Here is a 144,179-nt window from a genome sequence, read left to right as displayed (position 1 = left end):
AATAGCAGACGCCAGGCATGCTCCTATTTTTGACAAAATTAGCCATATTTATTCCCCGGCTACTCTGCTGGATATCAGGAAAACTCTGGGCCCCTCCAATCACCCTTTAGGTCTCCTTCCAGAGGGTCCATTCTGATGTTCCAATTGTAGATTTAATTCCTGGGCATTGAATTCACACCCTCTCATATTTCACATTCAAATAACGACATTAAACTGTTCAGTCTTAATTGTCGTTCACTAGTCAAACACTACTCTGACATCTATGAGCTACTATTTAAGGACTCTCTGTTGCGTGCTTATCTAGGATCCTGATCGATACTGTGACCTTATGCCCCTATTCGGCTATAAATCCATTTATTCCCTATATTGGCATAACCGTTCAAGTACAATATTCAGAAAGTCATCTCTGGCCTCACACGAACAGAGCCACATTCCAGAATAGTTTTCTCTGCCACTTCCTTTGCAACCAATTAGTGCAATGACAGAGCAGAAGTCACTATCTGATATTCCTAGATTAACACTCCGAGTTCTTCAACAAGATAAAAATTCAGCAAACCTGGAAATCCCCGCTTGCTGTGTTTTGATTAGTAATGGAACTCTAATGAGCAACTGATAGCTATCACTTCCTAGTGACATCTTTAATTGACGTCTTATGTCCAGCAAACTTACGTCAAACCAGGCACCTGTCAGGTATAAATACTACCAACGTTGCCTTAAGCAATTGCTGGTGTCCCATTGCTGTTGTATGCTGTATGCAGTACGCTGATGCTGCTGCTGTCCCGTTGCTGTTGGTGAAGCTACTGATACCATTATCGCTGCTAAAGAGCGAACGATGGTGTGGTGAGCTTAGGAGCTGAACAGCCGTCCCTCTGCGAAGAGCCCAGCAGATGCCAGCTGCCCGCGGACGCTGTCCCCCCTCCTCGACGCGCCGAAGAGAGACGCTGCCTTTCTCCTGCCGAGAAATCCAGCTCCAGCGTTTCTGGTCTACCCTTGCGGGTGACTGGGATACCGAGACCCCCTGAAGGAGATACCAGACCTCCATCATTCTATTCAGAGGTATGGTGTTGACTAAACCCTTAGTGAGAATTCTTGAAGCAAACCTTGGCAAAACCAACTTAACTTAAAGCTACTTACTTACTCCCCTCCCACGTATTAGGCTTAGGTCAGGTACACTGGGGTAGGCGTAGTTAGAAGCACCAGTTGAGTATTTTAGCCTAATGTATATATGACTGTATATATGTTTTATTACTTTTGAACCATTGTATGGCTAAGAAACCATATCAATGCTTTTACAGTATTATCTTGCAATACTTATCTTACTGTACGTACTTTTTATAATAACAAGTCTTGCAATTGTGGCAATACATTTCTCTTGTACGAGAAGAAAGACTGTTCAATAAATGTTAACCCTTTATTGACAAACGCCCGTCTCTCTATTCTCTACATATTGTGAAAGTAAACTGCACCAACCTGACTGAGTAAAATAACTGTCTATTTTTTCACACGACCCTAGAGATTGACTCTTGATCTGAGGAGCAAAGTTGTCATGTTGCACGGTTGTTGGAAAACTGAATCCCTTCTTGTCTGTGCCAGGGAAGCTGATCACTTCCTATTCAGTCAAGAAAGTTTCCAGTGACCTCTGAGCTAGTTGGTAACAAACCCAATTAAGTTTAGCATAGTCAGTAGAGGCCTGGAAGATCCGCACTTCTACGTCGATACTACTGTTTATGTTATTCCAATGCGCAGGGCCTAGTGGGAAACTAGGAACTACACTACATCTCCTGACATCCTTTTCTTAACCGAAACCTGGCTATCCGCGGGCATGAAGTCAGTGTTAGGATTGGCAGGGCTTTAACATTGTGACCCTTAACAGAGAGTCTAGAGGTTGTGGCAATGCACTGATATTTAAATCCTGTTAAACCTGCTCTTTCGTTAAAGAGACTTTAGCAGGCTGTGAGTGCATACGTTTTGGGCTCTCTCTGAACGCCTGCTACACCATGTCAGGGCTATTTATTTATCGCCCGCCTGGACCATCGAAAGAGTTTAGGACGGCACTTGTGGAAACTGTTAATATCCTGGCTACGAGGGAGGCCAATTTTAGTAGAATTGGGGATTTGAACCTGCACTTAGATAACACTCAGGATATGGAGTTGTGCAGTTTCCTAGCTGATCTGGGTGCTTGTAAGCTGCTACAACTGGTCCAGGGTCCCACTCACTCTGCAGGCCACTTGCTGGAGAATGTATGATGTTACAATGCAAACCTTTACAACGCAGTTATTACATCGCAACATCCTTTACAACACACACATTTACATCGCATAACACTACAGCAAATTTTTTAAAATTACATTTACGGTGCATTTCCAAAACATCTCATTGTACCTTTACAACGCATACTATTACAACGCATACCATTACATTGAAATTAAGTGATGTATAGTTTAGGGGTAAAAATTACTATTCTAACTCCAGGGGGTGAAACAGTAGGGTAAGTGTTAGATAGCGTAGGGTTACTATGCGTTGTAATGGTATGCGTTGTAATGACATACGATGTAATGGATGCGTTGTAGTGACATGCATTGTAGTGTCATGGGTTGTAGTGGCATGCAATGTAATGGATTTGTTGTAGTGACATGCGTTGTAAAGGATGTTGCGATGTAATGACTGCGTTGAAAATGTAGTGCAATGTAATGACTGTGTTGTAAAGGTTGTTTCCCCTTGCTGGACCCTGTGTTTTCTAATCTTCCCCTTTTATCAGTTCACTCTCCGAGTCCAGTCTGTTGGTCTGATCACTATTTGGTATCCATGTCTCTTTCCGGAGTTATCCCCTCGTGGAAGCATCCTCAGAAGGCTGTCTCAAAACACCCCTGGCACAAACTCGATCTTGACCAATTTCATGACCTTCTCTCTTTAAATGCCTTCAGTATGCCAGATGATCCTGATATTGCTGATAAAGCACTCTCTGATTGGATTTGCAGTCCTCTTGATGCTCTTATTCCGGCAAAATGGTCAGCCAGTCGTAACTCTAAATCCAAACCATGGTATAATGATGAGCTCGCCACCTTGCGCCAAACCTGTAAAAGGCTGAAACGAGTATGGAGTATGGGGAACTCACCGGATATTCCTGCAGGTTGCCTGGAGGCGACTGCAGACGCACGGAGGCAGTTTGGGAGCTGACGGAGGGCGCAGTTGCAGCGGGACCTCGCCGCCGCCGCCGCCAAACACACCATCAGCGGCCGCGGAGCGGGAGGACCACAGCCCCCAGAATCCCTGGCGAGACTGACACGCCCACCGACACGAGAGCTTTGGCGCCCGGAGGCGCATTTAACAGCGGCGCTTCCCCGGCAGAGCGGGGAACTCACCGGATATTCCTGCAGGTTGCCTGGAGGCGACTGCAGACGCACGGAGGCAGTTTGGGAGCTGACGGAGGGCGCAGTTGCAGCGGGACCTCGCCGCCGCCGCCAAACACACCATCAGCGGCCGCGGAGCGGGAGGACCACAGCCCCCAGAATCCCTGGCGAGACTGACACGCCCACCGACACGAGAGCTTTGGCGCCCGGAGGCGCATTTAACAGCGGCACTTCCCCCGCGTCGCGGGACGCGCGCGGGCGGCGCCGGGCTAAGCCCGGGCAAAGGGCGGGCCCTCTGTGGCCCTCTGAGGCACGAGGAGGACGGGACGGGGCCACCCCTTTTTCACCCATTCGTTACAACTTGAAGGTACTGTTCATTGGTCCATTGGCCATTCCTCATTCGGGAACTGTGGGTACTGCAATCATTTCCGGGACTATCTGCCTTTTAACTATTATGTTTGCTAGGTGTCTTTGACATTTATGTCTGTAGCCCTGCGTAACAACCCAAACCGCAGAACAGGGGTTAGTACCTGCCAGCATGTCCCCAAGAGGCACCCGCAGCAGAACTGCTGCCGCTGTGACTGGCCCCATTGACCTTTTTATATCTAAGGCCAATGATGCCATCAATCAGGGCATTAACCTACTAGAACGCAGGGTATCACAAGACCTGGCGCATGCCAAACGTTCCTCGCTTGGCCTCATTGCTACCGCCACTACACCTGCACAAGCTATGCCTAACAACATCAGACCCCTACTTGATGTTTGTGCTGACATACACACCATTCCCAGCGAGGTTAACCTCTCAGCCTCCATTCCCCTGTTAGACACAGACACCGACACTAGCACAGACCTGGAAAAAACCCCTGACCTACTAATTAACCCCTCTCCCAAAGTAAAATCTGCTGATAACACCAGGCATGCTAGAGGTAGGCGAGAGGGGGCAGTTCAAAAACTGAAGTTACACGCACCCAAGCCCCGCGTCACTACGATCAGGAAATATGGCCGGGCACAAAGGAAACCTGGGAAAAATACCAACTTTGTCCCTAACAATAATCATAATACGACTAAGGTTACGGTAATATCCCAGAGGGATGATAGTGAAACTGTTCAGCAGGGCAGAACAACGAACACTAACGGAAATATAGACAAGGCATATGACCCCCTGTTGGAAAGACTGGGGGATCTATTAAGCATTTATCTATCCCCAATCGAAAATAGGCTTGCTCGATTAGAAAAACAGCTAGATGAATTGAGCAACCCTCTCAAGAATTTCCTAAAGGGAGGTCCTGCAACTAGTACAAAAAATAGCAACCCCACTAATATAGCAGGTCCCAAAACAACTATTTTACAAGTACCCCCAGCCGCCCCAAATAACGTAGATAAAGTCGTACCTGTTGCGCTGGCCAATGGCCTAATTACAAAACAAAAAGCAGCAACATCACACACTAATAGCAAATCCACAGATAAAAGGAAGGATCCTGGCACCAATACCCCCACGAATACTATACTCCCAAATGTGAGCACCACAGGTCACCCTTCAATTTCAACAAGCAATCCTATCTTGACCCAACCCATCCCAAAAACACCCAGACAAGTTCCTGCCCGCATTATCCTTCCTCCGGAATGCGGTGCATATGTATTAGTGTTAGTAAATGTTACCAAACTAAGAAAGGATCAGGATGAAAATCCCACATCACTCAAAAATAAAACCCTGCACTGGCTAATTACTAACTGCAATTACCCGATTGATGGTGCAAGGGAGATTATTAACACACAGCGGGTGGGTTGGATTGGACCACTTAGGAAAAAATTTGAGGGCGACTGTGTCATTATTAGTTTTAGAAAACCACATTGGGCAGAGAAAACATTAGCCAACGCCCCTCTACCATCGCCATGGGAATTTAACACCACGCTCCTTCCCTTAGGATATTTTTACCGACACCTGATACCCCCAGAACAAGCCACGGTTAACTTTCCCAACAATTTCTCCACTAATTCATATCAAGAGATGAATTTTGGTGCAAGGGTCAAATCACCCCTTTTTGTCCAAAACCAGAATCTAAATGCCGCCTTTTCCAACAACCACAATTGGCATCCACAACCCCCAATGCCATTCCCTACCCCCAACCATCCGCAGCACTTTCAAGCCCCAACTATGCACCAGAGCAATCACAGGGATAGGTCTTACCCAATCCCCAACCCATTCCAGTTTGCACAGATGACACAAGCTAGGCCATTGTATAATATCCCAACTTTCAATCGGTTCGACTATCTATCATCATTAGACGAACAGGATTGACTGAGCACACCCCTCAATAAAGAATTATGCAATAATGCAAAAGCCTGTAACCAAGAGGATGCCACAATTGTAATTTCACCTGCATCGCTCCATGTTAAAACAGCAGTTTCAGAAATTATATTGTCGGATAGTATTCCGGCCATTTCAAACGAACCAACTATCTATGATAATGGGAATACTAGGAGCACATTTATTAACCAGGGGTTCAAACACGGCCTATCAATTTTAAGCTGGAATGTCGCAGGTTTAGAATCTAAGCTCTCTGACCCTGCTTGGACCGAACTAATTAATGACATAGACATACTTATGTTCCAAGAAACTTGGGCTGTTGATAACCTGTATATTGAAGGCTACCACTGTTTCAGCCTGACATCACCAAAACCCAGTTTTGGCCGAGCGGTGGGTGGACTCTTCACGGGGATTAGAATTTTGGCAGGCGGTACAATTAATGTTTTGAAGCCAGATAACCTTGCCAATTCCAATATTCAAATTCTGGAATATAAATTGAAATCAAAGACCACAATTTATTTAATTAATTTTTACAATAATGATTTTTATGGTGTACCGAACAAAAATTTTGTTGCTTTAGCTAAGGTTTTAAACATGATTGATTGTTCCTTGTCAGTAGACACTAAGACTAGTATTCTGATCGGGGGAGATTTTAATGTGAAACTTATAGATAACTATGGATCCACTAATTTTGATCACTGTAATGACCGCAGGGGTTTGGAACTGATTAGCATACTCTCTGATTTTAATCTTGTTGATGTAATGAGTGTAGGGTATGATATGAATTTTCCCTATGCCCCTACGTTTAAGGGCAGGGATAACGGTTCAATTATCGATTACATTTTTACATCACCTGTGTTAACGGACTGTTTAATCAAATCTTCTGTGGTGCAAACGTCCTTCAGCGATCATAATCCATTGTTTGCTATTTTTAACCTCGCACCCAGTCCGATTTTTATGAATCTAAATGGAGCAAGGGATATCACACCCTCAATTGATGGCCTTCGCCTTAAATGGAGAGGAATTGATTGTGGGGCCATTATAGACACGATTCAGGAGGCACATCCGGATTTATTGAAATGCCTCTCCTCCCCAAGTACAAATAATGAAGAACTGATTACTGAATTTGAAGCTTTATGCTCCAATATAAAAAGTCTCCTGTCAGTCCCACTCCCTACTGACCATAAAGAGCCACGGTGGTTTGATACATCTTGCTCCGTGGCCAATAGAGAGTTAAGAATGGCCCTCTCTGCCAATCCCAGGTGTAAGGACGTAGTTCGAGCTGCCAGGAAAAACTATAAAGATAAAACATCGAAAAGGAAGGCAAATTTGCTCTCCGATCACTGGGATAAGCTGGTTATCAGCGCCAATCTGGGTGGCAGCGGCCCATTTTGGTCGGCAGTTAGGAGAACGAGGGAAATGGGCAAAGAGCTTACAAAAATTAGTTGCAACATAACCAGTACAGCCTGGGAGACCCATTTTTCTAATATTTATGCCGCCCCCTCTGATGAGCAACCTCTCCCTAACCTGAACCAAACAGAAGGCTTAGAGATCTCGGACTTAGAAGTCAGGAAAGCTATCAAAGAGAGCCTAGGTAACAAGGCGCCCGGGCCGGACGGCCTCCCTATTGATATCATCAAATTTAACGTTGATCTTTGGACACCAATACTTTTAAACATTTTTAACAGTCTCCCACATGTAGCCATGCCTGCCACCTGGGCTACTAGTATTATTGTCCCCATCTACAAAAAGGGAGACAGATCTGACCCAGTAAATTATCGTCCCATCTCCCTCCTGGATAATACTTTAAAAATACTAGGACGAATAATTTATAACAGGGTACTGGAATGGGCGTCTGATTCTGACTTTTTAGACCCCTGCCAGATGGGGTTTAGGAGTGGGGTAGGAACAGTCGAGCAATGCCTAAACTTAAAATTGATAATAGATAAATACTGCATTGCTCGCTCATCCCCCGTTTACCTAGCTTTTATGGATCTTTCATCCGCATTCGATCTTGTGAATAGATCCAAACTATGGTTAACTCTCCTGTCAAACGGTCTCGATGCCACTCTTGTTAGATTCTTAGCCTACCTCCATACGGACTTGAAAGCTCAGGTACGTATTGGGATGGGCGGAGAGGTATCGGGAGCCATTAAGATAGGGAGGGGGGTGAGACAGGGGTGCGTTTTAGCACCCCTGCTATTTATCATCTATATTAATGGCCTGTCCAACTGTTTAAAGAAAGCTACCCCTGATGTCCCAATTATTTTAGGAAATCCCTTACCCGTACTTTTATATGCAGACGACGCTGTCCTTATGGCACGTACACCTAACGCCTTACGTCTGCTTGTACATAGTTTTGTAAATTTTATGGAGGGACTGGATTTGAAAGTTAATTTTAAAAAGTCTTTTATTATGCCCTGTGGGCCGGGCAAAAGGAAACTCGGCACTATTCAAATTGGAACAGATAAACTCGAATCTGTCCATAAGTTCCCTTACCTGGGGTTGGTTTTCGCTGCGAACGGCTCTTGGAGTGGGCATGTGGCCCACGCCACGAGCAAGTTCTCGAAAGCCAACAATTCTGTCCTGAGTCTCCCCCGCCCTAAGAAAATCGGCGCCACTAAAGCTATTGTTAAAATTTTTAAACTACAGTGTTCCCCTGTTGCCACGTATGGAGCCGAAGTTTGGGGATCGGCCAGCAGCATTGGCATTCAAAGAGAGGAAAACCGTTTTTGCAGGAAATTGCTGGGAGCACCAATTTCCTCTTCCAATTTCATCTGTCATAACGAACTCAACCTCCCTTTCATAAACGACTTTATTAAAGTAAGACCAGCACTCTTCTGGATCAGAATCTGGAGGAATGAGGCTGCTGCCCTTACGCAAAACATCATTAGGGACTGCCTTAATAGTGAAAATGGCATGCAGATCCCCTGGTTTAAAGAAGTTTTTAAAATATTTAATGAAATTGGTAGAGGCATTTTGTTTACTGAGCCAACGGCTATTGAACTAAAGGACAAATATGAGGTCCAAAAGGCACTCTATGCACTTTACCGTAATGAACGGCTCGGAATTGAATTACAGAAATCAGGGGTCAAAAAATACATTGGTAATGGTCTCTGCATGCAAATCATGCCACCCTACCTATCACTGCCTATGTCAAATTGGGAACGATCTCTACTGTTTCGTCTAAGGGCAGGAACTGTGAAATTTTTGCTCTCTTTTCCTCTGGGGTATCAACACCATACTGACCTTACCCCCTGCCCCTGTGACGGTACAAGCACTCAAGACGATTTGCACTTTCTGTTTTTCTGTAAATTTTATGTGAGATATACCAAATGGCTTTTAACCCCATATTTTAGAAAACTTAGACCTCTTACACTTCAGGAATCCTATATGCTGCTGCTCACCCTGGACAATGATGAACTGACATTTCGCACTAGCACTTTTTTAAGACTAGCCAAACGCGCACGCAAGACTATGGAAAGTCCTTGAAATCAGATTCAGTCATAAAAATACTACTGTTAAAACCTTATAAGTTAATGAAATTTATTGCCTAACCTCTGTATGAATTGCTTTGTCACTATGGAATGTAATTATTTAACTGTTTTGTATTATGTGTATATATGTGCTTTGATGTGTTCGGTACTTTTATGAATTTTAACAAATTCGAATAAAGGTCTTTTGAAACTTGAAACTTGTATGGAGATGTGAGTATGACCCTATTCAGAAGCAGTGTTATCAAGCAGCATTCAAAAACTATCAGCGGGCCATCCACAAAGCGCTGGCAGTGTATTTTGCCGGTGAAATTAGGAACAGTGGTAACCCATCCAAAACCAGTGTGAGGTACTTGCCACCTTTTATGACGAAAAGGTGGAGAATATTTATAAGACCTTCACTCACACTCCTATGAGTCCGAACCTTGTGCCGGGACCACTCCCTACTCACACACTGACTGCTTTCCTGATGGTCTCACTGGAAGAGCTTCGGTCACTATGTAACACAATTAAATCTGGCTCCCCTTCTGACCCCCTTAAACCTGACCAGTTCATGAGATCGCTACCTGTGCTTTCGCCACCTCTGAGGCAGGTGATCAATTTATCCTTGTCTAGTGTGGTCGTTCCCAGCACTTGGGAGCAAGCTAGGGTGGTCCCTCTGCTCAACAAACCTTCCCTGGATGCTGCCAAACTGGAAAACTATTGCCCGATCTCTCTTCTCCCATGGATCGCTAAGATCACTGAGACCCATATTAACTCCATCCTTAACAAATTTCTGGAAGTGAACAACTGCTTGGACATTTCTCAGAATGGTTTTCGCTCAGGCCACAGCACTGAGTCTGCTCTCCTGGCTGTCATTGAGCATCTTAGGCTGGCCCTAGATGAGGGACATATGTCGGCTCTGATTCTTTTAGCCCTCAGTGCCGCATTTGATATAGTCTCTCATCAGATCCTGCTGCACAGGTTCTGGCCCTGGATTGTTTTGCTTCCTTTCCCTCCAACAGCACCTTCCAGGTCATGGTCCCACCGTTCGCCTCTACGCTCCATGCTAAGAAACAGAGGGTTCTTCAGGACTCTGTGTTAAGCCCCACGCTTTTTAACCTTTATGTTCCATCTCTGGAGGTCTTGGCGAGGAGCAGAAGGCTTACCATTTCCATTTCGACCGCTTTATTCGACAAATTATTCATAAAAGCATTACAAAATTACAGATGAAATTAATTGAATAAAACAGCTGCCATAATGAAATGTGTAAGCTGGATAAAAGGGCTAGCACGCATATGTTATAAACATCATTAAAATCACATGAGCATATAACTGGGTAAAAGGGCATGCAAAAATAGACTTTAAAATTTTTGATGTGTGCATTTATCATAATAGGTAATAAAATCATATTATAAAGAACATAATAAGAGCATTTAAAATATTTACAAATCACAACACAGTTTGTAGATAAATTTGGCACTTGATACGGTCCACCTTCTGGAGTAATAGCTCGATTAGATCTAGGTAATCAATTTCTCTCTGATGTCTAATGATCTACTCATCAAATGTCAACCTAAGATCTGCTACAAGGAGCAATTAGCTGGGTTTAATCACATTATCATTAATACTCACCTAAGCGTAGGGATTTGGACCTTAATACCCATGCCCACTCTAGAGATTTTGTCATGGCTAAAGCAAAGGCTGCTGAAGTGTCGGTCGGCAAGATTTTTTCAGCTTCACTAGCCCTTCTTGTGCCCAGGAGCAGAGGGCTTACCATCATATCATATGCTGATGATAGACAGCTGGTAGTCGTTCTCTCGGTCAACACCATGAGGGCAGCATCCAAGTTCCAGGAAGATGTTACGGCTGTCGCCGAGTGGATGACTGCCAACTGTCTCCAAATGAACTCCAGCAAGTCTTAGTTTCTGTTGGTAGGGAAAGACCATGAGCTGTGGTATAACAGTGGTGGCCAACCATACTGGGCAGTGAACCTACCCCTAAGCAGGTGGTGAAAGATCAGGGTGTCTGGGTTGATACAGCCCTCAGCTTTCAGGGTCAAACCAAGAAATTGCAGGGACTTGCTTTGCCATACTGCAGGGGCTTAACCTGTTGCTTGGGTTCTTTGACCCATCCATCAAGCAAATGATTATTCAGACCTCCATTTAATCCAGACTGGACTATGCAAATGCTCTGTATTTCGGGGTAAACAAGACCAAAACACTGAGGGCCCGATGTAGGTAAATCCCATTTACCGATTTTGAAATACCGAATCCTACCGATTCGGTATTTCAAAATCGGTAAATGGTATGTAGGTCCCAACATCTGGATTCGTTACCGAATCCTTAACAATTCTTTAATTACCGATTCGGTAAATACCGAATCGGTAATGCCCATTCATTCCTATGGGCTTTGAAGCCCATAGGAATGATTAGGCATTACCGATTCGGTATTTACCGAATCGGTAATTAAAGAATTCACAAGGGTGCAGGGGGTGTCACTTTGACACCCTCTGGCACCCCCAAAACAGGCACTGGTGCCATGTGGCAGGCATACCTGTCCTAAGGGCAGGTCGGCCTGTCACATGACATAGGTGTGCATGCACACATGTGCATGCACACCGGAATCGGTATTTTACCATGGATTTGTATTCCATGGTAAAATACCGATTCTGTAAGCCATGTGCAGAAGGTACATTGCCTACTTACATTGCATTTTCGGTAATTTTACCGAATCAGTAAATATTACCGAATCAGTAATTATTTTACCGATTCGGTACATATTACCGAATCGGTAACTTTACCGATTCGGTAATGATACCGATTCGGTAAAATTACCGAAAATGTGCCCTACATCTCGGTTGCCCTTTACCGATCGGAAACGGCCGAAAATCGGTATTTTCGGCCGATTCGGATCGGTAAAGGGCTACCTACATCGTGCCCTGAGACTACAGCAAGTTCAAAACGCAATGGCTAGAACACTTTTGGGTCTCTCTAGAACATGTCCCACTTCTAGGGCAATTTGTCTGCTACACTAGCTGCCTGTTGCCAGCCGAGTGGAATTTAAGGTCCTTTGCACTGCGTTTAAAATTCTGAAATCCTCCTCCCCCGGCATCCTGTCGAACCTGTTGTCACTTTATTCCGATCCATGGACAACTACATGACCTTTCGTAGGTCAATTAAAACTCATCTTTTACCTCCAGTACCTTTTCTGGTCTCCAGACTTCGTGTTCTGCTCAGCGCTGGGACGCCTCTTTGCTGAGGCAGCTGTGCGCTAAACAAAACATGCTAACATAACATAACATAACATGTCCACCGGAACCCCATCCAGGCCCAGTGCTTTCCCTCCAGCTGTAGTCAGGATAGCTTTTTGTATCTCTTCAGTATTAAAATTCAATGGGGCACTGTCTATACCAGAGTCCCACTGTAGGTTTGACCCCCTTATCATCTCCACTATACATCCATTCAAAGTGTAGAACCCATCTTTCGGCAGCTATAGTACAATCTCTTTCAGTGTTTGCTGTGTCTGAAAAGAAGGGACTATTAACCATTTCCCAGAACTTGTACTATCTGCGAGCACACTTGTTGCTTCAAGTGCCTCCCACGCCTGAGCCCTAATGATGTTCTAGAGCCCTAGAGCAGATGCCATCAAACCACCTTAACTCCTGACGGCCTTTAGGCCTGGTTTTAATCATAAGGCCATTGGATATACTCTTTGTTATTTTATTAAACACATCTACAACCCCTCTCTCCTGCAAGCTAGTGTCCATGCAAAGCCGATTCTCATCGGCACACTCTGCATATAGGCCATCTAAAAAAGTCTATGAAACCACATTTGACTACTTACCTGCTGGCTTGATCTTTTGAACTAAGGTCAGAGTTTGGAATGCTCCTTCTCTCACCTTCATGGGCTTCAATACAGTACTGTGAATAGCACACTAAGTTAGCTTTCCTTAGTGTCCCCATGTTGCACTCCTTTGGGTTGAAGTTACCCTTTACAAATTCAAATCAATTCCACAATTGTACATTGTCACTTTATCCAGAAAAAAATCAGTTTCTTTTCATTTTGATGTTGAAGGATCACTATGTTAAATCTCACATGTGAATGTACATCATATAATTCTGGTAAACGTGTTCATGGTATCACATTGGTTGTACATCACAATTCAATTGTCCCAATGCATTTCAATACAGTACACCAGTTTAAGCATTAGAGGGTTATGGTCTCTGTGAGTGTTCCATAAAACTGTCAGCTTGTGAACTGTGAGGGCTAGGGGAGGAGGGACCATTATAAAGTCAATAGTACTAGGGGAACCCCTCCCTGTGAAAGTGAAAACTGGTACATACGTGCCTAAACAGAACAAGCTATCTGAAGCCAGGAAATCCTCCATTAAAAGGCCCAATTCTGTATGTTTGAAGAGGGCCACCATAGGTAAAACGCCCATGTTGCCCCTCCCCAAAATACAGCACAAATGACAGAGATATGTGTTAAAATCACCTACAATGATTGCCTCATAATGTAAATCTTGCCTCTTTTCTTTAATTTTTTAACAGCACGAAAGTGCCATAGAGACTGGAAGACTAATGTAAAAACAGTAGCAACTTCCTCTTCCTGTCTTAAAATCTCTTATCTCTATGCACCACTATTGAAAACCACTGACTCCAGATGGGACTCAGAGTCCCAGGCTTCTATGTGCTTTGCACCAGCAGAGGAGGAGGTCAGGTCCCGGGTCATGCTTGATAGTGCACTGCAGGTTCCCACAGCGCACGGAGCACCACTACTGAGCACCACTGACTTAAGTCGGGAATCAGAGTCCCAGGCTTCTTTGCGCCAGGAGGCACCAGCAGAGGTTTTCCTTTCTATTTGGATTGTGGATAGAGACCCTCTTTGAACCACTGGTTGCATTATATTATACCTAAGGTGCCCATACAGAAAAAGAAACATTGGCAGCACTGGGGTAACTCCAGCACCAACAGGAAACTTAAAACTTGATGAAGTTATTTAAAATGAGTAAACAAGAAAGCTATTAACAAAAAGGTTCATACAGAGGATAATCTCACTATAATTACTTCATTTTATCAAGAGCAGTGAGTGTCTTCTCAAAGGAACTTGATGTAGCTGAGAGACGTCTGTCACTGGAGGTGTGGGAGTGAACTCCCTGTCTGATCATGGTACATAAGACAGGGAAGACAGAAGGAATGAACTACAAGAGAAGTATGGGCTAAGCTTTGAGACCCCAGTTCGGAAAAACCCACCAAGTTGTAATAGGTACTCCTAAGCCCAGTGAGAAGGTTAATTTCACCACCATTAAACCCATCAGTTACAAAGTGTAATCACAAATACAGGTGACTGAAAGGCTTGGCATCTCCTTCCTCCACCCCAAAGTCAGGCGTAGGTGTCACACTCTATACTGGAGATGTACAAGACTCTCTGTGGGATGCAATTTTGTGCAAATGTACCTACATTTTTAAAGATTGTTTCAGGCCTTTAAGGGAAAGACCAGATAATCTGGAGTCAGGAGTTGGGAAACTATTATCAGTGTGTCAGGAGCAACAAAAAGCCCCCCAAAAGAGGTATTTAGCTATGTTTAAGAATGATAACACAGTTGATATGCCAGCTCAGAGTTCTCTCTCCGATTTAGAGAGTGACCCAATTTGAGCACCAACAAAGGCTAATGTTTGTCAGTGCTCATTATTCCACTTGCTTTCTAATAAATCCTTAGGGATTTTAGCTCAAGTATCTAGTGCCCCAAGTTCTGCTTCCCCCATTCGAGTATTGGCTAATACCCCTGGGGTTCCATAATCAACATTAATGCATTCTCAGTTGCCAGTGATAAGTCTGCCACCTGCAGGCTAGCCGTTTGTTGCTGTTTTAGTAGGTGTACCCCAAGTGTCAAATCCTTTTCAAGAGTCCTCCACTGAGCTCCTTAATAAGGTGTGTCATTGGTTGGTTAAAAATTCAAATTCTTTTGAAAAGCACTACAAAAATATTTTAATGATACGCCAAGTTACTTGGGTTGGTCCTTCTGATAAGAGTATTCAAGGGGAGTGTGTCATTGTCATCTTTAGTACTCAATGATTACGGGTAGAATTCTGCCTTGGCATTTCAGCCCTTGGGTGTAAACAGTTACATTTGCATTCTCCCTCCTAGGTTTTTTTATAGTTGCCCCATTTTGTGTTACACTCAGATCTCTGTCAGAGCCCATTATCATACATAATTACATACAATTTTAATATTGGGTGCACTAATTGATTTTCAACATTAGTGAATTTGGATGACCAGGATTGATGTCTTATGGGCCCCCAGATTAGGACCCCTTCTGTTAATGCTAGTAAATTGTTTCTGGGTTTTAATGGAATAGTTTACTAGCTCTACGAAAGAGCAATTAAGAAATATTTCCTGTCCCAGATACTTCGGCCGATGTAACTAATACTCAGATAAGGACCCCTAGTGTCAACACCCGTAATTTGTCCATTGGATTGAATAGTATAGTTTCCCTGCAAAATAACATCAATGAAATCGTTCCTGTGCCAGATATCATGGCCAATATATCCAATACTCCTTTTAAGACCGCTTGTGTATTTACCTGTAAACTGTCTATTTGATTTACTGGAATGGCTGCTCTACAAAAGAGCAATGATGAAATTGCTTCTGTCGCAGATATTATGGCCAAGGTAATCAATATTAGCCCAACAAATAAGTCTTTGTTTGTAGTAGGGGAATTGTAGGGAGAAGAACTATGGGCCAGATGTAGGTAAATCATATTTACCGACTCTGAAATACCGAATTTTACCAATTCGGTATTTCAGAGTCGGTAAATATGAAGGGGGGAGATGTAGGTATTTCCAGATGTGGAAATACCGAATCGTTAGAATTCGGTATTTACCGATTCGGTAATTACCGAATCGGTATTCCATATTGATTCCAATGGGCTGTGAAGCCCATAGGAATAAATGGGAAATACCGATTCGGTAATTACCAAATCGGTAAATACCGACTTTTGAAAGGGTGCAGGGGGTGTCACTTTGACACCCTCTGGCACCCCAAAAATAGGCATGTGCGCCATGTAGCACACAGACATGCCCTTAGGGCATGTCTGTCTGTCACATGGCTAGGTGTGCATGCACACAAGTGCATGCACACCTGAATTCGGTATTTTAACACCCAATTGGATTGGGTGTTAAAATACCAAATTTGTAGGGCCTTTGGGACTCAGAAGAGTCCCACCTACATCTGAGATTTACCGAATCGGTAAAAATACTGATTCGGTATTTTACAGAATCGGTAAATTTACAGAATCGGTAAATTTACCGATTCTGTAAAATAATGCCCCTACATACCATTTCTGAAATACCGGTCGGTAACGGCCGAAAATACCGATTTTCGGCCGTTACCGACCGACCTACATCTGGCCCCAGGTGTGTCTAACTGTTTTGCTCTAAAAAGCTGGAATGTGGCTGGTCGTAAAAATAAGATTGTTAACCCCAATTGGCTTGCCTTTATAAATTGTTATGATTTTATCATTTTTCAGGAGACTTGGGCTTTAAAACCTATACAATGGAATGGTTTCTCATGTTGTTCTTGCCCAGCCATTGCCTAAGAGGTTATGGGAGAGCTAAATGAGGTCTCGCCATCTGGGTTAAGCTTGCTTGCTGATTTAAAGTGTATATAATGAACAGGGATAATCCTGCATTCCAGGTTTTGTTAATAAAAGATATCAGGAGTTTTTTAGTCTATTTGTTTAATTTTGATAATATCGACTTTGCAATGTCTTATTTTAGCCTATTTCATGAGCTATTTTATATTATTGTGGCTTTGAAATGTCAGAGAATCAAAAATGTTTCTCTGCCAAGGATTTTAATTTTTGGGGATTTTAACGCAAAAATAGGGAGTGAATCTGATGATATGGGCACACACAGAATGGGTACAGACACTGCAATGTGGGATTATATGGGTTTGAAATTTAGGGATTTATTTGCTTGTTCGGACCTTGAAGATGTGATTAGCGAATTTCAGGGGAGCAATCCAGTCAAACCGAAATCCAGAGGAAAGGGGCACGTGTTTACCATTGATTATGTATTCACATCAAAATACTTTTTGCGGTGGTGTCGGCGGAGCCCTATAATATAAACCCATTGGAGCTATCACAATGCCCTTTTGTTGAAGGGGTCCTACCATTAGCTAGGGATAATAACCCATTATGGTGTGATGGTATTAGCAAACATTCTAAAGATGGCTTCAGGTTAGTTTGGCGCCTGAAACTTCCCTGGGCTAGGGATAAGCTATCTTATTGTTATCAGTAACTAGGTATTATCATTAAGAATTCTTTGTTGAAATCGTCTATATCTGTGTATGAACACCCATGGTTGGTTGACAGGAATTGTTCTGCCACCAATTGCCATTTGTGAAAGATGTTAGCCTGATCTCCTAGAGATGCTATTGCGATCCAGGCTAGGCAGTTCTATAGATTGACTAATAAAGAAAGGAAACTTATACTGTTTCTCAAGGTTTGGGAGCTGTTAGAATTGGCTGTGGCACAAAAGTGCAGCAAGAATGTTTGGGAAACAGTAAACAGGCTCACTTTGCGGATGCCACCTTGAACCATCTTTTAATTTGTAATATTTCAAGACAAGACTGGCTTGAGCACTTTACTAGCACATATCACTCAGAGAGTGATAGCGAGTGTGAGTATGTATGGAAACTGTTTTCCATTTCTCCTATTCCATTGCTGTTTACTGCTTTGGAATTTGAAGATGTCTTATGAGCAAGTGCCGGTAGTAAGGCGCTGGGCCCCGATGGGATCCCTATGGATCTCTATAAATGAAAACTTGAACTCTCTATGTTGTAAGATACCTGAGACTTGGTCTCTGTCCGCAATTGTGCCTATTTTTTAAAAAGGCGCTAGGGGGGTCACCTACATGTTAGAGACTTATTTCCCTGGTGGATAGTTCTCTTAAGATAGTGCAGATGGTTATTTTTAATGGCCTACAGACATGGGTTTTAGATAATACAATTTGATCTGCATGTCAATATGGTTTTTGTCCTGGATTAGAGTGCTTGAATTTGCATCTGATAGTAAGTATACTGTCGCCTGGCGCTGTCTGCTGTGCCTAACCTTTATGGATCATTCCATCACATTTAATTGCGTAAATAGAACTAAATTATGACTGATGTTGGTGGGGTAGATATTGCGCCGGTGAACTTTTTAAATGGTATCCATGAATATTTGAGTGTGATGGTCCGGGAGGACCAGTCAGGCAAACTTTCTGATAACTTTCCCCGAGCCAGTGGTGTGCAACAGGGGTGCGTGTTGGCACGTTACTTTTAATTTCAAATATTAATGATTTGGATGACTCTTCATTAGATTCTACTAGGGATGTACCACTAATCGCTAACTCAGCTGTCCCAGCTTTATTATATGCCAACGAAGCTGTGTAGTTGGCTAGAACTACCCAAGCTCTTTGTAATCTGGTGCAATCTATTGTACTTCTAATTAGGACTCTAGATGTGAAAAACAACCTTGAGAAGTTACATATAATGGCATATGGCCCTGTTAGGAAAATTATGCCAGTGCAAAACCCGGGTGATAAGTAGATAAGTGCAGTTACTCATTTCTGTTGCTTAGGGCTGTCTTTTGATGTAAGCAACTACTGGCAGATGCAAGTAGACACTGCTTGACAGAAACTAGCCAAGACGGATGGTACATCTACTATATCTCCTTTCCTTCAGCTTTATCAACTGTAATGTATTCCTACAGTCACCTATGGAGCCCGGGTTTGGAGGTTCCACAATGCTGACCCCATTCAGGTGGAAGAGAATAGAATCTGTAGGAAACATCTGAATCGCCGGTCCTCAAGCACTCATTTTTAATCTGCTCTCTGAATTCAATCTAGAGTATATAATAGATCACATTAAATTGGCTCCCATTGTGTTATTGGTCAGAGTGTGGAGTAGTGAGGAGGCTAGTTTTAACAGGGCAGTTATTGAAGATTGGCTGAAAATGAAAAGGGGCCTGCTATACCTTGGTTGAGTTATGCCTACAAAACTTTGGTTGATATTGGCCTTTCTAAATTGTTTAGTGCCCTGATATGATTACTAAAGCAAAGTAAAAAATTGGTTAAGCACAACTCTATAGAGTATGCTACCACTTTGAGGATCCAGGAGGCTGCTAGAAAGCATTCTATCCGCCATTACTGTACTATGTTCACAACAAGTGATACTGTCTTATATTTAAAATCAGAGCTAACCCAATGGTAAAGGCCCCTTTAAATCAGATTTAAGTCAGGGATGGTTTGGCGCCTAGCATGTTTTTATGAAACAGGGTAAGGTACTCACCCCTTGTCCCTTTGTTGGCAAGTCGAAACACCCTTTGCTGCACTTTAATTTTTTTGTGGTTTTTATTGTAAGTATTTTCAATCATGTCTTAAAACTTTATTGATTAAGTTAGCTTTTCAGCAATGTAGCATGGCACTTATTTATCTTCAACAGTTAAACAGCCCTTATATCTGTTTTAAAGTATGCTGCTTTCTTAAGATGGCCATTCGATGTGGAAAATGATGATAAAAGGGCATGTCAGTTGTTTTTGTGGATTATGAAGTCCAGTGAAGTTATGCTCTATTTATTATAATATAATGAGATTGGAAGTCTGTGATAATAATGAATGCATGCATGTTCATTTTTCTGCATTGTTCATATCTTGTGCTTTTATGATTTTTTTTCCAAGAGTGAATAAAGAATAATTAAATTCACTCTTCCCTCTGATTTGTTCAACTCATAGTCATTGTGGGTTTGGATTTTAGAGGGAACGCATTACTGTTTTTGTCCACAATCTCCGCTGCATTCACACCATTGGAATGCTTACCTTTTTTTAAAAAAAACACATGTAACTTAAATTCATTACTTTGCGAAATTTTTGTTTTTGAGGGAGTGCAATGTCAATGTCACTATATTTGATCCTCTTTTATTTTTTTATAGTTTGTTTATTGTTGGATGGCCTGAAGTAGGAATAGTAGTGGCACTTGTCAAATTATGTTTTATTTTATTAAGGGATACTAGTCAACATTTAGGGATGGTGGATGTCTAGGTAAATAAATGTATTTTTTCCTTATGTTTTTGTTGTAAATTTTGTACAGATCTGGTAATCATTTGACTGTTTTGCTGTTTTACTATTTGGAGCTAATTTCCAAATAGGAAACCTTTGATTTATTTTTGATGCAATTTTCCCATTCTGACTGCTGCTGTGCTATGTTTTTTATGCATATTACGGGCTAGTAGATTACTTTAAAATGCAGGCTATTTTTTGTCTGCTTGTGTGTCAGGAGGCTCCTACAGTCCAGCCCTGAGAGTCACACATGTTTCTTTGTTCTCTGCTATCTTTTTTCCTATATTTCCCGATGAATTTACTTGTGCTTTTGTTTTTAAATCATTTTTTCAATATTTGCCTGCCTCCACCTCCCATAGCATTCCCATGGGACCTAGAGAGCCAATAGCAGTCATTTAACTCATGTAATCCCTTTTTGCCTGCCTCCCACCTACCAGAGTCCAAATGGCCTAGGGAGGTTCACCAGCACATATCTAATCAATGTATTTGAATTTGAACTGTCTCCTGTCCCGGATAGGGTTTCCATATGCCTTGGAGGAGCACCAGTAATTATTTAATTGATTAATTTGATAGTTGCCTGCCCCCACCTCACATAGGGCCCTTTTGGGCTATTAAGGGATAACACCAATTATGTAATTCATGTATTTGATTGTTGCCTGCATCCTCTACCTCTCATAGGACACCATGGGCCCTTAGAGGAGCACCTTGGAGAAGTGTGGCTCAATGGTTAGAGTGGCAGACCCTGATGCAGAGGTCTAGCCCGGGACCAGGGTTCAATTCCCCGCCTCGGCGGGTCTTGTGCTCAAAAATTCCATGGACCTGATAATTCTCGCCTCGGTGCCTATTCTAATCATAGAGTCCCACTCTGCAACTCTGGGGAATAGCTTGCTTAATCTCCCCAATGGCCCCCACAATGCTAAGGATGCCTGGCCTTCACTCTGGGGGTGCCCAGGAGTGGACGCCTCACAGGGAAAGCCAGGACGGGTTCCACAGCGGTATTCGTAAAAGCGCCTTGAGACCCTTGCGGGTGAGTAGTGCGCTATACAAGAACACGCTCCTCCCTTGTATCCGAAAGGAAGAAAATTATTTTAGGTTCAGAAAGCTTGTTAAGACCTGGCTGTTTGAACAATAAACACTAAACAGCCACCTCCCTCTTTCTGCCCTCAAACTAGCTGTGCCTAGGCGCCGGGAAACCCTTTTTGGGTAGCTGTTGCGCCCTATAAATTGATAAAATAAATAAATAAATAAGTATCAATTTACATTACATTTACATTTACATTACTTGCTAGTTTCCTGTATATTATTGAGCAAAATATAGTTTGTTTATCAATGGGTAAAACTACTGTTAAGTATTTGGTATGATGATGATGATGATGATGATGTGTGTTACACTGGCTAGATTGCCTAAGTCTCACTGACTTCCCACTTCATTTTTACTGCTGCAGGTGCATGAGACGGCAAATCACAAACAATACTAAGATGGAGAGAAGCCTTCAAAGTAGCTGACAGCGACACAGGAGACCTCTGCCAAGCACTTTTGCTGGTGCTTAGTGCTAACCCATGTAAAAAATAAAGAAAGGTCCCTAAAGCAGGAAGGCCCAGATTTACATACATTTTGCACTATGTTTGCATCATAAACGTGGGCCAGTGCATGTTGCCTTAAAGTAACACAAACCAGTGCAAACTCCTGCTTTACATTACTTAACATGAAGGGGGTGTTTCATGTGAGGTACATGGTGTTACCTTGAAACCATTCATGTTTTTTGATGCAAAGTCCTATCTAGTCTCAATAAGGAGATAGGATTTTGCACCAATAAAAAATGCAGCATTGAATTAGGTGTCAAATAGGAGAAATGTTTTTATTTCTCCTAACGCTTCCCACTTTGCATGTGTGCTGCACTATATAGCACCCAACCAACATGGGACACATTTTAAAATGAATCTATGAATTTCATTTTGTACTTGAAGGCTACCCTTCCAGTGCAAAACCTATGCTAGACTCACACACATTCACACCCTTGCATTATAGAGCAAAGCTGTGTGCCTGGTGCTCAACAGCTTGATTATACCCTGGCGCTAGGTAGAGGGGAGGAGAGTGTCATATCTCTGTAGATATGGCACTTTTTTACATCCTGCATTGCAGCACAGCATTTGTGGGTGCTGCACTGCATTGTAGATATGTGTGGTAAATCTGGGCTTTAGTTACAGGCCCTCATACACCCAATGATTCACCAATACACCTTGGTATATATTTAACACTCATAAATGTGTTAAAAACACTCACAGTCACTGGATGATGTCATCTGTGATGTCATTTGAGAATCAATCAGTTATGTTATGATTAATGTAATTGAACATGTCATGAGTGATGTACTATGTGAAGTCATAAGCAGTGCATTGCAGGGGCATGAGTTATAGTGACTCAGCTAACAATAACTGTTTTATTTAACTAGTTTTCTAAGAGTGAAAACTGAGCCTAACTATAACTGTGTAGCCTTTGTTTTTTTCAGTGAATTTCTAAGTTATTTTCAATTCCATTTCCTAACTAAACAACACTGTAACATTTATGTTTTTTCATTGAATTTTTATGTTTTTTTTAGTAGTAATGGTGTTTGCATAGTGGTGGAGAAAGGGGATGGGGCCTCTAACCAGCTCTCAGGAATCCTGCTGTGTAGGACTTACAGAAATTTCCAAAGTAGATTCCTGACCCTCAAGGTCCCTCAGCATCCAAGAGACTTAATCTCCCAACCAGTAGTGCACCAGAAGACAAGTTTGCAGAGTGGTGGGGAAAGGAGACGCAGTCTCTGAACACCTCCCAGCAATCACTCTTACTGGAGGTAACAGGAAGTTTTATTGGTCCCTAAGGACTCTCTGCAGCCAAGGGATCTGTGCTTGAGATAAGCAAGTATGGAAACACGCTAACCAAAGTTTACAGATAACTTTTTAAATTGGAAATGCAGAGAAAACACATTTGCTTTACTTAAGTTATTCTCACCAATTTAGGATGATTTGCAATTTACAGAAGTGGAGCTTCAACTCTGGCACCAGCCCTGTCTATATTTGTGAGTACTTCCCACTAAGGTTGTATAGCTGTGAAATGAGCATAATGCCAGAATGAATTCTCTCATAAGTATTTTTTTAACAATATGGGACCTTTCCAGCATGAGATGTACCCAACAGGAACATTTTCTACTGCCTAACTGCTAAGTGGTACCTTGTTGGGTCATGTGTAGTGCATCTGCTACACTCTAGCATCCATCATTAATCAGACTTTTTTCCCGTTTTTATGAAGCAGCGACGTCGCCAAGAAAGTGCTGCATCATCGTGAATTGTGGCAATTTGTCTATTTCATTTCCAGGGAAAATAGCAGAGTGTGTGTTTATCTAAAAAGGTAAAATACATAAAATGCATATTTTAAATAATGTTTGCCAATAGCTCTTTGTTATAGGACAATCTCAAGTTTAGCGTGTGTAGTTATTCTCAATAAAAAACATTTTCATGTTGTATTTCCTCTTTGAATGTCACCACAATTTGTTATCAAATCATAATCACGAATATTGCATGTTTTGAAAAGAAAGCAGTGTCATTGGTTGCTTATTCACACTTTTTGACTTTTTTGTTCACTGAACCAGTATTCTTAAGAAGTGCCTGTTACTTCTGTGAAGCAGTTTGTTCATATTTTGCAATTTGGTGTTGTTAAAGAGCAAAATGGCAACAGGAGGTACCAACAAACATGATCTACAACAGCTGCCAGAGTAGGAGAAGGAAGACTTAGAAGAGGATGACTCTAACAATACAGAACCTCCATCAAAGAATACAAGTGATGCATGGGACTTCTTCTCCATACCACTGAGAGAGTCCAGAGAGTTGCATAACTAGTCAAATGCTGCCTCTGCCTGAAAACCCTCTCTAGTGTATCAAATAAAAAATGCTCCTGTGGTACTATCTCCATGTTGTGCCTTGTGAAGACTTACCATTCAACGCAGTTGAAGCATGTGCAGAAGCAGGGACAAGGTACAGCATCGTCAGCATCTACATCTGAACCACCTGTTCCACGACAGAAAGTCCCTGTGGAAGAGGAGGTGCGTTGCATTGACATCGCGCCTGAGTTCAAATACATGGGCTTGTTCTGTTTGGAGTAAAATACCTCCCTTACACCAGGAGAGCAGTCCATTGATGCCATACTTCAAGCTGCAAAGCAACATAAATGCTCTTTGTTCTTACTTTTCCAAGTTTTTGCAGTGCTGTTACACTGCTTGTTATACAATCAAAATTCCTGATGTAGATGTAGATGCAAATGTGTTGAAATATCTGTTGCTATGCGTGAGCCTGAGTGGTGGAGGTCTTGATAAGGGCAAGGACATTGTGCGATGTGGGAGAAACAAAAGGGGTTGTTTTTTTAGTTTTAAAAACAGCTTTTGTTCCGATTTAGGACTGCTGTAATTGGAGTATATCCATTCAGTTTTTAACTGTAATTAGAGAATGTAGTGTTTATATGTTATACAAACTCCTTTGTTGAAGGTAAAGGAATCTTGATTTTGGAACGACCTTTTGAAGTCATTACCCCTATACCCTGAATATTGTCTAATAAACAGCTAAACCACACAATAAAAACACTGGGTATCACTTTTTTATCCAGAAAGTGTGCTCAGAACTTTGGTTAAAGAAAGAGGATATATGAGTTTGGTTATCTCCTTGGTAGTTTTGGTTTAGATTTTAGAATAATATCTTTGATTTCTTTCCATACAGATTGGGATCTAATTAGACAGTGTAGTCTCCAGAGCTTGTATTAACTCCTTCTTGAGTGATGATAGCCACCGTAGTAAAAGTCATTCCTGACACAGATAGTTGTCCAGATACAAAATGTATCATTTCAGTTGCCAATTTTGAACCATCTGCTCTACATCATTGTAGCATCACTTTAAGGCAGTGGTTCCCAAACTTGTTTGACCTGTGGCTCCCTTGACCTAATTGGCAGTTGGCCATGGCTCCTCACCATTTTCTTACCAGTAGGCGGGTGGGAGGGGATGTAAGCCCGACCTCGGGAGTACTTCCTGTTGTCTTCCATAAATTAATTGGAATGCAAAGAAGAATGAAGGTATTATAATCATATTTGTAACAAAACAAAAATATAACTTGTTTAATAAAAACGTGTTAAGTGAGAAACAAATCATATTCTGTTAATGTGTTGTGTAAGGCTTTGTATATGTCTGTAAAATGTTTGAATTGGCTGTGTTTGTAAATAGGGAGCAAGTGAATCTTCTTGAGGTGCAGTGTGATCTGTGTGCGGCATGGGAAATTGAGTTTGAGTCTTGCAGCAGTGTTCTGGATGGTCTGGAGTCTATGAAGGAGATGTTCAGAGATTCCGGCACAGAGAGTGCTGCAGTGGTCCAGCCTGCTGCTGATGAGTGTTTGCATGAAGGTCAGTCTGGTGTTTTGAGGATCTTTAGGTGCACGAGACAGATGACAGCATGTCCTCAGCGATGAGGCAGCAGGGCCACGTGGAAGCATGACATGCACCGAGTAGGCCTCAGTTGGCCTCAGACAGAGGTCAGTGGCTTCTCAGACCTGAGGTAGTAGTCAGAGGACAGTATGTACTCAAAATTAAGACTCAGGGCTTTGTGGGAGTATGACAAGTACGAAGGAGACCACAGACAGAGGTCAGTGGGATCTCAGAGCTGAGGCAGCAGGGCCTTGTGGAAGCAAGACATGTGGAGAGGAGGCCTCAGACTTGAGGCTGCAGTCAAACAGAGGACAGTGTGTCCTCAGGGCTGAAGCAACAGAGCCTCGTGGGAGTATAATGAATATGGAGGAGTCCTCAGGCAGAGGTCAGTGGGTTCTCAAACCCGAGGCTGCATTCAGATGACAGTGTGACTTCAGAGTAGAGAAGAGGGAGACAATAAATTAACAGGAAGGGTTAAGCTAGAAGGGAGTCAAGAGTGGGCTCTAACAGCCTGTGCACAAGCTGAGTCTGAAAAATATTTGGTATATAAGTCAAGCAACAAACATGTTAGAATAGGATTACAATACGTGCTGCTCAACCATAACATCCAAAACTTCTTCTACCAGGTCATTTCCAATAAATGCTAGGGGAGCCAAATGTGCATCTGTACACTGTGAGGATCTGGGGGGGGGGGGCATAATGCCCTCTTTCTGAGTCTTTAACGAGCTCCGTGGAGGCTGCCTTTTTACACTAAAACTAATGCAGGTGATAACAGGTGTAAAACGGAGGTCGGGCAGAAGATCGGCATGGCATTTGATTAATAATTAATGATAATCAAATGCCATGCCGATCTTCTGCCCAACCTCCGTTTTACACCTGTTATCACCTGCATTAGTTTTAGTGCATAACTGCCAAGGTTTCAGATTGCTATGTGTGACATTTCCACAATGTCAGTTAATTATGAGTGACATTTCAATGAATATGAGTGACTCTTTCACGCAAGTAAAATCAAGCATTGAAGACGAGGGAAACAAATTAATATCAGAAATTACACCCAGTTCAGCAACAAGAAAGTCTAGGATCTCAAAATTGCATCAAAGCACCAGAAACGGAAGGGCACCAACCAAAGACAAACTGCATGACGGCTCTTAATCACAGACATTCACTCCCCACCCTCCCCCCTCCCTGACTAAAACCAAGCTCTTAAGTCCATGGAAAAAGCTCAATATCAGGAAGTATGCCCTTAAAACAATAATACCTTGCTTTGAAAGACTTTCAAGCTGCTGCAAAACCCCTGAAATGTAAAGTCACAAACCTAGTGCCCCTTTCCAAAAAGACGGTTACAGGAAGGGGATCCAAGAGGAGCAATTTTATAATTCAGGCTAGCAACAGGCTTGTCTTTTAAAATTCCATATTGCACACAGATAATCGATCAATCATGGTAATTAAGAAATATGTGAACTGTAAGTAGTCAAAGTGTGATTTTTAAGGGGCCATTTCTCCCTTTTCCGTTTTCATGCTGCTTTACAAAAAAGGTATTTTTTGGCAGGCATTGACAACGTGATCTGTGTGAATTAACCTAGCTGTTGCTGAAAGTAATTGTAATGGACCGGCAGCACTGGTGGCCTGCTTGCACAATTAATAACATTTAGATCACATTTTCAAGAAAAGATAACTCACTGAGGCGCAACACTTACTTTCTAAGGCAACTCAATGACAGTAATTTTACCGATCACACATCGCCACTGCCGCAACAACTCTCACCACAGCAAACACCGTCCGGGCAGGATAGGGAGTATGGCTCAGCAGCAGCTGCACAAGAGGGGCTGGTCTGCTTCTGAGAAACAATTCCAGAGGCCGCGGAGGTCCGTGCGGGATTCAGTTGACCCAACCAGCTATGTGTCTGACAGACTGATTAAAATAATAAAATAACAATGGCACAACTCAGTCGGTGTGAGCACCGCGCCGCTGCAACTCCATTCACTCAGCGCCGGGTAAGGGCTTACATTAAATGGGAAGCAGATTTGCAGGTGCTAAAACTGCTATTTTACCAGCGGGGAACAGCCGATAACCTTTTGTTCTGTGGATTGCACGCTGTGGTTATGTCGCTAAACTGGAGGCAGAATCACACCAAGCGGCTCCCCGACTCTGGCAGCTTTAGTGTTTTACACTAAGCTTGATTTTCCTAACTTGAGCGCGGCGCCCCTGGATGCTCATGACGGCGCACCGGGGCGCCGCGGCGCACAGTTTGGGAACCACTGCTTTAAGGTATTTCTCACATGTCTCTAGAAATAACATAGACATGACATCTGATCTGCAGTTTGGGCAGATGGCATTTTAGTTGGCCTATTTCAACAGTCTATTAAAAGGTATGAATTTAGAATCTGAAAATGTCAAGTAGAGGAATCGTTCAGAATTCATTACAGTGCTGGAAGTGAACTCACAATCTTCGCACTCATGGTTCAATTTTTAACTCGATCCAAATAATTCATTAATATTATCTTCTTATTGCTCTAAAGCTCCTAGCATTACAGGGTACTGGCCTTACTGAGGAGCATATAGACCAATTATATTTCCTTACACAGCTTGCATCATTACTAACTGTCTCCTCATCAAAGTCAATCGGAAACAAATTCGACAATCTTCTTATTTGCTACAATGCTACATATGACATTTCTTCTTTGAATACTGTAGCTCCAATATTGACAAAAACTGCATCTATACTTAAATCTTGAGATTTATGGATGGTTACAGCATACGCTAGAGACAGTGTGAAATGCTTTTGCTAGACGTATACATCTTTCACTAGCAAAAAACATACAAGGCATTGACCAATCTGCTTGATACCATCAACCTCACCAAATGTTATGACCATGTATTGCACCTCACCTCTCTTCGGGCAATTAATGACATTTATAACTTTACCCATTGCACCATCTACTAGCCCTTCTTCAACATGTAAATTCCAACGCAAAATTATACAGCAGTTGTTGCTGACACATAACTGCTTCTCTAACCCTTCCGTTTTTCATACAGACTTCTCCAAAGAATCCACTGCAGCTTGCATTATGTCTGTGATTAGTATTGTTGTTACTCCCTGATGTTACATTTTATCATTTGCTGCAATTTCCAAAATATCTTCTTTCCCCAGTTGTAATATTTCTTCATTGAAACACGCTTGAAGGGCTGACATTAAACACACCATAGACTAGTCTTCATTAATGGAATTATACATTAGTTCCCCTGCTGTAATAATAAATGGACATAGTTTCTTGATGAGGTGAGTTTCCAAAGCACATTTCCTTTCTTTTTTGAGAATTCCTACTCTAATATCCTTCAGTATATCTCCATATTCCAAATCTGATGCTTGACGAATGTTTCACACTCATTCTTTGTATTCAAAGCTTTGCCAAATATTCACATTCTCAATACTTCCTAGACAATTTCTTATTTCATTTTGTAAAAGTGTTTTACAGGTGTTAGTTATAGAAGGTCACCAAATACAATTACATTTTTCCCACCAACAGTACATCATAGTTTGTTCACGAAATCTGTTGCATTCTTAAATGTATGAAAGCGAGCATTTTGTTTGAAGCCATACTGACTTCATCAAAAATTGGAAGCTTTAGTTTTCTTAATACTCCTGCAACTTCATGACAAGTGTCACCAGAAAATGTATGGTACTTTAGTTTGTTGTCATGTTCCAAACTTAGCATTCATGGTCCATGAAGATACATTCTTTTAATGTTATGTGCAGCTAATCCGGATGGTGCAGTAAGTATGGATGACAAACTTGAATCTGCAGTCCTATGCACATAACTGGTGAGTGTTTTAATTAAGAAGCTTTTTCCAGTGCTGGCTTGCCCACTCATGTGTAGTGGAACTGGTTTAAATAGAAATATTTAAAAAAAACATTCACACTGTCTGTGGGGAATCCATTCTCTATTTTATCTTTAACTTTGTTACAAAATACCTTTCTGTTCCTTGGTGAACTGTTCTACTAACTTTTCAAAATTTATAGTTTCCTGTCTTGCTTGCTGCATTGCATTCTCTACCTCATTCATAGCTACTGCTGCTTAATTTTGAGTTATTGGCTCTCCAAGAGGCTCTTCACTTTCTGGTGCTGAGTTTTGGCTGCTTTGAGAACTTTCCCTGGCTATCTCAGCAGCAATTGTTTCTTCCAGCTCAATCTTATCCCTCAACATTTGTAGATAATTTGAAAACAATGAGCATTCAATGGCGTCCTTCACAGCATTGAAAGAGTCTTCATAATAGTCACAGTGTCCATGTAATTGGGATTCTGCACACCATGACTTGAACAACTGCAAAAGTGCCAAGCAGAAAAACTTTTCTTTCTCTGGAATTTGGCTACTACGTTTTCAGTGGTTAATTAGATGTCCTTTGTTGTGTCTCACTAAGTAACCATCATATCAAAGGACTGTATGTCTTCCTTGTTCTTTATTGTTGGTTACTTTACCTACTTCTATATGTATAGTCATGGAGTACATATGTTTTAAAGATGGGGACTCCTTCTTCGGTAGTATGATCCAGCTTGTTAGTCATCAGAATGTCTCTACTCTAGGGTTTAAGTTATACAAGGTATTTTATTTCTGGAAAATATTTTAATACTAAAATGACGACTACTTGCATGGCCTAGGCTTACCCACATAATTCCTCTAGAGTTGGAAAAGAAACTATCAAAGCTTAAGCTGTCCGAGCATGCATACAAACCTATTGCTCTGTGGGAAAGCATTGTCAAGATAATACTGTACAATTTCTTGGTAAGACCCTTTTCTTCAGAAATCTCATTCCACATCTCTTCCTTCTCTGTCTTCTCTAACTTTGTTACATATGTAGGCACATAGAGAGCACCAGTGATGAAGTTGTCTGCAACAAATTTTAGATCCATTTTTATATTCCACACAGAATGATAGGATTGGAGACACTAATTTACATTCTAAAACCTCTATTCTTCACAGGTTATATGTATTTTTCTGTGGTTTTTGTGTTAGGGTGTGTCTGACTGAAGACAATAAACTTCTCACTCTTCCTTCTGAGATCACAGGTGATTGGAATCCAAAATGACATCTTGAGTAAAACTTTCCTTTGGATTTGTATTTTTGTCTCCCACACATACAATTTTGAAATTGTAAAATGTGTCTCAAACCCTTGTTAACAGTATCTTTTGGGATAGTACATTTACATACTGTTGTATGAAAGACAAGACAGACTTATCAGAGTCCAAACTTCGGGGCATCTTTTACCCATAACAGCATGTGAATATGAGGAGCACCTCTAGCTTGGTACTCTTTGCACCAAAAGAAATCAGTTAATTCACAGAGAAGAGGTTTAGTTTTGTTGCAGATTAAACCCACCAATGCGTGAAACCTGTGGTTAAAATATCTTCAAACGCTCTCCCGATGTCTTTAGATTGATGTCTTTTATGTTTGGGTTTGCTTCTCACAGGAATTCAAGCAAGTCATCCCATGCATACTCAGCACAACTGAGTGTAAGAAACTAAGTTGGTGATCCTAGGCTTCTCAACATGCAATTCAGCTCCCCTTGATGATGATATCAATATTCATTTGTGCCACACTGGCTTGCTATCCAACTAATTGTTGTATTCCAAGTTTTCATTATTTCCGTGAACCTTCTCCACAAATTATCATGCTGTCATATTTTGCAGATTCACTCCTGTCTTGAGAATGTGGTTTAATGCATATCATAGGTCTGAAAAGTCGCTCTCAAATATAAGATGAAATATATAGGAATATAGTGGAGAAATCTAGGATAGTCTGAATATAGTCTAGTTGATCTGTACTCGGCTGCTGGCCAGTCATCATATCTCAGACCTACTCTACTAGGAAACGGATGAGGAAAACATCAAGCTTCTGAAATTTTCTCCCACATGCTTAAGGGAGCTCCTTTTGCTTCTATCATCACCAATGATCATTTTTAACTGTAGAAGGTGAGTACTGTATTGTTCAAACATTTTTTGGGATCTGGATCGATCCACCTTTTCAATCTGACCTCTCAATAGTAATGCTGCTGATTCACAGAATTAACTTAAGACAAAATCTAAAACGTACTACTTTTGGCATTCACAGAATGCACTTACTACTTTTGGTATTCACAGAATTAACTTACGACTTTTGGTATTCAGAGAATGGATTTACGACTACTAACTTTACGTCCGCACTCTGGCTGGAAATTCTGCCACCGGAGCGGAATTTCTGCTTACGGGCTGGTATCTCCGCTTATGGCCCAAAATCTCCGATTTTGGGCTGGAATCTCCGATTTTGAGCCGTAATATACGCATTGTGGTAGTTGATCATTTTCCTCAAGGGTAAACACCTGTCCAAGTGACTACCAACCCCCACCATGCATTAGCTGACACACTGCAGCCAATCCCAGCCTCGCAGGATGTATAAATGCAGAGCAGACACATACAAACCCTTTCAACATGTCGCTGAATGTGTTTGTTGCTCTGCCTCTTGCCATGCGGCAAAACTACTTGAGGAGGAGGAGGAGACCAGAGAGGATCTTCAGACAAAGGATCAACCTATTTGGAATGTCGAGCCAAGATGTAAGGGTGAGGTACTGTTTCCCTCCAGAAGTCATCTTGGATATGGTATGTGAGTGAGAGTAAACAAACTTGACTCTGAGACCTGCTGCTCCCATGCAATACCAGCCTATCTCAAGATTCTTTCTGCTCTCCATTTCTTTGCCACTGGGTCTTTCCAGAGGGTCCCCAGTGACCATGTGGGAATTTCCCAGGCAAGCCAGTCGTTCTGCCTGCATCAGGTACTGAGATGAATCACTGCTAGGGCCCACAACCACATACAAATGCCCAATACACTGGCCAGGAGACAAAGGGCAGCACAAGATTTCTATCTCATTGCACACTTCCCACAAGGGCTGGGTGCAATTGATTGTACACATGTGGCCCTTCAGCCACCCCGTCACATTGCACACATCTTCTGCAACAGACACCAATGGTATTCCATCAATGTGCAAGCTTTCTGTGATGTCAGTGGGAGGTTCATTGATGTGCATGCAGTGTTCCCAGGCAGTACCCATGACAGCTTAGTATTCCGTATGTCACCCCTTGCCCGGTGATTGGCTGCAGGAGAATTTGGCAACATGTGGCTACTGGGTAAGTACAAAGCACTAAAAATTAGGGATACGTGTTATTGAACTGTCTGAATGCCACACAACATTAACAATTGTACAATAAGAATCATAAAGCTACATGCATGGCCTAACACACACTGCATGTACTAAAGTACAGATCATGTCCTGTGCAAATCAAACAGGGAAATGTAACCAACTGCCCTTTCTTCCCTCCTCAGGCGACACTGGGTATGCACTGTCCCCACATTGTCTTAGCCCTTACAGCGGTGCAAACACTGTACCTCAGCATAGGTACAATAGGACACACATACAGACTAGAGCCATCATAGAGCGCACTTTTGGTCTGTTGAAGTCGCAAATCAGATGTCTTGACCGTACAAGGGGTGTGCTGCTGTACTCCCCTGAAGTTGTGTGCAAGATCATATTAGCCTGTTGTGTTTTGCACAACATTGCTTTAACACAAGACTTACACATACCTCTGGAACCTCGGCTAGCTCTGAATCTGGGAAACCGGGCAATTGCACATAACCGAGGTCAGGGTATGCAAGTCCGTGATCATCTCGTTGCCACGTTTTTCACATGAACAACCTGTAGTGTCATGGACAAAATGTGGTTTGCTGTCTGTTGTCCATGATGAAACTTGGCTAGACACAACTGTGTCAATATATTCCATCCTGAGACTACTTCGCAAGCCACACTCACTGCATGTAAATTACGGCTTTTGAACAGTAGTCAAAAGGTTGAGCGTGCCTCAGGTCATGTGCCCATGTCAGCGATCAGTGTAGTGGATGTCCCTAAATAATCTATTCACGCAGATGTAAAACTATACATGTTCTGAAAGACCTACCTGGTCCTTATGAGGATGGGTCACTCAATCACAAAAGGCCATAACCATTGCAGTCTCAGGCCTGTGCACTCAACAGATTCGACTCCTCCACAAATGATGGGCCCACAACGTGAGTGATGATGTCATGGTTGTATCAGGCACCATATGCCTGTGATATACAACACTGCTCTATCCCATTGCTACATAACACATCACACAACTCTTGTAATGAGCACTCAAAATGGACTACATATACCATAATGCAAAGTAGGAGAAAACGAAACTGGGGTTTGATGTTGTGTCACCGCCTCGTCCGTGCAAATTTTTATTAAATGGCCTGTTCCCCCTTTTGTTACATGCTCTTGATTTTACCCTGCACTGTCATTTCAGGTATTTCCACAACAGAACTGCACGATGGCAGTAGATTTGATTAGTGATTGTGGATGAATCAGGATGAACACAAAATGGCTTCCAACAACTTCCTGTGATGTATTTCCTTTCTCCCCTTTCCTGTATAGCATTTCCTGTATGAAATAATGAGTTCCGGGCCAATTTCAGAAGTTGTGGCCCGAAAACATAATTTCCGGTTCCGCACCGTAATGTGCAGATGTGGACCCGCTGCTCCGGAACCGGAAACTATGTTTACGGGCCGTAAGCTCCGAAAATAACCCAGAACACATTATTTCATTCAGGAAATGTTATACAGGAAGTGGGGACAGGAAATACATCACAGGAAGTCATTGGAAGCCATTTTGTGTTCATTCTGAGTCATCCTCTATCACAGAGCAGATCCTCTGCCATTCTGCTGCTCTCGTTAAACTTATTTGCCACAAAATGGCTGAGGGTTATGAGGATAAAGCACCTCCTTTCACAGAAATGGAATTAGACATCTTGGTAGAGGGGGTGCTGGCCAAATATCCCTAGCTATATGGGGACCCAGGACATCAACTGAGCAATGCTGCCCGGGCCAGGCTATGGGCCAACATCAGGGAGAACTGCAATGAAGAGGGAGTCCACACCAGGTGTGCTAGGGCATGTCACAAGCACTGGGAGGACCTAAAACGCTGGTCCCGGCACAAAGCTGAGGAGCGGGTGGGCCGGTCTTCCCAGCACCATGTGCATCATACTCGCCTCTCCCCACTGTACAGGAGGGTCCTGCGAGCAGCTTAGCCAACCCTTCATGCTCAGCTGGAGGAGCATGAGCAGGAGAGATCTGGTAAGTGCATCCTATGCATAATGTGTCTGGGAGTATGATGTGAGTGAAGACAGTGCTGTACCATTATGTGTGCCATACCTCCATTTACCTATACCATGTCCATGCAGCAGTCATCAAGAATAAAAAGACACACTGTGGCATATGGACTGTACAGGGCCGAGTGCATTTTGGGAGTTGTACTTTTTTCCTGACAACTGGGTAAATGAGCCACACTTGTGCATTTGTGTCATAATTTGCTCTGCCAGCACCACTACCAGTGTACCAAGGGAATCATAACTGATGAGTACATTGGATGAGCAATGGCACAGACACTGTCCAGTGTGTGTATGGTAGGCCAAACAGTATTGGATGCTGTGACTTGCATTGCATTTGTTGAGTTTGGGTTCTATTTGAGACAGATCATCATGTGCCATGGAGTCAAGACATACTTTGAGATCCTTGCCTCACTCCTAAGTGTTTCTAAATTTGCAAAGTGTGTCCACTGACACACGTCTTACCCTCAGTGGCTTGTATGCCATTTCACATGAACAAGTAGATGTCACAATGACCCACCACTGGTCACTGTTGTGCTGCATTACCTTATCAGTCACCAAAGCCAATATGTGGCAATGGATTGTCAGATTTTGTGAAGGGACATCAAAAGGCTAGTCTCACAATGTAGTAAAACAAATAGCCCAGACCCATGTGGATGTGTGACCCTCATTCGATATTTGTCTTATCCCATTCAATGCTATACAGCAGATGACATTTGTCCAGATGTCAAAGAGCTACGACTGTATATCACTGGGAAATTTTGATTAAATCTGGATTCTCTCTGTTCCCATGTGGTGGACTGGTTTTGGAACCTGCACATATAGCAGTGACAGGACCCACCAATTACAAGTATGTCAAAGTTGAGGGTTCGCCAAAACTGTTGTGTAAGCCACAAATATTCATGTAAGACTCAATTCAGAAGATGACAGTGAACATACACATAATGTAAGCTCATAAACACTGACAACTGTATAGTGTGGTCAGAGGAAAACAAAGTCTGACCTTGTCTCATCTATGTATGTGTCCTGTCCTGAATAAAGCAACCACTACATCACGATTTTGCCAACACTTCAGCAGGCACAGCTGGTCAAATGGCCGAACAGCAGGACCAGGTCTGGAGCGGGAGGCCATCAGTGTGCAGGCGGCTACGTACTTTTTTGACCAGTGAGGAAGAAGATGATGAGGAGGGACTCTCAACATCTGGAGGCAAGGGGATTGCACCCACCTGGACTGACAAGGAACACAGATCTGGTGCTACAGCCCGGGTGGAGGCTGTGGACATTGAAGTGGCAGGAACCCAAAACCTCTGGTCATGGGGTGGTGTAATGCTACTCTTCTCCAGACAATTCACCTGTGGGTTCAGTCGAGGTGTCCTCGCGGCAGGCCAGTAAACAACCTGGGCCTGCCATCTGCCCCCTCCCTACCTCCAGAGGCCCCCATTCCATTGGGGACTCCAGCTGCATCCCCTGCTACCAGTCCCACAACGTCGGCTCCAGACCTGAGGAACCACATCCCTCCACTCCCACCCAGGCCCCTCCCTTGTGTTGTTCCTCCTGTGGCTGTCCCAGAGGACTTGAGGTGGATGTGTGAGGGTCAGCCAGACATGTCTGCTTGCATCACGCTGTAGGTGTGTCTGGATATACGCATGATGCGAGCAGTGCTTGTCAGAACTCTGGCCACCCTCATCACCGCAGTTCGGGCTGGACTGTTCCCATGAGGCACAGGGTCAGACTGATTTGCATATGGCCATGTCTAAACTGGGGTGGCAGAGTGGGCTAAAGAACGGTGATGGATTAAGCCCCCCCACCCGGCCCCCAGCCCAGCAGAAAAATTACCCCTGCAGCCAAGGGGTTAAGCCCAGATCTGTTGACTGGGTGTGAGTGTTTGATTGGTTCAGATGCTCCGTCCATCACCATGCCCTTTTGTACTGCTTTGTTCGCCATAAGTTGGTAGGGTATGCTCAGACGTGAATCCCTTGCTCACTATGCCACTGGATTCAAGACAGCCTGGCTGAAGACGGCTGTAATGCCAGAAACCAGTCCTAGGAAGCTTGAATTCAGTCCTGGGAAGGCATGGCTTGGCAGTTTGGGCTGGACTGTTCCCATGAGGCACAGGGTCAGACTGATTTGCATACGGCCATGTCTGAACTGGGGTGGCAAAGTGGGCTAAAGAACGGTGATGGATTAAACCCAGATCTGTTGACTGGGTGTGAGTGTTTGATTGGTTCAGATGCTCCGTCCATCACCACCCCCTTTTGTACCGCTTTGTTCGCCAAAAGTTGGCAGGGTATTCTCAGACGTGAATCCCTTGCTCACTATGCCACTGGATTCACGCAAGCCTGGCTGAAGATGGCTGTAATGCCAGAAACTGGTCCCAGGAAGCTTGAATCCGGTCCAGGGAAGGCATATCTCGGCAGTTCAGGCTGGACTGTTCCCATGAGGCACAGGGTCAGACTGATTTGCATATGGCCATGTCTGAACTGGGGTGGCAGAGTGGGCTAAAGAACAGTGATGGATTAAACCCAGATCTGTTGACTGGGTGTGAGTGTTTGATTGGTTCAGATGCTCTGTCCATCACCACCCCCTTTGTACCGCTTTGTTTGCCATAAGTTGGTAGGGTATGCTCAGACGTGAGTCCCTTGCTCACTTTGCCACCGGATTCAAGCATGCCTGGCTGAAGACAGCTCTGATGCCAGAAACCGGCCCTAGGAAGCTTGAATCTGGTCCAGGGAAGGCATGGCTCGGCAGTTCGGGCTAGACTGTTCCCATGAGGCACAGGGTCAGACTGATTTGCATATGGCCATGTCTAAACTGGGGTGGCAGAGTGTGCTAAAGAACGGTGATGGATTAACCCCTTGCATGCTCTTGACGAGCTCAGCTCGTCATGAGCTACAGTGCTCCGGTGCTCATTACGAGCTGAGCTCCTCATGGCCATTAGAACGCTCGCACGCTGGGATAATTCCCCTGCTGTGCTGAACGTTCTATTGAAATGGGTGTGGCTGTGACGAGCTGAGCTCGTCATGAGCACAGGAGCACTGTAGCTCATGACGAGCTGAGCTCGTCATGAGCACTGGGGCGCTGTGCGCCCCCCCACACGGCCCCCAACCCAGCAGAAAAATTACCCCAGCAGCCAAGGGGTTAAGCCCGGATCTGTTGACTGGGTGTGAGTGTTTGATTGGTTCAGATGCTCCGTCCATCACCACCCCCTTTTGTACTGCTTTGTTCGCCATAAGTTGGTAGGGTATGCTCAGACGTGAATCCCTTGCTCACTATGCCACTGGATTCAAGCAAGCCTGGCTGAAGATGGCTGTAATGCCAGAAACTGGTCCTAGGAAGCTTGAATCCGGTCCAGGGAAGGCATGGCTTGGCAGTTCGGGATGAACTGTTCCCATGAGGCACAGGGTCAGACTGATTTGCATATGGCCATGTCTGAACTGGGGTGGCAGAGTGGGCTAAAGTACGGTGAAGGATTAAACCCAGATCTGTTGACTGGGTGTGAGTGTTTGATTGGTTCAGATGCTTCCTCCATCACCACCCCCTTTTGCACCATCATCACCAGTGTTAATTTCCTGGCCACAGCCATGTTGTCTGTTGTTTCAAAACTCCCTTCCCATACTACTAATGTCTCCCCCTGTCCGTTGGCCCACACTGTTTCCCCTGTACCCCTCGTGTGTCACAAACCCATGTGGTACCTGTTACTGCACCGACCAGACAGACGGATCTGGACATTGTGATGTTAGAGGATGACCAGAACGACACTTGACATTTTAACTGATGCATCTTTGTGGACAAAAATGTATTTTCCCCTTGGAAATAGACTAGTTTCCCTGATGCTCCCTGACGTGTTATATCTTTGTTGCCCAACCCCAATCTAAGTTCCCCTCTCCATCTGCATTAAGATAATCATTTGTTTTCCTTGCTCCCTTCCAAACAGACGGTTGTCCTAATGATCTAACATAAATATGTTTGAGGAATCCTACCTACTTTTACTTGTTTGACTTCATTGTGAATGTCTGGTACAGAAAATGGACCTGTATCTGGTGAGTCGTCTGTATTGCACATTATGGGTTGTTACAATGATGGGTTACATTCGTTACTGTGTCACACATACACATATCTATTCACATCTCCAGGCCACCTACATCGTTATACAGGAAATGATACACAACAAAATCTTACTTGGGAAGATCTTTAAATTTTCTGTATACATATTCACAGTGGTCTATCTAATTTTGGTATGATGTCAATGGCGATTGTGCCTGCGACATCGCAATTTCGGACGTGATGATTGCTGTGAGGGATCAGGTTTGGCTTTTCGCATACATGTATGTGGGTGCTGTCCATATGCCTGTACAGGGTGACCTACATGTACAGGGGCCAATGGGTATGCACAGTTGATGCTTGTGCCTGCACAAGAGCTGGTTGTACAGGTGGTGGCAGTGCCTGTACAGGGGTTGCTGGTGGTCGTGCAGGGGGTGGGATTGCCTGTACAGGGGTTGCTGGTGGTTGTGCAGGTGGTGGGAGTGCATGTACAGCGGTTGCATGTGGTTGTGCAGGTGGTGGGAGTGCCTCTACAAGGGTTGCTGGTGGTAGTGCAGGTGGTGGGAGTGCTTGTACAGGAGTTGCTGGTGGTTGTGCAGGTGGTGGGAGTGCTTGTTCGGGCACCAGTATGGATGTGTACCTTTGCTGTGGTCCTGGGCAGTTGGTGGCACAGGTGTGTGGATGTGCTGTCTGCTTGATGGCTCCCCTCCCTGCGTTGACCATGAAGGGAGACTTTGGATCACTTTCAACATGCCCTCCATCATCTTCATGGCCAAGGCATGGTGTCTCTCCACCCTTTGAATGGATATCATGTCGCTCATATTCCTGGACATGTCCTGCCAAGTTCTATCTATCCTATCCAAAGCACGTCTCAGTCTGTTCACCACCTGAGGGAATTGGACCATGTCATGCAGGGACTCAGACATGTCTGGCAGGGTAGCCCCGTTGGCATGAATGTTCTGCCTCACATCTGTCTGCTGTTGGAAGAACTCCTCCTCTCACTGGCCACCATAGCCAGGTGCAGGCCACCTCTGCAGGTGTCTGCCTTGGATGAGACCAGCAGGTCCAACAGCAGGGGGGGTGGCAGGTGGAAGCCTGTGGGCAGCGGAATGCTGCCCAGGGAATAGCTGCCCCACAACAGGGTTGGTACTTCCCCAGATGGTGGAGAGGATGCCGGGGATACACTGTATAGGGAAGAGCATGTAGGGAAGCCGCCATGTCGGTCCTGGACGTGAGGGCTGTGAGGGAGTGATGTCTGTGTTGGGCAGCGTGAGAGCCGTGGCTAGTTCGCCCTATGCTGGGGACAGGCAATGGTTTGTTTTGGAGGAGGCTCACATGCAGCAGTTGCCAGCTGTTACCTCTACAGAGCACTGACATCAATAAGATGACACATCAACAGACAAACTTGTATGAGAACGTTACTGAAATTTCAAGGAAGGGGATAAATGACCCAGACTCCTTCGCATTACACTGATTTCACCTTCACCATTAAGACCAAGATGTTTCGTGAGTGTAATGTTGTCTGTTGACAAGTCAAAAGGTGTTCATGTGTGAGATGTGCAATAGTCAGGTACATACTGTTGATCATTTGTGCTTCCCTACCCAAGAAGTCACAAAGCTCATTTCTGAATGAGAGATCACAGATTTCTTGAGTGTCCTCAGTTTGCATACCCTAATCCCAACATCATGGTAGTATTTAGCTGACAACAGGTGGTGTCTCTTACAGCAGACATACTAGCCTCATATGTCTACCACTCACCTATATGTAAATACGGTAGAAGAGGAGGCAAGCAGAATGCAACATTTGGTAATGATCCCACATTGCGGCTAATTTGAGAAGCTGTGATGTTTTACGCCTGCACTGGATTAGCGTGTTGCTTTTCAGGCCAAGTGAATTGAAAATGTAACTGCATGGAGATTCAGCTTAGAAGCCCATACACCCATCTCAAAGGTCACAACTGGTATCAGTGTGAGCCTCATCCATACCAATTTCAATATGATTTTGCCATTGAAATTTTGCTAGGGAGTTTTCATATAATTGAATTGCAAGCCAGTTGTGTTTTTGAAACTTCATATGACACATTGTACTATTTTATGTCCATTCTGCACTCACTTGGCATACATTTTGTGTCATCCTTTCATTAGCCACCAAAGTCGATCTGGTATGTGAATGCCATATGTGAGTATATTTTGATGCAGGACCACAGTGTTGTACAACACATACAACATACGGTGGAGATCAAAGGCACATTTAATGTGCATTCAGGTACATTATTATTGGGTTTACTCACCATGGCCCAGCACCGGCCCAGTGTGTGGTCCTGGACCAGATGTCACAGCCAACCTTGTAGCAGAAGTCAGTGTGTGTCTCAGAATCTGGGATGACCTCATTGTACCTACAATGATAAGTGTGTTTGCAACTTTACATTTCTGCTGGAACATGTGACGCCGTCAATTTCAGGCACAAAGGATAAGCACAAGCACTTGTGGGCACCACCGTTGCAGAAGTATGTGTCACTTAATATCAGGAGTGATCCCACATATGACTTATAATGGGCCCACTGCCTAGAAGCGACGTATATCAGAATGACATGACTCCGAATCCTGAAATAAGGTCCACTATCGTGTTTTATTGATGGCCAACAAACTAGCCATCCAATGTGAGAAGTACATGACCAGATGGGTGGACTGGGCGATATCATGTATAATGAAAACATTCTGAGTTGGACATTGTATGCATTGTCATTACTACTGACAATGGTAGCTCACTTCTTGTTCCTCATGGTCATATTTGTTAACATTTGAATTCTTGATTATGCCTACAGACACTACAACAATATAGTGGGGACACCCTTTTGACTTGTTGTGGCACTCGATTGCAGTATGTAATTCCTAGATCTGGGACTGTTGGTGAAATACATGTTATGTTCACCAATTACAAAGGTATATTGAGTCAAGACATATTATATTTTATCTTTCGTTATTCACATATGTCATTTGGTAAAGGTGAATGTCCATTGACAAATCCAATATTTGTTCAGCTAGTTTTTCATCTTTGGTTACCTTTCACATTCGGGAACTACTTGTGCCTCTGTTGTCTCCTGACAATGTTGGTTGGTTGGTTGGTTGAAAGCTTTATTCGATATGCAAAGATATCTTACAAGCATAACATACATTTATAAAAACAACATTATAAAAAAGTGCAAGTATGTCATACATTTTAAGAAGATAAAATTGTAGGGAACCCCCTAGGATAAATTAGCTAAAAAGGAATTAAACCGATATAGACAATCTCTTGCAACGGATCAACCAGCAACATTTTAAAAATTTGGAGACACCACAGACTATGAGAGGGGAGGTATCAGTCAGTAAAATTCGGAGAGCCACCGAATGTATGCGTGTTCCCAAGCGTTTGAAAAGGGGTTTCAACCAGTATCTCCTTGGATAAATATAATCTGGACACTCAAAAAGTACATGAGCCACCGTCTCAGGCCTAGCTGGGCAACATGCGCAGAAGGGGGATAAATGAGCATGGGACTTCCACTTTGATACAGTTGTTCCAAGCGGGAGAGTGCCAACTCTGAACTTGAAATAAAGAGCCCTATCCACTGGCATAGTGATAAAATCCATGTAAGGTTCATATAATGCCACATCCTTTATTCTGAGGAACGCTGTAGTCGAATTGCAGTGATTGGGGTTCCCGCTTTGCTGACAAAAGACCCAGTCCCAATAAAGTTTTTTGAGGACTGCCTTTGGGGGAGCAGATTTTGTAGACCAACAGTGTCCCAGGCCCAGTTCCCCCAGAAGATTTTTTGTGTCCCTCAGCCACTTGATCTTGTTCCAGCCCCCCATGTCCATTACCGCTGATAGGCCCTCGGCATAAGATTTTAGTTCCGGGACCCTCCATATGCGGGACCAAGAGCAATGGGCGAAGACGGGCCTGGTCTTTGATGCTTCTGCAGCCCAAATCCAAGAGCACCGGAACTGTGGGGGTGCTCGAGGGGAGGGCTAAGAGGTCTTTTAGGAGCTTATTTTCGGCCTTGGATAGGGAATCCACATTACAATTGCCCCATAGCTCCGCGCCTTACAAGGCAGAAGTGACCCCCCTTGCCTTGTAGATCTCAACTGCGGGTGTCACTGAGGATCTGGAAGATGTATGATATTCCTTTAGTAAGGCACCCCCTACCCTTTTGTGGCAAAGAACCATCTTGTCAATGTGAGAAGACCAGTTCATCTTGTCGTTCAGGCGTAAACCCAAATAATCAAATTCAGATACCTTCTCCAGAGGGACCGAGTTCAAGGTGGGAGGACGACCCAGTTTCCTTGGTGGGCGTAGTATCAAATATTTTGTTTTTTCTACATTTATCACCAACCCACTAGCTACACAAAAGTCCTGGAAACGGGTCAACAGCTTCTGGAGCCCCTGTGGGGTTTTTGAAATAAGGAGAGTGTCGTCCGCGAACAACAATGTTTGAGTCCGCTCGCCCCCCAGGCAGGGTGCGTCCGCAGGTTCCTGAAGCAGGTGCTCCACCACACCATTTACATATAGGGAAAAAAGTGTGGGAGCTAACACGCAGCCCTGTCTGACACCCCTACAAACCGGGATTCTGTCTGTTGTCTCGCCATTTCTCCCCCAGCGAACCTGGGCAAAGTTATTCATGTGGAGTTTGGTGAGGAGGAAAAGGATGTACGGGGTCAAGCCCAGACCATGGAGAACCCTCCAGAGTTCCTCCCTGGGAATTAGGTCAAAGGCAGTCTTCAATTCGATGAAGGTCAGGTAGAGACTGCCCTTGCCCAGTTCCACGACCTTCCAGTGCAGAAGTGTTAGCCGAAAGACTTGCTCAATTGTACCTGTTCCTGAGCGAAAGCCTGCCTGGAAGTCCGATAGGACTAGGTTCTCGTCCACCCAATGTAGGATTCTCCCCAGGATCACTTTTCCGGCTACTTTTTGTGAAGAGTCAATCAGGCTTATTGGCCTATATTTCCTGGAATGTCTCTACTGCCCTTTTTATAGATGGGGACTACCACTGCCCCTCTCCATGACTCTGGGATCGGCCCACCCTCCAAGATGGCATTCAAGAGGGCCGAGATCATAAGACCCCAGTCAGATAGATAGGCCCGCAGTAGATCCCCTGAGAGCCCATCCGGGCCAGCAGCTTTCAGTGGGACCACAGTCTTGATGGCATCCTCAACCTCCTGTGGTGTAAATAGGGTAAGGGTGCTAGATTCCATCAAAAAGGGGAATACAGCTGGCTCATTTAGGGGCCCTTCTATCGCTGAGTATAAGGCCCCAAAGTGATGGAACCAGCTCTGGGGTGGAATAGTGCAGGTCCTCAGAGTGTCATCGGGTCTTCTACGGGAGCCTATCAATTTCCAAAACTCCCTGGCATCTTTACCTTTGCTAGCAGCCAACAAGTCCGCCCAGAATTTCTCCTCCCATTCCCTCTTTGCTGTCTGGATAGCCTTGGAGTAGACCTTCCTAGCCTCCCTTGTCCTGACTTGAGATTTTGCTTTTACTGCCTCGACCAGGTTTTTTTTGCCTCCCTACAGTTATGGGTATACCACCCGTTTTTTTTATTAGCCCTTTCTTTCACCCCAGTATGTCTCTGGTGCACAGTGAACAGATTTGTCAAGGCCCCAGTTAGGTCGCAAAATACTTCGCATACCTCCCCCAGGCCTCCTTCAACTATACCTAGGTTATGTTGGGCTAGGGCCAAAAGTTGGGACACAGCCTCAAGTTTTCCGGTAGACAAGAGAAGTTTTGACCACTTCAGGCGCCTACCGCAAAGAGATACCTCCGACTCGCCAAGGTCAACTGTGGGGCTAAGTATGGGACCCCCACTGCTAACAGACCACCAGGGGGCTAGAGTGAGGGACAGCAAATTGTGGTCGGTTTCGACTGAGGGGACTATTACCATATCCCTCACTGAGCTCCATAAACACACATCAAGCAAGATGTAATCAATTCTTGATGTGTGGTTAGGCCTATTGTATGTATGAGCACCCCCTTTGTCCGAGCTAGTCCTTCCATTTAAAGCCCTCAGGCCATATTCTATACTAAGGGCATTTAACTGCAATGCCACCTCGGTCTACTTTTTAATCGGGGGAAGTTCCCGGACTGGTATCCCCCTCCTGCCATCCTCCTCACCCTGGTCCTGGGTAACGTCCGAGCCCAAAGGCTCGAACGTGCAGTTAACATCACCTGCAATCAAAGTGCAGGCTTTGTATGGAGTTGCCCCTAACAAATCCTCCAACAATGCAATTGTGGGAGACTGCCTCCCCCCTTAGTGCATCTGGTGTAGACATTAAATATGTTCAAAACAACACAAACCCTGGCGTCCTTCAGTGTAATATTAAGCAAGTCTGGGCTATTGGTCTTAGTTTCCAATACCGTGCAATTTAGGGTTGAAGCTACCCAGATAAGGAGACCCCCCGAAGGTCGCCCCCTACCCGAATCTGGGCAAACAGCTGGGATGGCATAGGCAGAATACCCCACCCTATGCACTGGCTCCCTACTCCATGTCTCCTGGAAAATGCATATTGAATACTCTTCCACTAGTGCATTCCAGTCGGGCAATGCCAGTTTTCTGGCTATTCCGGCAACGTTCCAGCTGAAGACCTTCAAAACTTGGTCCGTCACAGCTGGAGCGCATAGGGAAACTATCTCTTGACATGGAGTCACCATGCCCGAGCATGGCAGTGATCGCCCAACACCAATAGGAACTAGGTCCCCCAAGAAGTCCAAAGTAACCGATGATGTGGTTTGGGATTCATTGGGGGAGGGAAGAATAGGTGGCATTACAGTACCGTTTGAAGGCTCGCCCGGTTCCCCCCTGTCCAGTCCTCCCGTTGCTTCAAGTCAGTAGCTCCTAGGGACACAATTTTGAACCAGCCACCCGGTTTGGGGATAGAAAGGGGGCACAGACAAACTACTTATTCCACCATTATGACCATTGCTCATTTCCCCCATAATAGGCCTGAGAATGGTGTGATTAGCAGGCCGCGGGTAGAAATAGGTCAGGTCTACTGCGCTAATTCCAGGGCCTCCCACCGTTTGGTCTTGGATACAGATCGATCTGGCTACTCTGTTGTCCTGGAAGTTAATAATAACGCAGTCTCCCTCCAGCTGCTTCTTGCCCCGTCCAACCCAGGGCACCCTGCGGACGCCAAGGATTAGTCCATCTACGCCCGCAGGGAGTGGTTTGTTTATTTTTAGCCAGTGAAGGCTTTTATTTTTTAGGGCTTGGTGGGTTTCTGATTGGTTATCTTTCAAGGGTGGGACCTTCACCAGCACAACGACGTAAGGATGGCAGTCCGGGGGGAGGTCAGCATAAGGTCTGCCAGAGAAGTTCTTCAAGGCGGGTGCAGCTAAGACAGGTGCTGCCAAATGGCTTTTGGCAGGCTTAGCTGGCAAAGCTGCCCCATCTCCCTTAGTCTTTGCACTGTTTGGGGATATTTGCTTAGGTTTAGAGTTACACCCACCCGCGGGGGCCTTCGGTTGCGTTACTATCTTATGTACTTTATTGACCTTAGTGGGCTTCCCTTGAGTTGGAGTAGAGTGTAGGGCAGGACCTGATTTGGACATAGGTGGAGCAGTGGTAGTAGGACCTGAGTGGGGCAGTGGTAGTGGGAGTTGGGGCCGTACTTGGTTCTATTGGGGAAGCCGCTTTTGGTGGAACTGGAACCTGTACCATAGCAGCAACAGCTGCAGCTCCTTTTCCCAATCTGCCACATGAGGGGTCCTCGCTATTCCTGTTCTGGTGTTTAATCAGAGTCTTAAGTGAAAAAAAGTTGTCAAGGGTCGACTGCTCAAGACTATTTATTCTGGCCACCACCCTCTTGATTTGTTCTATGAGCGGTGTCAGGGAATGGTTAAGCGCATCAATGATTTGATCCAAGCAAGCTGGAACTTGGATAGCAGATGGCTTGATGTTGGTATCGAGTCCCCTTTCTTGAGGCAGGGACTCTCCCAATCCACCCAGACGCTCTGGGCTCTGACCATTATCTAATGTTACACCCGTGGCCCTTGACCCTTGCTTCCTAGAGCGTTTACAAAGTATGGAATGGCTACCTTTGCGTACACTCACAACCCTTTTCCTCTTAGCTTGTTTCCGGGCACCCTGAAACACACAGGGCGCGCAGGGCAATGAGGGACCCACAGAGGGAGCAGGGTCTGGCGACGGAGAGTTTTGACTAATAACAGGAGAAAATAAAGGTGGAACGCACCCTCCAGCAATCTCGTCACTGGGATCGCCTGGTGTTAACTGTGCTGCTAAGTTCTCCAACCTATCTATACTTTCGTCTATTTCAGACAACCGGGGAAGCTCAGGCATTTCTATACTAAGTGGGGATGGAGCTATAATCGGAGTAGGTGACAAGGCTTTGGCCGCAGAGCCAAGAGAGGATCGCCTAACTGGTAGGAGATCCCCGGAGAGGCGACGCTCCGTCATTGCGATCTCTTTCTCTATGACTGCCTCTACTTCTGTTATAAACCTATCCATGGTTCCTATCGTTGGGTTTCCCCCAACCCCTTCGCCCCACCTCTGAGCAATTTCCCAGAGCGAGTAGACATGGTTCGGGTTTTGCCCTCTGACAATGTCACAGTACCTTTCTGGGCCAGTGTAGATGATGTTAGGGACCAGGCCCAGCCCAGCCTCTGTCAGCCCCTGACTGCCACAGACTGCCCGCCCTTTGCTCGGGCTTCGCTCGGCGTCCCGCGAGACGGTAGACGAGCTGTTGAAATAAGGGGCGTTGCAGGTTGGGGGCGTGGCTATCAGGGGGCGCGTCCGGGATGTTCCTGGGTGTGCAGGGACTCCTGGGAGACAGAGTCCCTGCCGCGCACCACCACTGAAGCAACTGCCACACTCCAAGTCTCTCCCACAATCCTCAGCACAGTCCTGCCGCCTGAGTCCACGGACCTGAGCGCAAAGCGGCACCCGCGAAGCGGCACCCGCGAAGCGGGTGCGGCGAGCTGCAGCGTTGTTACCAGAAGTCCACAGAAGAGTCCAAAAGCTGCTGCCCAGCCCGACACACAGCAACAAGGTAGGCGTCCCACAGGCTCACAGGGAGAGCCTAACTTTATCCTCCTGGACAGGCTGGGGGCGTAGCTATCAGAGGGCGTGTCCGTGATGTTCCTGGGTGTGCAGGGACTCCTGGGAGACAGAGTCCCTGCCGCGCACCACCACTGAAGCAACTGCCACCCTCCAAGTCTCTCCCACAATCCTCAGCACAGTCCTGCCGCCTGAGCCCACGGATCTGAGCGCGAAGCGGCACCCGCGAAGCGGGTGAGGCGAGCTGCAGCGCTGTTACCAGAAGTCCACAGAATGGTCCAAAAGCTGCTGCCCAGCCCGACACACAGCAACAAGGTAGGCGTCCCACAGGCTCACAGGGAGAGTCTAACTTTATCCACCTGGACAGGCTGGGGGCGTGGCTATCAGGGGGCGCGTCCGTGATGTTCCTGGGTGTGCAGGGACTCCTGGGAGACAGAGTCCCTGCCGCGCACCACCACTGAAGCAACTGCCACACTCCAAGTCTCTCCCACTATCCTCAGCACAGTCCTGCCGCCTGAGCCCACTGACCTGAGCGCGTGCGGCGAGCTGCAGCGCTGTTACAAGAAGTCCACAGGAGGGTTCAAAAGCTGCTGCCCAGCCCGACACACAGCATAAAGGTATGCCTTTTGACCATCTCCTGACCAGTTTTACTTACCAGTTTGTGAGGGTGGTAGACCTTGCTCTGGATGATGCTGTTTCCTCCCAGAAGATGCAGGGACCTATGCTACTGCGGTTGTCTGTGCTCTGGCTGAATATGTCAATAGGTGAGAAGAGAGAAAAGTAATCAAATGGGAAATGTACATGTGGAACTTTTCAGGCATTACCCCATATCTTCTGCATGCCAACAGTGTTGTGAAGTTCTGCAGCAGGCGGGGTAGGTAAGTGCAGTGGGGCATTGGGGATGTAATGGTGTAACAGAGTGGGAAATGAACAACAGAATATGTGAATAACATACTTTGATCTGAGGATTCTCTCACCTCCAGCTGTGTGATTTTTGCTGGCGCAGGTTGAGTTACTTCTTGGATAATTTGTGGCAGATTTACAGGCCCCTTACTAGTAAATTCAAGCCGCCGCTGCGTCACGTCTGTGACACAGCGGTGACGGAAAACATGTGCCACATTGCGACTTATTTGCAACGTGACCTATCTAGGGAGATGCGTCACGTTGTGTTCCCTTGTGCAACATTAAACCTGCGTCAGGTTTAATATAAGCAGGGTGGGCATTCCTTTGTAAAATACCTCGTGAAAGTGATGCAGTGAAATCTACAAGATTCCACTGAGTCACTTTTCATAGTCCGCGGCACAAAACCTAATGCATGCTTGAAGCAGACGTAAGGTATGGGTGGTCCATGAACATTGTTGGAGTTGCATTGCACTTGGGACACAACTCCAGCAAAGCCCCACCCTTACACCATCAGTAGAGACACACATCTGTCTATCCCTGTGCCACGGTGTACAGCATTGTTAGTGCAACACATCTGTGGTGGTGCAAGGGTAGAATTGCGTGTTGTATTGGCACTGGCGCATCTCTGCTAATATGCAGGGATGCACCAGTCCTTGTAAATCTGCCCCTTGTTATGTCCCAATTCATTTGTCAGTTGATTTTCATATGCTCCGCAACCCCTAAAATTTTTGACTGGCTCAGACACATCTGGATAAGTAATAATGGCACTTTGTCAATTGCTACTCAGCAGGGTTAGGTATGTACAGCAGCAGTACATGTTTTCGCACTTGCGACACAACACCAGCAAAGCCCCGCCCTTACATCATCTGAAGAGACACACATCTATCTATCCCTGTGCCACGGTGCACAGCATTGTTAGTGTGACACATCCGTGATGGTGCAAGGGTAGAATTGCGTGTTTTATTGGCACTGGTGCATCCCAACACTTAAAAATTACTGTTCTCCTTTCCTTGGCAATAAAGTAACCACTGCAGCCCAATAGCACAGCCAGGGGCAGTCTCCTCCTTCAGCTTCCTTGGTTCTTCTCCTTATCAAAGGTTTTGTTTTGATTCCCAGAAGTGATCTAAAGTTCTGGGGTCTTGGTACCCTTTTTTATACTCCAAAAGCCTTTGTCTCTGAAGGCAAAGAGTGTCTGTACCCAGTCCAAACCAGTTCTGGACAGTCTTGGAGCACTTTGTTTACAAGACTCCTTCTCTTCTTTGTCAGGTCGGTACAGGGTCCTCAGACACACCACATGAGGTGAAGCCAGCATTGTGGAAGGCAGGCACAGTCCTGGTAAGTTCCAGGTGCTATTCCTCCCCCACTCTACATGTAGACTGGTCTATTCAGCCCTGTGGTGACTGACCCTGTCTCCTGGAGCCACCCCAGCCCCAAACCAGACAAAGAATACACAACCTAGTGGAGGCAGGCTTGGATGGTTAGGCAAGAAAATACCTACTTTCTAAAAGTGGTATTTTCAAACACAGAATGTTAAAACCAACTTCACTAAAATATGTATTTTATCATTCTGAGATCAGGCATACTAAACCCGAATTTCCACCTAGTTCCCTGAGTCAGTTAGGATTACAAGATGTTATAATCAAACTGCCCATTCTGGCCTATGGGGAACAGTTAGCCTTGCAATAGTGAAAAACGAAATTGGCTGTAATTCACTATCAGGGCATGCTACACACACCGGGGCATGTCCAACCTTATACATACAATGCACCCTGCCCATTGGTCTACCTTAGAGGTGACTAATATGTAGCTGCTACTTTGAGTCCCAGTCACTGAACCTGCCGCACTTTGAGTGTGGGAGCCTGCATTGCTGAAGGGGAAACAACGGAGTGAAATAATTGCTGGAACTACACAGGGGCTGGGACTGCGAGACCCAGGGATCTGTGCACGACCAACGCAGCGCACCTGGTGTTTCTTCCCGCCCCCTGCTCCTCCCTGCTTTCTCGGCTACTTACAGCTCGCGGCCCGCTCCGCGGGAGCCACTCGCAGCTGCTACTTTGAGTCCCAGTCACTGAACCTGCCGCACTTTGAGTCTGGGAGCCTGCATTGCCGAATTGGAAACAACGGAGTGAAATAATTGCTGGAACTACACAGGGGCCGGGACTGCGAGACCCAGGGATCCGCGCACGACCAACGCAGCACACCTGGTGTATCTTCCCGCCCCCTGCTCCTCCCTGCTTTCTCGGCTACTTACAGCTCATGGCCCCCGCTCCGCGGGAGCCGCTCGCAGCTGCTACTTTGAGTCCCAGTCACTGAACCTGCCGCACTTTGAGTCTGGGAGCCTGCATTGCCGAAGGGGAAACAACGGAGTGAAATAATTGCTGGAACTACACAGGGGCCGGGACTGCGAGACCCAGGGATCCGCGCACGACCAACGCAGCGCACCTGGTGTCTCTTCCCGACCCCTACTCCTCCTATGTAGTCACGCCCCCAACGCTTAGCGGGACGCCGGACGAAGCCCGAACAAAGGGCGGGCAGTCTTAGACAGTCCGAGACAGGACACGACTGGACTGGGCCAAGAACTCTGCCCGAAAATCGCGTGAGTCGCACTATCTTTAATCCTGTTAGACTCCGAAAACTGTTGCAGCTTGCGGACAAATTGATTATATATTTAGCTTCAGACTCTATCATATTCTTGGGGATAAAACCATCAAGTGCCTAGCCGACTAACATACTAGCATAGGTTGTCATGTCTAAAGTAGAGAATTCTATTGCACCTAATAATACCATGGATAATTACCTTGTACAGGTTGTTGCTAAAATCAATAATGAGAGAAGATGGTCATTGGGCCTGAGCCAGTCCCCTATTTTTCCCTTGTCTGAACCTATTAGAGGAGATTTACTGGAGCTGGATACTAGTAACGAGGCTCCTGTGGCTGACCAGATTAATAATGATATTTTTGTACAGAATATATCGGCAATTGCTGTGACTGAAATGGTAGCTGGGGATGATCTAGATTCAGAAGAGGAACAATACCCAATCCCAATGCCCGTGCCTGCACCTAGAATCACCAGAGGGAGTAATAGGGGGCAACCCAAACGAGGTGGGCTACGTTCGAGTAGAAAACGACCAGCACCCCACCTAAAAAAATGTGATATAGCTGAAGGAAGGGGGGAGAACGGGGGGAGTATTTCCTTGGATGATGCTCAGCTTAGAAATTAGTAAGCATGTTCGACTTAAAGTTGAAGGGCATTATTAAACCATTAGTAGCAAAAATTGATCAACTTACAGAAGAGGTTCACAGACTAGGGGGGCTCTTAAAGAAAACTATAGAGGAGGTGGGAGACATTCCGAACCAAGTGGTATGTAGAGTTGAGTCAAAAATAGCACCTGTGGGGCCGGTGGTGGGGGGTGGTGAGAAAACAGTACCTAACCCTCTCCCTGGTCATTATCAAGAGGTAGGGGACCACGTACTATCTGAGGACGGTTCCTTGCCAAGGCTAGCGGGACAAATTACATCGTGTCCAGAGAAAGGCCCAGTAGAGCTCATTGTAGAGTCCACCCCCCTTGTTTTAGTTTTGGCTAATGTACCACCCCTGAAGCCTGGCCAGATGGAAACTACACCGTCCCTAGTAAGTAAAGCACTACATTGGCTATCCAATAACATGGCTATATCCCCATGGGGTAAGCAGCAGCTAGCAGGGGAAATAGTCACGGCAAGAAGAGTTGATTGGATAGGGAACAGCCCCAAAATATTTGGGGGTGACTGTGTAGTGTTGCATTTTTCAGGGCCTGAAGTACTCCCCAACATACTGCCAAACTTATTTCCCCCTCAACGTAGAACTGCAGATATAATCCCACTAGCTCTTGAATTCTTTTACCCTAGAAGGGGAAATATTCTGAATTCAAGCATACTGAGGACTAAGTGGAATTTGGTGTCAAAGGGAAGGGCTAGGGGTGGTCAAACCTGTGACTGGGGTCTGAGTCTTGAAAATAGGTTTGCAGCATTATCCAATCTTAATGAATGCGATTGACTTGGTTGTGGTGAAGGCACTGAATTTTATGATTTAATAGAGCTTGATGACCTCTGTACTACTGCTGCTAAGGACAATGTGGTTACTGTGCCCCTAGTAAGAAGGAGGGAATTACCTAACCTAAAAGAAAAAGGGCTAAACAGGGAAGTCCCTGTACTGCTAAGTGTGAGCAACTTGGAGAGAAATACTGGTCTTGGGCTTGTAGCCTCTTCTTTCGAAATATTGGACCGTCCCCCTACTAATCTAGATCCTGAAGCTGATTTGGTATCTGTAAGTCTAGACAGGCTGTCATCTCCAGGGCAGGCATGTCTAACTACAGATAAGTCGAGGCTGTCTTTCCTTTCTTGGAATCTCGCCGGGATAGCTAATAAATTGATCTCCCCAGAATGGTGCGACTTTATTGACCAACATGATATTATCTTGTTTCAGGAAACATGGTCCTTGAACCCGGTTTATTGGGTTGGGTTTCTTAATTTTCATATTCCAGCTATTAAAAATCCCAAAGGGCACCCATCCGGAGGCTTGATTATATGGGTACGCCAATCGTTACACTGTAAAATCCAACAAAGGACCCTTACTTCGCATGATATATTTCCAGTGAACATTACATGGGCCAATAGCCAAGGGATGGCTATCTTTAACATCTATGCCAGGGGGATCGGGGGGGAACACATCTGAAGTAATATCTGTTCTTGATCAGGAGCTTGAGATGTTGCCTACACAGCTATCTATAATAGTAGAGGGTGATATAAATACCACCTTTGAACCTCTAGGACAAGAGGACCAGTTTTTGGCCATAGGATAGCAAATGGGGAGTGCCCCAGCTTGAACTGGCTATGGTCAAGAGATGGTTTATGCTTAGCAAGGGGTCTTAGAGCAGCAAATGGTCGCACCCCATCTGACCGTCAAGGGAATAATACATTTGATAACGGAAGGACATCCAGCCGAATAGACTACTTCCTTGTGGATATTAGGAACTGGCATAGGCTGCAAGATATGATTGTAAAAAGTAGAGTTGAAAGTGACCACAACCCACTTTGCATGGATTTTCTAATTAACCTAGGGGTGAGAGAAACAAACCTTGGGAGTGGCAAGGTGACCCTAGATATAGTTTCCTCAAACAATCAGTGTCATGTAAAATGGGGTAGATTGGTAGAAGACCCTAAGCAGATCGAGGATCTTAAGAGAGTGGTGGCTGAGGAAGTAAATATTTTGAAACCACATAGTGATAAACCAAATTTCCCTGAAATTATGGCTGAGTCTTACCGTAATTTTTTTACTAAACTCCAGGGGTTCTTTTTGAAGACAGTAGTGCAAAGCAAGGTTAGGAAAAAGCTTCCTAATCTAGGATGGTATGATCAATCTTGTAGAATAGCCCACCAGAATCTAGGAACCGAGCTTAGATCTAGGAATATCATAGGAGTAAGGAAGGCCAGGGATTATATATATATATGTTAGCCCAAAAAAAAGCTAAGAAACAGTGGGACGAAGATCATTGGCGTGACTTGAAATCTGCTTGTGCTGCCAAAAAACACAAGCAATTTTGGGCAATCGTTAAGTGGGACAGAGGAGGGTCACCAGACGCACCTCAAAATAATGTTGCCAAAAATCAGTGGATAGATTTTTTCAAGCCTCAGTATGCCTGTAACTTAGCAGTAGATTGTTATCCCCTACCCCCCACGGTCTTCTACAGCTGCCAAGTATTTACTACAAAAGATGTCAGCATTGCATTAGACTGTGTGACAGGGGGAAGAGCGCCAGGCATGGATGGCATCCCTGCTGATGTGTTTCTATGTGATCGGGAATCATGGTGTCAGTACTTTTCATGGCTAGCCAACTCTGTGGCTCCGAGTGCTCCCATACCCACTTCTTGGAAGGGTGCGGAAATAATTCCAGTATTTAAAAAGGGCGACAAAACGCTACCCAGTAACTATAGACCCATTAGTCTTATAGATTCAGCACAAAAACTGATGGGTCGATTAGTGCAGAACAAGCTTCAATCTTGGATAGTTGGAAAAGATATTTTGTCTCCTTACCAAGCTGGCTTCCGCCCCCTGACTAGTTCAATTGATCAGGTTTTCTATTTTATAGCCCTCTATTGGAGGAATGTGACCTTGATTAATGGCCCGCTGTATGCTGTATTTGTTGACTTAAAATCAGCTTTTGATTTAGTCCCCCGGCCAAAATTATGGAGTGTACTTGCTGAAGCTGGTATAAGTCTAGAATTGCTAACGCTGCTTGTCCGCTTACATGAAAACAACTTCGCTAGAATTAGGTGGGGGGCACAGGGTGAAGTGACTGACCCTTTCCCTGTGGAACGTGGGGTTAGACAGGGGTGTGTCCTGGCCCCTACCCTGTTTTCCATATACATTAATGGTATTGTGGACCATTTAAGAAGGTTCCCCACCGATGCACCAGTGCTAGCAGGGGCTCGTGTGCCAGTCCTCATGTTTGCGGACGATACGCTAATAGTATCACGTACTCCTAGTGGGCTTCAGAAGGCAGTTAATGCTTTTGGTGAGTTTTGTCAGATTCACGGGCTAGAGTTGTATACTTCTAAGACCAAGTTTATGTGTATGAATCAACGGAAGGCATTCAAAGGCTCAATTACTTTCAATGGTACCCCCTTAGAGCAGGTAGAGGCTTTTACACATCTAGAAATATCCCTTTAGGGTAATATGAGATGGAATAGTCATATTGATATGGCAATTTTAAAATTCCACCAACTAGCAGGTGTGGTAGCGCCTGAACATAGAGCTTCACTCAATAAACCAATCACCCCTGCTTTAGAAATTTACAACATGAAGGTGATAAGTGCCTCACTGTATGGATCGGAGCTATGGGGATTCTCTAATTTGAAGGACTTGTCATTGGCAGAGAAGAGGTTCTTGCGACGCCTAGTTGGGGTACCACAAAGTACTCCTACTGTTCCTCTGCTGCTCGATCTTGGCAGGAAAAGTATAGAGGACCTAGCTCGTCTACGCCCTCTGTTATATTGGAGACGGATAATGATAACCCCGGAACTAGCTCACTATGCTGCTGCGCTAACAGACATTATTAATGCTGACCGCTTCCATACCATCTTGTGGCTTAAAGAAATTAGGGGCTTATTATCCAAGCTGGGTCTCGATCATCTGTGGGCTAACACTAACGCATCATGTCTTCCATCAAAGTCGATTTTGAAGAAAATGTATTGGGACATGGTTAAATCATCTGTTTCTTGTATTGGATCTAATTCTAAATTAACCCGACGTTTTCTTGACATCAAAACAGTACCATCATGTGAACCCTACTGGGATACCATTGAAAAGCCGTTTGACAGGAAACTGTATTTCCAATTTAGAATAGGAACTCTTCCCTTAAATGCATTTACACAAAACTGATCTGCAAACCGAGAAGAGAAATGCCATTATTGCAAAGATCTAACAGAGAATGTCTCCCAATTACTGTTTGCTTGCCCTCTTTATCACTGCCCACGCCGTAAATGGATAAAACCAGTGTGTCTTAATCTAGGGACACGCAGACACATAGAGGCGCTTAGAATACTGGAAACAGATTGTACACCTTACTTTGCAATCGCTGTTGCAAAATTTTTAGGATGGGCTTGGACTATTCGCACTCGAAGTTTACAATCCCTTGATGCACCCAAATGAATTATTGTAACTATGGTTTTTATATATGTTTAGTTCTTATAATAAGTCTAGATGGAATATTTTTAATCATGTATTCTAAGTGACAGCACAAAGTGTTTAATGTTTGTTTTAAACATAATGATTTATATGAATTGTAGGCTAGTATTTATTGTGTAGAGGTAGGATGTAACTGCTTTTATGACTTGCTGTCGAATAAAGCTTTAGAATTTGATTTGAGTAAAGGGAAGGTTTGGGGACTGGCAAGTGAGTGCACTTGCCAAGTTGATATGGCAACCCCAGGCTGCACACAGGTTCTGCAATGGCAGGCCTTTGTCACATTTTACAAGCTGCTTCTGTGGGTGGCACAACCAGTGCTGCAAGCCCACCAGCAGCATTTGATTTCCAGGGCCTGGGCACACATGGTGCACTATACTAGGGTCTGACAGGTAAATCAAAAAAAACAATCATGGAGTCACTAATCCAATGCAACAATTTACAATAGGGAGCACTTGCACTTTGGCACTGAATAGCAGTGGCAAAGTGCCCAAAGCATCTAGACCATCAAAACACATAGCAAAAGTACAGGAGGCAACAGCAAAAAAATGGAAGGGAGACCCACACCAATGGAGCCAGGTCTAACAGAAATGATCTCCTTCTTATTGTGAAATTAGTCTAAACACCTCAATATAAAAGTGACCTGCATCTTTAAGGCCCTTATGCCAATACATTCTTAGCACATTCTCCATATGAACCCACTAGAACCATTAGGTCACAAAGTTCACACCACATTCTAGATGGATCATACTTTTACAAAATGGACTACAGCAGGTGAGGTATACTGCGCACATTAAAAAGCATAGACATGATTTGGGAGTCACGAAGGTCTGGCCAACCGACCACTTCATTGTGATGCCCTCACAGTAACTCACTGTACCTTAAAGGTACATATATCCTGTCAACGCTTACCTTAATTTAGTAGTTATCTATCATTAGCGGTATTTCTTTTGCTGCATAGTTTTTCAATTTTTCTATTTTACATCACATAGAATTTTGTTTATGTATATTATATTAATGTGCGTCGGAGGTTATATGAGGTGACTTTTACAGCCTTTCGTTTATCTCAACTTGCTGCGAACAATTTATCCTGCTCGTTGTTTCTACATTGCCATGGTGTCATCTTCAATCCAATCATTATTGTATTATGTCAATTTCTCATTGCTTATATTCATTTGTTTTTTCATATGTGTTTTATTATTTGTTCAGATCTGTTCAAAAAACAACCAATAAAAAAATTATTGAAATCAAAAAGCATATCCATGTATGTGTTACATTTTTTTACCAGAGCCTATCACAGATCTAGGAACTAATCTTCTCGACACACTACCTCATTTTATTTGCCTACATGTTCACAATATCCAATCAAATATGTGTTTTTGAAAACTGAGTGAACACCTCTATATTAACTAACTTTCAATTGAAAAACTGTCTCATTCAGCTCAAGCCTTCTGTCTGCTATTTCTGCTTTTCTTCAAAATGGTGTGTGAATGTGAATTGTGGACACAGCTATATCTTCTGGGCTAGAGAAGCTGCTGGAAAGAATGGTATTAGCAGAGACTCGGGTTTAGCTAATGTGGGTGTTAAATGGATTGGCCAAAGGGGGTTTAATTGCCATCAATAGCTGCCTTTGGTCCAAAGCATTGTGAATTCCCAATATCCTAACTTCATGATTGTGCATTATGGTGGCAATGATCTAGGTACACTGAATGGGGTAGGACTGGAAATCCTAATGAAGGATACCTGTGCTGAATTAATGGTTCTTTTCCCTCACACTGGTTTGGTGTACCCCAACCTATGCCAAAGACAGACATGGGAGTGGTCTAAGCAATTCAGACCACAGGTTGACAAAATCAGTAAACATGTTAAGAAAATGTTTCTGCGTTCCTCAGGGAACATACCATGGGCTCTATCTACAACAACAACATGTGTTTCGGCATGTATGGAATCTGTAGAATTGATAAAGTTTCACTTTACAGAGGAAGGCACCAGGGTATGTTTAGGCAACCTGAAACTCTGCATCCAGTCGAATGTGTAGCTGTCATATATATATATACTGTATGTGGCACTTAACGTAAGTGTCAGCTCCTTGGGCACAACTTTCTAGAACATGATTCTCATTATTATTCCATAACTGGCTCTTAATAATTTTTCAACAACAGGTAAATATTGAATTCCTTTCTTTTTCATTTATTTCATGCTGTTTTCACATGAACGATGATTATTCTCCCAAATGGTTATAATCCACAAAGTTCATTTTTAAGGTTAATGCAACACATATAGGTATATCGCTACCCAATGCATTTCGGACGGTCTGTCCTTCATCAGGGGTATTCTGTAAATAAGATAAACATACTATGTATATAGTCCTCCGAAAAATGTCTTATTACATGAATAAACTTCATCTGTGCGGTGAGATTTAGGAATGCACTAAAGTCAGTCCTTACATCCCAAGTTGCAAAGAATAGTTGCCATTCGGTGTGTTCAATGTCGTGCATGAATTTAAAAAGGGGTGATGAACGAAATAGATTCGAATGTGTATCTTAGGTAAAGTGAAACTAATAGTGCTGGTGACTCTAACGTCTAAGATGACGATAAACGTAGTAGCGTGTTAAAGATACCGGAAAGAAACATACCCAAACGAAACAATAACCGTGCTCACATGCAATCTTAATTAAACTTACTGGTAAAGCAGTGTAGACTTGCGCGTCTACATTGTACGCCCTTCGCTCTCGAGTGTGATTGATTCCGTCGTATATACAGAAGTGAGATCACCCGTGCATTGACAACATAGAGAGAAGACTCTATAGGCGGCCATCTTAAAGCGGTGTGAACCCGAGTTGGGTGTGAATGTGAGAAAGTTCCATAATAATTATGCTGTGCGTGATTAAATACAGAGAAATGATACAAATATAAATAAACATATTGCATTGAAATGTTACTTGGTCAACATACTCCTTATCAGACAAGTACTTTTCAAAGATAACATAAAAACTCCATCCGGTCGTTTAAACCAAAAGGTTTAGAAGATTGCAAAAACTTAATCCAGTGATTCTCACGTTTTAATAAAAAATTGTTATTGTCTCTATCATCACACTTTTCCACGACCTCTACAGCAGCAAATCTAAGTTGACTGACATTGTGTTTATTTTCCTTAAAATGCATTGCAAGAGCAGATTTTGTATTCTCAGTTCTTATATTACTCTTGTGTTCATTAATGCGTATTTTCAATTTTCGTGATGTTTTCCCAGTGTAAACCAGCCCGCATGGACATTTGATTATGTAAATTACGTTTTCCGTGTCACATGTAGCGTTCAATCTTAGGTTCATGTTGGTGCCCTTCATTGGGTGTTTCATGGACGATCCTTTCATTAGGTTATTACAGTTTTTGCAGTTCAAACATGGTTGGTTGCCTTTAAAGGTGACAGACAGAGTTTGTTTGGGCTTTTTAATGATTTCTTTTAAATTGTTCGCCCTAGTGTATGCAAACAATGGTTGGTCTCTGAAAATTTGATTGAAATCCTGTTCAGTGCTTACAATTGGCCAATGTTTCAATATTGAGGTTTTGTAGGGTTTGGAAACAACTGAAAATTTCGAGACAACCACAGGTCTCTTGATGTTCTCTTTTTTTCTGACCGCCAAAGCATCCTGACGGTTGATCTTGTCACAACGTTCCTTTGCATTGGTTAGGATAGATTGAGGATAACCTCTTTGTTCAAAACGTTTCATCATGTTGGTAGCTTGTACCTCATATTTCTCTGAATCAGATACTATCCTTTTGACCCGAAGTAGTTGTGAGAATGGAAGATGATTTTTGAGAGACTTTTGATGAAATGACGTATTGTGTAGTATGTTGTTTTTGTCTGTCTTTTTTCTGTACACATTGGTTTCCAAATGATTGTTAACTCTTGTGACACTCACATCCAGGAAAGTGATGGTATTTCGACTCCATTCAGAGGTGAATTGTATTCGATCATTGATGTGATTGAGTTGTTCCAATGCGGTTTCTAAAGATGTTTGATCACCTTGCCATAGGACGAATATATCATCGATATATCTCAAGAAAATCCTTGCATGTGTGTTCCAGGGATGGCAGTTCAAGATATTATTCTCTTCGAAGTGTTTCATGAATGCATTTGCGTAGACCGGTGCTGCACAGTTGCCCATGGAAGTTCCGAACATCTGTGCATAACACTGGCCCTCCCATGAAAAGTGACTTTGATACAGAGTAAAATGCATCAGCTGCATAATGAAAATCTGGAAGTCTGTCTCTAAATCCGAGTGCAGTAAAATGTTCTCGATGGCTTCCATGCCAAGATCATGTGGTATACTGGTGTACAACGCTTTCACGTCTATAGAACATAACAAGATGGATTCGTTGTCATCAAAAGTGATACCATTTAACTGATGTAAAAAATCTGTTGTGTCTTTCACATAAGTGCGAGAGAGTTGGATCAAAGGTTGTAAGTATTTGTCTATTATTTTACCAGTGTTTTCATGGATGCTACCCGGAGTTGATACGATTGGTCTGAATGGCGGGTGTATCAGGTCTTTATGAATTTTCGGTAGCATGTATATGCTGGGAGTTCTTGGATTACTGGGAGTCAAATACTGCTTAGTTTTTTGGTTGATGATGCCATTATCATGTGCTGTGGTTAGAATGTTGACCAGTATTTCCATGTATTGCCGAGTTGGATTGTGTTGTATCGGACTGTAAGTATCTGAAAGATGTTCCTGTACTTGTTCCCGATAAAAGACTGTATCCATCAGGACTAAAGCACCTCCTTTGTCTGCAGACTGATATGTGATTTCCTCTCTTTTGGCTAGGTTGTTAAGCACAGAATATTCCTTGTTAGACATGTTGATAGATTTTTTCTTCCTTGTATAGTTGAAGCTCGAGATGTCACTTTTGACTAGATTCTCAAAGATATCTAAAGACTTATGGCTCACAGGTGCCATGAAAGTACTTCTGGCACGCAGGCCTTTCAGTTGGTCAACTTGATTACTGTCTGATGTTGGTACAATGTTCTCAAAAAAATGTCTTAAGCGCAAGGTGCGCATAAATTTAAACAGGCTAATTTCAAGCTCTAATTCGTTGGTGTGACTAGTTGGGATAAAAGAAGTTCTTTTCTGTAGTGCTTTTTTCTCTTGTTCTGAAAGAGTATAAGATGAAATGTTCACCACTAGGTTGGTTTCTTCTTCGGTTTCTCCACTCTCTTGCTGAGTGTTGTATTCCTGAGATCCCTTTCCGTCTCTTTTTCCTTCTCCTTTTCTTTTTCTTTACAGAAAGGAACTTCTTTTATCCAAACTAGTCACACCAACGAATTAGAGCTTGAAATTAGCCTGTTTAAATTTATGCGCACCTTGCGCTTATGACATTTTTTGAGAACATTGTACCAACATCAGACAGTAATCAAGTTGACCAACTGAAAGGCCTGCGTGCCAGAAGTACGTTCATGGCACCTGTGAGCCATAAGTCTTTAGATATCTTTGAGAATCTAGTCAAAAGTGACATCTCGAGCTTCAACTATACAAGGAAGAAAAAATCTATCAACATGTCTAACAAGGAATATTCTGTGCTTAACAACCTAGCCAAAAGAGAGGAAATCACATATCAGTCTGCAGACAAAGGAGGTGCTTTAGTCCTGATGGATACAGTCTTTTATCGGGAACAAATACAGGAACATCTTTCAGATACCAACACTTACAGTCTGATACAACACAATCCAACTCGGCAATACATGGAAATACTGGTCAACATTCTAACCACAGCACATGATAATGGCATCATCAACCAAAAAACCAAGCAGTATTTGACTCCCAGTAATCCAAGAACTCCCAGCATATACATGCTACCGAAAAATCAGAAAGACCTGATACACCCGCCATTCAGACCAATCGTATCAACTCGGGGTAGCATCCATGAAAACACTGGTAAAATAATAGACAAATACTTACAACGTTTGATCCAACTCTCTCGCACTTATGTGAAAGACACAACAGATTTTTTACATCAGTTAAATGGTATCACTTTTGATGACAACAAATCCATCTTGTTATGTTCTATAGACGTGAAAGCGTTGTACACCAGTATACCACATGATCTTGGCATGGAACCCATCGAGAACATTTTACTGCACTCGGATTTAGAGACAGACTTCCAGATTTTCATTATGCAACTGATGCATTTTACTCTGTATCAAAGTTACTTTTCATGGGAGGGCCAGTGTTATGCACAGTTGTCTGGAACTTCCATGGGCAACTGTGCAGCACCGGTCTACGCAAATGCATTCATGAAACACTTCGAAGAGAATAATATCTTGAACTGCCATCCCTGGAACACACATGCCAGGATTTTCTTGAGATATATAGATGATATATTCGTCCTATGGCAAGGTGATCAAACATCTTTAGAAACCGCACTGGAACAACTCAATCACATCAATGATCGAATACAATTCACCTCTGAATGGAGTCGAAATACCATCACTTTCCTGGATGTGAGTGTCACAAGAGTTAACAATCATTTGGAAACCAATGTGTACAGAAAAAAGACAGACAAAAACAACATACTACACTATACGTCATTTCATCAAAAGTCTCTCAAAAATCATCTTCCTTTCTCACAACTACTTCGGGTCAAAAGGATAGTATCTGATTCAGAGAAATATGAGGTACAAGCTACCAACATGATGAAACGTTTTGAACAAAGAGGTTATCCTCAATCTATCCTAAACAATGCAAAGGAACGTTTTGACAAGATCAACCGTCAGGATGCTTTGGCGGTCAGAAAAAAAGAGAACATCAAGAGACCTGTGGTTGTCTCGAAATTTTCAGTTGTTTCCAAAGCCTACAAAACCTCAATATTGAAACATTGGCCAATTGTAAGCTCTGAACTGGATTTCAATCAAATTTTCAGAGACCAACCATTGTTTGCATACACTAGGGCGAACAATTTAAAAGAAATCATTAAAAAGCCCAAACAAACTCTGTCTGTCACCATTAAAGGCAACCAACCATGTTTGAACTGCAAAAACTGTAATAACCTAATGAAAGGATCGTCCATGAAACACCCAATGAAGGGCACCAACATCAACCTAAGATTGAACGCTACATGTGACACTGAAAACGTAATTTACATAATCAAATGTCAATGCGGGCTGGTTTACACTGGGAAAACATCACGAAAATTGAAAATACGCACTAATGAACACAAGAGTAATATAAGAACTGAGAATACAAAATCTGCTCTTGCTATGCATTTTAAGGAAAATAAACACAATGTCAGTCAACTTAGATTTGCTGCTGTAGAGGTAGTGGAAAAGCGTGATGACAGAGACAATAACAATTTTTTATTAAAACGTGAGAATCACTGGATTAAGTTTTTGCAATATTCTAAACCTTTTAGTTTAAATGCCCCGATGGAGTTTTTATGTTATCTTTGAAAAGTACTTGTCTGATAAGGAGTATGTTGACCAAGTAACATTTCAATGCAATATGTTTATTTATATTTGTATCATTTCTCTATATTTAATCACGCACAGCATAATTATTATGGAACTTTCTCACATTCACACCCAACTCGGGTTCACATCGCTTTAAGATGGCCGCCTATAGAGTCTTCTCTCTATGTTGTCAATGCACGGGTGATCTCACTTCCGTATATACAACGGAATCAATCACACTCGAGAGCGAAGGGCGTACGATGTAGACGCGCGAGTCTACACTGCTTTACCAGTAAGTTTAATTAAGATTGCATGTGAGCACGGTTATTGTTTCGTTTGGGTATGTTTCTTTCCGGTATCTTTAACACGCTACTACGTTTATCGTCATCTTAGACGTTAGAGTCACCAGCACTATTAGTTTCACTTTACCTAAGATACACATTCGAATCTATTTCGTTCATCACCCCTTTTTAAATTCATGCACGACATAGAACACACCGAATGGCAACTATTCTTTGCAACTTGGGATGTAAGGACTGACTTTAGTGCATTCCTAAATCTCACCGCACAGATGAAGTTTATTCATGTAATAAGACATTTTTCGGAGGACTATATACATAGTATGTTTATCTTATTGACAGAATACCCCTGATGAAGGACAGACCGTCCGAAATGCATTTGGTAGCGATATACCTATATGTGTTGCATTAACCTTAAAAATGAACTTTGTGGATTATAACCATTTGGGAGAATAATCATCGTTCATGTGAAAACAACATGAAATAAATGAAAAAGAAAGGAATTCAATATTTACCTGTTGTTGAAAATTTATTGAGAGCCATTTATGGAATAATGATGAGAATCGTGTTCTAGAAGGTTGTGCCCAAGGAGCTGACACTTACGTTAAGTGCCACAGACAGAATTCTGATTACAACACTTCTACGTCGGGGAGTGATATCCCTGGTGCACACCACAATTATTCAGTTTGGAATCAAACAGAGAGTGCGTAAACCGCATCTTCATTGTTAATATATATATATACGTAATCAACACAAAGACCCTTACCAGAGCCACTCTAGTGGCCAAAATATTGTTAATATCCTCCATACAGGAGGAGGAGCTTCGCGCGCAACCATGATGGCCGCGTGAGCACAGGGCTCCCGGACCTTCGCCACCTCCGGCACTTATCCTGACTATTATCCTGGTTATGACGACGGGTCATTGAAGACGCAACCCAGCTGATATAATAGCTGTTTCCAGAAATCGATTTGGACCCCGGGAACCGATTTTACGAAACTCTGAACTTTTGTGGCCTGCTCCACGGTACTGCCCCGGGCTCGAGTCAATGGCCTGCCCGGGCAGTAATTGAACAACATCGGCCAGCCTGATCCTACTCTCTACCCAGGTCTTAGCTTTCAGTTTCGCTTTGGCCTCGTACCCTCCCCAACATCGGTTTCGCTCCTGCTACCCAGTGTTTACTCAACTCCGCAACTTCGCTCTAGTGCCGTGATTGAATGTCACTGTTCGTTGTATGGCGAGTGGTAACCTGTTCGTCTAGCGAACCCCTTTGGGTGATTTGAACATTGCTATTTTAACCAGGTCTCAAGGTCCCCCTCGGGGCGCAGCTTTCAAGATGGCCGGCAAACCGGAGATCGAGAGGCAAAAGACCAAGTCTGTCCACCGTGGGGGTACCATACAATCTAACGTTATGGACAGGTACACTCATCCTAAGGGATCCCCCGGTGGGGCGAGTAGGCCTCTGGGAGATGCGGGAGACGACTCGACGGCGGGAGATGATTTGACTTTGCGTGATGTCATGGGCGCCATTGCTGGCATGAAGACCTCTATTGGCCAACAATATGAGACTCTGGCCCAAAAACTTGACACTGTGGCGATCGACGTCAATTTGATCAGGGCGGATTTAGCTAAGACCAATGAAAAATTAAAATCCCTGGACTTGAAGACCTCCAGCCTCACAACTGATGTTTCTGATCTACAAACAGAGGTCCGCAATCTGCGGTCCTCAAACGATTTCTTTTCTCGCCGACTGGAGGACTTCGAAAGTCGTGCAAGACGAAATAACGTTCGTATTGTGGGTGTCCCTGAAAAACCAGAAAGCCCAACTGTTGACCTCCTCGTGGAGGACCTCATCGTAAGCCATCTTGCACCTAGAGGCCTGAGCAACTTCTTTGCGGTGGAACGGGCGCACAGGGTGCCAGGAGGTAAACCTAAGCAGGGTGCTGCCCGAGGCCCATAATTGCCAGGATTTTCAAATTTCGCGATAGAGACGCTATCCTGCAGGCGTCGCACTTGGGTGGCCCCACGAAATTCAAAAATACCACAGTGAGCTTTTACCCGGACTTCACCCAGCTTGTGCAGAAACAAAGGATGGGGTTCCAGGGGGTGAAGAGACGATTGAGAGACAGGGACATGAAATACGCAATGCTCTTTCCAGGTCGGCTACGTGTGGAATATGGAGATCGGACGTTCTTTTTTGATCATCCTAAGGCTGCAAGTGACTGGCTCGACACGCTGCCCAGGCAGCAGGAACACTCTGAACATTCTGGAGGAGCTGAAGGTGGCCCGATGGAGCAGGAATGAGAAACTGACTTGGTTCCCTGGACTACATATAGACCTTCCAGCTGTGGTTTGATGATTCCTAAACTTGCTTTGATAGAGGCGGTTACCCAGGGGCGGTGGGGGGGGTGGATCTCTTTCTCCTCTGGGGTTTGTTTTCATAGATTAGTTATATGTTAGGGCGACAGGCACACTGCAAGTTGGGGTGGCTTTCGAGTCTAACGCAGGGGTGTAGGGTGGTGGGTCTGGTTTTGGGAGTTTGTTGGGGGGTGTAGGGGGAAAAGTTGTTGATGTTTGGTTCATTTCAAGGCAATGTATTGATGGACTTCTGTACTTGGATGTCGCGTTTGTTGTGGGGTGGAGGCAGCAATCATTACTGGGATGGGGATAGGGGATTGAAATTATTATGTTGGAATGTTAATGGGTTGGGGGACAGGATAAAACGTGGTGTGGTGCTACAACTATTAAGACGCCTCTCCCCTGATGATGTGCTGCTGCAGGAGACACACCTGATAGGAAAAACATGCCATGCTATGAATCGACGGGGCTACCGTCTTCTGGCGTACTCTGGATTCACTACCGGCTCTAGGGGGGTGGGTATCCTGGTCAGGGGTTCCCTCCCTCTGGAGGTCGATGATATCATCCTTGATGATAGGGGGCAGTACGCCGCCATTATTGGAAGATAAGAGGGGAAGGTTATCACCCTGCTTTCTGTTTATGTCCCGCCTGGCCTCCAGACTACGACCTTTGCCGACTTGGGGAGAGTGATTCTGGGGCTCCCGGAAGGCATCCTGGTGGTGGGTGGTGATTTTAATTAGGTAGTATCCGGAAATAGCGACCGCTACCCCCCCCCAGGGAACTCGTGAAGTCTCGGTCCAGGCTGGGTGGCTTCCTGGATACTTTGGGATTAATAGATTGTTGGAGACTGCTTCATCCGGGGCAGTTGCAATACACCTCTGGTGCTCACGGTAGTCTCTCGAGACTCGATTACATACTGATGCCCGCAACACAGGCCTCTTCTGTCAGAGAGATCAGACATTTGGCCAGGGGAATTTCAGACTACTCTCCTTTATGGCTTGTCATGGAAACAAGGCTGGGAACTGAGGGCTGGTAGCCCCGATTAACCCTTGGTATCTCCGCGACCCTAAGATCCGTGCAGAGTTGGTCAAATCACTGGATCAATACTTCATGGAAAATGTGGGGTCTGTGTCTTCTTCTGTCTCACTATGGGAAGCCTACAAGACTGTTATCCGTGGCCAGGCACTATCATTAATCAATAGCGCTAAGAAACGTAAATACAAGGCAGTTGTCCGACTTCAGACTGAAATGACTGACTTAGAAAGGGAATTGGAATTTGGTGTTGCCCAGGACAAGCTCCACCTCCTCAGTCTTAAACAACTTGACTATAGAGCGCTGGTGACGGATGCCGCCAAAGTGATGAGCAGAGAGCATCAAGGACGTCTATATGATGTGGGTGATAAGGCGGGAAAGTTGATTGCTTGGCTAGATAAGAAGGAGAGGGCTAGTCGTGTGGTTCCTTTGATTGAGAGAGTGGATGGAGTGAGAGTAACTGACCCCCACTGAGATTGTGGAGTGTTTTTCGGAATACTTCCGAACTGTATATTCCCCTGTATCAGACAGGCCGGCGCAGGACTCACATCTGCTTCTATGAGACGTTGCACTGCCCCGCTTATCGGATTCAGACAGGGAACTGATGGACGCAATGCTTTTCGTCGAGGAGGTGACGACTGCTGTCCGCTCCGTGCGGTCGGGAAAGGCCATGGGCCCTAATGGACTCCCTATTGAGCTCTACAAGCTGCGCCCAGATAAAATAGCACAGTATCTTCGATCGATGTTTTTAGAGTCACTAGGGTTCCCTCCCTCCAGATCAACGACTTGCATCTATTGCTGTGAATCACAAGGAGGGGAAGCCTCGAGATCGTTGTGCATCGTACAGACCCATTTCGCTCTTAAACGCTGAGCCCAAGATCCTCGCAAAAGTGCTTGTGAACCGCTTGATAACCGTCATTGGCGACCTGATCCATCCAGATCAATCCGATTTCATTCCACACCGTAACACGGCATTGAATGTTCGGCGCTTGCATGCGCCCTCGCGAGGGCGACGTCGTTACGTGAGCCGGCCATTTTGGCCTCTTTGGACGCCACAATGGGGTTTGATACGCTAGAATGGCCGTACCTCTGGGCAGCCCTTGCTAAGTTTGGTTTTGGCCCTGTTTTTATCAGCTGGGTGAAATTACTGTATGAGGAACCATTGGCCCAGGTGGTCGTGAATGGTCGAGTTTCTGGCTCGTTTACCCTCGGAAGGGGTACGCGCCAGGGATGCCCGTTGTCTCCGCTTCTTTTTGCCCTCGCTTTGGAACCCTTGGCAGCCTGGCTGAGGTGGGAGCCATCGATGAAGGGTATTCGATGGACCCCGAACTTCGAGGACCGAGTGTCACTCTATGCGGACGATATCCTGTTGTATCTCACGTCGCCTCGGAAGTCGCTGATAGTGTTATTTGATGTGTTAAATTCTTTTGGAAAAAATTCCGGCCTTGTAATTAACTGGTCCAAGTTCTGTGTATATGTCCTTTCGGGTGAGTCTCCTCTCTTGCCACGTGGGTGCCCCATACAGGTGGTGTAGGCGGGGTTTAAATACTTGGGGGTCTTTATCACCCTAGATCCTGTGGTCCGCTATGAACGTAACTTGCTACCCCCGCTTCAACGCCTAAGGTCCGATGTTGAAGCATGGCGCAAGCTTCCGTTGTCCCCTCTCTGACCAGCGGCATTATTCAAGATGATGTCGCTACCCCGGTTCTTATATGCGTTACAGAATACATTTGACACTATCCGAGCAAGCTACTTTCGAGAGGTGGAAAGTCTATAGAGACAACTGATATGGTGCGGGCGATCCCGTATTGCCCTTGCCAAATTGACACTCCCGTGGTACGATGGTCAAATCGCAATCCCGGATATTAGGCGTTACTATTGGGCCTCCCAGCTGGGGGCGATTAATCATGGTACGTATGGTCCCGCGTCGAATCCCGCGTTCGAAATGGACAAGTGGCTGTTGCCTGGCGGGGACTACAACAAGGCGCTCTATACAAAATCTGCCGGGAAGATGCTCACGGGTCCAACCAAGATAGTGGTGCAAGTATGGTATCGTGCAAATGCTGCAATGGGATGGAAGGATAGATTGACACGAGCGACTCCACTTTACGCATCCGAGAGACTGGGCTCCCTGTGGAAGACGAAAGGCTTCGACAGGTGGGACGTGATTGGTATATGCAGGGTGAATAACGTATGGACCAAGGATAGGGTCAAGACTTTTGAGGAGTTGAAGGTGGAGTATGATTTGAGTGATAGAGAGTTTTTCCATTAGGCGCAGATTCAGCAAGCACTGACATCGGTTTTTCCACCGGGTACTACTGTCCCGGAGGCATCCCCACTTGAAGATCGAGTACTGGATGGGTACGTCCCCGACAGTACGATCTAGCTAATCTACAAAAAACTGATAAATAATAGGGTTGACCTCCTACATTGTCTCAGAGAGGCCTGGACCAGCAATGGTCTGGAGTTGGACGACGAGGACTGGCAGTCAGCGGTATCCTCGCCGAAGGAGGTTGCAATTCCAGCCCGTCTTCGGTTTGTGCAGCTCAAAATCCGTCACCGGATCTACGTGACTGGTCCTCGCCTGGTTAGCATGGGATATTCCTCGGACGGGATGTGTAGGCGTGGGTGCGGCTTCTTAGGCACTTTTCTCCACATACTGTGGGAGGGCCCGGCGGTTGTGCGTTTCTGGAATCCAGTGCATGAAGTTATGGAAGAGGTCACAGGTGTTGCGTTGTTGCCTGAAGCTAGGAGATGCTTGTTGAATGTTTGGGAGCCGACTGACTATGATATGGCGCAGACCCAGTGGGTGACCCTCGGGAATATGATTGCCAAGAGAGATATAGCGCAATTATGGGTATCCCAGAGGCCTCCCACTGTTCTGGCATGGAAGGAAAATATGGACTGGTGCATGTTTAGAGAGAAGACGGTATACGTTGCAGGTGGCAGGCCTCAAAAATGGGGGAAAGTCTGGGGCCAGTGGAACTCCTACCGAGGTGAAATATGTACACCTCCCTTTGCACATGTAGTGACTACCCCACCTTCCCCCTGACCTGACATTCCCACTGCTGTTTCAGCTAAAATGCCTCCTGACTTGCAATTCCCCTCGCTTTCCCCATCCCGTACTGTTGTTGATTGTATCAAATTGTATGCTTTCCTCCCTCACAGGACGCTTCACCATTTGAATGATTGTATTGCCTTGTTTCTTTACTGTTTATGTTTTACATTTTAATAAAAAGAAATATAAAAAAAAAATATCCTCCATACATATTACTTTTTTTCAATTTTTAAAAATACTCCCGACCACTTTGTGATATTTGCAAATAAGTGGGTCTGCCACTGGCTTTATTAGTCTGTGAGTATATCATGAGTATGTACATGTCTGTCTGGGGTATGTCACTCACTACGTGACAAAATCAAGTAGTATGTTCATAAATATCTATATGTGTCTCTGAGTGGCTCAATAAGAATATGAGTAGGTCTGTGACTAAGTGCATTAGTATCTGAGTAGGGTGTTTGATTAGGTACGTGACTCTCTGAGTAGTTCTGTGAGTTGGTATCTGGGTCTCTGAGTGGGTTTGTCAGTGGGTGTCTGAGTTAATGACTGTGTCTCTGAGTTTATGCATCACTGTCTGAGTGGGTATCTGAGCTTCTTAGTGGCTCTGGGACTGGATAAATCATTTTCTGCATGTATCTGTGAGTGGGTGTGTCAGTCTCTGACTGGGTCTGCTGGTGGGTGTCTGAGTCTCTGAATGAGTTTATCAGTGGATGCATCAGTGTCTGAATGGATATGTGACTCAGTCTCTGAGTGGCACTGTCAATGGGTGCATCAATGTTGGGAGTGGGTCACTGAGTGGGTTTATCGTCACTTAGTAGCTCTCTGAGTGTGTCCGTATGTATCTAAGTGTGTCTGTTACTGGCTGTATCAGTCTGTGAGTTAATCAGAGAGAGTACACATGTTGGTCTCAGTGGGGTGGGTCCATCACTATGTGACAATATCAAATATTCTGAGACTGAGTGAATAAATGTTTGTATGTGTCCCTGAGGGGAAACAGCATTTACAACACTGTCATTACATGGTGTTACACTTACAACGCGGTCGTTAAAATCTAAGGAATAGTATAATTTACTATTCCAACACCTTCCCTTCTGTTGCACATTTTGGAGTTAGAATAGTAAATTATACTATTCCGAAGTCCAGCGCAACCCCTACAGCAAGTCGATCTAATAACTTGCAATGTAAAGGTATGGCATTCTTACAAGGTGGTCATTGTAAGAACCGTGTTACAATAGAATACGAAGTAAAAGCATGTGTTGTAAAATGCTATATTCGTCTCTGAGTGACTCAATAAGAGTAAGAATGGGGCTGTGACTGGATGCAACAGTGTCTGAGTAGGTGTTTGATCGGGTGTATGACTCTCTGAGTAATACTGTGAGTGGGTGTCTGAGACTTTGAGTGGGTCTGTGACTGGGTACATGAGGGTGAGTCCTGTCATCTTTTTTTTTTTTAAAACCTTTATTTTTAGATTGCACAGTACACAGCGTCCGCCTGCAACCCAATCGGGCCGGTCGCTATGACAATAAAGCCATGAATCGCAACTTATCGGTGCACTGGCATCAAACACCATAAAGAAAGCATCGACCAGGTTTCGTTTTTATAATTTTGATGAAAACAAGAACAAACATCACAAACACTCACATGGTAAGAGCAATATCTAGGGTGCGGGGTGGAGAGGAGGAGGAAGTCAGTTTCCAAAGAATTTAGTGACTACTATCGAGGGGCGGGGGGATGGCGAAAAGGATCACAAAGAAGTTTTATTAGTCAGTCTTCAGGAACGTCAATTACGGGGACAAAGGAACATCAGCAGTGTACTCGAGTGGAGGGGTGCAGATATCTCCACGGTACTCATTCCACTGTGACCAAATCCTGCCCCACTTCCTGGGACGGCCTCGAGCCTCATAGACCGTCTTCTCCCGAAACATGCACCAGTCCATGTTTTCCTTCCAGGCAGTTATCCCAGGCGGTCTATGAGAACCCCAGAGTTGCGCTATGTCCCTCTTGGCAACCATGTTGCCCAGAGTTACCCAAAAGTTCTGAGCGACCGTGCAGTCAGTAGGCTCCCAGACATTAAGCAGGCAACGACGCGCCTCAGGTAAAAGAGAGACCCCGGTGACCCGCCCCATTATATCATGCACTCTGGACCAGAAAGCGGAGATCACCGGAGATTCCCAGATGATGTGGAGGAAGGGGCCACTCATGCCACAGCCACGCTGACACAGCCCGTCAATCGAGTATCCCATTCGAACCAGACGCGAACCAGTCATGTAAACTCAATAGAGGATCTTCAATTGCACAAAAGGAAGGTGAGCTGGAATAGCCACCTCTTTAGGGGAGGCGATCGCTATCTGCCAATCCCCGTCATCTAGTTCGAGGCCGTCCGCAATCCAGGAGGCCCGGAGCCGCACCAGAAGATCAGCTCTGGTATTAATGAGCTTTTTATAAATCAAGGAAATCGTACTGTCAGGCACGTGGCCATCCAGAATACGATCCTCGAGTGGCGACGACTGGGGGATCTCCGTCCCAGGAGGGAACACGGAGACCAGAGCATGGCGCACCTGAAGATATCGAAAGTACTCCCTGTCGTCAAGCTGGTACTCCACCTTAAGGGCCTCAAAGGACTTGACTGTGCCTTTGGACCAAAGATCCTCCACCTTGCTAATACCGATCATATCCCATCTATCAAACCCTTTCGAACGCCACAGGCTGCCCAACCTCTCAGAGTCATACAATGGAGTCAGCCGTGTCATCTTATCACCCCAGCCCGTAGCCACAGTCGCATCTCTCCACGCACGCACAGCACATTTTGTAGATCCAGTCAGATGTCGGAATGGCTCCTTCGAATACAAAGCCCTGTTGAAGTTGCCACCCGGCAACAGTAATTTGTCGATTGCGAATGCAGAGACGGGGACTGGGGAATACGTCACATGGTTGACTGCGCTCAGCTGTGAGGCCCAGTAGTAGCGTTTGATGTCCGGAAGGGCTATGCCACCATCATACCATGGCAACGTGAGTTTAGATAAGGAGATACGAGCCCGTCCGTCCCAAATCAATTGCCTCTGGAGCCCCTCAACCTCACGAAAGTAGCTAGAGGGAACAGGGTCAAAGAAATTCTGCAGGGCGTACAAAAATCTAGGGAGGGACATAATTTTGAAAAGAGCCGCGCGTCCCAGTGGGGACAAGGGCAAGCCGCGCCACCGCTGGACGTCCAGGGTAAGGCGCCGAAGAGGAACATATAGATTGCGGTCGTAACGTACAGAGGGGACCAGGGAAATTAAAATTCCCAAATACTTGAACCCAGTCTCCGCCACCTGGATCGGGAATCTACGGGGTAGCGGAGGCAGCACCCCCGCTATAACATATATACACCATTTAGTCCAGTTAATTACCATCCCCGAGTTCTTCCCAAAGGAGGTGAGGACATCAAAGAGCACGTTCAGGGACTTCTGAGGGGAAGTAAAGTAAAGAAGAATATCGTCTGCGTAGAGAGAGACGCGATCCTCAAGGTCCGGGGCCCCCCGGATCCCTTTAATCGAAGGCTCCCACCGAAGCCACGCAGCCAACGGTTCCAATGCCAAAGCAAAGAGGAGGGGGGAGAGCGGGCAACCCTGTCAGGTTCCGCGCCCCAGCGGGAACGATCCAGAGACTCTACCATTCTCAACGACCTGGGCCAACGGACGTTCATACAGGAGCTGTACCCACGCAATAAAGTTAGGACCAAAACCAAACTTCGCAAGGGCCGCCCACAAATAAGGCCGTCGATAGTGTCGAAGGCCATAGTGGCATCCAGCGAGGCCAAGATGGCGGGTTCAGTCAGCGTCCCAGCTCTCGCGAGAACACCGTGAAGTCTGCGAAGATTAAGCGCCGTATTCCGATGAGGAATGAAACCGGACTGATCCAGATGGATCAGGTCACAGATCACCGTTAGCAAGCGATTCGCTAGGACTTTAGCCAGGATCTTAGGCTCAGCGTTGAGCAACGTAATAGGGCGATAAGAAGTGCAATGATCACGAGGCTTACCCTCCTTGTAGATGACGACTATAGTGGCCAAACGCTGATCAAGGGTAAGGAGACCAGCCTCAAAGGCATCAATGAACATATTACGCAGATGGGTCGCCATCTTGTCAGGCCGTAGCTTATAGAGCTCGATGGGTAGACCATTCGGCCTATAGCCTTACCCGAACGCAAGGACCGTATAGCGACAGCAACCTCATCCACCATTATGGGCGCATCCAAAGCAGACCTATCCTCTTTGGACACACAGGGCAGCGCAATTAAGCATGGGCGGAAAATCCGTTTCGCTCGCGGATTTTGCGGATTTTCGGTAAATTCGCAATCCGCGAGATTCGCGAATCTCCCGCAAAATCCGCAAATCCGCGAGCAGCGGATTTTGCTCGCACTGTTCGCGTGAGTTCGCTGCTTCCCAGTACAACTTCGCGCCCCGCGAATAAGTGCAAAATTGCAGAAATACGATTTTAGCAAAACTGAAACTACTTACCAGGTTCAAAAGTTCAGGCTCATCATTAGTAGCCATTTCCTGTAGTGCTTCCTGAGGGGCCCCTCCAGAGTTCAGTTGCCAGTTGCAACTATTATGTGACCCTGCTCTGAACCTCAGAATAGTTACACATATGCCACAAAGGTCCTGAATTACAGCTAAGGGAGACAAGCAGGAGCCAGGCTGGAAGTTCAAATCCATTAATCAGCCCCTAATTAATTATTGTCAGTTGGGGCAGGGCAGGTGTTGTAACTAATTTTGCAACAATGAAAGCACTTAGCAAGTGCAAAAGATCACTAATCAGGAAGAACTAAGGAAGCAGGTGCCAGCTAAAAAAATATTCTGTGACACATTAATCAGCCCCAAATTAATTCAGGTCACTTGAGGCAGGGAAGGTGTGCTTGCGTTGCCACAATAATGTACACTGACTGGACAACCAGAGGGTGCTGTGATGAAACAGAGGGTGGCATGGGTGGGCCAGAGGGTGGCATGAGTAGTCAGAGAGTGGCAGTGGTGACAGAGAGTGGCAGTGATGAAGAAGAGTGTCCCAAACAGGCTGGACACGTAGAAACAACAAGTTCGCGAAACTTGCGACCCGACAGGTAAGTTCGCAATTTGCGAAATTGTACAAAACCCTCGCGAACTGGCAAAAACCCGCGCAAACACAAAAAAAAATCCGCAAATTCGCGAGAATTCGCGGATTTTGCGGATTGCGAGTTCGCAAATCCGCAAAATTCGCGAACGCGAGATTCGCAAAATTCGCCCATGCTTAAGCGCAATATCACGCAGAAGCAAGCGGGAGTCAAACTCGTCTCTATCACTCACCGATCGGTATACTGTCTGAAAATGGTCCACAAAGCATTCAACAATCTCACCTGGATCTGACACGCATTCCCCAGTCAGACGGGTGATCACTGACACCACACGGCTCATTCTCTCAGACTTATCCAACCATGCCAGTAGCTTACTAGTCTTATCTCCCACATCATAGAGCCTGCCCAGTTGATTCCTGTGCATTACCTTAGCAGCATCGGTCACCAGGGCCCTATAATCAGCCTATTTCAGCGCTAAGGAGTGCAAGATTGCAGGAGTATCATCACCACCCAAGTCACTTTCAAGCGAGGTAATTTCGGCCTCAAGGACTAACAAGTTTTCCCTCTTGGCCTTCTTATCAGCGGCAATGAAGGACAGTGCAGAGCCCCTTACTACAGTCTTGAAGGCCTCCCACAAGGAAATAGGGGAAGAGACGGACCCCTCATTCTCATTAAAATAACAGTCAATAGCCTTGAGAAGTTCGAAACGGAGCTTGGGGTTCCTAAAATGCCAAGGATGGATGGGGGGAATCCTACTCCCACCAAACTATCCTACCAAGACCTCAAGTATCAAGGGGGAATGATCAGAGATGCCCCTGGGAAGATGACGAACCCCACGCACGAAGGGGGTATGGGCAGCCAATATCAGAAAGTAGTCAATCCTCGAGAGGCTGCCGTGGGCTCCAGAGTGGAACGTGTATTGAGTTTGCGTGGGATTCAACATCCGCCAGACATCCACCAACCCAAGAGTCTCAAGCAACTCAGGCAGCCACAACTGAGACGCCGGCAGAACCCTGGGGGGTAGCCGGTCACACTCACCCGAGACCACCAAATTAAAATCTCCACCCAGTATGAGGATACCATCCGGAAGTCCTAGAAGAGTCCTTCCAAGATCGGCGTAGGTGGTAGCCTGGAGCCGCGGGGGAATATAAACAGTAACAATTGTAAGCAGCTTCCTCTCCCACCGCCCAGAGACAGCAGCATACCGGCCCCTATCGTCGAGGGCAACTTCATCGATTGCAAGGGGTAGGGAGGATTTAACCATTATGCCAACTCCTCTGGAGCCCGATGTGAACCCAGCGTGCGCTACCAACCGATAGCCTTATCTATCAAGAGCCTTACAAGCGTTCCCTATCAAATGGGTCTCCTGTAGCAGAACTATATCAGGGGAATGACGTCTGACAAATTGAAGTACAACACCACGTTTGATCTTGTCAACCAGACCATTAACGTTCCAAGACAACAGTTTCAAATCGCCCCCCATCCCAGCAGATCCCCCGAACCTCCCCCCCTCGAAACCCAAGAACAAAAGGATAAAAGCAAGAGAGATTGTACCACGTGAGAAAAAACATACACAAAAACAAAAACAACCCCTCCCTCCACCCCCAACCAACAACCCGTTACAACACCCCCGACCCTGCACCCCTGCTGACTAAAAAGCCACCCCAAACTGCAGTGTGCCTGTCGCCCCTTCATAACACTCTACACAAAAAACCCCTGAGGAGGCAAAGAGAGACAGTCCCACCCCGCCCCACCCCCGGGCCTAAGCAATAATAGGATAAAAAACAAAACTCAGCCGGTAAATGCGACCCAAAACCGGACATTTGGAACCAAAATGTCACTCCTGTGCCGATGCACCTCCGTCCGCACCGCCGGTGCCTCCACTCCCAGTGTCCATCTTCGGCAACGAGTCCAACCAGTCGCCAACACTGTCCGGTCGATCAAAAAAGAAAGTGCGTTCTTGGTACTCGATACGAAGTCGAGCTGGAAACAGCATCGCATACTTAAGTCCCAAGTCCCGCAATCGACGTTTCACTCCCTGGAATCCTGTCCGCTGCCGCTGCACTTGAGGAGTGAAATCAGGGTAGATAGAAATGGAACTGTTCTCGTATTTCAGTGGGCCATGTCTACGAGAGGCCTGGAGGATAGCATCCCTGTCCCGAAAGTGGAATAGCCTAGTGATGATAGGCCTCGGGGGAGCCCCCGGCTTGGTCTGTCCACCCGGGAAGCGGTACGCACGCTCGACCGCAAAAAACTTACTGAGGCCTGCGGGAGCAAGATGAGTCACAATTAAGTCCTCCACTAATAGGTCCACGGTAGTATCACCACTATTCTCAGGTACCCCGACTAAGCGGATGTTATTCCGTCGGGCCCTATTTTCGTACTCCTCCAGACGTCTGGCCATCAGATCATGCGATGACCGCAGGTTGCCGATCTCCGACTGCGCGTCCGCCATGTCAGTGACAAGACTGGAGGCCTTAAGGTCCAAGGCTTTGACCCTCTCATTGGTCTTAGCCAAGTCCGCTCTTATAAGGGTGACATCAACTGCCACCGTGTCTATCTTCGAGACAATGGCCTCGTACTGGTGCCCCATGTCCGTCTTGATCCCAGCGATGGCGCACATAAGATCCTGGAGGGGCACCTCCGATGTCGCCGCCAGGTCCGTCTTCGGGTCCTCAAGACTACGGCCAGCAGCACTGGGGGAACCTTTCGGTTGTGTGTAGCGGTCCATAACATTGGACTGGACCGAACCCCCACGAGTCGGCACCTTTGTCTTGCGCTTCTCAATTTCGGGTTTAGTCGCCATATTGGAAGCCGTGCCCCGAAGGGCCTCTCTGGACCTGGTGTAAATGGCAGTGATCTGTGGGTCGCCAAATCAGTACTTCTGTCCAAATCGTAGCCTGCGAGACCGGGGTTGTGGCCAGAATGCGCAGCGGATCAGGCCACCGTGGTCCAAAAAGAGGAGTATGTCCAGAGCAGTCAATTAGGAGGTTGAAGGGAAACCGAAAGTGAAATTGACAATGACACCGGTGGAGCAGATGTCCGGTGACCGCTGTTGTTGAATTACGTCTCGGCCAGCCAGAGCAGCAGAGACCCCGGTCCCGTCCGGGGTTAGGGCAGAAAGTGAATGACGGCGTAGAAATGGTTCCCGAAGTCCGATCTTGGCCCTGGAAAGTGTAGCAGGATCAGCAGAAGTAGAACTTCAAAAGCCCATAGAAATAATCAGGATATCAAAAGGATAGATGCAAGAGGGCGGCGCGGGTCTCGGGAGCCCTCTGCTCACGCGACCATCTTGGGTGCCTGCGTAGCTCCTCCCAGTCCTGTCATCTTTTGACATGATTCCCCTATCGTTATGCTTTCTGACCTCACAATTTTGACTCAGTTTTTTGCTGGCTTAAAGTCTCTGAGCACATTTTCACTGCTGTTCACTGTTAAAGTGCAAGTGTTCCATTTGTAAATTGTGTTATGGATTGGTGTTTCCATGATTGGAATATCTGATTTCATAATAAGTCCCTAGTAAAGTGCACTGAGAGTGCCAGGGCCTGTAAATCAAATGGTGCTGGGGGGCCTGCAGCACTGGCTGTGCCATCCACACAAGCAGCCCTGAAAAGGGTTCTCAGACCTGCCACTGCAGGGTGTGTGCACAGTTTGTAGCTGCCATGCCCACTGGCAAGTGCACCCACTTGCGAGGCCCTAATTTGCGCATTTTCTTACATGTAAGTCACCCCTAAGGTAGGCCACAGGTACCCCTGTGGGCAGGGTGCTTTATATTTTAAAGGTAGGACATGAACCAGTGTGTGTGTGCCATGACCTAGTAGGGAATTACAGTGTAGTTCAATTTTTCACTAAGGAAAGGCTAACTGTTCCATAGGATAGAATGGGAGTTTACTTATAACATCCTTTTTTTTAGGTTTCATTATGTTATATTTGTGATGAAACGAGTAGAGTATATATATATATATATATATATATATTACCTACTGGCGGTCGCCAGTAGGTAGTTATAGTTAGGATTTTTTTCAATGTTAAATCTCAAAATTCTATTTGGAATAACTTTGGCGCCGGTTGACGAATCTGCCTGAAAATTTCCTGAAAATGGCCTCGCGGGGTTCCGGTCCTTCCCTGAAAGTTTGGGGGGGATACGTTAAGCGGGGACCAAGATAAAAGGGGGGTCCCAAAACGTGTTTTCCCCATGTTAATTTCCATAGGGCGGTCGATTTCACTTTTAGCCCGAACGGCTGAATGGATTTCCACGAAACTTGGCAAAATTGTAGGGACTGGTAGCCCGATGTGCCTTTGCTATGTCTCAAGATATGTGCTCCAGTGGATTTTGAGTAATTTAGGTTCAAAAAAATATATATATCTATAGGCGCTCTCCCGTGCGCGCACCGGAGTGCGCTCCAGGCGCGACACGCGACTTGCGCGTAGGAAGCTGATTGGCTCTCAGTTGTCTGTAAACATTCTAAACAGTGCGGAGCGGCCGCCATCTTGTGTCTCGGTAAAATCGAGACACAAGGGGTTTGAAAAAAAAAGGGGCAAATGACCATAAGGGGGAAGAGTAGACCCCCTCTGACCCCCTAGGTTTGATGTAGGGACTAAAATAGGGTCCTGCAGGGCATTAAATTTTTTTTTTCGTTTTGCGCGGGGGAAGCGCATGGTACGCGCACCGGCGAAGCACGGGGAAAATCCAGGACCATATTTATGAAGGCCTTGCGCTGTTAGTTTTGCGCTTCCTGTGCGTCAATTTTTGTGACGCACCAGCGGTGTAAAAAAATGCGCATTGTTATGCAATATTTAAAAAGTGACGCATCTATCTAGATGCGTCACTTTTTAAATATAGTGCAACGAGGTACATTTTATTACACTGCTGGTGTTATGCATCACTTTTCTGTGCGCACTCTTTATGACATTCCAGATGTGTCATATTTAATGTATGACGAATCATGTTGCAAGGAGTTACAGATACGTCAGTATTTCTGACATATCTGTAAACATAAAAGTGATGCGAGGCAGGTGCAAGATTTTGACGCAACAGCATCCTAAAAGTGACGCAGAGAAATCTTATAGATTTCAGTACGTCGTTATTACCAAGCTTTTTGCGGGGGAATGCCCCCTTTGCATACATTATACCTGATGCAGATACAATATGGCGCAGAGTTTTAAAAAGTGACCCATGTACCTAGATGCGTCACTTTTTAAAAATAGCGTCAGGTATAATGCATGCAGAGGGGGTGTTCTCCCGCAAAAAGCTTTGTAATAGCGACGCAGTGAAATCTTTGAGATTTCACTGCGTCAGTTTTAGGATGCTGTTGCGTCAAAATCTTGTGCCTGCTTTACAGCAGGTGTTAGACTGAGGCAAGACCTTTCACATGCTGCTTTCCCCATTTGAAAGGACACATTACTGGAGTTGCGTCACTTTTGTGACGCACTCCAGCAATGCGTTACTTGGAATGTCATAAGGAGTGCGCACAGAAAAGTGACGCATTGCACCAGTAGTGTAAAAAAATGTGCCTCGTTGCGTTATATTTAAAAAGTGAGGTATCTAGGTAGATGGGTCACTTTTTAAAATCAAGCGCCACATTATATCTGCGTGAGGTATAATGCATGCAGAGGGGGTGTTCTCCCACTAAAAGCTTTGTAATAGCGACGCAGTGAAATGTTTGAGATTTCACTGCGTCACTTTTAGGATGCTGTTGCATCCTTTAAATATAGTGCAACGAGGCACATTTTATTACACTGCTGGTGTGATGCGTCACTTTTCTGTCCACAGTCCTTATGACATTCCAGATGTGTCATATTTAATGTATGACGAATCATGTTGCAAGGAGTTACAGATACGTCAGTATTTCTGACATATCTGTAAACATAAAAGTGATGCGAGGCCGGCGCAAGATTTTGACGCAATAGCATCCTAAAAGTGACGCAGAGAAATCTCATAGATTTCAGTACGTTGTTATTACCAAGCTTTTTGCGAGGGATTGCCCCCTCTGCATACATTATACCTGATGCAGATACAATATGGCGCAGAGTTTTAAAAAGTGACCCATGTACCTAGATGCGTCACTTTTTAAAAAATAGTGTCAGGTATAATGCATGCAGAGGGGGTGTTCCTTGCAAAAAGCTTGGTAATAATGACGCAGTGCGTCACTTTTAGGATGCAGTTGCGCCAAAATCTTGCGCCTGCTTCACAGCAAACCTTTCACATGGTGCTTTTTCCATGTGAAAGGACACATTACTGGAGTTGCGTCACTTTTGTGACGCACTCCTGCAATGCGTTACTTTTGTGTTTACAGATATGTCAGAAATACTGACATATCTGTAACTCCTTGCGAATTGATTAGTCATATATTAAATATGACATATCTGGAATGTCATAAGGAGTGCGTCCAGAAAAGTGACGCATCGCTATTTTCACGTAGCGATGCGTCACTTTTCAGAAATGAGGCCTCCAGTTTATTCACTGTGTCATAACTTTCTTTTCTAACACTCACCTTCTTTCATTCCTCCTACTTCACTTCCTTTCACCTCTCATACCTTTCTGTTCTTTCTTACTCATTCTCCTTTCAATTATCAATGCACTATTTTTCATTTACTCTTCATTTTTTAAGATTATAGCTCTTTGATGAGAATTGGAGGTAGTTCTGAAAAGAACTTTTGGTTTTCTTCTTTTAACTGAACAGGAACAAAAACAGGGAATAGAAACTGCTCAACAGGAGCAAAAAGAAAAGAAAAAAATTAGGGGTGGGAAGGGCAGTGATGGTTCTCCAATGCCCGAACCATGAGCAGGACACTTTGCTCCCCATAGGTGAGGAGTTGATTGCAGTATCTGCATCTGACGACCCCATGGTTGAATGCAGGTTGAATGTTTGCTACCTGCCCCTGAGATTGTTCTCTTCCAGAAGAAGTTGCTCCTCCTGTTGATGTAGAGGCCCCATCTCTGGGAACCTCTTGTGCCAGAGCCCTGACACTTTCCCGGGCAAAATTCTGGGGGTGCCTCCTCTCCACATGGCGAATCATGGTGAAGTTGCCAAAAGAGTATTTTTTTTGGGGGTTACCCCGTGACAGGACCTGTTTGCAGATCCTGCACTCTACTTTTGGTGCATTCACCTTCTTCTGGCCTGCTGGAAACTTAAAAAATTTCCAGATGAAATGTTCCTTCACCTTTGGGGTAGGAGGCTCTTCATCAATGAAATCATTGGAGTCATCTTCACTGCTGGATGGTCTGGCAGCCATGATGAATCCAGGAATATGGAGCAGCAAAAAAGGCAGGTCTTTCAGTCACAAAAGTGAAAGAAGAAGTGAAGGAAATGGGTGGGGATTTCATTCATTGTAAAAAAAAACTGTTAGCAACCAATGAAAAGTGTTATTTTAGGGTCACATGACCCGACGCGTTTACGCTGCGCGCTCCGGAGCACTTCCGGGTGCGTTTACGCAGCGCGATCGTAGGCGCTTCCGGGGCGCAAACGTGGCGCGATCGTAGGCGCTTTTCCGTGCGTTTAGGCGCCGCGCACGTATGCGCTTCCGAGGGCACTTACGTTGCGCGCCGAAGTGACGTCATCAATCTTTTATAGAAATGCATAATCATTTTCCATATTAAAAAAAACAAATTTTAATTGTATGGTACGAAATGTTTTGCATTATTATTAACTTTTCATTCATATTTTTTTTTCACGAACGACAGTTGCGCTCTGGGTGCGCTTTCAGATGAGCTCTCGGAGAAGCTTACAGGAGAGCTTAGCTGAAAGCTTCCCGGAGCGCGCACCCAGAGCGCAAAAGAAAAAAATTATAAAAAAAAAATGAATACTTAAAAAAAACCAGCAAATTGTAAAAAAAAAAAAGGTTAGAAACTCGATATACAAAGGAATTAGCATTTAAAAAACCTATGAAATTCACAGAAAAAACCATAGGTTTCACACCAGTTATAGTTAGGAATTAGCATTTAAAAAACCTATGAAATTCACTGAAAAAACCATAGGTTTCACACCAGTTATAGTTAGGAATTAGCATTTAAAAAACCTATTAAATTCACTGAAAAAACCATAGGTTTCACACCAGTTATAGTTAGCTGGAAATTTTACTGATATAAAACCATTGAAATTCCCACGTTATAGTTAGTCGGACTCACTATAACTTGCGCGTGCAATGCACTGCTGATGACATCACATATTACATCACTCATGACATGGTCAGTGACATCACTCATGACACCATCCTTGTGACATAGTGACAGACCTTCTTTCACTATAATGTAACCCTTGAGACACATATTCAAAAATAGAAACTGAAATTTTTAAAAAAATGGAGATACCTATATCAGTTACAACAAGCAATTCAGTAATTCCACTATCTATATACACATCCACTCATTCACCAACAGTTCTATATAGTCACTCATACATATACTCACTCATCATATGAAGTGATACACCTATACATCCTGTTACACACCGACATTCATCCAAAAGTTACTCACACACATATTCTCACGTGCAAATAAACTATTGGACATCCATTTATTTGAATATAGAGTTATACACACACTTCCACCTTACTTCTATTTAAAATTACACATATTTATTCTCTTAAACAATCACTTATAGAAACACATACTTATTTAAACAGGAACTCTTACAATCTCTTACTCTCACATATACTCACTTATATACATCAATATTCACATATACTAGATTAAAACATATGTAGTTACTGATAAAGACACTAGTGAGACAGTCATTCACTCACTAACAAACACATATAGACACTCATCCACCCATACAGTCCTGTACATATGCTGTCTTCAAAACACATACAAATAAAGAGTCAGTCACTCATGCATCTATGTGCTAAGTAATACCCCCACCAAACCATATAGACACTCATACTGATACTAATAATAATATCAAATAACCCATATACATACACATGAGTGGATGTGTATTACATGGTGGTATTACTGAATTGGTTGTTGTAACTGGTATGGGTATATCCACTTTTTTGAAAATATTAGTTACTATTTTTGAATATGTGTTTCATGGGTTACATTATAGTGAAAGGAGGTCTGTCACTGTGTCACAAGGATGGTGTCATCAGTGATGTCATGAGTGATGTCACTGACCATGTCATGAGTGATGTAATATGTGATGTCATCAGCAGTGCATTGCACGCGCAAGTTATAGTGAGTCCGACTAACTATAACGTGGGAATTTCAATGGTTTTATATCAGTAAAATTTCCAGCTAACTATAACTGGTGTGAAACCTATGGTTTTTTCAGTGAATTTAATAGGTTTTTTAAATGCTAATTCCTAACTATAACTGGTGTGAAACCTATGGTTTTTTCAGTGAATATATATATATATATATATATATATATATATATATATATATATATATATATATATATATATATATATATATATATATATATGTATGTATATATATATATATATATATATATATATATATATATATATGTATGTATATATATATATATATATATATATATATATATATATATATATATATATATATATATATATATATATATATATATATATATATATATATACATGATATAACGCAAGAAGATCCTTAGATAAAGTAACTAAGATAAATAAATAATGGACACATTTTGCATAGCCAAAGCCACACTGCTACTCTGGGCTGTGTTTTGCTTGTTGTGGTACTGAAGAAGTTGAGAAATTCTTAAATTGTTTTAACTGCTTTTCAAAAGGACACAAAACATTGGTTTTTCTTTGCCAATTAATAGATTCCTACTCAATCACAATGAAATTAATGTACTGTGGTGATGAAATAACATGGTTTTTAGTGAAACATCTTTTTTTTATAAGCTTTATTTGTTCAATAAATCACAGACCCATGATACAAAAAAGAAAAAGCAATATCTTGACAGTTCATAATTCCAGTACAATAAATAGTAATGTGCAATGTAGTTCTTGGATGCTTAGAACCGGGCATCTATCCCGGAGTACAAATATATAAAATACAATAAACAGACCATAATTACATATATAATATGTCAAAAGTGTCTACATTTATTTCTTAACCTTTTTCTTTGCTACTGTACTTGCAGAATTTACTTTTATTCCTCTCCCTATATTTGTACACATTTCTGAATCACCCCTATCCTGAGTAAATAGAGTTCTTCTCTTTCTTTCGTGCTTCTCATTTTGACTACTGTGGTGTTGAACAGTGGTGGATCCGGTGATTTCCAATTTTGTAAAATCAGGGACCTAGCTATTAGATACATATTAAAAACAAATAGTTTTTGCCATACAGTTAAAGTTGGAATAGAGATGATGAATAAAATAACCGTATGATTTTGATCTATGCTATGTTTAAGTTGCCTACTAACTGACTGAAAGACCCTAGTTCAGTAGTCGGTCAGTTTGGGGCAAGAGAAGCCGATGTGCAACCAGTACACTCTTAAATGGTTACATCTGAAACAACCTGATGATATACTTGGAAACATTTTTTTGAAAAGAGTGCCATTAGTTTCAAATTTGCCCCATGAAAGGCCATAGTGGACCATTTATTGTAGTCCTTTACATTGGGTTTCCTCTATATGACACCCCATAGTCTCCTGTACTTTAAGAAGAGCTCTCAGGAGTATATGATCATACATTTGTTTCTCCAGGCTATGATACCAGTTCCTGATTCCAGGCATTTGTTTAACTTATACTTTGTAAGTTATGGCTTTGGGTACTAACCCCTTGGGGAGCCGTAGCTTTTGACTAGACTCGCGAATCTGAAGATAGGAAAATACTAAGTTTGAACTTTTTTGATTTTTCTGCATTTAATGGTTCCCAAGACTTCATCTCTCCTTGTATTACTAAATCTTTTATATGGTTAATTCCTAGCCTTGCTCAATTTGTCAATGTCTGTAAATCAATTGAAACTCCTAGTTCCCTGCAGTATCGTAATTTTGTTTCTGGTTGTAGGGATGTAAATTGAAACTTTTCCTTTAATTGATTAAATCTATCATAACCTGTGCAGGGAGTCTTATATCCGTATCATTTGGGTAGCCTGGGGATTTTTCTTAAAGATTTTATATCTGTATTTTTTCCAATAACATTTGGTGAAGGTAAAAATTGGGCCCATTGTCATGTGTTGGTAGTACACATCCGCACCATTTCAAGAAGGTAGCTTGAAAATATTTTTGAATGCGAGGAAGCCCTTAACCACCTTCTTCCAGGCTCAATTTCTGTGGTATTAATTTGGTCCGTGGTTTCTTCCCTGCCCAGATGAATTTCCGTACTAATTGACCTATGTCTCAAAATATTTATGCCGAATCTTAATGAGAACATATGGGAAGATAAAAATAATAATGGAAGTAATATCATTTTTATTATTGCAGCTCTTCCAATTACAGATAGAGGTACATTATGCTAGCTGTTTAAAATCTTGCTAACGTTATTGAGCATTGTGATATAATTAAGTGCAAATAGCTGTGTATAATCATGGGAGACAGAGATACCTAAGTATCAAACAGGTTTCTTTTTTTCCACCTGGGTCCGAAGGGCGGGGGGTAGAATGTGCTCCTGGCAAATAAATAATAAGATCTCCGATTTGCTGTCATTGATGTTATACCCCCCAAATTGGAGAATGTTTCAATTGTATCAAATGTTTGCTTAATATTTGCCATATCTGCCCCAAGTTAGAGAATTAGATCATCCACAAATAACTTAAATTTGGGTGCCCCTACTATTAATGGCTTGATTAAAGGGTTTTGGCATATCCGATTCGCTAAAGGCTCAATGTACAGGGCGAATAAAACAAGGGACATCGGGCAGCCCTGCTGGGTATCCCTCTGGACCTCAACTGTACCAGCAGTGCATGAAGTATGTCCACTATGACTAAAGGGAAATAACATTTCTTTAGTACAGTAAAGAAAATATACCAATTTACCAGATTGAAGGCTTTTTCTGCGTTAATCATAATGATTGCCACTTTGTGTTATTATTCTGAAAAAAATCGATTGCCTTAGTTAAAAAAATGGTATTGTTGGTAGGATTTCTTTCTGGTCAAGAGCCACATTGATCCTCATGAACCAGACTTTGAGCATTTAAAGTAATTCTTGTTTCTAATATTTTCGTAAAAAATGTATAGTCGTTGTTTAATAGACTGATGGTGGGATAAGATCCAGGTATATCCGGTAGCGTCCCCTTTTTTTAAAAATGAACTACAACTTCTTCAGCAAATGTCTTTGGAATATTGCAATCTTCCAAAATTGCATTATATAAAGACAGCAATAAATTGTTTAACTGTGGCAAGACCATTTTATAGAATTCGATGGGTATTCCATCTATGCCACAGACTTTGCCGCTAGGTTCTTTTTCAAGGACGCATGTATCTCCATCTCTGAAATTTGTGCTACAAGTTGGGCTTTCTGCAAGGAAGTTAAATATGGTAACATAATTATATTTAATAATTTGTCAATTTCTTCTAGTGGTGTAGGTGTCAAAGCTGTCTATAGTTTTTACAGTGCGATAAAAGGACCATACCGATCACTTCAGCCTCATGGACATTTTGGCCTTTCTCACCATCAAGGATAGACTTAACCATGGCATTATTAAGATTTTGTTTTGCAGACCCTGCCAGCAATTTGCCTGCATGTTTGCTTTCCTCGTACCATGTTTGAAAGCACTTTTTATTTGAAATATTTCCTGATGTTCATAAAAATGTCTAATATTTTGTGGGGCCTTCTTCAAATTAAGTGCTGTTATTTCCAAATGGAATGAAAGAATAATTCGGCTTGCCCAGTCGAAATCCTGCTGGTGATGCCTAGTTGTTCTTTTTAGATTTATGTGAACTTGCCTACCCTCTGATAAAAGCCTTACAGGAATCCCATACTGTAAACGGTGTCGCTAACTCCACGTTTCTAAGGGCAAACCCAGAAAGTAGTTTCTGCATTTTGTTGAACCACCAGTCTTCAGTTAGTAGACTTTGGTCTAATATCCACCTGGGTTGCTCCATTAACCCGTTGCATGCTCGCGTCAGCCATTGGCCGATGCGAGCACTAGCTACCTGGTGCTGCGCAACGACCAACAGCCGATGCAGCCCAGGTAGTAAGTAGTAAGAATTGCGACCTCCCTAATGGCGGCATCGCCTAGGGCCAAGTAGGCCTGCTTTATCAACGTTGGCCATTTGGGTAATGACATAATATATTCAAATGAGTCTCTTGAAGAAAGATCACATTAGGTTTATTTATCATTAGCCACTGAAGTATGGATCTTAATTTTTGGGGTTTATTAACCCATTTAAATGACATGAAATGATACGTAGCACCTGTTGCTCAACCATTCAAACCAGTTATTATTTTACGACTTTTATCGATTATGTATATTATCAATCTTATTCTATTTTTGTCTCGGGTTCCATTGCATCCAACAATATAGTTCTGGAAATAGTTCTTAATTAGGCCTGTGATAATGTTTTAGTTTTTTCACCCTCCACCATCCCTGCCCCTCCCTTTGCCCACCTTTCCAGTCAGGCCTTTGCCAGCCATGAACCCTTGCCCTCCCTGTGCCCTTAATTCCTCCCCCCAGTTTTCCCCCCTTACCCCTGCAATTATACCTTGGCATGCTACTAAGACCTTTCCCCCCATTCTCGGAGAAGGTGACAGCAAACATAGCAAAAAAAGAAAAATGAAAAAACAGTGGATATCATCGCTAAGCAAGGTTGAGATGAATAAGCGTACATGGGGCATTAACATCATAAATCTACATCTCTATTTTGTTGGCCTAAATTCTACTTGCAATTTACCCTCTCCCCCCTCTCCTTAATTGAGAGAAGGAAGTCTCTGACCCACTGTACAGACTGAAATATATACAATCTCCCTTTAAACAAAACTTTAAGCTTGGATTGCTGTATTATTCCAGCAGGGGCATGATAACCTTTGAATTTGTCAATCATTCCTACAAAATCTTTGCGCCTTCACGCTGTTAGATCAGTCAGGTCCAAGTAGATTCCAAAAGTAATGTTCACAGGAGAGGTGAATGATTCTTTGCGGAATGCTTGCAATAAAATCTGTTCTTTGAATCTGCAATCCTCAAAGTTAACCAAAATTGTTCTTGGAAATTTGGGATTTGATTGAGGAGTTGCTGGTACTCGATGGCCCCTATTGATGGACAGGTCTCCTATATCTTTAGCGCTTTCTGGAAGAACTAATTTACTTATAAGTTAATTTATAAATTGGACCGTCGATTTGCCTGCTTCCCGATCTTCGGGTATGCTGATGAATCTTAGATTAGTGAATCAAGCTCTATTCTCCATATCGTCAAGTTTGAGCTGCAGATCTTCGAGTTCTATTTACAATTTGATTGGATTGCTTATTGATCGTTGTGTTTTATTTCTAATGAGGATACCTTCTATTCAGCCTATGTCAGGGGAGTTGAAAGCTGATGAAAATGTTTATTGAGCTGGCACAATTGTTCATTAGTCTTCTGGTGTGCTTCATATCATGTAGTTTGTGTAGGATCTCTTTTAACAGGATTTCGATAGTAGCCGATGGTAAAGAGTGGGCGGACATCTATTCTCCCTCTAGTGTAGTTTATTCTATTGCAACCACCAGTGTATAACTATCAGGTGGACCTGGTTCTAGCGCCACAAGGTAGCTATTGATTCTGTGGTGACTGGCATTAGGAGATTAGGTTTGGGTGCCCCTTTCGACCCTCCTATAGCAAAGAGAGGATATCATAGTTTTTCCTATCTCCTGAGGTATGTCCTTTTGCTTGTCTTGATAACAAAGAGTCTGCTGATCTGTACGCACTCTATTGGGATCAGTTCTAACTTTGAGTGTCAAAGCAATGGGAGGCGGACTGTCCTTAGTGATATTCTTTACGAGATCCATTTTGACCTTGTGCCTGGTCTATCAGGAGATAGAGATAGAGAAGGAGTTAAATTATTAGAGGAACGTGATTCAGTGCCTTCAATATTCTGTTTTGATTAAGATTTCTTCCTCCTTGTGATACCCTTTCTTTTGCTGCTGTGGGTTCTCCTGATGTGCGCTTCATTGAATGCATTTTGCTGCATGTTGCTGCTGCTTATCATGGCTATTTAGTGAGGGAGGAGTGCAGGAGTTAACACAAGCTGGCAGCAAGCTTGATCCTCAGTAGGCAGATCCCTACCCCAACCACAGTAGCTTCCTCCTCTCAATGGGGAGCCTAGAGCTCGCTCACTGAGCTGCCTAACCTCCCTATTTTCTGGTTCTTGATTCTCTACCCTCTCTACTCCTCTGCTCCTCTACATTATACTTTCATTATAATTGAGCCAGTTGGGCTGACCCTATATCGCTCTCCGACCGAAACCGGAGAACCCGTGGAGTCTTTCTATGGCAGGGTACAGACACGGGGTAAAGAGCACAGGACATAAGCACAGGGAACAAGGCAAAGGGCAGAAGCGTCTTTGAGGGAGAGAAGAGAGTTAGCCAACTAAGCCAATTAAGCCCTCCTTTAACAGAGACTTACCAGTCCATTGCACAGGTAGGGGAGTGTGGCGTGGTCTCTGGAAGCTGATGCCAGAATGTTGTTAGCGCTGAGCCCTTGAGAGAGTGTTTTCTGGGCTACAGGTCATCACGGCAGTAGCAAGTTGTGGCATCCATTCCTCAGTTCGCCAAGAGGAAGAAAGAAAATCCTTTCTTTTTACCCTCTTTGTCCTCGTTATCCTTTTGCTGGCACCATTGCCATGCCTTGTATGAGTGCAAAAGTGTAACACTGTGACAGCACTTGTCTTGAGACCATTTACCATTAAGTTAAAGAAACGTTTTTCCTATGGTCAGAATCTGTATGAAGGCCAATCACGCCTTAAAAGTCAATCCACATGCATCACACTTCGCACACTATTCAGAATGTATTAAAGCACTTATAAAGAAAAAATTATACAAAAAGCTGTATTTATTAGTAAATAAAAACGTATATCATTGCACAATATTTTATAACAAACATTGAGAGCATTTACTCCTGGCGCCTGATAGCCTTTTCAGCGATTGCCACACAAAACATCTTTCTCCTCAGCAAATGCCCATATTGAAGCCAATGAGTCAGCTGAAGCTCGGCTGTTTGCTCCTCCGCCAGAAGTGAAAGCTCAGCCACTGAGAATGGATGGAGCACTACGTGACCCTACTGTAAACATCCTATTAGCATAACTTGCCTTTGGGACATCATATGAAAATGGAGTTTAGTATGCCTGGACTCAGAATGTAAAAATACACCTTTTAGTAAATATGATTTTTATGTTCTGTGTTTGGAAATACCGCTTTTAGAAAGTAGGTATTTTCCTGCTTAGCCATCCTGTGTGCTTCTGCTGGGTTTGTGGATTGACTGTCTGGCTTTGGAGTGACAGGGGCTGAGAATTTGCAATATCTTACATCCACTAAGAAGTTGAGGTGTGTTCTGCCTTTCCTGTATGAATCAGGGCTGGGCTGACTAGACCTGGGCTGCATTTAAATGTAGTAAGGGGAGATTTCCTTGTACCTGAATGGGCCTGGTCTGCCTTGGGCAATGCTGTCTCCAACTCCTGCCGAGAAGCTGGTCCATAAAATAACTGTTTTTTTGCTGAGCACTGACTCTCCTGCCACAAGAGTACAAAGGAATTTTGAATATAAATATTGAGGCAGAGACCCCAGAACTCTAGAACTTGCTGGAATCAAGGAACCTGCCAAGAAGAAGAGCAGTAAAAGCAGGAGGAGTACTGCCCCTTTGCTGTGTTTTTGCTTGTTTGGGTTGGCCTTCAGTTCCTGCTTCTGCCTAGGACAGTGCAAGGACTGGGCTGAGCTTTCTCTAATTTGTTGCTGAGTATCTCCAAGGGCTTGTAACCAAACATGCCTCCTGTTCACAAAAGTCTCAGTGTCAGCAAAGTCTTCACTCACCTCTGGACACCACCCCTAAAACCGTTGGTGTCAGTTGCTGCAGAGGAAGAAAAGCAGCTGACTCTGTCACCAACTCCGTCGCTGGCTCCATGTCATGAAGGCACCGCAGAGGGCACTGCTGTATCTCGCATCACAACCCTGGTCTTACGATGACTGACACTGTCGCCATCAAACTGCTGCTTACACCATGACCTGTGAGCACTGCATTCCGCACTGCCTTGCTTCACCTTGCCGCCCCGGTCTCACCAATGGCGTTGCTGCTCTTCAACCGGCTCTGTGGCCTGTACCTTGATCTGTTAGCTCCGCACCGAGCACCACCCTGCATCGCACCACAGCCCTGGTCTCACCGATGCCACTGAACGAGTGTCTCCAAGCAGCTGCCTGCACCGCGATCTGAGGACACCAATCGGCACACTGCTACGTTTCACATCACAACCATGACGGTTGCCATATCCGGCCGCAACAGCCACAACAAAAAAGGTACTGTTTACACGTTTGTTACCAATATCACTAATCCGCTCTGATGCGGTCAGCATATAGTATTGCATTAGCACCGGACAGAGCTACCAACTTGAAAGTACTGCATTTTTAAAGTTATTCTTGTAATGTGCATTTTTAAAACAACTTTATGTTGGATTTTTGTTGTTTTGGTCTTGTTTTGGATATATGAAAATAATGATATTTTTCTAAACCGGTGTGGTGTCTTTTTGTAGTCTTTTCACTGTATTACTGTTGGTTCATGCAAATGCTTTACACACTGCCTCTGAGATAAGCCTTACTGCTCATGCCAAGCTACCAAGAGGGTGAGCAGGGGTTATTTTAGGAGTGTAACTCCCTTACCCTGACTAGGAAGTAGGGTCCCTACTTGGACCAAGGTGCAAACATTTGCCAATTTAACAGTAAGTGTCCGAGTGGGTCTTTGAGTGGCTGTCTGAGTTTCTGAATGGGTCTGTCAGTGCATGCATCACTGTCTGAGTGGGTCTCAGAGGGTCTTGATGGCACTGTTACTGGGTTCATCAGTTACTGAATGTTTCTGTGAATGGTAGTCTCAGTCTCTGAATAATTCTGTGAGAGTACAAGTGGGTGTCTGAATTTCTGAAAGAGTCTGTCAGTGGGTGCATCATTTTATGAATGGGTCTGTGACTAGGTATTCAAGTTTCTAACTGGACTGAGTCTGTCAATGGGTGCATCAGTGTCTGAATGAGTCCATGAGTGGGTGTGTGAGTCTGTCAGTGGCACTGTGAGTGGTTATATCAGTGTCTGAGTGAGTCTGCATGTGGGACCATCAGTCTCTGAGTGTGTCTCTGAGTGGGTCTATGATTGGGTGAATCAGTGTCCCAGTAGGGCTGTAAGTGAGTGTCAGAATTCCTGTGTGGGCCAGTGAGTGGGTCTATCAGTGTCTGAGTAGTTTTGTCAGTTGGTGTCTGACTCTCTGAGTGAATCTGTGAGTGAGTATTTCAGTATCTGAGTGGGTGAATCAGTGCATTAATGAGCGTACATATACACTTTTTTTTCATTTATTGCCGATATTCAGGAATATGATGCAACATTGCGCTGGGGGCGTGCTACCAGTCTCAACATACTTACAAATCTGATGCATCATTTTACATATCATTTTCTTTTTATTTTATTCCAATCAGCGGTCTTACAAAGACCCCTATATCCCAAACCTAGTCTCAGGGTACCTTTACCCTAATCCTTTATACAATATTTTTGTTGAAATTTCAGCCTGCGGGACCTTATACCAATTGATTAAATGGTAGCCATAGCTTTATTTTTGGGATGTGGCCAGCCAAACACAGCATTCCGGATGGAGCACGCTTTCGTGATTAATCACAAAATCGTAGCAAAATATCCATGGCAACAGATATCACTCAATGTATTTTCTTCCATTTCTCAACAGGTAGTCCTATTATTATGTAGTAGCTGTTCCCCTGGGATTTTTTCACAGACCAAAACTTTTTCAAGAGCTACAGAATGACCAGAGGACCCGAGGGGCAGTACAGTGCTGCTACTTTAACCCATCATCTTCCACTTCACATTTGATACACATCACTCGCCCAATACCCTATAGGAAAATATTTGGCTCTGAAAACGTTCCCGATGACTTAATAAAGATAATGTTGACTTTTGAGCACCACTTGTGATACATTTCTTGATTGTCATATCTAAGATTAGTCCACCAAAGTCATGGTCATGCTTGGTCAATGGGCCCATATTCAAGAAAGGAGACAGGAGAAGCCCAAAATGTTATCGGCCCATCAGCCTGAATAATTCAGTTACAAAATTATGGGCAGAGTTTTCTTAGACGTATTAGAGACCTGGCCCAAGGTAACAATATTGTGTATGAATTTCAATATGGATTTAGGTTAGAGCTAGGCTCTGTGGAACAATAGCTCACTATAGCAGATAATAAACACACTATCTTGAGCCAGGGTATGTCTATTTAGCCTTCATGGATTTAAAGTCGACACATAACCATGTAAATCATACTAAACTTTGGAGCATATTGATCAAAATGAAGCAACACTTTATATCACCGAATTACACCATACCTGAAGTACTGGGCCATCTTAGAACTTTCTGTTGCCGAACTGCTTTGACAAAAAAAGAAAAGCATGTAGCTAGGGAGTCAGTGTATTATTTTGTTTGGGGCTTACTGACTAATGCAGCCCCACCATTTTAGACGCATGTATGGCCAGATTAGTGTTGGACCAGTGTGCAGGGAAGAAGACTCCCTCCATTCCCTTCAAATACATTAGAGAGACAATACCTTCCTCCATCCCTTTCGTATCCCTTTTTTTCATCCTTTAGCAGGACTGCCCCAGAATATTTGATTTACAAAACTGGTCAATGTGTGTTATTTGAGTCAAAGAGGATCAGCAATGTACTACTGTGCTTGAATTGGAACAGGTACGTAATGCACCAATGCGTGACATCAGTGATTATGTATATTGAGATGATCGATGTGGTGGCAGACAGTGAGAGTGTGTGATTGTGTTCAGCTATAATTTGCAACCTTGATTGTGTTTGTGATGAATTATAATGTTGGTGGCTTAATGGGTGATCATTTTTTTCCTGAAAGTAAGTTTTTTCCTTCCCATATGACACTTAGAGAGATTTGTTTCCTGGGTCCAAACTGCTTTGTTTTCTGGTTCACATTCATCAAAGACTGGAACAGTTCATTTAGCAAACAAACACAAGTCTACGCAAAAAAATGTCTCAATGTTTCTCTTGTTGTTTATCAACATCCTTGCACTACAGGTCTATCTCTCATTTAGGTCAGGAGTTGGGATGGAGTTGGACATATTCATTACTCAGAGTCAGGAGGATGATGGAAGGACTCAGGGTTGGACTCCCTCAACAACTGCCAGAAGAAAGAAGTGATCAACTCCAGGGTAACCAACATGTTGATGATGACACTAAGAGGCCTACTCAACTCTGCAGACTGGTAAAAAGCACGTTGATATTTGAAATGCAATGCTGCTGAGTATGTGTGCTGGCTGACTCATATTTGAAACTATGCAGTTGGGTGTGGGGCCTGTTGTTTTAGTTAATTGGAGACAGGCATGTGATAATGTCACATCATCACATTATGCACGTGCTAGGCTAAATGACAGTTGTGAGTTTGACCCACCCGGTATATGCAGCTACTTGTCCGTGATTGTTGACTGTGGGAATTTCTCTCACTTAATTGACCGTACAAAAGTCATAATAATGAATGATTGCAGTGGACTATGTTCTTGGTCTGCCTCTGAGTCTTCATAGTACACTCCTCATGAAGTTTACCTTCTGTCCTTCTCCTTGACTCTACAATATTGTTTCTGATTTAAAATCTGCAGGCCTTCTCTTCTCCTGCACAAAAGGTAAAAGCACCATAAAACTCATGCTTACCTTACCGGACCGCTTCAGCCAGGCACCCAAGATTGAGCGAAAATACAAGAAGAATGCAGATGAATCACCCAATTTGCCAGTACAATATTACTTTCCTTTTAAGAATCATTTTATATGAGAGTTAACTTCGCACTCCCATAATTTGTATGCTCTGAGGCTGACAGACTGTGTACAATGTATTTAACTTAACTGAATAATAATTATATCTTCATTTCCTTCCACAACAGATTGATGATGGTATGTTGCTCATCACCCTGATGAATATTGTGTTTGTGTAGTTTTTGTCCCACCTTTACCCAAATACCCTTCCCATCATGCACTTGGTGGGGCGGATGTGCGGAAAGCAACACCAACTAAGTGCAGGATCTTCTTTTACCTAAACAATAGCCCACACTGGCTCGATTTACCTAAACATAAAAAGTGATCCATATTTTAGATATAGAAGAACATCATTCGTCAGCATCAACATTCAGGTATTGTGTTATGTAAGCGATTAACCTTGTTCACTGCAGACTTTAAACCCACATAATGACTTGAGGATTTTCTAACTATAGTTTTAATAAAAATATTAGCTCACCAGTGCTCAGAATACATTATTATTGCTATTTCTGTTAAATTGTCACTATCAGGTATTCTTTGTTGTGTAGTAGTCTGCCTGAATTTTTTTGAAGCTATGATATAAAACCCACTAACTCAGTGTTTTTATTTCAATTTAGTTGCCTGAGAAGAATATTCTTTCTGATTGATCCTCCAGTTGGAGTCCTCCTACGTGGGAGTGGGAATTCGCTTCTGCTTCCTTCACTGTTAGTGTGCTATCCTGCTACTACTACTACCACCATAAGATTGCGCCTTGGGAAACCCTGCAGTAAGAAGACTGAGAGAGGTAACAGCCCTCACATCATCTATTCTGGTAAGAGAATTAAGGAGCATTGTTATAGACAATGACAAACTCAGTGGTCAATATAGCTGCAGATGGTAGAGACTAGTTGGACAAGGGTACCTTATAACAAATTGTTATACATTTTTTGAAGTAGATTTAAAAGACAGGCTGTGTAAAATGGCATGAGTGCAAGGTAAAATATCCCCAAAAAATGTGAAGCATAAGTAAAGTAAAATAAATATTAATTTCCCTTTTTTAACAATTTAATACAATGCACCCATTCCACCCACAACTGGCCCACCCCTCTCCCCAAACAATTCTCTAAACCCCAACCAATGTCCAAAATATCCAACAAGAAAGTCCAAATACCATTCCTGATCCCAACTCCCATTATTCCCACCCTCTATACCCAGAAATCCCACCCTCGAAAACAAATATTAAAAAAAGGGGTAAAGATGAGGGCACTAGATTTGGGCCAGAATCTTTTTGAAGTGCCCCTCCATCCGTTCCTGCCTGTCTTCAATACCTGCCAGCGTCAGGAGGACTCAGCACTGCAAATTAAGGACTGTAAGCAGGGGGCAGTAGTGATGGTACTACAGGTGGCTGCCTGCAGACTCTTGAGCCAGTGTTGATGCTGGTAAGCTGGAGATACTGGTGGCTGTCTGGGATTATGAGCAGCTGCCTCCATCTCCTCCTCCTGGGCCACTAGCCACTGATATTGGGCCTATATGGCCTCCAGCTTCTGCTACCACAGCTGGGCTGCTACATCATGCCTTGAAGGATAACCAGCAAGAGTACCTATATCAGGAAAGAAAAAACGACACATTATAAAGAATGCTCTGTGCAAAACACTTGTTTCAAATTATATAGTGGCACAGTAGTGGTACATTGCTGGTCCACTAGGTTAATTTTATTTTGATGTAATATCGTCACTGCCATTATCCACACATGTGTGACATAAAATTAAAGGCAAATGGCAAATTCACGAACTGTCTGAAAGGAATTAAGGCAGAATAATAATGAATGATACATGTCACGTATAAAATCATGTGGATATCCTTTCTGCCGTAAGTAGACGATGGTAAAAAAGATGCACGCAGTAAAGGTAAAGGATTAAGGAACAGGATATAGATTGTATGTGGCACATTCGTCACAGACTGGCCCATCTGCATAAGTCAAGCACTTAGTTCCACTTTACTCCCTGGCCTCATCATCCACTACACTTTATAATTATTTCCAACAAATATAGTCAATTGGCAGTAAAGAAAGAAAATGTAACTTACTCTACTGCACAATAAGTTAGATGGTTTAGGCAGGGTAAGTTGTACAACACAATAGTATGGTCTCGCTGATCATCATCATGTGCCTAAGCTTCGGCTAGTTGTGAGTCGCTGTGGTTGACAAATGTTGAACTTGAAAGGGAAAAATCTGAACACGCGAAAATCCGTATTGGAAGCCATGATGAAATATATCATTTGGCAAGAAAAATGTGGTACATGCCAAGATTGGGTTTTGCTAATTTTTGGGAAGTCTTGGAGAGAACTTAGGAGGGAATAAAAGAGTGAAGCACTAGGAAGTGACTGAGTAGGCACTGGGAGGGAAGGGAAACACACCTTGTTTTTTCAATGCCATGCATTGAAAACTTTGTAAATGCCACATGAACTGAAGAAGACACACTTTGCACAGCCAACACTGCAGTGCTGAATTTAACCATGGAGCAGTTAGGTCATCATGGGTGGCACTGCTGAAATGTCATGGGTTGGGTTGGAGATGCTGCTTGATGATGGGTGGGATACATAATATCTGCCTCAATCAACAGAAATACCACCCCAACCCTTTGAATCAAAGGTTTGAGAAAACCATTCCAAGCAATTGAAGTTGGTGAGCACACCCTAGAAGAGCTTTCTTGTTTCTTCGGCCAAGCAATTATATATTCATAATTTCATTGTTCTCATATTCTTTACTTACCCTTGGCTTTGATACAAACCATTTAAGCTTTACATTCTCTTATCCAGTCTTTCACCATGAAAAATCATACACCAATATATATTGGTCCAACCAAACACAGATCTCAACAAACCTTTCACCAACATCCATTTACCCACCTATGCATCCTTTCACCAATAAACCCATACTGATTTAACCCACACAAGCATAGCTTTCACCCAACCGGGCAGGCATCATTTCACCCATATATGCTTGCACCCACCCAGACAGGAAGCCTGGCTTTCACCCACATACATATACCCTTTTGCCCACCCAGGCAGACCTCTTTTTCCCCATATACCCTTTCATCCAAGCTTCACTCACCCATGCATCATATCACCCACCTATGCATCCTTTCACCCACATATTCTTTCACTCATATTAAAATGTCCATCCTTTTTTTCCTTTTCCATCAATCCATCATTGTTAGCATTCAGCTCAGTTCAAAAGCTTTATTCGGTTTGTGATAACAACAATATAAGCAAAACATAAAACACATGATTACAGCCTCGGTAAAATATTGTGCAAAATTCACCAAAATAACAATATTCAGAATGTCCAATATTTCATAATAAAGTTGCTGGTGCTTACAATATACATAATCAACAATGATCACCCTGATGTGTTTAAGCCTTGCCTAGTATGTAAGTTACACAATAACACCTTTTTACTTTGTGTACATATCATACAAATATAATCATAGATGACAAGTACTGACATTGTATATCATGTGCAAATTACTCTATAAAGTGTCATGTATAAAGTGACTAATGCTTACAACATACTGGGTTACAGTTATTGACATTGTATTGTTATGAACGTATCTAGGACCCTAATTAAATATTCCCGATTCATGCCCTTATGTGGTTATAACAAATCATATCCTTATAAAGGCATAAGAATCATATCCATATTTAGTCAAAGCCAATGCAGTCCAAATACGGCAAGGCTACTACCCTAGACTCCTAGAAAGTACAATGCGTTCTTTAAACAAACCAAGCCTCCAGCAGCCCGGGAATTCCCCCTGCTTCTGTTTTGATTTGACCTAGAACTCCTGAGAGTCCTGAAAGAAATGCCAGTTCTTAGTGACAGGTCTTAGTGACGTCTTATGTCCAACCTTACGCCAAACACGGCACCTTCCAAGTATAAATATACCAGAATTTGCCTTAAGCAAACACATGGTGGTTTGGAGCAGAGCGGCTATCTACTTACCCAAAGCCCAGCTGATACGAGTGCTGAAGGAAACTGACCCTCCCATTGACGCACTGAGAGAGACGCTGTCTTTTCTACTGCCGAGAAATCCAGCTCCAATGTTTCCAGTCACCCTTGCGGTCACTGGGAGATTGAGTCCTGAGAAAGAGATACAAGACCTCCTTTATTCTAAAACCAAGGTACGGAGCTGATTAGATCCTTAGAGAATTCTTGTTTCAGATTCTTGGCAAAACTAACTTAACTTTAAGTGCAGCTCACTTACTCCTTCCCACATACTAGGTTTAGGTTAGGTACACCGGGGTAGGCGTATTTTAGAAGCACCAGTTGAGTACGTTTAGTCAACTTTTATCATTGTATGTATTGCATATATTTTATCCGTTTTAAGTAGCATATGGCTCAGAAACCATATAAATGCTTTTACAGTATTATTTCATAATACTCCTTTTACTGTACGCACTTTACTTTATGCAATTGTGGCAATTAATTTCTCTTGCATGAGAAAGAAGACTGCTCAATAAATTACAACTTTTATTGAAAATGCCCGTCTCTCTATTTCTCTGCACTCTGGTGAAACTAAGCATGCACGATTGACTGAGTGAAATAGCTATCTATTGTTTTCACTCGACTCTGGAGATATACTCCTTATTCTGGAGGGAGCAAAGTTGTCATGTTTATGCGGTTGTCAGAAGCTAATCCCTTCTTGTCTATTCAGGAAAGTTAACTCATTCCTGTTCACTCGAGAAAGTTTCTAGTGACCTCTGAGCTAGCTGGCATTCATAATTAAGTCTAACATATTCAGTAGAGACCTAGTCAACCTCAGTCCTACGTCTAAACTACCGTTTATGTTATTCCAATGCGCCGAGCCTATTGGGAATACAGGAACTACACTACAGTATATTGTGTACAAATTGCGCTATAAAGTGTCGTATACCAGCTAAATTTCCTTATTGTGCAAATTATGCATTAAGTGAAGGATACCTTAAAATAGGAAATTCATTATACCAAATCATAAAACAGACTTTAGAAAAAATTAGATTTCCTAGCAGCAATTCATTTTAGTATGTAAGATGTCACATAAAAGCAAACATCTGAACTTTCCAGTGTAGATACTAGCCTCATAACATTTTTGATGGATCGAACATGATATTTTAATAACGAAGGTCTCAAATAAAATTTCCTTAAAAAGTGATAAAATTTACAAAACATTTAAAAAATGGCAGAAGGTTTGCTTAGACATATTGTCACATGGGCATGCAGAACTGGTACTTCTTTTCATAATCGGAAAAGCCACAAGGTGATGAACTATCCCTAGCCTTAAACGTGTCAGGACAAAAGGATGGGAGGTTTTTGTTACACCATCCAGGTATGCCTGAAAACCAGTTTTGAGGTTTAATTGCTGGTAAAATACAAGGGTAGGTTGTCGCCTAATTAATCTCCCTTGTGTCTCACTTTTGAAGGCTAGGAATGTTTCAATAAGCTCTCTTTTTGCAATTGAGGCTACGTATTCTGGTTCTGTAAAAATATTACAATTAAATAAAATTCTAAACCAGTGATTAGTGAAAGTCAGCCAGGGGATACGTAAACAATGGTCGAGCGTCAGACAGTCTTTAATAATACATTGTGTGAATATGGTTTCCTCTTTTGCCCAGATAGAGCGCCACAATAAAAGAGGTCACAATGCGGCTAAATCTAATATATAGTTAAGTCCCACTTCCAGGTGTATTAAATCTGTGGAAGCCGATAGCGGGACACTCAACAAGCGTTTAAGAAAATTGTTTTCATCTTGTTGTAATGACTTTTCAAAGTGGTGGCCCCAGACTCCTGCCCCGTAAAGTGCAGAAGATACACATACAGCATTGTATATGGTCACCATATCTTTGACTCTTCGTGCTCCCACTTTTGCAGAAAATCTAAAAATGCTACTAGTATTCCTATTCATTTTGTGACGAATATTATCATATTCGCATAACCAGTTCCAATTTCTTGCAAATGTTACACCAAGATAACAAAATGATTTAACTGATTGCATTTATGTTCCTTCCAGAAAAAAAACCTTTCTAGGTTTAGGTGCTGTATTTCCACATGTCATAACAAATGTCTTAGATTTATTGATTGGAAGTTTCCTGCCATTGATAAAAAATATAAAATTATTAATAAGATGCTGGAGGCCAATGGGGGTACGTGATAATAAAACCGCATCATCTGCATATAATAAAATTGGGACAACCTGGCCATTAATCAGGGGGGCATCCGCAGGTTTCTGTTTTAGTGTTGCATCAACTTGATTAATAAATAATGAAAACAAGAGTGGAGCAAGTACGCAACCCTGCAGGATGCCCCTTTTGACCTTAAACAGGGGGTTCATTCACCTGCTGGGCCATAGCGCACTTTACTGGATAATCTCTTGTAGACACTTGCCAAAAAGTATTTAAAAAAAGTTCGGGCACCAGTATCCAGTAATATTTGCCACAATATGGAATGATCCACAAGATCAAAATCATTACTAAGGCCTGCAAAACATAAAAACAAATTGCCCCCTTTGGCCAGTGTGTATTTACTAATGAGAAGATCTAGGTTAACACACTGTTCCAAGATGCATAAACCCTTCCTAAACCCAAATTGGGCTGGTGAGAGGATTTTGTTGTCTTCAGCCCATACTTCGAGCCTTTTCAGTATAATCCTACTCATTACCTTGAGTGACGAATCGAGCAACAATATGGGTCAGTAATTACAGGCCTCTGATTTAGAGCCTTTTTTTAAAAATGGGAATAATTAATGATTGGCCCCATGGTGGCAGAAACTGGCCTTCTACAGCGACATTAAAAATCATAACTAAAATCGGGGCCCAGAAATCCATTTCACTCTTATATCGATCAAGGGGCACCCATCAGGCCCTGGAGCCTTTCCCCCGTTACTGTCTACTAGCCCTTCATAGACTTCTTCTAAATTTATCAATAGGGGTAGTGTGGGCCAAATGGAACCAGATAACAAATTAATATCAATCCTATCTTGATTAAAAATCATTGTGTAATGTTCGATCCAGGCATCACTATTTACATGCGAGGTTAGTTCTGGACGACTGTCATCCTTTAAGAAATGACAATTAACCACCTCCCAGAACAGTTTGCTATTGTTGGTAGCTGCTGCTAAACTAAGTTTATCCCATGCTTCGCCTTGTAGTTCTTGTTTACAGACCTCAATGATGTGTTTATAATTACAACATAGTTCTTGGATATGCCCTTTGTTACGTGGCTTAGGGCCCGATGTAGGTAGGGCTTTACCGATCGGTATCGGCCGAAAATACCGATTTTTGGCCCTTACCGATCGGTAAACAGCCATCGAGATGTAGGGAACCAAAAACAGAACGAATCGGATAGAAAACCGATTCGGAATGTGTACCGAATGTGAAAGAATCCGATACGTACATACCGAAAATCGGATATGTAACGATTCGGAAAAACACCGATTCGGTTACAAAGACCGAATCGGTCCATGTACCGAATCGTTAGTGACACCGAATCGGAAAATCACCGATTCGGTCCCACTACCGATTCGTTAGTGACACCGAATCGGAAAATCACCGATTCGGTCCCACTACCGATTCGTTAGTGACACCGATTCGGAAAATCACCGATTCGGTCCTACTACCGATTCGTTAGTGACACCGATTCGGAAAATCACCGATTCGGTCCATGTACCGATTCGGAAAAAATACCGATTCGGACATGATCCGAATCGGAAAACATGCCGATTCGTATGAATCTCCGATCGGGAAATTCCCCGATTCCGACAGTTGGGGAGATGTAGGGAGGCACAGAAACACCGAAATCGGCTCAAAATCGGTAGAATTCACTCGGTATTTACCATGGATTGCAATCAGGTGGTAACCAACTCCAACCCATATAAACAGTCCCAAAATGCATTGCAACTTGCAGGATGGCAGCTTTCTATGTCATTGCGAGGCGGCTACGGCTACAGCAGGAAGGACTGAGGGAATGGCTAAGAAATGAACAGGTCTACAGACAGAGGATAACCCTGTTCATGCTCACTGAGGCTGAGATCCTACAGAGATACAGGCTGGACTCTGACACCATACTTGAGCTCATCAGGGACCTTAAGCCATACTTGGACCACCACACCCCAAGGGCACACGCCATCCCTGCGCACGTCCAGGTGCTATGCAGCCTACACCTGGTAGCGTCTGGCAGCTATCAAAGTGGAGTAGCAGCAGCAGGAGGGGTGAGCCAGAGCAGCCTGTCAAGGTTCTTCCACATATTCCTTGACGCCATGATAGACAGGATGGACCAATACATCTCATTCCCTGCAACCCACGCAGAACTGCTACAAACCAAAGCGGACTTCTACCAGATGGCACACTTTCCCCAAGTCATCGGTTGCATAGATGGCACGCATATTCCGATTTGCCCACCAGCGGACACCGAATACATATACCGCAATCGGAAATCGACACACACCATCAACGTGCAGGTGATCTGCAATGCCAAGTGCACCATCACAGACCTGGTAGCAAAATTTCCAGGGAGTACCCATGACTCCTATATATTCCAACAGAGCGGCATATATGCACGGCTGATGGCTGGCGATTTTGGAGAAGGATACCTCCTAGGTGAGCCACATCATCAGACCCCCATAACACATAGTAGGTAGGTGTAATACATGTATGCATGTGTCTAATGTGACCCCTTTCTCTTCCAGGCGACAGTGCATATGCCCTCCGCTCATTCATACTCACCCCCTACCTCAACCCCTCCACACCCAGCCAAAGGAGGTATAACCGTGCCCACATACGCACCAGGAATGTTGTTGAACGGACCTTTGGCATCTGGAAAAGTAGATTCAGATGCCTGCACAAGAGTGGAGGTGCAAGGCAGTATACCCCCATCACCTGCTGCAAGATCATAGCTGTATGTGCAATGTTACACAACCTTGCGGTCAAGAAGGGCACTGAGGTGGAGTTGTCTGACTACGAGGACTATGACGACGACGAAGCTGTGCCACTGACACAGCCAGCTGGGGTGTGTACGCCATGTGATGGCAGATACAGACGTGAGGAGATCACTGAGAACTATTTCTGACTGAGTACAGATGCAAAGACAGCTAAATGTTGCTTGGAAAATAAAATTTTTAATAGTGATGCACCACAGTTACATCACTGAAGTGCATCAAAAAATGGAGTCTGTCAAAACAAATAAAGTCCAGGGTTCTGGTTTGATCATCCCCCCTTGCCAGCCTATTTTTTGGCCCGCTTTCCAGACCCACTGGGGTGTCCCTCGGCCCCCTCCGAATGGCCTGCAGCATCAGCGGATCGCCTGGTGCTCCTCCTTGGCTCTGATGCAGCGCTGGCCGGGCTGCTGCGGCTGCTGCTGTCACCAGCATCACCCAGGTCCAGGGCAGGATTGGAGGCGGCGTTTGATATTAACATGGCCTCCATGGCCGTGGTGATCCTGGCCATCCCCCTGGTCAGCTCAGCAGTATGCTGACTCTGCACCGACTCCTGATTTGAGCTACGATGGCACAGCTGTGCCGTCGCCGCTGCAAGGCGGGCCATGGCCCGGTTGAGCACCCGGGCATCCCTCCTGCGCGCAACCTCATGCTCCTCCTGCCTGGCAGAGGAGTGGGTGATGGCAGTGGTCAGCCTGCCCAACCCTGCTGCCACCTCCTTGTTGCTGTCCACAACAGCCTGGAACCCCTTCACCAACTCCCCCATCTGCAGGTTGTGCTGCAGGAGCTGGCGTTGGCAGGCCATGGTGGATCTGGCCTGTTGGCGCTGGATTTTGACCATCTGGCCCTCCAGGCCCAGGAACACACTGCCCTCCCGTGCTGGTGCAGCAGTGGTGGTGGTGGTGGTGGTGGTGGTGGCACGGCGTCTGGCACTGCTGCCTCCGGCCTGCTGAGTGGGCTGGGGTGCCACTGGTGGTGGTGTGGTGCTGGCCGGTCCCGGAGCCCCTGCTCCCAGGACAGGTAGGACGGGTGGCAAGGCCACGGTTGTGGCAGGAGCTGTTGTCGGCGGAATGGTCTGCCTTGTTGGGGAGTTGTATGGTGAAAATTGCAAGGGGGGTGAGCTGGGCAGTACTGGGGAGTGCACTGCCTGGAAATCAATCACCAGGACTCCCTCCATTCCAAGCCCTGGGGTGTCTCCTTCCTCATCCTCTTCCTCCTCCTCCTGGCCAGGCTGGCTGGTGCTCGGCCCTGCCACTGCAGTATGTGATGTCGAAGCTCCCTCTGCTGCCACAGTGGTGCCGCCTGATGGTGCCCCTAGGTACAAAGAAGCATTTGTAAACTGAGTGCCGATGTATTACAGTCAGTACAATTATGGCATTCCACATGTCCTTGCATCTCCTTACACCGTGTCACACTGTTTCCTGTCTTGTGATTCTGCACTGACATATTTGGCTAACTTCTGCTGACTACATGTACCATGATGCTTGTCTCTTGTATGTTGGTGACAGTACAGTGCTGGTGTTTGCCTATGCATTGTGTCTAATGGGGAGGTGTCTGGTAGGGTGTGTCATGATGCGCATGCTTCTTACCTGTAGCTGTGGCCATCGCAGTGCTGTCCAGGGTCCCGATCCCTACGATGCTCTCCCTCTCGATGGTGCTGGAGACAATTTCCTCCAGCTCGGTGAGGGGTGGCGCCGGGTTCTTGCCTCCTCCGGTGAGTCCAGCCTGCCTTTGGAGGTCGGCCAGCTTCCTCTTGGTGAGGCTGCGGAGGTCATAGAACCTTTTCTTAAGTTCCTCAATGGACCTGGGGGTGACTCCAGCAGCATTGACCTTCTGGGCGATGTCTGCCCACAATCTCCTCTTGGTGCTGTCTGGCACGTTGAGGGACAGCTTGCCAAAGAGCTGGCGGTGCACCCTCACCACCTCCTCAACCAGCACCTGTAGTTCTGTGGTGGTGAATTTGGGCTTCCTCTTTTGGGAGGACTTCTGGCTTCCTGCCTGATCTGCCATATTCTCTTGCTCCTGCTCAGTCTGCAACCTCCTTCTCCCACTGCTGCTAACTGTGTGTTGGGCTCAGGCAGGCTTTCCAGAAACTTCTAGAAACTTCTTAATTGGCTGCACCTGCCAGGGTTGCCACTCCCTGTTTGGGTGGGGGAGGGGGAGCCACCTCATTGGCTGAATCGCCTATTGCCGAGTCTGCTTTTACCGATTCGGTAAAATCCGAATCGGTAAAATCCGAATCGGTATTGTCCGATTCGGTAAAAGCCGAATCGGGTCATGCAATGCATTCCTATGGGCTTTTTCGCCATGGGTCTATGATTGCCGATTCGGTTTTTACCGATTCGGCTTTTACCGATTCGGTATTCGCCGAATCGGAAATATCCGATTCGGTGGTAGCCGATTCGGTATTTTCCGATTCGTTGTTGGCCGATTCGGTATTTTCCGATTCGTTGTTGGCCGATTCGGTAATTTCCGATTCGGACCGAGCTGAATCGGAACGTACCGAATCTCATTACCGATGCCGACCGAATCGGTTTTCATTCGGTATTTTTTTCCTACATCTCGTTTTCCGATTTCAGAATACCGATTCGGCCCGCCTCGGTATTTTGAAATCGGAAAATCCCGTTTACCTACATCGGGCCCTTAGTTCCTAGTGCTATCTTCAGGTTGTGTAGGGCCTGGGTGCAAGTCCTATTGAACCAACCTGTATGTGTTTGTTTTTTGGCACTGTATTTCTTAGTAAAAAAAACCCTTCTATAAGTACATTGATCCTAAGAAAATTGAGAATCAGGGACCTTGGATTAGCCTTATCACTTATACAGTAATCTATTTCCTGTCTGCATTTGACAATCACTTCCTTTTGAATTTTCTTTGGATCAACACATGCCTATTTTAACCTCATGCGTTTGTTCTTGTAGGAATAATATTGGTATTGCAATTGGGGTTATTAGGTTGTCTATTCCCCCAACATAGTAATGATAACGAAATACTATTATGGTCACTGGCCACCTGTTCTGTGATCCATAAATTCTAATAGTAGCTATTACACGATATTAAAACATGATCAATAGTTGTAGCAGGACCCCTGTCAGTGAAAGTTGGGCATATAATATTGTCCCGGTTCATAGTGCAACTCAAGAGTTCAAGGTCATATTTTGCTATTATGGAATTTAATGCTGTGCCATATTCACCATGAAGGAAATGCATAGAGTCAACATTCTCCTCTGAGTTGTGGCCCTTTGTAAAGCCACAGATTTTAGTGTGGGCCAGTGGGCACACTTGGATGTTAAAATCTCCAACCCAGAGGATAATCGCTTTTCTATTTGGCACTGCCAATGCCCTATCTAATTCTTTTTCTAGATTATTAATTGCACATCCCCTATTATTACTAAAGATCTTGTTATAATAATTAACTAGGAGCAAATCTTTGCCCTTGCTAAATCGAAGCCTCAGTAACTGACAGTAAGTGTCTATTGTTATAAACCTTACAATTTTACATTCAACTAGTTTATTAGAAACAAGTATCAAGAGACCCCCCTTAGCCCTTCCTGAGTTAGAATCAATGGCTTAAATCCAATTTGAGGTGTAACCCTCTAAAAAATTGGATCTCTGTGCCAAGTCTCCTGCAGGCAAATTATATCATAATTTGATGTAGTAAGATCTTTCCAGAATGGCATATTTAATTTACTGTTAAGGCCTGCTATGTTCCATGTCATAATTGTATAACCTTCATGGTCATTAACTGTAATAGGCATATCAGTTGGGTGCAGTGTATTTGGGCTCTCATTGGTTATAGGCACTAGCATTACATCACTAGATAGTATCTGGCTTTCTAGTAGCCCCCAGGATTTGATTGTGATAGTGTGCTAAATGGAATTATAACTGGTTTGGGATTAGGGTTGCTAAGGTTCTGATATCCAGTAGATAAAAAAGATGGCAGACTGACCTTTTGTACTCCTTTTTGGACTTCAGCCCGACTCCCTATTAGATTGGGCTTTTGTGGTGTTCCCTCATCTTGCATGAGTCAGTCATTATCTTCCATAGAACTTAATATCTGAAATCTAATAAATAGAGGGACACTTGGGCATGGTAATGGCAGTGCTGGTAATAGTGGCTGATTATTGGGATTAAAGATTGTTCCACCCTGATTGGTGTTCATCATTAAGTGTCTGTAAAAGTATCCTAATGGCAAGAGGGTCATGTTGTACTCCCATTGAGATGGTGGGGGCGTTTGCTAGAGTATTCCCCGCCCCAACCGGGGATTCAAAGTTCATCATAATACAGTCTCCCTCAAATTATTTCTTAAGGGGACCAATCCATCCCACCCGTTGTGTTAGCAGTATCTGATTTGCTCCAGTCGTCGGGAAGCCATAATTATTGGTCAACCAATGTAAGGTTTTATTTTTAAGTGGGACATGATTTTTCCACTGATCTTTCCCCAATTTAGGCACATTCACCAGGACTGCCTCGTAAGCCCCACACTCAGGGGGCAGGTCAATAGATAGGGGTGCTTTATTTGTATAAGAAGGCATAGTGTTTAAGTTGCCTATTACAAATGTATCTAAAACAGGATGTTTCCTGACCCCAACATTTATTTCCTCTCTCTGGTCCTTATCGCAGTGGACAATGGCAACGTGCTTAACTTTATTCTGTATGGGATTTTCTTTTGATGCTTCATTATGATTTGGGTTGCCTTTGGATATCCTCTCGGTGTGTTGTTTATTTATACTATTTGTGGGTATATTACTGCCACTGTCGATGTTCAAATTAGGGACCTCTCCATTTGCACCTATCCCCAAATTTCCCTTCTCGATTCAGACATAGATTTTCTCAAGGCTTTCACTTAATTTACATTCTCTTATCCAGTCTTTCACCATGAAAAATCATACACCAATATATATCGGTCCAACCAAACACGGCTCTCAACAAACCTTTCACCAACTTCCATTTACCCACCTATGCATCCTTTGACCCCTAAACCCATACTGATTTAACCCACACGAGCATAGCTTTCACCCACCCAGGCAGGCATCCTTTCACCCATATATGCTTGCACCCACCCAGACAGGAAACCTGGCTTTAGCCCACATACATATACCCTTTCGCCCACCCAGGCATGCATCTTTTCCCCATATACCCTTTCATCCAAGCTTCACTCACCCATGCATCTTATCCCCCACCTATGCATCCTTTCACCCACATATCCTTTCACTCATATTAAAATGTCCATCCTTTTTTTCCTTCTCCATCAACCCATCATTGTTAGCATTCATTATGAACTTTTGTCTGGAACATCCCGCGAGGGATGTCAGACCACTGCGTGTTGGAATGTTTGCATGCAGGAACCTCAGAGTCTCCTGTAAGCAAGTCATAATAGAAGTCTTTCTCCTATGCCTGCCCCAGCAAATATATAGTGTTTATACACCCCAAACGTACCCTCAAGGGTTCTACATTGCTGTATCATGTGGGCAGAGGATGACAATAGTGATGAACCTTATACACAGTTATTGTGCAGAAAATGGTAATCTTGCTGTGATTCTGAGAATCCTCATGTATAATAAATGAGGCTAGTTTTCGGAGAAAACCACACAACGTTTATGCAGCACCTAACTAGACAAAAGGTGAGCGCCAAAACCATTATGTAGTACAATGGCAGGGTAAATGTGGATGAAGGGTTAGGTGACTACCCAGGCCTATTTTAGGGTGCATTACGAATCATAAAAGCTATTATGTGGGATCAGATGATTTTTCATCTGTCTCTTTTGCCAGTTCGGCCTATACTACACCTACACAGGCCTGTGTGTTCTGATCTTGACTGAAACACACTTATCTGGTCCCTCCTTAGATATATGTTTGGAGACCGCTTTCCTTGGTTTTCATGTTTTTTTGGATTGGATTTGTGACTGTTTTCTTCTTGTTAATAAATGGCCATTATCTTTCAGAGTGTTCTGCCACAGAACTGTTTGATGGGGTGCTGACACCTCACTCACATTCACCTAAACTGAAAAGAAATATATCCCTTGTGAACATTTCATCTGTCCGAGTCTCTGATTGAATTGTTTGGGATAAGGTCCCCTATGATATATTTGGCCCTACAGACATACTGCAAATTCCTAATGTTTTTAAGGTCTCTATTGGTGATGTTATTGTACCTGGTTTACAGCCTGATGATTGTGTTGTTGATACGGTAAACTCCATGCTGTCAGAGTTGGAATATTACACTGTTTTTGAAGGTGAAGACCTGTGTCTAACTTCTGCGTATTATGGTGAAATGTTCTGATATCATAATTTTGGACATCATTATTTACATTGAGCAAGTGTTCATTGCACAATTTTTTATTATATACAATGGGAACACTGTCCAACTTGCACACAAGGGAGCTCAAAAACATATAGGGATACATTCACACATTTTTCTAGACATGATACAGTACAACTGAAATCCTTTAATTTTAAAATTGTCTCTACACAAACTGGGCTAACATGTAAAGATGTGTTTGTCAAAGTTATCTTAAAAATATTGTGAGCATTAGAAGGATACCATTGACATAAAACCAATTTGGTGTAGCAAGCATTGGCAAGGTCAGTGAACTGACACTCTATTCAGAGCCTGTTAAATTCCAACATAAATGATTTTTCTAAACAATACTGTTCAATAGACTTGTTTAGGATTTTCTCAAATAAAAGGCATGAATTCTCCCAACATTTCTTCCACAGCCCGATTTGATAATTGGCAACATTTAACAAATCATACTGAATAACAGCTAAATTATATGGTTCAGCTTATACATTTTGGTACATTTAAATCCACACTTTGGGGTTCAAAAAGGTGGCTATTGTGGCTAGTGGACACAAATGGTTGCTTTGTTTGTTTTGTTTAATTTCACACCGGGGTGTAAGGTAAGCAGACGCAAAGCGTATTATTACCATTCACAATAACAGGGTATAGTCCCTACCTATTCAGAAGCGAAATTGTGCCAACAATGGTTGGAACATTTCACACTGTCTGTAGTAAAACAACATCTTTCCCTCTTGTACCAAGACATGGACCTAACTGGATTCTTGTTGAGTCCTACGTTCTCACATTCTGAAATATTTCTGTATGAAACTTACAATGACATTTTGAAATGATCACAAATGGAAACAGCTGCATGTTTATGGCAAATTGATCAAGATAATTTTGAAAAAGTACTTGCTGTTGTTGATAATAGCACCAATATGTTGTTTTCTCGCATTTACAGTTTGTAGAACATTGTGTTGTCTGTTATTGATATTATGTAAAATGACATATCTTTATTATACCACAATGTCAGCTCAAATCTATTATGCTGTTTAGATGGGCACTTCAGGTACTCAAGAACGACGGTACCTTAATTGAACGCAGCTTTCTTGCCTTTCAACCTGACATGTAAACAGAAACTCAGGGCCAAAAAGATGCCGCTTAGAATAATTGCCCTTTGCTGTAGCTGAAACACCCTCCATGGTGTGATTCATTCACAGCGCAATATTTTTGTCTATTTCCGCATTCCAATTCGCATCTTTCATCAAACATTTCCCTGTAGGCAGATATTAAAGCCCTGGAGGAAGCTTTATCCACAAATTATGGACACTTTCTTTCGACTACTGATTTAAAAAGGCCGAAAGAGAGGTATACATTACTGGAAAGGAATGCGACTCATCCGTCGGCCACTCACTTGTTTGTAAGCATGTTACAATTCACAGGCATGTAACACTTTGGTTGCAAATTTGGCCTGTATTCGAAAAGGAAAACTAGCCTCTTCTATTAATCCCCTCATTACTTTCCTTTGTAATGGAAGATACTTAATGTTACGTGATCAAGACTATTGTGGACTTTAGGTTGGGATCCTGTATGTCCCATCTGTTTCCCAGATAGTGCCCTGCTGCAATATTCTGCTTTTCAAAACTACGCATTGGTTTCTGATAGTTCTAGATGGCCTGCAATTCCAACTTAGAAGGCAGAATTTAACAAACCAAGCCGATTCAAAGCCTTATTGTTTCAAAAAGATGTAGCATTATCATCTGCCTGAGAACACTTTGAACTTCAAGTTGCAAGGGAGTCCATTGACATACAGTCACTTTTAAGCACAAATCTCATACAGCATTTTGGTGAACTTGTGCATCACTTTTTCAATGCTTCCAATACTGTTGGTATTGCCCACTTTTTAAAACAGTTGGGACTGGCTTAGACAGTATTTTCCAGAAAATCCTAAGAGTAATATCTGCTTTTATACATTCCAAGTATTAATAGGGGCATACCGTTGATGTTATTAATTACCACAGGTCAAGCTGTGCTGTGACAGCATGATATGACTCTTCGTAGTCACACTACTCCAGTAACCGAACTCTGACTGGTCATTGTCATTCAGACCTGCCTGTCTAGCTTGCATACAACCTGTGTTAAGTTGCCTTTGATGCCCCTTTTACTGGGCACTTGATGTCTGCCTTAAGCTGCAAATGCCTGTCCCTAAGAACATAAACCTGTTGATAAGTCTAATAACGATCCACTTTGAGAGTTGTCCCTGAAGTTGCAGCTACTTCAAGAAGGGTGGTGTGAGCCACTCCCTGCTGGGGAGAAGGATGCTTCAGCACCAGGATTCCATATGTTGACTCTAATAACGTGGATGCAGGACTACAAACTACTTCCTCAGCATCGGCTGATAACGAGGATCATTATATTCTTTGGAGCTTTAGAATGGGGCTTTTCAGGAATCATTTTCTGCAGAGACTGAATCCATTCTAGATTTATTAACCATTGATCTTGCTTAAAAAAATCTTGAATGCCTCGCCCCTCAACCTAATTTAGTCACCTTTCAAAATGTTTTGTTTCAGTTCTATTATATCTATATATTTGATTATTATGCTTCTTAGCATCGCATTGAATTTGCTTAGCTTGTAACATGCATTATTTTGCTAGTCGCTAATTTACTTTCCCAACCAAGAAAGGGGTGTAGTGATGTCCCTTCTGAGCCCACTTTGATACTCCCATAAGTTTAGCTTATTAGATGTTTTAGGCTGCTTCTTCATGCACAGCCGCACATAACACTTTGTCTTTGTGACATTATTTTAGAATATGCTGTGTTTGTTGTTTTTTATTTAGTAATTCTTCTCGAGAGTCGGTCTGCACATTTTTACGAGGACATCTAGAATACATACAAAAATGTTGTGCTCATTTTGCTTAGTCAGCAACAGCTCCTTACATTCTAGATATAACACAGTACTACAGCTGTGACTTTCCAATACAATAGTTCTATCATATAAACAGTGTTTTCTCCATTTGTGAGCAGAGAGGAGAATTCCGGCAGAGACACCTGTTCTGGAAAGAACAGATGCCAAGTATGGGGTCTGTTGCTAATCACAGAGATTACTAATATATCCCTTTGCTTATCCAGTAAGAACAGGCCTAGACAGATAGATAATCTTGGCAAGGTTGGGTTGTTCATTGCATTCAGTCTGCTAGTAATGTTGATTACATTGCTTAATTGTATTTGTCTACTTATTGCAGTACATCTGCTTCATAATAGACTATGATAGTTTCAATGAATGTATATTAAACTTTCATTTTGTCCTTCTTTTATTTAATACGTGAATGCCTGAATGAGAGATTACAGGTGGTGTTCTGTTTTCATTGTTCCCTTAGTGGCCAAAAGTTAGTTTTCCAGATTTTCCAAAATCACCTGCTACTCTGGAAAGGTTAGCAGTTCAGGTGAGGCACTGGGAGCTAGTCTGGATTTGGACTGCCAGGTAATGACGTGGTAGAGAGACACAGTCCATATATACTGACATCCAGTCATCCCAAGGCACAGTTCTGCTTGCCAGCAGAATGCCTGCAACACAGGTGTTCTACCAATGGATAAGTGTGTGGGGTCTAGGGAAGGGGGCCGAGGACAATAAGGTAGGAAAGGTGAAGGTGTTTTCTGGCAGAAACAGGTGATGTGACTTGGCTGCTGCTGAAGTCAAAGCCTTATGCAATTTTACAATGCAGAGTTACCACATGGTAAAATCTGATCTGTTTCTACCATGGTATTGAAGTCTTGGAATCATGCAGAGCAGAATCTCATGAGATATGTCCACTCTGCTGGACTCATAATGAGGACCATAATTGGCCCATGTTACAGAGATTGTGCTATGACTTACTCTATTAGCGCCCCCGGCTTACTTCTGCTAAGCTTACTACCACAGTAGATCACATTTTTGCAACATCTTTATAAATCTGGCCCATAGGTTTTATAGTACGGGAAAAATGAAAGAAAAAATGAGTGATACCTGCTGATGCTATATCAATCCTACTGAAAGTATTGTTTTTTATGACAAAGAAACAAAGACACAAGGGATTCTGAAACAATTCCTCACAATCAGTGACACAATTTCTGTATTATGAAATGTTATGTGAAGTAGTACACCATGTCAAAACGTCAAAACAATCCCTGGTCCAGCTTTACATAAATGTGTCATTGTCCTGGAATGCATGCTTATGAGCAAATAAATAGACTGCAAAACACTTTCAGAAATACACAATTTCAGACCACTTTGTCCTAAAATCATTTTAAGAAGGAAGAACCAATTCCCTCTTCCCAATACAGTTAACACTCGTACTAATGGTTATATATTTTTGAGTAAGGAGTTTATATTTCATGTATGTTTAGTTGCACAGGTTAGCTTAAAACAAATTTAATGCATGGTTGCTCATAATTTTTAGGACTGCCTTAAGTGGCTTTGTGAGTGATAGATAATATTTTTATTCTGTTTTGAAATAGGTAGATGAAAACCTCATTCTGCCAAATACTTTTTATCTCCACCTTTAATTACTTCCCAAAAAAGTATACCACAAAGGGTGGCTCTTGCGCAAATGCTATGCCCTGAATTATAGCAGGACTCTTGCCCAAGAAAATGTACTCTGTTTTTTTAATTTTATAAACAGTCACGCTATTGGTGTATTTCAGAAGTCATAGGCTGCATTCCCATATTCGTTTGGGATGAAGTCATTTCTGGGTCTGGGTAGTTAGCTCCCCACTAAATTATCTTGGTATCTCAGTCTTGTGTTGCATAGTGCCATTGGCTTTCTGATTTTTGCTTTAGTGTATACACATTTTGGCATCACTTCACTGTTGTTTTTCCTTTTTGATTCCCTTACTTTTATTCCTACCTTGTATTGTTGGCTGTGCTGCTGCATGTCCCATGTCTCATAGATGTTTATCTGTGTGTGTTCCGCCGCATCCGTGGACTAGTAAGCCTTGTTTCAACTATAAGGTGTTCTTGCCATCCAGCTTCTATATTATACTTTCTATATACCCTCTGTCTTCCAGCTAGTCATATCTACTACCTAACATAACATCTAGACAGGATGATGTCATTTATAGAAATAGATGACACCTCGGAGAGAGGGCTTCAGCCTGGGAATTATTTTTTTCTTTTTCTTTTTTTTTTTTCGAAGCCAAGGTTGATGACAAATGTTAGAACTGGGGATCTCTAGTTGGCAGGGGTAGGTACCACTGTCCAAATAGGGACCCTTGCTTCTAGTCAGGTCAAAGAGATAACCCTCTGAAATAACCCCTGCTCACCCTCTAGGTAGCTTGGCACGAGCAGTCTAGGCTAACCAGAGGCAATGCGTAAAGTATTTGTACCAACACTCACAGTAACACAGTGAAAACACCACAAACTGACTCCACAACAGTTTAGAAAAATAAAGGTATTTAATCTAAACCACAGAAGACCAAAACAACAAAAATCCAACATACACAGTTCAAGAATATGGTTTCAAAAAGAGTTCTTAAGGTTTGCGATAAAATTATTCAGGTTGCGATAGAATAATCCACAGATGCGTGAAAAGTTCACAGTTGCGTCACGCTTACTCACAGTACCTTTTAGTTGCGACAAAGTTCCAAAAGCAGAAGCTGGTGCGGTGGAAAACAAGCAATGCGTTGCTCCTGAGACCCTGGGGAGGCGATGCGATAGCCCCGCTGCAGCAGTGGGCGTGTTGCAACGAATCCGGTCTATATGGGGAGGAAGGCCACTTGTATGGATTCCGGTGCGGAGATCCCGCAGGAAGTTTGTTCTCACAAAGGCACGATGCGACGATCTTTGGAGTTGCGACGATCTCCGGGGGACGATGCGCGGACCAGCGGTGATCTTTTCTCTCGCAGCTCCTCAACGCGATGGTTTCTGCGACGACACTCGCAGCGACGTGATGCGGTCCGCAAGCAAGCGGTGCGGCGGTCTCACCCAGCGACGACAGGCTCTGCGACGGCACTCGCAGCGATGTTCGACTTTCCCGCACCGGTCTGGTGCGGCCCGCAAACGAAGGATGATCTCGCCCTTCATAGCGGCGGGAATCTTCTCGCACTGTCGGGGATGCGCTCCGCAAGCGAGCGATGCAACACTTTTCAATTGCAAAATCTCTCAAGCTTCGTTTCAAGCTTCCCAGCACAGGTACAACTTCCAGAGGCCCCACAACTGGATCAAGCACTCTAGGAAGGACAGAACTCTCTCAGCAGAGTTCAGGGAAGCTGGGGGTGAAGTCCTTTTGTTCTTGGGACTTCAGAACAGGGAGCCAGCTCTACTCAGGCCCTTGGAGATTCCTTCAAGACAGGGGACACAGCACACTAGCAAAGTCCTAACCCTCTCCTTGGCAGCAAAGCAACAGTAGGTCAGTCCAGCAGAGCAACATCAGGACAGTCTTCCTTCTTCATAGTCAGCTTTCTCCTTGGCAGAGGTTCCTTCTTGATTCCAGGATGATCTCATTTTCTGTTGTCAGGGGTCCTGTACTTATACCCCTAAAAGTCTTTGATCTCTTTGTGCAAGTGGGCCCTGAGCCCGGTCTGAACCAGTTCTGGGTGTCTCCTGAGTACTTTGTTTTCCTGGCTGCTCCTTTCCTTTCAGAGTGAGGGGCAGGGTCGTCAGCCACCCAGCAGGAGGTGGAGCCAGCATTGTGGAAGGCAGGCACAGCCCTATTCAGGCCAAGGTGCAAACTCCTCCCACCACTCCAGTTGCAAATGCAGTCATTCAGCCTAGGGCTGATGCAGCCAGCCTCCTGGGGAATACCCAGCCCCTGTCACTCTCAAACCAGACAGTCAATCCACAAACAGGCCAAGGCACACAGAAAGGTCAGACAAGAGAACAGCAACTTTCTAAAAGTGCTGTTCTCAAACACAGGATTTAAAAACAACCTTTCCTAAGAGATGTGTTATTAAATTCTGCGTTCAGGGATACTAGATACTTATGTCCCATCTTGTTCCTATGAGAAGAAATGCTGGTAGCCACTGTAGCCAACATCCCCCATGATAGCCTATGGAGCAAGATCGCCTTGCAGCAGTGAAAAACGATAATGGCTGTAATTCACTACCAGAGCATGTCACCTGCACCAGTACATGCTCTACCTTTCACATACACTGCACCCTGCCCAGGGGGGTACCTTGGGCCTTCCATAGGGGTGACCAATGTGCACAAAGAGGGAAGGGTTAGGCCTGGTAAGTGGGGACACTAACCAGGAGGACATGGCAGTTTCTAAACTGCCCATAGGCACTGCAGTGGCAGGCCTGAGGCACCATTTTAGGGCTACTCATGTGGGTGGCACAATCAGTGCTGCAGGCCCACTAGTAGCATTTGTCATTTACTTCCAACTGCAAATTACATTCTTTTTCTAGATAGACAAAAACCTCTGCCCAGAATGCATTAATCTTTGGACAGCGGAGCATAAAATGAGTCCAATTTGCAGCTGGACAATTCATACATCTAAAACATTGGGAAGACTGATTGGGGTACATTTTTACCAGGGCAGCTGGGGTTCGATACAAAAGCCATTTACTAAAATATAACATCCTGCGCCAAATTGCCCCTCCTAAGGAGCTGAAATTCAACCTGTTAATAGTGGTCCAAATATAGGGAGACATTTCACAGTTTTCCTGTTTTGACCATTTCCTTAAAGGTTTAGATTCAACATCTACCCCGCTTACGGATGTCAAATATTTCTTCCAGGCTCCAGGTTTCCTATCTGAAGCCTTTACTAACAGATCCTCCACCAGCTGATTCTGAGCCAAGAAAGAGATAGTACTGATTTCAGCTTGATATTTAAATAGAGTACTATAAGAATTTATTAAGATAAAATCACTGGTTAATAATTGACGCATATCTGCTATAGATACCCAGTTACCATCCCGTATAAAATCAGAAATTTTTACGAATCCCGCTTCCGCCCATTTTACGGCCAGGTAACTGGGTTGTCTAACACCAATAAGGGGGAGAATCTCTTCTAACAAGGAAGTAGAGTTTGTTGCAGGTATGGAATATTTTTTTTAAAAGCCTGCCTTCTTTTAAAAAGCCATTGCAAGCTCTTATAGCGGACCAGCTTTGGCAATCTATGCATTAACAGAGGAGAATGAATTTGGCTACCCTGACACATAAGAATATTAAAAAAGTTAATAAAGAAGTGGACTTGTGGTGCGGGCTTAAACCTCGATAAATATTGTGCAAAGTACGCATCATATTAGGCTTTGAGATTGGGAAGTGCTAATCCACCCTGATCGAGGTCTTCATATAAAGTGCTAAGTGCAAGGCGTGGAACTTTCTTTGCCCATATAAAAGTTGTAAATATAGACTCCACCAGAGAAAAAAGGAATTTGATAAAATACACGAAATTGAGGCAAACAAAAAATTAAATAACGGTAAAACAGACATTTTTATCAGAGCCACTCGTTCCATGATGGATAAGGGAAGTAAATTCCATCGGGAGAATAGCCCTTTAACTTTCTTTATCAGGGGAACAAAGTTTAATTTGTAAAGATCATCAATAAGGTTTGAGAAAAATATTCCTAGATATCTATTTGGATTAGAATTAACAGTACCTCGAAGATCAGGGTGTACATTTAAAGCATCACTCTCACACTGAATAATTTCCGTCTTGCCCTTATTAATACGATACCCCCCTAAAGCTTCATAGTCTGCAAACAATTCAAAAATCTTTGATTGCGCCTCGACTGTGTGCTTAATTAGGAGCATGATGTCATCGGCATACAGCTTTAATTTGGGCATTGCTGAAATTGGAGGGGAAATATCAGCACAATTACGAATAGCTGTTGCTAAGGGTTCGATAGAAAACGCAAATAGCACAGGAGATAAAGGGCAACCTTGTCTTGTACCTCGCTTAATTTTAATAGAAATTACAACTTCCGAATTAATAATTATATTGTCCATCGCATTCTGATATAGGCTCTGAATTAACATTATCAATGACCTTGGGATATTAAAAGAGTGTAAAATTAAAAATAAAGTTTCCCAAACTACAAGGTCAAAGGCCTTTTCGGCATCTAATAATAAGATGAGAGCCGGAATTTTCCGACCCTCAAAAAAGTCCAGGGCTTCTGTGAGAAAGTGGGTGTTAGTGGCCATTTGCCTTCCAGCTAAAAACCCGTCCTGATCGGAGTGAATTAAATGTGCTGCAAATGTATTGAACCAACTGGATAAAAGTTTTGTTACGATTTTATAGTCCGAGTTCAGCAGCGTAATTGGACGATAAGAGCTAGGATCCATAGTATCCTTGCCTTTCTTCGGGAAACTTACAATATTCCCTTGTCTAAAAGATTCCGGAACCGACCCCCCTTCCAGTAAAGACAGCCTGGGAATTCTCTCTCTAAGTACATTATTTGCTTCTCCCACCATTTATGCACCAGCACAGCTATCAAGGGACGACAGGGGCTTTCAGTGGTTCCACAATACCAAAACCTTACATTACCTGTATATGATCTAAATACAGGTATGTACTAGTGCCAGTTGTAAACTGAGGATTTTTGAGCTGTTGCATATATTTTCTAGTGATATTACTTATTTATATTAATTGTATAATGTTTTGCTATGTTTTCTTTATGTGTAGTATATTTTTATGGGTAAAGATGCCAGTGATAAACTATTCATAGTCTGCGTTTCAATCATAAATGACTTACTTTCAGATAATGCAGCTTATTGTATTTTTAACCTTAATGCTGTCAATAAACCTTAAAATGTTCTTATTTATTCAAATTCCCTATACTTTCATAGATGATAGTACAACAAATGGAAGGTGGAAACATCTGCTCCTCAGCCACATGCTTGTTTATTTGCCTACCTTTTTATCCAGAATGAGTAAATACTGAGAAATTAATAGCTGCCTGATATGTTTTGAAGTACGATTAGTAGAATCATGTGAAAATGTTTCCTATCTGCAAGATGTTTCCCAGGGATTTATTATTTTTATAATTGTATTATTTTTTGGTAATCTCAAAAGAAATTGTTAAATAGGCTTTGATAAAAAATGTTGCTATCTTGTTAATACTATCCAAGGACCATCATCAGAAAACCCTGAACACTGGCCAACCATCAATGGTATCTCCAACTGTTTAAAGGTTACTTTCCTCAATAAATGATAAAAGTTTTATTTAGTGTTTTTCCTTCAAACTAATGAATATACTCTATATGGTGATTAAATGGTCGTACCCTTAAAAATTAAAAACTCGGTTTTGTTAATATTTGTTCTTTGTCCTGATACATTGATACGTAATTTTACAATCTTCGTCATGCACAGAAGTGGTATCTACTGTTTCTTTACAACAGGAGAAAGTAATACCATCTGGCAGAACCTTTATATTGATAAATTGCAAATCACCTCTTCTTTGAAATAGAAATACATTTCAAGAGCAGTGGTTTTAAGTAGTGAGTCCACAATATAAGTTACAAAGGACTCCAGTTTAGTGGTATGCTTACACTTAGTTTAGCGCTTGGACGCCCCTGGGCAACTATTTGCGCTTTATAAAACCCATTTTCATTTCATTTCATTTCAAACTCTGTTGCACATTCTCCGGTGGCTACTATGAAGGCTATCAAAAGATTGTGCAGACATTATTTCAACTCCTAGACCAAAGACATGCAATGTTTTTAACCTCATAATGAGGCTCCATTATCTGCTCTAGAGTTACTAACACCAGGGCGTCAGTGAGTGAACAGTGAATACAAGAGGGATCTGAAGGTCCACTTGGTAATGGAAAAATTACATGGGGAATTGGTTTGGCAAATCACGTCCCAGTTCTCCTTGTTAATATTGATTTATCCTGGTAAACGCCACCAATCTATAAATTTGGGATCTCTGGTAGCACAGAAATTGAAATGAGTGCATACAGACAAAATGTTGAATAGAACGAGAGAGACAACAAAGGGGAAAAAGAAGCAAAACAGAAGAAGAAAGCAAGCAGAGCCATTACATCATGAGAGAGGGAGAGAGAGAGTGGATAGAGAGAAATATGATATGGCTGAGATATGGAAAAGAGAGAGAGAGACGGGGAAAGTAGATTGAGAAATAAAAAGAGATAGATGTTTCAGCATAGAGAGGGTCGGAGAAAATGAAATGGAGAAGCACAGGAAGAGAAAGAATGGGAACAAAAGAAGGGCAATAGACAGTGAACTGAAGGGGACTTTATGATGTAACATATAATATGAGATACAGAAAAAGAGAGAGAAGGAGAGAGAGGAAGAGTGGATGAGAGAGAGAGGCGGAGGAGGCCAAGCGAAAAAGGGAGAAGATAAGAGTCAGAGGTAGAGAGAAATTTGCCATTTCAAAATTAAAACAAATTACCTCCATACTACAAGTTTCTTAGATCAAGCTAAGAAAATCTGCTCCAGACTATCAACTACCAATATATTTTGTTGGTACGTGTATATCGCTTGTTATTTTTAACTTAAAATCTACTTACCTTGAAACTAAATTTGTCTTCAAATTACATCAATTAAAATGTGTAAATATATACTTGTGTCAACATAATTATCTTTATGATGTAGATTCATTTATTTTATATAGCCACTATGTAGTAGGTAAATATTTGTTACACTGCTATTCTTACATACTTTAAATAAAACTAGACACACATATGGGCTCTTCTGCAAATTAAGTTTTACTTGTACTTAGTCCCCAATACATGTTACATTTTGAAATTGTCTTTGCTTAAAATATTATTTTTTAGGCGGTCAGTAATACCTAATGTATTTATTTCCACAAGGGATCAAGCCCAGAGAAATGTGTCACAGAAAAGTCTTGGAACTAAGGGATAGTATGTAGAAAAGGGTGGGACAGTACCAATTTATGCATGGCATTCCCCATCCAAAAGGTTCCTACAGGTAATAATTTTGATTGCCTCAGTAATACTGCAACCTAGAATTGCTCATAACTCTTACCAGAGTAATGCAGGGCGCTGTATTACCTCGCCGTAATTAATACATGCTAAACTCATAATGGAGTCCTGAGGTTCCCTCGTTATCATTTGGACTTCTACAATCTGAGGGAGCCATTTCTGTTAGTTTTCCTTACTTGAGAACAACTGCATGAGAAAGGCACCACTGTTTCAGTTCAGCCAACTATACGTGAGATCATTCTAAATATTGCAGCAAGAAAAAAAGCAATATATTTAGAGGAAACTCTTTCTCTCAATATCAAAATAACATTCTCTGCAAAAAACACAATACGTGTTCTAATTATAATTTGAAGGAATGAATATTCTCACTTGCAGCTCTGGATGATGTATGGTTTTTAACGCTGCTGTATTTTTGATGGAACACATTTTAAATCACAATTACTGCAGACAATTAGGTCTGAAAAAGAAAATTCACATGAAAGTGTTTTATCATAATTGGTTTATGGCAATCATTAAGCAGGACATCTTTTATTCAGTGTTGAAACAATGTTTGTAGTAAAGAACGCAAAGCACTGCAACGGCTAATGTTATATTTTTACGTGGGTGTTATTTTGAGGAAACCAATTTCTTACAGTACAGTTGGAAAATAAAGTGGAAACAAGTCATCTTTTTAAAATCTCTTTTCGAAAGGAGAATGTTCAACTTGAATAAATGTATATAGTAGGTTAAACACAGTTATATAACTTCGGACCTATTTCATAGTTTGGGACTAATGTCAATAAGTTGAAAAGTTGGAGCAGCATTACTGTAGCACCCAAAGCCGTGATAAATGGTTGTTTGTCATTGGCACGTTATAGAAATGTGCTGCTTTTGGATGGAAATGCAGTAACATTTGTGGCATCTCTACATTAAAATAGAGCATTAAGTGAACATAACAAAATAATTTAACATCCAGGAAAATAACAACACTACAAAACTGTAACAAAGCACAATACAGGAGAAATTGAATGCAACTTTGTTCTCACTGTACAACAGAAAAACAATACAAATGCACTAATGCAGCACAAAAGCACACTACTAAAATTAACAGAGTAGATCACCACCTAAATAAATGCAACATAAATAATATGCTAAAAATATTATAACACATTACCACCTAAACAGATCTCCTTTCACAATGCAGTTGTGAGACAGTGTCACTTATTCTACTGGATTTAAGTGCCGCGTTGGACACTGTGTCACACACTTCTCTCCTAAAAATCCTTCAATCCAGTGGTTTTGAGGACATGGCACTCAAATGGCTGTCCAGCTTTCTATCGAATAGGACCTTTCTGGTCTTTTCTTCAATGGCTAATTCCAAGACTCATGTATCCCAGTATGGAGTCCCTCAATGCTCCATACTCAGCCCATTGCTCTTCAACATCTACTTTTGCCCCCTGGCTACGATAGCTGAGCAAGCAGGGCTAACAATATACTCTTACTCAGATGACACTCAGCTCATCTTCTCGCTGTCCTCCAAGGAGACTACAAAGATATCAGTGCTCCAGCCGGGACTAAAAAAGATTTCTGACTGAATGCATGATAAATTAAAATTAAATGGGGGAAAAACCGAACTCCTTATCTTCGGCAACAATAAAACTCTCTCGGGTTCTCACCATTGGCCACCACAATTGGGTGCTCCCCACTTTCTTCTCCATCGGCTCGTAATCTTGGCGCCATCATCGACAACCAACTGTTGATAAAGTAACAAGTGGTCAAAGTTGCCTCCACCTGCTTCGCCATTCTCAAGTGGCTGAGGAAAATCCTATGGATGCTTCCTCTGTCAACACAAAAAACTGTCATCCAGGCCCTAGTTGCTTCTAGATTAGACTACATATTTACAACAAGGGGTGGTGAGGGACAGAGTCTCTGAATTAAGCAGAAAGAGATAAATGACGGTGATGGATCAAGCCCTGATCTTTGGACTGGGTAAGAGTGGTCTGTTTAACTCAGACACTCTGTTCATCACCACCCCCTTTTCTAAATCGTTTTTGGCCACTATAGGTGTGGCAGGGTATACTCAGACATGAGTCCCTTTCTCACTGCTCCATCAGGATTCAAACAAGCCGGGCCGAAGAAGGCTGAAATGCCAGAAACCGGTCCCCGGTAGCTTGTCTCCTTTCTGGTGAAGAATTGGCTTGGTAGTTTAGTCTGCCCTGTTCCCATGATGCACTGGGCCAGGGACAGACTGATTTGCATATAGCCAGGTTCTGAGCTGGGATGGGGCAGTGAGATAAATAACGGTGATGGATCAAGCCCTGATCTTTGGACTGGGTAAGAGTGGTCTGTTTAACTCAGACACTCTGTTCATCACCACCCCCTTTTCTAAATCGTTTTTGGCCACTATAGGTGTGGCAGGGTATACTCAGACATGAGTCCCTTTCTCACTGCTCCATCAGGATTCAAGCAAGCCGGGCCGAAGAAGGCTGAAATGCCAGAAACCGGTCCCCGGTAGCTTGTCTCCTTTCTGGTGAAGAATTGGCTTGGTAGTTTAGTCTGCCCTGTTCCCATGATGCACTGGGCCAGGGACAGACTGATTTGCATATAGCCAGGTTCTGAGCTGGGATGGGGCAGTGAGATAAATAACGGTGATGGATCAAGCCCTGATCTTTGGACTGGGTAAGAGTGGTCTGTTTAACTCAGACACTCTGTTCATCACCACCCCCTTTTCTAAATCGTCTAGATTAGACTACGGCAATGACCTTTATCTAGGGGCAAGCAAGGATGTGTTCCGCAAGTTGCAAGTGGTCCAGAACTCCACAGCTATTCTGCTTTGTAAACTACCCACGACGACTTCCATCTCAGCCTCACTTTGTGAACTTCATTGGTTGAGAATTGACCATTGTGCCAAATTCAAAGCATTCTGCTATATGCATAAAATAAACGCTGGCTTAGCCCCTCACTATCGCCGTGCTTTGGTGCACCACTACTATCCCCCACGCCTACTACGATCCTCGAATCAATACAAATTCCAAGCTCCCAGGATCAAACGAGCCAGAACGGGAGGACGATCATTTGCTTATCTGGCTCCCTCCCTTTGGAATTCTCTTCCAACTCACTTAAGTGTCGAATAACACTATCTTAAATTTCGCAAAAGGCTTAAAATTGTGGCTTTTTAATCAGTGGATCCTTTTATCTCTTTTTAGCATCCAGCTTCCACCCCTTGTCCTTCGTATTCACAGGTGCTGGAAACCTCCCGGTAGCTGTTCGCCATATATAAATTTAATTTAATACAAATAATTTGCACCAAGCATTGCCTTAACTCACTACCAAGGACTGGAAACAACACCAGTCAACAATATTTGGGATCCGGCCCATAGTGCCTGCCACAGGTTTGAGCTGAATGGTGTTTTAAATAATTGGATACCTAGAAAGTTGGTATGTTATCACCTTAGACAATGGTAAACTATTGTGTGTTATAGAACTTCAAAGGGGTATACTGCCTTTTGGCCGTGAAAGTAGTAGCATTTGTTGAATTCTCTAAACTCAAGCTCAACAAAGATAGCACAGTACAAAAAAATACCTCAATAAAATCATTACAGGAACAGCACAACGCAAAAAACACGTTTGCTTTTAAAGAAGATGATTACCATCATAGCACTTCATAGCAGATGTTCATTATCCAACTCAATGGCACTCATTTTATTGATTTCAGATGGATGAAATGCTGAGTAAACTTGTGGATATGAAACTGTGGCTATGAGGTGAAAAACAGGACAACATAATAAAAACAATGCAATAGCGCACCATATACAACATAAAAGAACAACAGCGTACCAAACAACTCAACACATCACCACACCACAATTCCAGCACAAAATACAGCACCCCACCACAACAGCACAGCAATGTAACAGCACAACAATACAGTACAAAAACAACACATTGCCACAACTGAAAATAGCAAATGCTTAAGCGAAAGAACACAGCAACACTTGATACATACCAATGCATTGCATCACACTACACAGTTTTACAACACAGCAATGATCCACAAGGACACAGGTAAATACATGAATTCAAACAGACAAAAAACACAAATAAATATATTTACACTACAACATCAGACCAGAGCAAAACAACACAGCCTAACACCAAACAATTGCAAATGTGTGTTATTTTGTGTTGGCATATTATTGAGTTGCTTCGTTATTTTGGTGCATTTTGTGGTTATGGTCTGTTTTTATAGGTAATTTTTTGGTTTGTGTTTTGAATGTTGTTTTGTTTTGTTGAATTCAAATGCATGTTTTTTTCTGTATTTGTTTATTTGGTGTGTGAAACCACGTAATTTTGGGTTGGTGTGTCATCTTTGTGTTCTTTATTGCTTTTATTGTAGAATTGTAATATGGTATTGTGTTGTTGTGGAGTTATTATACCTCAGTGACAGCCTATATGATAAAATTAGCACACATAGGGCCCAATTTTGAAGTTAGGCAGAAAGCCATCTCACAGCTAGTCGGAGGCTTTCCACCTGACATTGATGCTTTCCCTCTGACTGCTGCATTACAATACCAGCAGTCAAAGGGAAACCCGCAGGGGGATTCCACTGCAAGCCCAGCGGAGTATCGGAAGGACTCATGATCCCATAATGACAGCAGAGCCAGACTCGGCTCCACCGTTGTGAATTTAATGTCACTTTCTGCCTGCCCTTTAATGGAAGTCCACCTGCCATGAAAAGGCAGGTTGAAAGTGACTTTGTGGGCCCCTAGCAAGGCGCCCATTCCTGTGGCCCTCCGCTATAGGGCCTTTGGGTCACCTATGGAGCGCCCATAAAAATCCCTGCACTGTGTCGCAGGCACCTCATGGTGCCTGCCTTTCAGTGCAGGTAAGTTTAAAAACATCCATTTTACAATTGTGCTGTAGACCTTTTCTACCTGCCGCACAAGCCACAATTGTAAAATGGATGTTTCCGACCGCCCATAGGATGGTCGCCTCCAAATTCTGCAGGCCGAACTACCAACCTATGGTAGGGCGGTTCCATTCTGCAATGGTGTTGATTGCGCGCAAATCCCACTGACATCGTAATAAGGCCCTAAGTCTTGTCACACATCACCACATCCAGAAATTTGCTTTCATAATAGGATGGTTAAAAGTGGATGCATCAAGCACAGCTTTTCTTATCACCTACAACATTTAATAGCACCAGTCAAAAAATCCGGACTATTATAATAAATTTCATGCCATATTTCTTTGGAAAATATAGAGCAAATAATTAAAAGGTTTAATATTTTTCATTTGATTGTTCGAAAATTGGCACAAACAGAGTGTAAAAAGTTTCAGAAAAATAAGAAGCCAAAATGAGTAGAAGATACAATGAGGGAGAGATTTTATGAATTGGTTTTTGCACTGAAACAAAAATTGCCATTAAAATAAATATTTACATCTTAGGGTAATAAAGCCAAAGTGTCAGTTTCTAATTCAAGGAGGGTAGTCTTACTGGAAGTTTTAAAAAGAGAGAAGGAGAAAAGAGATTGTAGGGAGGCTAGGAGCGACTTCCAAAAACTTCCACACAGGGAGGTTTTGATGTGATAATGGCATTTAGGATTGTGGGTCAAAGGATGCTTGGAAGTATGAATCACACAATTATCTGAGAAATTTTGTTAAAGGATGAGTCTTTTTTCAACAGAAGAATTAGGCATTTGTATGGTGCTTGTTTTTTTAAATTATAAACAACAAAATTGGTGATGGTACAAATAAGTAAGTGGCCATATGAAGTTTCAGGACCTAGGAGAAGAAAGAAATGTATGACACTGTGGCATAATGTTTTAGGTTTGAAGCTCAGTAGTAGGGTTTGTCTTACTACAGTTAAGACTTGAATGAATTAACCAAATAGAGTGTAAATATTCACCATTCAAAGGCAGTTGTACCATGCTTCTTTACCCCACATGCCTTTACCATGCATGCCTTTTCCACACAATTTCATGGTAAAGGTATTATTGGTAAAGGGACATGAGTGCTAAAAATCATACCCCCACCTCAGCCCTAAAAACTGTCCCTTTTCCCCCATCCTGCCCTGAGCCCTAATAGTTAAACTCACACCCTCAAAACTACATTGACCATAGCCAACCTCCCTGTACCCTAAAAACAGCCCCCTACATCCCTAATGACCCAGAGCCAGCCCCCCTGCCTGAGGCCTAAAACTGCCCCGGCCTTTAAAACTGTCCTTTTTCTCTGCCCACCCTGAGTCCTAAGAACTGTCCCCATGCCCTCAAAATGACCCCAATGCCAGCACCCCCGTCCAGAGTCCTAAAACCTATCTCCTACATCCATAAAGTGCCCCAGCACAGCACCCCTGCCCTGAGGCCTAAAACTGCCCCATCCCTGAAAACTGTCCGTTTTACCCCACCCACACCCTACAAACTGACCCCAATTCCCTAATAACTGCCCCAACACCACCACCCACCCTGAGCACTGCTTTAAGGCATATGTGTGTTTAAGGCAAGCGTGGTTTGGCTTGTGGGAAATGGCACACATGGCTGAGCCTGCGTTGTGAAGGCCGTTTTTATTCAATGGCACTAAGAAATCAATACTCAGATGATGGAACATAAAACAATGATCACAGATTGAGCAGCAAAAAAGTTGAGTTTTCTGTGCTTTTCTCAATGAAGTCTGACAAGTAATTGATAAGACTTGGAAATTTAAAGGCATTGATAGTAGGTTCCAGAGATCAAATGAATATCCATTTTCTATGTCTATGCTGTTTGAGGTACCTAAACTGTGCATGCCACCACATTTTCCCATTGCGTTTTACAATGTACAAAAACAACTCTATGTATGCTAGAGAAGACAATTAGGACTTTTAACAAGAAAACAATTGCTGGCGCTGCATCTCACATGCTTTGCCTGTTTATCTCCTTCACAACAATTTTAATAGATCTTGATAACCATAATTTGATTGAATTATAATTGACTATTACGTTGCTGAGTACAGTTAGTTTGATTTGTTCAGCCCTACAACTAATTTGAGCTTTTGATTCAATATCATTTGCATTTTTCTTAATTGCTTTCACTGAGAAACTGTTGGATTTGGGGATCTCAGGGTCATATTTGTCCATTATACTCTGGATTTTTGCTGGTTCCATAAATTCCAGTGCATTCATTTTGTGCTGCATCAAATGAGGCATTGTTACATTCTGGAATGTATCACCCCATTTATTTGCTACTAAAAGAAAAATATTTTTTCTTAAAAATATATTTGTATGGATTTATATATGTGTAGTAAACCTTGCCGTTATCTGCCCGCAGCCAAACCTTGCCGTTATCTGCCCGCAGCCGAAGTATGTTTCTTTTGTATGCCTGCCCCTTCCTACACTAATGAGTTGAAACAAAAACTTTGAAGCCATGTTAAATCTAGGAATTAAATGCTAAGCAAGGACCTTTCAGGACTTTTGAAATGGCATGGCCAGGTTTATTACTAGTTTACAGCCAATCTGGAAGCCAAACAATAACCCTACATTGTGTTTAAAGCTGTAAACAACTTTCCAGCCTACTTACCACTTATCCTGACCCTGAATTTCTACAAAACAATAGAGACAATGATAAATGCTTTGCTAATAAAATAACCAAACCCATGGATGACACCGACAAACAGTAAAACTGAAAAGCCACCTTGTTGATGCCTGAAGGTTTTTCCAGCCCTTCAATCACTCAATCAGGGAATTGTAAGCATGCTACCCACCCGTGAGGGTCTCAAAGCCTTTAAAAATCCATTGGTTGTAATATAGCATGCATTCTCTAAGGGTAACTAGTAGTACTAATGACATTGTTAAATATTTTTCTAACTTATATTCTGATGAAATCTCAAACTGCTGCCATATCACACCATTCTTTTCTTTCTGGGGAAATTCCTGAAATGGATATTTAGGGGCCAATTATGATGCCATAGGAAACGGCTCCGACCCTCAGTCAGAGCCGTTCCTAGGGCATTGTAATCAGCAGTTGGAATTCATTTCTGGCCAACCCATTTGTATGGAGTCGATCAGAAATGAATCCAAACTGGATTTCAGATTGCATGCTCATTGCAACGAAAAGGACTGGGACTGAACAGTGTTCAGTTGCATCCTAATTGTTGGGTTGGGACCGTGTACAGGGGGTCAGTAGGTCCCAGTACCCAATCAATGTCGGACGGACTAAGGTCTGTCCGACATCGAAATCAGCCCATTAGAGTTGAATGAAGCTTGAAGAGCACCTACATTTGCAAAAAAGATTAACTATCTGCCAATTCATAGTCTCTCTATGAAGAAAAGCAGCAAATCAATGTTGATGTTTTACTTTCTATGCTTGAGGACTTGTCAGAGGTATCTGAAAACAATGAACATCTGACTATTAGAGAACCTGGGTCAAGTATAAGGGCATTGTAGACACCACTTATAAATGTTTCACTCTCTATCTCTGATAGAAAACAATTTGATAGAATAACTGTATATCAAATTCAAATTAGCTTTCTTTGGTTTTGAGAATGCAAACCATAAATTCAGGAGTGATAAAACCAAACATCCTATAAAATCTGTAAGAAATACAAGTAAAAGGTTGCATAAATCATCAGCAAAACTAAAGACTGTTCTGAATGAGGAAGCATAATTGTACAGTACATCATGACAGATAATAGAGAACTTAGAACTCATTAGAGACTAGATCTCTTCTGTTGCTCAATCTTACAGTAATCTTCATGTAACTAAGTACACTAAAAATAATATCCCCCAAGAGCATCTGTAAGTACATGAGAGCTGGCCAAACTTCAGAAAAATGTACCCTTTTTTAAATAGGAACCAGGTATGCCTCCCAGGACATTGCATAATAGTTGCAGAACATAGTGAATTGCAGGGCCTCCTGTGGAAACCTGCTGTCATAGCTGTAGAATATACATTTGTGCCACCTGTTCTTTCCCTGGGGGTAAGCTAGAAAAAGGGTAACAAATCCAGTTGAAACCTGGTAAACAGGACTCAATCATGCCTGTTCTTGACAAAAAGAAGGTAAGGTTCTTTAATTGACACTGACTTCAACATAATGTGTCGTTGGCCACAGGGCTTTGCTAATGCATTCCCCTCTCTATCCACAAGCCTTTGCCCGAAAAAGTGTTCTTTAACTCAATTGTGATCATCCATGAAAATCCCTACTGGTGGGCTAAATAAATCACCCCTGCCTAGATTCTGAAAGGAGGTACTGATACTTATGCCAGGGGTTATAAAGTGTCAGGGAAGATACGACCTACAACCCTGACTATGGAGTCAAGTAAGGAGAAAGCCTGTAGCAAGAAAGGCTTTTCCCCTTTTTTAAAAATTGGCACAATGATGGAAATAGCCCAAAATCGTGGGAGTCTACCAGCACCGCTGCATTGAGGAGGACTGTAAAACTAGGCACCCAGACACCCACATCAGTTTCATAAATATCAGGCAGATATCTGTCTGAGCTTGGAGCCTTGCTAGTAGATAAGCTTTCAAGACTTCATGTAACTAAATAAACTAAAAATAATATCCACCAAGAGCATCTGTAAATACATGAGAGCTGGCACATCTTCAAAAAAGTGTGCCCTTTTCTAAATAGGAACAAGGTATGCCTTCCAGGGCATTGAATAATAGTTGCAGAACATGGTGAAGTGCAGGGTCTCCTATGGAAACCTACTGTCATAGCTGTAGAATATACATTTGTGCCCTGTGTTCTTTCCCTGGGGATGAACTAGCAAAAAGGGTTTCAAATCCAGTTAAAACATGGTAAACAGGACTCGATCATGCCTATTCTTAACAAAAGGAGGTATGGTTCTTTCATTAACACTGTCTTCAACATAATGTGTTGTTGGCTACAGGGCTGGCTTTGCTAATGCTTTCCCCTCTCTATCCACAAGCCTTTGCATGAAAAAAGTATTATTTAACCCTCTTGTTATCATCCATGCAAAACCATTCCAGTGAGCTAAATAGATCACCCCTGCCTAGGTTCTGAAAGGACAAAAAACAACTACCAATTGCCAATACTGCAATTTATTCAAAACATTTTAGACATGAAGAAACAGATTCAAACTGGTCCTTCGAACCACTCTTTTAGTTTGAATTAATCAATTTATTTTTCACACTATGAATTAAATCATGTCATTTTAGCAAAACGTATACAAATCCATCGTCATTACTAACAATACAACAAACCCTACCTAAAATCTTTGACCATACAAAAATAATTGAATCTTAGTCACTTCTCACATTCAAAATGCCATTCACTCCTTCAAACTAACGCAGGCCTCTTCACTCATACTCATATTCTGACATCTTAACACATTCCAACATTTGCCATATGTACACTCCAACAAAAAAGAAAAAAGAAAAAAGTCAAGCAAAACAACTAAAACTCCTGGTTGGGTACAGACAATAAACAGAGCGTGAATCAATTTGCTTACTCTGAGCTCACTTTATCAAAAACAGTTACTAATTTGCACAGTAGGTCATTTAAAAATGCATTGTTACTGAATACTTTTTAAACAAAGTTTGCTTGATTGGCCTAACAAAGAAGGTGGTCGACGCGTTTCGAGTCCCTAGGGAAAGGAACTCTCTTCAGGACCTCAAAGTTCTGCAAAAACAAGAACAACCTTGTCTCACTATACTTGATATATGGATTTTCCTTCCACTCACTAATCAGTGCGGCAACTTGAGCCCTCTTACCTTAGCTCTCAATCAATATGTTCCATCATGGAAACTGGCACGTGTTCTCTAAAGAATGACAATTCAAAATCATATAAAACCTATCTCTAGTAAGTCAATTTGAAAAATCTGCAATTTTTAATATATATTCACTGAAAAAACCATAGGTTTGACACCAGTTATAGTTAGCTGGAAATTTTACTGACATAAAACCATTGAAATTCCCACGTTATAGTTAGTTGGACTCACTATAACTTGCGCGCCTGCATTGCACTGCTGATGACGTCACATATTACATCACTCATGACATGGTCAGTGACATCACTCATGACATCACTGATGACACCATCCAGTGAATGTGTGTCTTTCTGAAAAATAAATATGTTTTATATATGTATATGTAAAGGTTGATGGAAGAATAAATGTTTAAATAAGTGTCTTAATGGATGTTTTTTTTTAATTGATTGGTTAACTGGCTTATTAGGTGTATCTTAGTGAATACATATATTAGCGAGTATTGTTTAAATATTTAAATGTTTGTATCAGTGTTTCACTTTGTGTATAAGTGGCTGCATGGGTTGGTGAGTAGCTACATGTGTGCGTATATGTGTTATTAGATGTTTTTTAGTATCAGTATGAGTGTCTGTATGGTTTTGTGGGGGTGTTACTTAGCACATAGATGCATCAATGACTGACTCACTGTTTGTATGTGTTTTGAAGACAGCATATGTGCAGGACTGTATGGGTGGATGAGTGTGTATATGTGTGTGTTAGTGAGTGAATGACTGTCTCACTAGTGTCTTTATCAGTAATTGCATATGTTTTAATCTAGTATATGTGAGTATTGATGTATATAAGTGAGTATATTTGAGAGTGAGAGATTGAAAGAGTTCTTGTTTAAATAGGTATGTGTTTCTATAAGTGATTGTTTAAGAGAGTAAGTATGTGTAAGTTTCCTTAGAAGTAAGGTGGTAGTGTGTGTATAGATGTATATGCAAATAAATGGATGTTCAATAGTTTATTTGCATGTGTGATTATGTGGGTGAGTAACTTTTGGATGACTGTCGGTGTGTAACAGGATGTATAGGTGTTTCACTACATATGATGAGTGACTATATAGAACTGTTGGTGAATGAGTGGATGTGTATATAGATGGTGGTATTACTGAATTGGTTGTTGTAACTGGTATGGGTATCTCTATTATTTTGAAAATTTTAGTTTCTATTTTTGAATATGTGTTTCAAGGGTTACATTACACTGAAAGGAGGTCTGTCACTCTGTCACAAGGATGGTGTCATGAGTGATGTCACTGACCATGTCATGAGTGATTTAATATGTGACGTCATTAGCAGAGCATTGCAGGCGCGCAAGTTATAGTGAGTCCAACTAACTATAACGTGGGAATTTCAATGGTTTTATGTCAGTAAAATTTCCAGCTAACTATAACTGGTGTCAAACCTATGGTTTTTTCAGTTAATTTAATAGGTTTTTTAAATGCTAATTCCTAACTATAACTGGTGTGAAACCTATGGCTTTTTTCAGTGAATTTGATAGGTTTTTTAAATGCTAATTCCTAACTATATATGGCCTGAAACCTATGTTTTTTTAGTGAATTTAAAAGGTTTTTTTCATGCTAATTCCTAACTATATAAGACCTGAAAGCCCACCAGGAATCTCCCGTATGCGCCAGGGGACTGCATTGCAGAGAGGTGTAATGAAGCCATGCCCCTTTTTACACCTCTCTGCAACGCAGCCCTTGTGCATGTTTGAAGAGGGGGAACTAATTCCCTTGCATACTGGGGCCCCCTGGGGCCAACTAGCCCACCTGGAACCTCCAGTATGCGCCAGGGGGCTGCATTGCAGAGGTGTAATGAGGCTATGCCCCTTGTTACACCTCTCTGCAATGCAGCCCCCTGCCACGTTTGCAGAGGGGGAACTAATTCCCCTTGCATACTGGGGGTCCCTGGGGGCCAACTAGCCCACCAGGAGCCTCCAGTATGTGCCACGGGGCTGCTTTGCAGAGAGGTGTAATGAGGCCACACCCTTTTTTACACCTCTCTGCAACGCAGCCCCGGTGCATGTTTGAAGAGGGGGAACTAATTCTCCTTGCATACTAGAGGTCCCTGGGGTTCAACTAGCCCACCTGGAACCTCCAGTATGCGCCAGGGGGCTGCATTGCACAGAGGTGTAATGAGGCTATGCCCCTTTTTACACCTATCTGCAACGCAGGCCACTGGCGCGTTAGCAGAGGGGGGACTAATTCCCCTTGCATACTGGGGGTCCCTGGGTCATATCTGCCCAAACACCGATATTCCGAACGATTGAAAATGACTTTTCTTGATAAACATTTGGATTTGGATTATCATGTCCTATACTTTGGAATTTTTGAAAGACTGACTTTGAGGATGCTATAAATTACTCAAGTCTGCCCAAATTGTGTGGGTAAAATTGATACCTAGTCACTTTGAATAAGAATGTACTTACGTCTCGTCTAACATTTGGAAGAAATATCTAGTTATATGACAACAGGATACCAACATAACTTGAAGGAAATAAGAACGCCCTGAAGAAGTTCTGTTGTACAGAACGAAACGTTTCGGCTGGCTGTGGTACATAAACTTAAGGAAAATAAAAGCATTTGAATATACACCAAGATTCAGCGCTTCAATAAGGACTCTAAGTGATATGATTTGATTGGACTTATTGTGCAAGTGGTGCTGTGCCAAACTTTGGAATATTCTCCTCTACTCTCTACTACTTACTCTCTCCTACTCCACTACTCTCAAATACTTACTCTCTACTACCTATTCTCTACTACTCTACTACTCTCTACTACTCTCTCTCTACTACTCACTCCCTACTTCACTATCTACTACTCTCTACTACTCACTCTCTACTACTCTCTCTCTACTACTCACTCTTTACTACTCACTCTCTACTACTCTCTACTACTCACTCTCTACTTCTCACTCTCTACTACTCTCTACTGCTCACCATCTACTACTCTCTCTCTACTACTCACTCTCTACTACTCACTCTACTACTCACTCTCTACTACTCTCTACTACTCACTCTCTACTACTCTCTCTCTACTAGTCTCTACTACTCACTCTACTACTCACTCTCTACTACTCTCTACTATTCTCTCTCTCTGCTTCTCACTCTCTACTACTCACTCTCTACTACTCTCTACTACTCACTCTTTACTACTCTCTACTACTCACTCTCTACTGCTCAGTACTACTCCCTCTACTACTTACTTTCTGCTACTCTCTACTACTCACTCTCTACTACTCACTCTCTACTACTCTCTACTACTCGCTCTACTATTCACTCTACTACTCTCTACTACTCACTCTCTGCTACTCTCTCTACTGCTCTCTACTACTCTCTACTACTCACTCTCTACTCTCTATTACTCACTCTCTACTCTCTACCTCTCTACCTCTCTCTACTTCTCTCTCTACTAGTCTCTACCTCTCTCTCTCTACCTCTACCTCTCTACCTCTACACCTCTACCTCTCTACCTCTCTCTACACGCACACATATACACATATATATGCATATATATGCATATGCATTTATATATATATGTATGTGTATATATACATATATAATCTGTATATCTATATAAATACAAATATAAATACATGCATGCATATACATATATGCATACAGATGCATGTTATTTACATGAAAATTTAAAAAACACTAATAAAAGCAAAGCTAAAAAGCCACCTCATTGCAAACAGAATGGCTTTAACTTAAACGAGGGCGAGATCTATTGCATTTTCAATGCTTGTTTACTTTGGTTCCATCAAGAAGGCATTCAGATGTATCACACATTTGCCATAAATTCTGAATGTTAGCACTCTAGTTGCTCATTAGATCACTGTAGTAAAGCTACTGCTCACCAGGGAAGTCTGCTGCTGGTATTCAAAGTGCATGTTTCTGTCTGCATGTCAGAATTATTTTAATGAAATAGAAGAGGATTTGAGGAGTCACTCAAAATGTTCCCTAATTTTTCTTTCTGAAGCACTAATCATACTTTCTATGGCAAAATTAACCCCCTCATTTTGTTCCTTTTTAAATTAAATGTTTTCAGACTTACCACTTCATTCCAATCAAGATGGCTTCTGGTGTGCCATACTTTTGTCATAAGTAAGACCGTTGGCGCTCTAGTTGTTCTTTAGAACACTCTGGGACATTCTGTCATTGGGCTAAACTTGGGCTACATCTGGGTGATATTTGGGCTACATTTAGGCTCTTTTGTCTCTGGTGGCCTTCTTGGGAGACTGCATGTCAGAATTTTTTAATGAAATAGAAGAGGATTTGAGAAGTCACTCAAAATGTGCCCTAATTTTTCTTTCTGCAGCACTAATAATACTTTCTATGGCATAATATACCCCCTCATTTTGTTCCTTTTTAAATTAAATGTTTTAAGAGTTACCACTTTATTCCCATCACGATGGCTTCAGGTGTGCTATACCTTTGTAATATGTAGGACTGTTAGCGCTCTAGTTGTTCTTTGGAACACTCTGGGAGGCTGCAGTAGAACACAAAGGAATCAACTAACAGTCTCTGTCCTTGTTGGATGTACATGTTTTACTGAGAATGTCAGACTTCATTCTCACAGATAATGTGAATTTACGGAAAATATGCTTTCAGTTTAGCTTATAGATCCCCTTCCAAACCACTGTGGGAAAATCATGAGATATTAGTTTTCTTTCAAACATGATTCATGATATGACAGCAGAAGGCTTTTTCACATGGTAAAATCACCTTAGAACACACCACAATTCCAAAAATGAGTATGGTACCATCAACAAATGATTTCAAATGTAACTAAAGTCCTAAAACCCGCTATTAACTACAATGCTTTTTAATGAGATGCTATCATGTATATTGGTCCCAAGATGGCTGCCAACACTTCTTGGATGAAGTGCTGACAGCCAATCAGATCAGATGTGTGGTTAGGCTCCGCCCAGATATATATATATTTTTTAACCTAAATTACTCAAAATCCACTGGAGCACATATCTTGAGACATAGCAAAGGCACATCGGGCTACCAGTCCCTACAATTTTGCCAAGTTTTGTGGAAATCCATCCAGCCGTTCGGGCTAAAAGTGAGTCCAACCCCCCTATGGAAATTAACATGTGGAAACACGTTGTGGGACCCCCCTTTTATCTCGGCCCCCACTTGACGAATCCTCCCCAATCTTTCAGGGAAGGAGCGGAGCGCAGCGAGGCAAATTTAAGGAAAATTACAGGCAGATTCCTCAACCGGCGCCAAAGTTATTCCCAATAGAATGTTGCAGATTTCCTATAGAAAACAATCCTAACTATAACTACCTACTGGCGACCGCCAGTAGGTAATATATATGGACAGTCATTTTGCTTACTTGAATTTGTCTTGTGATTTCTGGAGCCTCCCAGAGGGGGCTCTATATATTTGGTTCACCAAATCTCAATGCGATGTAATTCTGTAATAAAATGTAAAGCGCAGTTGTGATATTAAGTGCTAGTTGGCGTGGTGTACTTTGTGAACACAATGACGGCAGTGCTGACTGGTCCTATGAGCCTCTCATACCTGTATGATGTCTTTCTTGTGTAAATTCTTGTTTCGAGTCCTTGTGTATTCAGGGTTCTATAAAAACAATAAGGAAACATTTCTATTCGTTGGCCTCGAGTCTGCGGAAACGTGCAAAAGCAATGGTTTCAATTTAGTATTCTCGAGGATGCAGATGGACATTAATTGGTTGTGTAGCATAGCATTTTCGTCGACTCGTTTGGCCATGGGAGTTGGATTGCCCAGGAAAGATTGAAGAGTTCAGGACAGCCGATTTCTATTGGGGATACACTTATTTGGCCCACAGTATTTTGTTAGAAAGTCTTCTGGCAGGATGAGCCGCGCCTAAGCTTTGTTGATGCAAATACACGAACCCTAAAAAATAGGGGGCAGTAGCCTAGCAGCAGCCAAGGGTGTAAATAAATTAATATTGGGAATCAGCCATTTCCGGCGCACCTTCCGCCACACTGAATAAATTGCTAAAACAACCTTAAACCTAGTTTTTTTGTAATAACTGGGCTCTAAGACCGACAAAAGAATCCCCTTAGCCTCCTCCCCTAAACCAATCTCGAATATGGAAGGACTAAGAGATGGTGGAAGTGAGGCGCGTAGACCAAAAAGTGGCCGAGCTAAATGTTGGAGTATGGACGCCCAATTAAACAACAACAAATTAGGGACTGACTACCCGCTCCTATCCAGAGGCAGGTGAATCCATTTAGCAGCACTGCGTGGAAGATGATAACTCCACAAGAACCTATTACTACACCTTTCTGCACTACTAAGACTAGACTGGGCAAATTCCAAGGGGAGGGTCCTAAAAATGTACACAAATGTTGGCAAAATCAACATTTTTAATACGTTCCTCCTCCCAAATAAAGACAAATGTAAATTATCCAACCTGCGCAGAGTGGAATTAGCAGTATCTATTATAGTTAGAATGTTCATTTCAGGTAACTGCTCTACCGCCGCCGTGATTTTGACGCCCAAATCGGTCGCACTTTGGAGGACTGGAGCATTTGATGGACCCATAGTAGATGATTGGATAACCTAAGTTTTCTGAGCATTAAGTTTATACCCTGAGAGTCGGCCAAAATGTTCGGCCAAGTTCTTAATGGCCGAAAAAGAAGATGACACATTACTGGTTAAAACAAAACTATCGTCGGCATAAGCCAGAACTTTAAAGTCAAATGAATTGACTCTAACAGGTAGAATATTATGAGAAAGCTCTATTTTATTTATAAATAGATCGATATAAAGAGCAAATAACAGTGCCCCTGTTGATATCAAACGGATGTGACAGCAACCCTGAAATTAATTTTGGCAAAGGTGATGGACAGAGTTTCTGAATGATGCAGAATACTCCTACCCAGTCAAGAGATCAGCGCTTGATCCATCACCGTTTTTTAGCTCACTGCACCATCCCAGCTCAGAAACTGGCTACATGCAAATTAGTCTGTTCCTGTCCCAGTGCATGATGGGAACAGGGCAGACCAAACTACCAAGCCAATTCTTCACCAGAAAGGAGACAAGCTACCGGGGACCGGTTTCTGGCATTTCAGCCGTCATCGGCCCGGCTTGCTTGAATCCTGATGGTGCAATGAGCTAGGGACTCACGTCTGAGTATACCCTCCCACACTTAGGGTGGATAAAATCAATTTTGGAAAAGGTGATGGACAGAGTTTCTGAATGATGCAGAATACTCCTACCCAGTCAAGAGATCAGGGCTTGATCCATCACCGTTTTTTAGCTCACTGCACCATCCCAGCTCAGAACCTGGCTACATGCAAATTAGTCTGTTCCTGTCCCAGTGCATGATGGGAACAGGGCAGACCAAACTACCAAGCCAATTCTTCACCAGAAAGGAGACAAGCTACCGGGGACCGGTTTCTGGCATTTCAGCCGTCATCGGCCCGGCTTGCTTAAATCCTGATGGTGCAATGAGCTAGGGACTCACATCTGAGTATAACCTCCCACACTTAGGGGCCGATTATGATTGCGGAATTTCCACATCCTCTGGGCCGGCGGAAGCCACCGCCGGCCCAGAGGATGCGGAAAAACCGCAGCGGACCCACCAAAGACCCACCGCCACATTAGGATGGCTGGTGGGTCCTGGTTTCCGTCCGCAGCTTTTCCGCCGCGGTTGGCTTACAACCGCGGCGGAAAAGCTCTAATATGGTGGCAGTGTCTCTCAGACACCGTCCACCATATTAGGATGGGCTTCCAAAGATGCTTTTCCGCGGCGGGTTTTCCGCCGAGGAAAAGCATGTGTGTCTTCACTGCGGGGGCCCGTTGCGGGCCCCCTAGGTGAAGGGGGGGTGGGGGGTGCACATGGGGGGTACCTATGGTACCCCCCTGCATTTGTATACAGAAATCGGCAGGCACCGCGCGGTGCCTGCCGCTTTCTGCATACAAATGCATTGTATGCATTTTTAACATTGCGGCGGGTGCAGCTTGAAGCTGCACCCGCCGCAATGTTAAAGATATAGGATGTGACCGCCACCCTGGCGGTCACATCCTAATCAGCACAGAGGGAACGGCGCTGCCCATGCATACATTCCCTCATACTCTGGGGTAGCGGACGGACTCAAGTCCGTCCGCGATCCTAATGACCCCCTTAGTGTGGATAAAATCAATTTTGGAAAAGGTGATGGACAGAGTTTCTGAATGATGCAGAATACTCCTACCCAGTCAAGAGATCAGGGCTTGATCCATCACTGTTTTTTAGCTCACTGCACCATCCCAGCTCAGAACCTGGCTACATGCAATTTAGTCTGTTCCTGTCCCAGTGCATGATGGGAACAGGGCAGACCAAACTACCAAGCCAATTCTTCACCAGAAAGGAGACAAGCTACCGGGGACCGGTGTCTGGCATTTCAGCCGTCATCGGCCAGACTTGCTTGAATCCTGATGGTGCAATGAGCTAGGGACTCACGTCTAAGTATACCCTCCCACACTTAGTGTGGATAAAATCAATTTTGGAAAAGGTGATGGACAGAGTTTCTGGATGATGCAGAATACTCCTACCCAGTCAAGAGATCAGGGCTTGATCCATCACCGTTTATTACCCTGAAATGGACAGAGTTGCTTGGGGGACTATATAAAGGGACTGTAAAGCATTTATAAAGTTTGGACAGAACCCTTTCCAATGGACACAATCAGGTGGAGAGCCCATGGCATTCTTATTTTGGGGGACCTATTTCATGAGGGCAATGTGGCTTCTTTCTATTTTTAAAAGATAAGTTTGGTTTGGACTCACACAAATTTTTTAAATACCTACAGATACGTAGTTACATAGATAAACTTCTTCATAATTCCCCTACCGCGCTTGTCAGAAACACACTTATCGATTTTATCCGGAGGAAGGCCAGGATTGGAGCCCTTTATCAAAATCTACTATTGGGCCTTCCTGATGATCTTTCTTCCCAAAAGACAAAATTAGATTGTAAACTAGGTGAAGTCGGCATAGACATTGTAGCATCTCTGGACCTTTCTAACTCAGTTTTAATTTCCCGGAGCTTACGCTCCCAAATCTATATGGCTCTGTTTGATCTGTACTATACTCCTGCTAAAATATCCAAATGTGGAGGTAGTGGGGTTCAGGGCTGTTCAAGATGTGGCCTACTGGCAGCCAACAATGCTCAAATGTTTTTCTCTTGTATTAAATTGGGAGTATTCCTTCAAGATGTCCAATCATTTATTAATAGCTATCTCAAGATTGCGGTCTTGAGAGCCCGTTAGTAATAATAGATCATTCCATGAATCCGCTTTTCTTTGTATTGCAATGTCTTTAATTCGATTATGCATAACTTCTGAATGGATTAATCCGTTCCCTCCCCCTTTTGTGAATTGGAGATCAAGGATTCTAGCTCTCCATAATTTGGAATCAGCTGTGTTTCTAAAAAACGGTAGGAGGAGGCGTGAGAGAGGTTTCAAAATATGGGCGCTGTTAGACCTAGGGAATCCTAGACTACATAGGGTAGCCTGGCACAGAGGGGGACAGCTAACCTCCAAGGCTTTGGTGAAGTACTTACAGAACCCACTCACAGTAGCCCAATGACTTGCCACTAAAAATAAAGGACACCAC

This window comes from Lissotriton vulgaris, chromosome 4_1 (genome assembly GCF_964263255.1).
Source record: "Lissotriton vulgaris chromosome 4_1, aLisVul1.2, whole genome shotgun sequence".
Lineage (NCBI taxonomy): Eukaryota > Metazoa > Chordata > Amphibia > Caudata > Salamandridae > Lissotriton > Lissotriton vulgaris.
The sequence above is the reverse complement of the archived record's forward strand: the minus strand, read 5'-3'. Positions refer to the sequence as shown.